Below are 144,179 nucleotides of genomic sequence, written 5' to 3'. Positions count from 1 at the left end.
GACATGTTCAGGATACCCATTGTCAAGAAGAATAGTCTTGATGGTCTCAATTTCAGCATGGAGTTTACCTGTGGAGCAGATCTTTCTTGCTCTATTGACCAAGATACCAATCAACCCAATCTTTCATCCGGAGGAACTGTAAGAATCACACCTAGTATACTGCCCGGTAAAAGTAGACTTATGGTAGAGAAGGTAGACTTAGTAAGCGTCGGTCGATTTCTCAACTAAGACGTCCAAGAAGGGAAGAATGCCGGAGCGTTCCATCTCTAAGGTGAACTCTTGGGATGGATGCAGAGGGTTCAGGTGTGCCAAGAAGACTTTACATGCTGAGGTTGACTCGAAGAGAGCAAAGATGTCGTACACCTACCGATAAGAGATGGAAGGGGGTTGAACTCCAGGATGTGGATCTACAAAGGCACGTTTTCACAGTCACCTTCAAAGATGTTTGCCAAGATTGGGCCTCGATGGGATCCCATCATTACTCCATCCATTTGAGTAAACATTGAATCATTGAAGTTGCATGCAGATTTCAATCACTTCTGTCAGTGGAACATTTGTGAATGGACTGGCTATATCATTTAAGCACATTGAGGACTTCTCATTTAGGTGTGTAATGGACCGCATCGGCGAAGGTGAAGGAATCCGCAATTACATGTTCTGAGACACTGCCCAATGCTGGCTGCGTTTGTTCACATAACCATCTGGCGAATTCATGCTGTGCAGAACCAGTCATTGAAAGGATCGGCTGTAGAGGAACAGTATCCTTATGAGTTTTTGGCACACCATACATCCTTTGCCATCTGACAGGTCTAATTGTGTTGTGAACCTCCTTAAGGCCCTGTCACACCTTGATTTAGCCAGCGTATGCCGACGTATGAAAAATTTGTCTAAAACGCTGGCACATGTCGAATACGTCATGGGTAAGTTTTGTATACGTTAAGAGCACGCTGATATACGTCGTAGTACGCAGGCATACGTCGTTGTATGCCGAGCTGTTAGACAAATTTTCCATGCTTTAAAAATTTCGACGTATGCCAGCGTATGACTCACACATTCCGCATAATGCTGGCCATAAGTTGTAGGCACGTTACGCGATCGTTGACTCACGTCGACACACGTTACTTGTAAGTTACTCATAAGTCGAAACACGTCCAGTTAATGTTTAGCCTACCCGAAACTTATTTCTAACCTATGAGTAACGTGTTGTAGGCACGTTACGCGATCATTGACACACGTCGACACACGTTACTTGTTAGGTACTCATAAGTTGAAACACGTCAAGATAATGGTTAGCGTCAGTGTTCCAGACTCCCTGGTTTTTATTATTATTATTTTTTTCTTCGGTATGACGGTGATGTTGACACTTCGATTTCTAGTGTGGTTATAATATAATATAATTAATAGGCTGCCACTCAACGATTTGAATCATAACCGCACGAGAAATTGAAGTGTCAACATCACCGTCATGCCGAAGATGAAGAAACCCCCCCCCCCCCAAAAAACTGGGAGTCTGGAACACTGACGCTAATCATTACCTCGACGTGTTTTGACTTATGAGTAACTTACAAGTAACGTGTGTCAACGATCGCGTAACGTGCCTACAACTTATGGCCAGCGTATGCGGAACGTGTGTCATACGCCAAGTACGTCAAGAAATTTTCAACATGCTGAAAATTTGTCGACATACTCGGCGTACAACGACATATGCCAGCGTACTACGACGTATGACAGCGTGCTCTTAACGTATACAAAACTTACCCATAACGTATTCGACGTGTGCCAGCTTGATTCGGCAAATTTTTCAAACATCGGCATACGCTGGCTAAAACGTCAAGGTGTGACAGCGGCTTCACACTTTGATGTCTAGTGCGGTTATGATTTGAATCGTCGAGCCGCAGCCTATGAATAGCTTACGCCACGTGATAGTCGGCGATACGCTGCCGTGCTATGCATAAGTTACACCATCGTTGGGCATAGGTTGTGAACGCCGACAACATGCTCAGCATTCGTTGATATAAGTTATCTATGTGTTCTCAAAACGTTCTGTGTACGTTACTAATACATTATGCATACGTCCAACTCGTTATGAATACGTCCAAAACTGGGAAAAAAAAACATCAATAGTTCAGCATACTCCAGCGTTTTGCATACATTTTGATACCTTGCCATACGCTGGCTAAAACGTCAAGGTGTGACAGTGCCTTTAGAGAGGTCTCCTCGTTTGCAGAGATGCAATAGTCTTTTGCCATTTGTTTCTCCAAACGAGATGTGTGTTCACGTTCAGTTGTAGTTCCCAGGTGTTGGAACTCAGACACGTCGCTCAAAATCACAGGCATTTTCTCACTGTAGTCACTCTTATTCAGAATAACCATGCTGGAGCCTTTATCTGGTCTGAAAATCTGGATTTCAGGATTGGATTTGAGGTCACGTATGGTGACCAGGCAATCACGCTGCATATGGAAATCAGACAAATTGTTTGGAATCCCACAGTAAGTGTGAGAGAGATTGGCTAGTCTGGCCTTAAGTGCTTCGTTTGCCTTGTTGGATACTGGTACGTGCTGGAACACCGGAGCGGTACAGAACCTCGAACTCCGCAAACACCCCCTCTCGCTTGATGTTATGATTCGATACACCAAATGTGAAACCATGAGCCAAGACAAATTCTTGGGTTGCAGATAGTTTATGATGTGACAAATTGAGCACATGCTTGGAGGGATTACTAATCAAGGAACCAAACCGTTTTTGTTTCAGATGCTCGATTCACGTGCGATCCTACAGCCTACTATATATATATATATATATATATATATATATATATATATATATATATATATATATATATATATATATATATATATACACACACATACATCAAAATCTGTATCCGTACATGTTTGAATGATCCATTTTTATATATAAAAGGCAAAGACAACCAACAAAAATTACTGAAATTACCAATTTTGAAACAAACAGGAAAGAGAAGAATCCCCCTCAGGGGAAGTTTGGCTTGCGATCCATAAGCTTATTCAAGCTTCAAAAGACCTATACTCAGCATGCTGCCATTTTTATAGCTGAATGGCCACGAGTTTCTGATTGCGTGCCAAAACATCGGAAACCCTTACATATTTCAATGTTAAAAAAAAAGCCACGTGGAGAAGGTGTTAACATTCTTGAAGATGAGATGATGGTGTCATGAAATGTGGTTTCACTCTTCACAAATGTACCATTTGATTTTGCCCAATCAAGCTTGAATGCTTAGAACAGTCTGATGATTGTAAAATGGCTTGCCATAATAGCTTGCTGACTCCCACTGACATCGCCTATCTGTTGCATATGTATCTGGGTGACGTGACATTTGTGTGCCATGCAGAACACTATAAACAGATGTTTGGAACAGTGATGGGTTCTGAGGTTGTACAACACGTTTGGAGGTAATAAAAAATGGCTTCCATAATATTAGAACAGAGATGTGGATGACACATTTGCCATTGCACATTGCAACAAAGTCCACCACCTTCTTGATCGATTATATCAGTTTTCCCCCAGCATTGCATGCTCAAAATAAAGGAGAAAGAACAAAGATCAGCCTTTCCAGATGTTGAGGTGCACCGGCAACTGGACTGTTTTTTGCAGACACCTGTGTGTAGAACACCAACCCATACCGATAAAGTGAACAAACTACTGTATTAGATTATATTTCATGCAATCATATTCACCATAAATGTGGTGTTTGTCATACACTAACATCTCCTACATGTATGATCTCCTCATTCAGGCAGGCTTTAACCAGAGATAAAACAAGTCAAGAGAATTGCTTGCTTACTTATGGTCCAATTATGTCACCTGGCATCTGGAACTTTTGATGAATTTTCGATACCTATGTTGGTCTTGAGGCCACATTCCAATTTTATTCCTGGTGACTTTCATTCCTTCAATTTACTTCTCAACGGCATTTCACCATGTCTGTCTTTTCTGTCCAACCCTTCCCTTCCCATCAGGTGCCTAGCATGTTGCTCCTTTCAGTGTATCTTAATTCTCGATGCATAACACGTGATCAATCCATCTCCACCTCATAATTTTGATCTTTACTGTGATGTTTTTCTTCCTTGTTAACCTTTCAACCGCTTTCTTACTTGCCATGTAAGGCCAGAGGATTCTCAAGATTTTCTTTTTGCTGCTCTCGATGAAAGACTCCAGTTTGCTTATTATTTGGTGATTTTTCCAAGATTTATATCCAAATCAGAGACACATTGCTCTCAAAGATCCTCAGCTTAGTCAAGTCAAGTATGGGAACATGTGCCGGAGCAGTGCGTTGGTGCATCCACTTTCCGCCGGTACTCCAGGGACTTCCGTCTGGCCATTCCCCAGGCAGATGCCAGGCCCATCCCCATCTCGTTGAGATTCTGATCAACCTGCTGCAACCACGAGGCACGTGGTCAGTCCATTGGCCTCCACCACTCACGAGTCTCCCTCACTGAGAGAATCTGGTGAGCAGAATCAGCGTCAGTAAAACGAGCCACATGTCCATACAGCCGCAGCCGAGGCTCATGGACTATGCAGGTAACAAATCTCATTTGAGTCTCTCTAAGCAACTGCTCGTTGGATACAAAGTCAGATCATCGAGAGCCAAGGATTCTCCAAAGAGACCTGGTACCAAAGAATTAAATCTCCATCTCAGATCCCTGGTCAGAGTCCAAGTCTCACATTTGTAGAGCAAGGCTGGAATCACCAAGGACCCGAAGACTCAGACTTTTGTCCTCCTGCACAGGTGCTGACAACACCACATCCTATGATCCAGTGAATCCTTCACTCCCCAGGCCTGACCAAGATGTCTATTGACCTCTGGCTTACAGCCAGCAGAGACATGAATATCATTGCCAAGATAAGTGAATCTCTCTGTGACCTCAACATCGTCACCACAAACAGTTACAGGCAAGATGGCAGCATCCAAGATATCATTGAAAGCCAGGATCTGAGATTTGACCCAGAAAACCCAGAATCACAGTGGCTCTGACTCCTAATTTAGCATCTCGAGGTCCCCCAAAAGGATATCCATTGTCTCCGCAAAGATGACGGCATCATCTGCGAAATCAAGGTCATATATCTTGACATTCCCAAATGATCCCATTCTCCCCAGAATCCAGTCCATACATCCGCTGAAAAGTGTTGGGGCCAGTACACACCGCTGATGAACTACAGTAACAACTGGAAATAAGTTGGAGATGATCTCACCACATCTCACAGCACTCGGTACCAGAGTGTATTTCAGACCTTCGATTGATCAGGTTGGTCGGACCCCACGGAGACCAATAATGCACTGACTCGAACGCTTTGCAGAGATCAACAAAGGCTACAAGCAGCCCCTGCCGAAACTCTCGTCTGCATTCAGTGAGGACCGGAAGAGCCACAATACGGTCAATCATTGACCTCTTTAGTGTAAACCCAGACTGCTGTGGGCACTGGTGCTCAAGCCGATGGTGGCAAATCTCATCGAGAATTATCCGAGGAAAGACCTTGCCCGGCACTGACAGCAGTGTCACCCCTCGGTAGTTGTTGCAGGACTTGTGATCACCCTTCTCTTGCCAGAGAGGGACAACAAGACCCCTTCTCCAGTCAGTTGGGATGATGCCTGTGTTCAAGGCAGAGCACAGAACTGCATGCAACGACATGAGTACAGCATTTCCACCTGCGTGGAGAAGTTCAGCGTGGGTGCCAAAGTTCCCAGGAGCTTTACCCCATTTCAACCAGTTCACCACAGCTTGTGTTTCCACAAATAAAGGTGGACCACAGTTGATTGGAGGGTCAGCAATAGGGATAGTATCGTAGTAACACCACTGACATCGAACTCGACAGCTGGTGCATCAGCCTGGTACAGCGGCTCAAAGTAACCGGCCCAGCGGGCCTTCACTACGGACACCTCTATCAAGAGCCCGCCACCCTGCACTCTCACTGCAGTATTCTGAGGGACAGACTTGGAGGAGCGCAATGGGCAAATTCCCCTGTCAGCCGGATGAGAATCTCTTGACAACAGATGATGCTCTACCCCTGCACATATTCCTCGCACATAGGCTTCCTTGGCCACCCACTCATGCTATAGGCCACCCTCAGTGCATGTACAGTTTAATGCCTCAACTCCCCGAACAGCTCAGCTCCGACATTAAGCCTGGCCCTGTGACTCTGGTCTATGGTATCCAGTGTCCCTTGAGAGACAAAATTCTTCTTCGCCCTACGGCGACAAAATTCTTTGAAGACATCGACCGGCAACATCAAGGATGGTGGTCATACTCCACAACTCTTCAGTATCCCCCAAAGCACCCAGCCCCGGCCCCAATTCTCTACTCAGCCTGTTTGCAAACTCCTCAGCTACCCCCTCATCCTTGAGCTTGCCAACATCCAGCCTAGGCTAGGATGGTACCATTCTCCTGGATTTAAGGTGCAGCTTTAGAGTTGCTACAACAAGCCTGTGGTCAGTATTGAGGAACTGAACACTCCGGTAAACTCTGCAGTTCTGGGTTATCCTCCAGTGACCACTAACGAGCACATGGTCAATCTCCTTTGCCACACCACCAGCGTTGGAATAGCAAGTCCAGCGATGAGCCTGTGGGTGCTGAAACCATGAACCAGCCACCCTAAGTCTATGACTTCTTGCAAAGTCAAGGAACTTAGTGATATTTTGGTTCACACTTCCAGTCCCATGGGGACCAACACATGTCTAATAACCATCCCCATCAGTTCCAATTGATGCAATGAAATCCCCCAAGACTCAAAGAGTATCTCGCCTGGGGCACTGATCAACCACAGACTCGGGCGTGGCATAAAATGCTTCCTTCATGGTGACATCTCTCGCCTCAGTCGGAGCATATGCAAACACCAGGGAAATGACATCCAAGGAGTGACAAATCCTTAGTCTCATAATATGCTCGTTAACCGGTGTTACTTCAATTAATTATCATTGTCGGCAGCTTATTGGACGCAGCTACAGCAACTCCTTGGGCATGGTAACCATCAGAGCGACTAGATCAATAGTAGGTGTAATCACCCACCATGACATCAATGCAAACCGGTCTCTGAACCTCAGAGAGTGCTGCAATACCAATCTTAAAACTCTTGAGCTCAGATGATAACAGAGACAGGTGATCATCCTCTCTTAGGGATAGGACATTCCAGGCACCCACCCAAAGGGACCACCTGGTTAACCCAGCACCACCCGACACGGATTACCGCAATCCAACCCGGGAAGTTTACCCCGTGTTTTTCCTCCTGTCATCAAATAGTGGAGGTCCCAAAGGCGTTGCCCCAATCCCGTCATCCGGTGATCTGCCCTGCGAAGGGCAGCTGCACAGGAGGTACTCCCACAGAGTGGGTTTTCAGTTTTCTTTGCATTTTTAGTGTGCTTTGCGGAGTGAACGGTTTTTTGGTGGCTGGAGTGCAAATTCTGCCACCAACCTCCTCAAGAAGAGTCATCCAACTGCTGGAGGACGTCCGCAGACACAGTTGGGCACTATAAATGGATGGCCATTGGCTCACAAGGAGCTCCTCTGCCCTTTGAAGGGTTTTGTTTTTAATCCTGCTCGGTGTCCATATGCATACACCCTCCGTACTCAGCTTAGTGTTGGTGTTATACTTCTTTGATTTCCATATTTCCTTGAGTCTCATGAATGCATCCCTTGCCTTTTGTGTCCATTGCAGTACATCTGCATCTTCCCCTTCTGTTATGGTATCCATGGACCTCAGATATATAAACTTGTGAACCTCTTTGACTGTTGAATTGTTGCACATTATTTTGTTAGTGTGTGTGTATCATGTACAGTATGTTCATGCTTTTTGTTTTCACTGTTACTAAATTTATGTTCAGAACACGCTAAATAATAATGGTTATGATACCAAATAAAACTTTTTCAACTTTTTTCCCCATTATCACTTATATCTATGTTTTAAATATATGGCTTTGTAGCTTTCTCTCACAGAACTTGGCGATAACAAAGGTTCCCCCCCCCCCATATATACATAATTAACATCCATAAAATGATGAAATTATTGACACCATCTCTCTGACTTCAATGTCTCACTCTCACACATGTTTTCCTTTTATCTTTTTTCTCTTCTCTTCCACCACAAGTCTCAATTTTCTACCTTAGCCCCCCCACTCCTTCCCTTCCTTCTCTCAATTTCCCTTTTTCCAAGTCAATGTCACCCTTCTTTGTATGGACATAATTTGACAAAGGCCCCTTAATGAGAAGAAAGTACAATAATAACTGGATATATGCAATCACACAGCAATTGCCAATTGTAAGCCTCCCTCAGGCTCTTTGGCGATCGCCATGAGCGACTTACCCTTGGCCCACGATCCAATGATGGCCATATATTTTTTGGACCACCATATGACCTTGACTTTCAACATTTAGGGATGAGGTGTACATTAAGAAAATTTGTCCACTTCTTCAATCTAACCATAAAACTCAACATGCAACTCGGAAGAAAATTATTCAAGTTATGATCAAAAAGTTATTTTTTTTTTTGTTAATTCGGTCAACAATCTAAAAAGGTTGGTCAAGGACACTCATAAAATATCAGGTGCAAAACTTCGGGTCCATTATTATGATGCACGAACATCTTGGAAGGCCAAGCAGTTTGTGAGATTCTGCTTTGCCAAAGTTGATAGATGACCAAAAAAAGGCCTTATTTTATTCATATAGCCATTTGACCTTGAGCTTTTATCCCAGAGGAGTATGATGTAAATTAAACATAAATGCACCTTGCTCTCAGCTATTTAGAGAGGGCAAGAGTGCAATTGTGTTCAGATCGGAAAACCTTCGTCGAGTTATGATGAAAAAATCTTAAATGTCTCTAATTAAATCATGCCTTTAAAAATTGTCATGATTTAAAAAAAAATGTCAACCATGCATACCTTCTATTCACATTATTGATGCGAAATTTAATTTCGAAAGTCCCAATCGGCTCCGGGATGCAGCTCAGAAATTGATACAGTTCGGAAATCGTGAGTGCAGGAAGAAAAAAAAAACTTAATACAGTACTGTAGTGGTTTAGTACTCTGAGAGGTCGAATAAACTCTGGGGTACTATTAAAAATTGGGGGTTTGAATTGTATAAACAAATCTGACAACAGCTATAAGTCTTCCCCTATCCTATATGGGGAGGCTGAATGATAAACAAAAATATACCATCAGAGATGGGGAATCCCCCACCATTGAATGAAAAAGGTCATACATATTCCAGATAATGAGGGAGGTGAATTGGAAACAAGACACCATTTGGTCATCATCTCGAAAAATTTCCCCAGGGTTGAGGAACGTAGTAACCAAAAATAATTGAAATCAGATAAGTGGTTTTCCATTTATTACAAAAAACATTTTTTCAAGATGGCCGCCACAGTCGGCCATCTTGGATCCGGCCACGCCCAAAATCAATGGGGTTCTTCCTTTTCAGGTGATACATGTGTGACCCAAATTTCAAATCGATATGGCGAAAAGTTTATGAGTTATCGCACTCACAGCTATAAATGTTGACGCCCGGACGGACGACCTGGATGACAATAATATCCCCCTTCCGTCACGCGGCGGGGGATAAAAAAAAAACCATAAACAACTACATAATGTTTTCTAACAAACATTTAAGGCTTTAAAAGTATTGCTGATTCCAATTGGAATCCTGAAAGATCTATTAACTTGCTTGACTTACTGATTAATCACTCATAGTGCAGCAGATTACTGAAATAATCTTTCACTTGGTGGTACAAGCACCAAATTTGGTACACATGTGCTCCAGGACCTATTCTCTCAGAAAAGTACATTACCCACGTTGAAAAACAAAATGGCCGCCATTTTTCAAGATGGCCGCTGTGGTGTAGCCTGCGGGCATGCAGGGCGGGGCATGATGATGGGAGGAGGGGTCGTCGTGGTCATCGGGTCTGCAAGGGATATAAGGTGTGCGCGCCGCCTGAGGCGTTGTAGTGATGCTGCAGTCGCCCGGCTTGTGCATGTGCTGAATACGTAATAAAGGGGAGCCGCGGGCAAAGTACGCCTGCGCTCGCGCTTGTGCAACACAGCCCGGCTCGACTGTTCCCCCGCTCGTGTCTGCCTGCTAAGCATCTTCTATCCAGTACACCACAGTTGGCTGACGAGGATCTTCGGATCGGCGTGTGCAGGGCGGCAAATAACCCGTGCGGTTCCAGGCTACGGAGCCAAGGGTCTCGCCAGCACGAGCATGGCAGAAGGTCGGGGCACGGCGCACGGGCACGTACCCGTTTTCGGGGGAGATGAATTCGAGTTGTTTTCTGAACAGTTGGGTTGCTACTTCCGCGCGAATGATGTAGATGATGAAGAGAAATGCAAGGCGATCTTGCTCGCCTCGCTATCAACGGAGCACTACCGGCTGCTGAGTGATTTGGTGGCTCCAAATAAGCCCAGTGATGACGGGCTATCGTTTCAGGACATCGTGGCGAAAATGAAGACCCACTTGGCGCCAGAGAAGTCGTTGCATCTCGCGTGGTTCCAGTTCGATCACCTCGCTAAGGGTGGCGAGGAGCGCGTTGCAGACTTCGTAGCACGGGTGAAGCATTCGGCTGTGCCTTGCAAGTTCACGACAGAGGAGCGTCCGGCATGGCTCAGAGATCGTTTTATTTCTGGTCTGCGAGACGCAAAGATGGTAGCAGCCATCCTGCGGTTGACCGACATCACATTCGACTCGGCGGTCGGGACTGCTTCGTCTGTCGAGCAGACACTCACGGATGTCTGCACCATCGCTGGCCAGGATGTAATGAGTAGCTCCAGCTGGGGCATGTCGGCTTATCCCGAGGTCCACGCGGTGACCGCGCAGGTGCCGCAGGTCGCGCAGCCCGGAGTCCGCGCGATGACTCAAGTGCCGCAGGTCGCACGCGCGTCTGGCGGTGCGGGACGAGGGCGCGCACCGCAGCACGGTCGCACCAGGAGCGAAGTGGATTTCCAGGGGTGCTGGGGGTGTGGGGGTCCGCACCTGCGACGAATGTGCCCGTATAAGAACACCGTGTGTTTGCATTGTCACAAGGTGGGACATTTGAAGCGTGTGTGTCGGATGGCGGGGGCCTCCGTTGGGGTCTTGGATGACGAGGTGCGGGAGGACCCCAGTGACCTGGAGATCGGCCTGCAGCCGGGGCATGGCGATGCCGGCGGGCCGGAGCAGGAGATGCAACCACGGTTGAGTCTGTTTTCCGTTGGTTCGGAGATGACGACGCCGTTCACGGTGGAGGTCGAAGTGAATGGCGAGCCGACCATGTTTTGTGTGGACACCGGGGCTGCGGTGTCGGTCATGGGTGAGCAGGCGGCTCGTGGTCTTCGCGGTGTTCGCCTGGTCAAGACGGCCTTGTCGCTGTACACGTACACCGGTGAAGCGATTGCACCGCTTGCGAGGGCCGACGTCTCAGTGCGCTACCGAGGTCGACGCGCCCGGCTCTCGGTGTTCGTGGTGCGAGGGGAGGGGCCCGCCCTTTTGGGTCAGGACTGGCTGGCACACCTCGGGCTGGATCTCCGTACCTCCAGGTGTGCCGGTGCTCTCTTCGGTGCCTTCGTCGAGTACCGAGGGCGAGGTTCTGGCGGCGGCAGCCGCGTCGATGCAACGGGAGCGGCCGTTCGTTGCTGCCTGCGGCGGTGATGTACGGTTCGGGAGCGGCGAGAGCCGTATCAGCTCTCGCGATGAGTTCCCGCGCTTCGGCAGCGTTCGTGAGGCAATGCGCGCCGGTGTTGTTCGGGCAGCTTCAACAGGTTGCAGTGAGCCCGTGGCGTTAAAGGAAGTCGCGAGTCACAACATCGAGTCGACAACCAAGAGACGGACTCGTGATGTGGGTTGTGGGTTGCTGTTCATTGCATATTTGTTTTTCCTTGCTCTAGTGATGCAGTTTAACGTTGTTGAAATAAATGCCAGCAGTTCCCGTGTGAGAGTGGGTTTGGTGGAGATCAATCGATGGGATTTGTATTATGATCAATGTGATGTGGTGGCTTTGGGAGCGGTGGTAGCGAATAAAAAGGTTGGGTTGGCCTTCCATTGCCCCGGGCCGCGGGTAGTTGCTTTGTCATGTGCGGGGATTTGGTCGAAAGAACGCGCTGTACGGAAAAATGAGTTTGCAATGGTTCAAATGATGTTCGTAGTGATTTATAACGAGCCTATGGTTGAAGTGTGGTTTAAATGGAATTGCTACCATCTAACTGCCGTGTGGGTCTCGGAGATCGACTCGGAGCAAGGACTGGTGCGCTGGTCGGCGTTACCCCCAACTCTGGTTGCGGGCGCAGCTCTCTGTGTTCGCTCAAGGCCGTTTAGACGGGCGTTGGCATCTCAACTGATTGTGGTGCGTGGGTTGTTATGGAGCATTGGGTGCGGCCAGCCAGCGGCGCTGTTCAGCGCCCCCATCCAAGGTCAATCGAGTCTGGCGCTGGCGCCACGGCTTCCAGACAGCGGGCTTCCGGCCTCGGAATGTTTATCTGCGTCAGGTCTGCCTGGGGGAAGTGGGCCGGAGGCATTTGATGGTGCCGGGGGAGGTTTGCTCGGGAGATCGCCGCGGCCTCGCCGAGGGCCATGTCAGCATGAGCCGCCTGGGGGCGTTTCCGCTGTGTAGGGCTGCTGTGCTTTTCGCCTTGCTGCTTCATATCGGTAACGCGGCCAGAGTTTGGGAGGTGCTGTGTGCACCTCCGTCTTCGGAACCTGGCCGTGGCAGCTCCATTAGCTCGCTTTCACGCATTATATGATGTGATGTGCTGTTATACTTCGCTGTTTTCATTTTTTGTGCCTTGTCTACTATTATACCATAGTCCTTCGTGCTGTTTATGCTTATTATGATGGTGATCATTTAATAATCATAGTTTTAGGAGGGAGGAGTGTGGTGTAGCCTGCGGGCATGCAGGGCGGGGCATGATGATGGGAGGAGGGGTCGTCGTGGTCATCGGGTCTGCAAGGAATATAAGGTGTGCACGCCGCCTGAGGTGTTGTAGTGATGCTGTAGTCGCCCGGCTTGTGCGTGTGCTGAATACGTAATAAAGGGGAGCCGCGGGCAAAGTACGCCCGCGCTCGCGCTTGTGCAACACAGCCCGGCTCGACTGTTCCCCCGCTCGTGTCTGCCTGCTAAGCATCTTCTATCCAGTACACCACAGCCGCCATTTGAAGTGGTTTGAATCTGTGTTTGAGCTAAATTTTGATGGAATAATGCTATTTTAACGCTCTATGCATCGAAATATATGTTTTTGAGTTAGAAAAATCCATTTCTGTACTTACAAAATCGTAATTATTGAAAACTAAGATGATATGGCCAGAATTAAATGACGACAGGCTCTTTTAGCGCAACATTTTTCAAAAAGAAAAAAATGAAGAATAATAAAGCATATACAGCAGGAAATTATTATCTTTTGATTCACGTGGTGGATTAGTCACTCATTTAGTCCTCACATTTGCATGCACACAACTGTGTACACTTGAGACTGAAGCGATAGCATTTACATCGCCCTCGGCATTCCGTCTTGCAGCCACATTTTGTTAACTGCTGACAACTCTGGGAAATGGGTGGAAGGGTCGTCCAAAAGACTTGCCAGACCTCACCATCTTTCTGCCACCCCCAGTTAGCAGGGCTTTCAGTTTGCATTTTGCACACTGTTGCCTGGCCCCATATGCAGCCTGCTTGGTAGGCAGACCATTTGACATGCTGTATGAGAGCTGCACTTGTCAGTGGAATGGCATCATAAGACCTTTGCTTCCGAGCGAACAAGTCCAGTCTTGTGTCATCAACTTTGTCCATAGTGCTGTTCTTGTCATACATGGTGATGACAAACTTCTCAAGGACGTTGTAGTCTGCATTTTCCATGACTGGTGGGTACTGACTTAACTTCTTGAAGACGAGAGTCACTTGAGGGTAAACCTCCCATTCCTGCCATGCAGTTTTTTTTGCCTTTTCCGCGAAAAGCTGACAGAATATCACAGCCAGTGAAGGCGTGAAAGAACAGCATGCCACTGGATTTGTCTGGGCCAAGATTCGCCACCATGTCATGAATTGGCAACCACTTAATGAACTGACCCTGGTCAAATTCAACCCACAGCATTTCCATGCCTGCGTCTTGGAGGGTAGCAAAAACACTGACTGCAACAACGAGAACATCTGTGTCACAAGCTTTAATCAACACAGACGTCATCTATTGCTTGGCTGCATGAAGAGCATGAGTGAAGATTCTGGAGTCGGCTTCCTCGTGGTTGCAAGGACTTAAGCCATCAAGACTGATGGATCTTTTGGAAAGAGCCTGATCTCCTTTGGTCACAACAACGACGTTGTCAAGACACATGGTCACTATCTTATCAGCAAGGAAACCAAAGAGCTATGTCTTGTTGTTGTTGTCTCTCAGGAAACTTTTCCAGTTAGGTGGCAGCTTGGTTTTCTCCATCACTCGGCGTCGATCCCCTTTGCCTCTCTTTGATCTTGTTTCAACCTTCAGTCTGGAAGTCCAATAAACATCAAAAACCATGTCTGTCCTCGCGAAATTCGATGAGTACATCTGAATCTTTGGAACCACATCTAGGATAGCATATTCCTCAAAGGTCTTTGATGTCTTTGGCGGCAATGAATACATAAGAGAGGACCCATCAATGATAACAGCATCACATCCTGGTCTAGTGTCGGGAGGAGTAACTGTAACTTCCAGAATTTTTGCAAGTTGCGACTTCTGACCAGTGTGGAGTTTCCCACTGGCACTCAGCGCCACAGGAAAAGACTGGTTTTCATGTTGGAAAAACTCAAGCAGGTCACACTCTCGTGCTTGGCAGGATATAAAGAGTTGCGAGAACAGATGGCAATCATCTTTGAGTACCTGCTGCTTCATGTCGCCAGAAGTTGAAGCTGCCTCTTGGCGAAAGAAGTCTGCTTTGTTCTTTTTGATGGGCTTATAGAAGGAAGCTCCATCACCCAGACCATTGAAAAATTCTCGGAGGCAACTTTACCTTTCTCAAGGTGAGTCCTTACAAGTTCAGCAGTACTGGGATGCACGATGGTTTTTTAGTCCAATGTGAGCAGGTCTTTTGATTCTTCCTGAAAAGGATTGCCCAGATCCTTCATTTCACCAAACAATTTCTAGACCATGTCAGAGAAGGATTTCTGAGATAGGCTGGTTTGCTCATGGTGTGTGATATCTTCATTTGCCACTTTGGCCAGTGACGCCAACTCATACTGTGATATTAGCACGCTAACTTCTGGTCCAGACACCATCCACCTACTCAGTGCAGCTGGATCCTCAGTAAGCCCAATGGCACCACCATCACCTTTCACTACTGCATTGGCCTGTTCATGTGCTTGGTCAATGGCCAAGCCAGAAAACTCCCTGATCGTCTTGTGTACCACAAAATTTCCCAGTTGAAATTCATTAAAGACCTCAGGGTGAGTGTGTTCCAAAGTGACCATGTCTCGAAGATGGATGGGAAGCCATCTGGCATAGTTCACATTGTTGTTTGCAAAGAACAAGGGAATTAGAGCAGCCAGTGCTTCGCAATACAAACCAAAGTTGGCCTCCCTGAAAGACCTGACCAACGAGAATGTCACCAATTCCATTGACAACACAAGGTCCCAGAATTGAAATTGAGGACTCTCTTTTCTGTGATTCTCACACCAGTCATCAAAATCCAGAGCTTCTTCAATCTCTTCTACACAATGATGCTCATATGCTTCCTTTTGGAGCATGGAGAGGAAACACGCTGTAACTTGGTGCATATGGCGTGTTCTTGTGACACTTGAGTCAGAAAGAAAGGACTCTGCCATTCCAGAAGAAGCCACCCCGACTTCACAAGACCACCTACCTGTCCACCCACTGCTTTGAAGTAGGGTTCCAAGAGACCTTAAAGCAACAATCTCTATGTGGAGGCCCCCAAACATGACAACAAATTTATCCTCACCATACAGGTCAGGCCAGTGCCACTGGACTTGTTTGATAAGTGCATAAATAGGCTGGTCTGGGGTTATCACAGGGACCTGTCCTGGGTTGAGGTGTGCAATAGTATCCCTGACTTTGTTCATGGAGTGCCTTACAGTGGCAACTGAGTGAGCTTCATCACGAAGGAGGGACAGAAGTGCTGTAATACTCACTTCAAATGCAAGACCTCTCTTTTTCTCTGCATGATGGGCTGACCAAGTGATGTTAACATTGTCATGTACTTCTTGTGTGAGGATAATCTTCTGCAACCACTCGTATTCATTGGTTAGGGGGAGACTTGGCAGAGATTCATATGTAACTTTGCCTTTGGGAGGAGAAGGGTTCTTTATTGTGAAGAACGCAGGATAGACATTTGTATATGAGTCGGGGATTTCTGGGACTTTCTTTACTTTGGCATTCTTAATTAGAATTGGTTCCCGTACTTCTCCTTGATTTCCTGATGTTGTATGTTGAAAGATGGATATGGTGGTTCCATGGAATGATGTGGTCGCCGTTGTGGAAGAGGGATTATGGTCGATGTTATCCATCGCAGATGTGCTGAAAAGACCTTTCCTCAGTTTGGGAGGACAAACCACACCTTCCTCTACATACCTGGCTACAGCTGCATCTCCCAGCTGAGCTGATATGTCGAGTCCTCGATCATTTGGAATACTGAGACCATGGTCATGGAGCATTTCTACTAGGTGTCTCTTTCTTGTCTTAGCATGAACAGACATCCCTATGTAGACCGGAAATGGGGTTTCTCTGTCTCTGGAATGCCTGTGTGTGGCAGCACCTTCTTTGCATTTGGCAAAGCAGTTGTATTGAAGGAGCTGAGCCATAGCCAGGTCAGTTGTAGTTGCTCCAAACCTCAGTTGAGACTTTATGTCTGCTCCATGCTCAATCATGCAGACAAATTGGAGCAAAGCTGGAGTTAATGAATCGTATACTCAAGTCTCATGAAGATTGTCCTCATATTTACATTTGTGATCAAGCATGTGCCTACGCAATATCTTGGCAGCTTTGATGAGAATGATGGCATCAGAGTAGGTTGATGCTTCTGACATGACAGGACCTACATCCTTCTTGAATGTCAGATAAACATCACATCCATCCTTGTAGGTTTCCAACGCAGGTATCTCTGTCAAAAGCTTTTCTTTCAGTCTGGTAGAGTTCACATCAGGTATATCTGTTCCAAATTGTTCAAGTCTTTCCTTGTAAAGACTCACCAAGTTAGCAAGTCAAAACGAAACAGGCTCATCACTGCTGCTTCTTGTCTCAATGACATAGGTAAGAAGTTCAGAGAACACCAAAGGGAAGACTTCCTTTTCTTGGGATGACTGGACTTTTTCTTTGTTCTTGGCTGCAATGTGTGCCCTCTCTCTATGATACAGAGCTGTTAAGCAAGAGTAGTGGTGTTTCAGTTCCAGGGCAACCACATCTCCACCGCTCAAGACAGCCAAAAGCTTGCCATCATTAAGATTGCGAGCACATTCATTAAGCCTCTCATTTAGCTGCATGGTCATGGCTTGTCGCAACTTTGACTTTGGTTGTATATTTTCACAAAGGAAACACCGTTGCACTTCCATGCTAGTTCTTTGCGTTTTTGAGTGCCCTTCTCCTGGATCATTTTGAATTTCAGCTGCTCTTTTAGTGGTACGCTCAAGTTTATAGCTGTCAAACATTTTGCGACAATTTTGGTGGTACTTGGCACTATTTCACCTCAGTGTATCCTCAATACCACCTCCTTCATCCAATCTGGATGGGTCTAACCTGATCAGTAACTGGTGGATTGCCTGAAATTGTGGTAGGTTTTTTTTTCTATCATGGAATAACCATCAGAACTACACTCATTACGGGTTGGGGGAGACTTCAACTCTTCTTTTGTATCAGTCTGACAGAGGCAACACTTCGTCCAGTCAGTTTTAGGAGTACAACTCAACGGATTATTAGTGGACATATTGAACAGGTTAAGGCCGAGGGTTTATCCTTTTACCACCTATCCGTACAAAATACATAAGCACATTGAAATATGGGATACAACTAGGTTCATACATACAAATGCCCTACACCTTGCCTGATCGTTCATCCAGTGCCATTTAAGTCCCGTGCGATCTGTACACCTTCCGGGTAACTGAAGCCCCGTTACCCTTGGCTCGGCTCTCCTGCACTGGCACATCCTGTCAATTCAGGCACAGCTATATAATAGTGTAATACTACAACTAGCTATACTTCTAGCTCAAATATATACAGGGGCTTATTAGATAGCATTTGGGACACTCAAGTATACTACAAACTACAGTTTAGGTTAGTAAACTCCAGCTACAAGTAGTACACTATAAGCTAACACTAAACCCCATGCTGAGTCTCACAGCAGTGATGTCACCAGTGTGCCCTGGTTGTGCTTTAACATCACTCTTATTCACATAATGTAATAGAGCTTGACCGCATCACCTCAATACGTGATCACAGATGTTGCCCAGCAATATCTGTGATAATTTTGTAAAACAGCTACAAAAGTACTGATTTTAAGTCATGCAATGGCCGCCATCTTGAAAACTGGTAACCATTTTTGAATATTAGTGCCAAAATATATTTCTCCAGTCAAAATACAATCTATTTAACATTTGGATCAATAGCATGTTCCTATTTATAGACGTTTAGCACTGAAAACCCTTTTTCCTATTTTATGAGACGGCCATCTTGAAAAATGGCGGCCATTTTGTTTTTCAACGTGGGTAATGTACTTTTCTGAGAGAATGGGTCCTGGAGCACATGTATACCAAATTTGGAGCTTGTACCATCAACTGAAAGATTCTTGTTGGATACTGACTTAATCTGCCCCACTACAAGGCATTAAGTCAGAGTCCTTACATCATGAATCCAAGTCTGAGTCAGAGACTGGGAAAGAGGAACTGTTCGGATAGTCCTATGTTTCTGCTGGAAAATCAAGGTTGCCAGTGAAGAAGAAACACCATTCTGTTTTATTTATTTTGTTCACCAGTTTGTGGGATGACGGGATATCTTCGGCCTTGTGTTATGCACACTTGCCTCTGAGCTGTCTTGCCTGGGTTTGAATATTAATGCAGCTTTAAACTGTCGTGCTTGTGTGTCGCATGCATGGCATGGCATCCATTTGTGCATCATCCTTCAGAAGGACGTTAAGCCGGAGGACCCATCTGCGTCTCAGAGCACTTTTTGTTGGTGGACCATGTTGTTTACCTCCATAAACTCAATTGTCCACTCGAGGAAAAGTGCAATCAAACAGAATTTTTATTACGTAATTACGGAACAAAGGACCATTGATATACTTGTCATACAAGGGAAGGTGGGGGAAGTTTATAGGGGGCCGAGGAGAGGAGCGGAAACGAGACCGGAGGGGAGTCGGGTCATCATGACCCACATCTGACCTTCTCTGGGCCAGTTTTTAGTAATATGGAGACCGGAGAGAAAACTCAGAGAGTTCTTATCACCTTGGTCAGAAACAACAAATGCACAGAAAGGCGAGCAAGGGTCGAACGGTGGTCCAACTGTGAACAAAGCAATTCTGCACAGATTATGTATCAGGCTGTCAGAATAACATAATTCCTTTACAAAGGCTTGTCAGTACAGATGGCAAGCACATCTATCTATAATTCCAGCAGTGTGTGTGTGTGTGTGTGTGTGTGTGTGTCTGTCTGCGACCGCAGTTTCTCGACAACCGCCAGTCCGATCTGATTGAAACTTGCCAGGAATATTAACGGCGACCCGCGGATGTGCCTTTTCAAGGTTTGATATTAATCGGACGAGCGGTTCCCAAGTTACGGCCATTTTATTGCTTTTTTCAGTGTTGGAAAGGTGTATATATCGCAGCTGAAGTGTCGTTCCACCTTATCATGCCATTTTTTCCCCAAAGATATCTCAGAATAATGATAACAGCATATTAATAATAATAATAATAATACCACAATAATTGGCAGTAATAAAAATAATAATGTGATACAATGACCAATGTCTGTCAACCAATAACAACCTACGCCAGTAGAGTACGTGGTTTAATCCGTCGTGCGTGCATAGTGCACGGGGTTACCGTGCAGGGGTGCGATATCGTGCTCGGTTTGGCCACGCCGGGCACGTTGTATCGTGTGTGTTATTAAAGTTGATTTCACCTCACCAAGACTGGTGTTTGGCCTCAGTGCTCCATTGGGGATTCCCTTTAACCTTTGTGGCGTGGTGGCAGCGTCAGGATACGATTCCACGCACTCTTCACCCCGGAGACAGCGATCGGCAGAACGTCACTATTACGAGAGCCATCTTCGAACCCCAATGGCACCTCACAAGAAGGTGAGCGGCCAACCCGCTCACTCTGTAAACTGTGTCATAAACATCGTCTGTACAACGTGCCCGTCGTCAAAATGGCCACCACACACCGTGCACTAAGCAGTGGTCACTTAGCAAGAGTGAAACGGTGAACTCGTTTGAAAATTGGACACAATTTTCTTTATATTTTATCACTCGATCCCAACTTTGCCCCTTCCTCACTGAGGGCGTCACCTGGGAGAAGAAGAGCAGAGCGTTCCCTCTTCGTGGACTTGTGGATGATGTTGAGGATGTCCCCATTGTGCAGCGTCACACTGCCCAACAGAAAGTCACCGTACTGGAACTTATGCTGGGTCAGATTGCAAACTACTGCCCTGTGATATCCCGCAACACCATAGTCCGAAACTCCACCTCTGTAGTCAACATATGGCAATCGATTCGACAACATTTTGGATTCCAATCGACGGGCGCACACTTCATTGACTTCGCAGCGATACGCCATAACCCCGAAGAGCGCCATGAAGACTGATACCAATGCCTGATGGCGTTTGTGGAGGATAACTTGCTTCGACAAGATGGCGGCATCTTCCACCATAACCAGGCGATCACAGAAGATGAGGAATTATCTCCCTCGTTGGAGAACTTTATTGTGCTCACATGGCTTCGCCTTGTCCACAGTGGACTCCCCGGACTCGTCAAACAACGCTATGGAACTGAACTCAGGTCCCGCACTTTAGCCTCCATCAAACCGGAGATATCCCAGGTGCTTGACTCACTATTAGATGAGCTCCATGCTGCTGAAGATACAACGTCCTTGCCCACTTCAACGTCTCGACCACAGGTCCCCCGCCCGGCATCGTTCCCATCATCATCAAAACCTCGTCAAGTCTTTTCGGGGACTCGTTCCAACAACCTCACGAAGTCCTGTCCCCTCTGCAAACAAGTACGCCGCACTGATTACAGTCATTTCCTCAGTGAGTGTCCTTTCCTCCCCGAACGAGATCGCCGGTACATCGCCAGAGCATGCCATGTGGCTGACATAACTGAAGAGTCAGACGACGAGTCTGGAGACATAACATATGCCCATATGGACAAGGTAGTTAATAACACAGACTATACAGAACCGTCCACTATCTCGTGTGTCCAGACTCGCCAGTCTCCATATCTAGACACCTTCCACGGCCACCACACAACCTGAGTTACCATCGACAGTGGGGCCACGGGTAACCTGATTTGTGAGACAACTGTAAGGAGGTTTGGAGCCAAGATTCAGAAGAGTGCACAGTTCGCTCGTCAGGCTGATGGGTCTTCCCCTCTTCAAGTGGTTGGTGAGACCAGACTGACACTGACTCGCGATGGAAGGGAATTTCAGTTTGAGGGCCTGGTTGTCGAAAATCTTGACGTAGAAGTACTAGCAGGAACACCTTTCATGGTGTCTAATGACATCTCAATCCGCCCTGCAAAGCATCAAGTTATCCTGGGTGACGGCACCACATACGTTTATGGTTCTCAGGAAGCCTTAATCGCCATGCAGTACGCCGAGCTCATGTCGTACGTGCCCCACCCCACACAACTACTCTGTGGCCCGGTGAGTTCATCGAAATGGTCCTTCCATGTGACATGTCGAGTATCGACTCAGCGTTCACACTCGAACCTCGCACGGATGCCCCCAGTGTGAGGTCGCTGCGACCCATTGAGTACTGGCCCCCACTGAGTGTCATCCGTAGCATCAGCGGGAAGGTTCGGATCCCCAATTTAACTAACGAACCACGAGTTCTCAAATGACATGAGCAATGTTGCCAAAGAACACCCAGATGACGAAACCGAGACCAGCCCCCCCCCCAAATTAAAACGCACACTCACTCACTCTCAGGACACTCTTCGACTGTCACCCTCGACCCTGACAACATGTTCGCTCCTGACACGCGATCAAAGTTTTGTGCCCTTCTTGAAGAGTATGATGAAGTGTTTGACCCAGTGTTCCAAGGCTCCAATGGTGCTGCAGGCCCTTTTGAGGCTGTTGTTAACATGGGCTCCGTTCAGCCTCCACAACGCAAAGGCCGTCTACCACAGTATGCGCAAGATAAACTGTGCGAACTACAACACAAATTTGATGAACTAGAAAAGCTTGGAGTCTTTGCTCGCCCTGAGGACAGGGGGATTACTGTAGAATACCTGAATCCTTCATTCTTGATCAAGAAGCCCAGTGGCGGGTTCCGCTTAGTCACAGCCTTTGCTGATGTGGGCCGATACAGCAAGCCCCAACCCTCTCTCATGCCAAACGTAGATTCCATCCTCCGCAAAATTGCTCAGTGGAAGTATCTAATTACTACCGACCTTACAAGTGCCTTCTACCAAATCCCATTATCTCGCCAGTCCATGAAGTACTGCGGTTTAGCCACACCCTTCCGGGGAATACGTGTGTATACCAGATCCGCTATGGGTATGCCTGGATCAGAGACGGCACTCAAATAACTCATGTGTCGCGTCCTTGGTGATCTCTTAGAGAAGGGGACCGTCGCAAAACTCGCTGACGACCTCTATTGCGGTGGTGACACATTGGACGAACTTCTCCAGAACTGGAGAATGGTGTTGCAGTCTCTGCGTAAATGTCGACTTTGCCTCTCTGCTACGAAGACAGTTGTATGTCCAAAGAGCACCACCATCTTAGGATGGATCTGGTCTAATGTTACTATCCAGGCCAGCCCACACCGTGTGGCTACACTCTACTTGTTCAGCTCCTGAGAAGGTCAGGGGAATGAGATCCTTTATTGGGGCATATAAGGTTCTCGCTCGTGTTATCCCCAACTTCTCCGCTCTCTTATCCCCCCTTGGATGATGTTGTGGCTGGATGCCAATCACTGGACAGAGTTGTGTGGACTGATGAGTTACATTCTGCCTTCCACAGAGCCCAAGCTGCTCTTTCGTCAGCTCGTACAATTACTCTTCCTCGTCCAAGTGATCAGCTATGGATCGTGACGGATGGTTCTGTCAAAAAACACAGCATTGGATCAACTCTGTACATCACGCGCAATGGAAGACCTCACCTTGCGGGTTTTTTTAGCGCAAAGTTACGCGGACGCCAACCTACCTGGTTGCCATCTGAAGTGGAGGCCCTTTCCATTGCTGTATCAGCAAAACACTTCAGTCCCTTCATTATCCTATCTAAACATCATGCATCCATCCTCACTGATAGCAAGCCGTGCGTACAAGCATATGAGAAGCTCTGTCGTGGCGAGTTTTCAGCGAGCCCTCGTCTATCCACATTCCTGTCCACCGTCAGCTGTTATCAAGCGACCGTACGACACCTCGCAGGATCCGCCAATGCCCCATCTGATTTTGCCAGCCGCAATGCACCAGACTGTACCGACACCTCCTGTCAAATTTGTGCATTCATAAGACGCGAGAAAGAGGCCGTAGTCCTGCAGGTGTCAGACCAAGACATTATTTCTGGCCGAACCAAACTGCCCTTCACCAACAGAACTGCCTGGATAGCAGTTCAGGCAGAGTGTGCAGACTTAAGGCGGACTCATGGCCACCTGATTCAGGGCACCCACCCATCGAAGAAAACAACCAACATCAAGGATGTCAAACGTTACCTCGAGGTTGCGTCACTTTCCAAAGATGGCCGAGTTGTAGTCCGTCGGGACAAGCCCTTGTCCTCGGCATGTGAGTGCATTATTGTCCCACGTCAGGTAGTCAATGGCTTACTAACAGCATTACACATTCAACTGGATCACCCGAGTCATCATCAACTCAGTTCTGTGATTCACCGCTATTTTTATGCTCTTGATTTGGACAGAGCAATCGATCAGGTAACCTCGAGGTGTCACCAGTGTGCTGCATTGCGCAACATTCCTCATACCATTACCAAGCAGTCCACTGGAGAACCCCCTGGTGCTGTTGGGGTATCCTTCGCAGCGGATATCATCAAACGCAATCACCAGCTAGTTCTTGTATTGCGAGAATGTTCCACTTCCTACACGACATCGTGCATTGTGGAGAATGAACAACACGTCACTCTCCGCGACAACTTGATCCGCTTATGCATAGAACTCCGGCCATTGGATGAACCACTTGCTGTCATCCGCACCGATCCGGCTCCCGACTTCACACGTCTGGTCCATGATGAGCTTCTTAAACATCACCGGATGTGCATCGAGATTGGTCGCATTAAAAATCCCAACAAGAATCCCATCGCCGAGAAGGCAGTTCGTGAATGTCAAGATGAACTTCTACGACAGGAGCCGATGGGAGGACCAGTAACTCCACTAACACTCGCACTGGCCACCGCCAGTATGAACTCACGAGTTCGTGCACGGGGACTCTCGGCCCAAGAGATATGGTGCCAGCGGATCAGTTCACCAATCAACAAATCCCTTTCTCGGACTTACAAATGATACAAGCCCAACACCATCTTCGTTCCATTAACCACCCCCATAGTGAGAAGTCGAAGGCACCCATGGGGTCCGTCAAGCCCAATGTGTCAGTGGAAGTCGGTGATTTAATCTATTTGTACTCTGATCGTAACAAGTCATGCCCAAGAAACCGCTACCTCGTCTCTGCCACCGATGGACCCTGGTGCAACATCCGTAAATTTGCGGGGTCCCAATTGAGGAGTGCAACTTATCGGGTGAAAAAGTCTGAATGCTACAAAGTCCCAGACTACTGGAAGGATATGCTCCCACTCCCTCGCAATCGGGGATATGGTGTTGCACAACAAACCGAGGACGTATGCCTCCAACCAGCAACAAAACCACCAGACCCCCCATTCATCCCCTATGAGCTGTCTTCACCTGCCGACAGTGTTGAATCCTTCACAATCCCTAGCAGCCACGTACCAGATCTCGGTTCTGATGCATCCCCAAGGCTTGACACCTGTAGACCTGGTTACTCCATAGCCATCGGCGACACCTGTGAGGAACATCCAACGGTGTCCGCAACCGTCTGGACACCAAGACGCTCCAACCGTGTACGTTACCAGCCCAAACACTTCAAGGGTTTTATTTTGGATGCTTTGTCATATTGTGGTCACAATGCTTGCAGAAACTGTCATGGGGCAGAATAATCCTTGAGACCGGAGGGCAGTCTACCCGGTGATGGTCTCAGTATATCTGACTGACTGGTACATGATTTATGTGACCTCCTCCAGGTTAAGTGACCATTTTCCTTGTTTAACTTTGTGTACTCTGCCTCAGTATTTGAAGCCATCTACTGTCACCTACTTTCTTCATTTATAACACCAAGCATGATAGTAGATAAATTACCTCGTAAAAAAAGTAGAAGAAAAAAAAAAGTGGTTGCGCCAGTAGAGTACGTGGTTTAATCCGTCGTGCGAGTGTGGTGCACGGGGTTACCGTGCAGGGGTGCTATATCGAGGAAGGTTTGGCCGAGCCGGGCACGTTGTATCGTGTGTGTTATTAAAGTTGATTTCAACCTCACCAAGACTGGTGTTTGGCCTCGGTGCTCCGTTGGGGATTCCCTTTAACCATTGTGGCGCTATATATTGTCTGTCAACCAATAATGATCAATAACGTATGTCAACCAATGATAGGACACGGTGCTATGACGTCACGAATGACATCACAATTAATATTAATTTTTTAACATTTTTTTTGCACGATTGACGTCAATTCTTCTTCTTCTTCGTTTGGTATGACGGCACAATCGATGCTGGGGACCTGAGTATGTGCCTTTTCAAGGTTTGATATCGTTCTTCATCCGTTTCAGCTGTTTCCCAAGTGTTTCCCAAGGTTTGAAAGCTGTTTTTTTCCCAAGGTTTGAAAGCTGTTTTTCCCCAAGGTTTGAAGTAATTGTTCAAATTATTAATTAATCCCAAGGTTTGAATTTTCCCAAGGGAAACAGCTGTTTCCCAAGGGTTTGAAAGCTGTTTTTCCCCCAAGGTTTGAATTGATTGTTGTGCTTGGTAGACATTTGTGAATACATTTACAGAGAGAGGGGCGAGAGAGGAGGAGGGAAAGGCGGGCGAGAGAGGGGGGAGAGGGCAGGGAGAGAGGGGGTGAGAGAGGGGAGGGAGAGAGGGTGGTGAGAGAGAGGGGGCGTCACAATTCAAGAGAGGGGGGAGACAGGAGGGTGCGAGAGAGTGGGGGGGGTGAGAGTAGGGGCGAGAGAGAGGGGCGAGAGAGGAGAACCGAGACTAGGGGGGAGAGAGGGGTGGGCGAGAGAGAGGGGCGTCACAATTCTTTGTTTGATATGACGTCACAATTGACGCTGGGGACCTGAGTATGTTTCCCAGGTGTTTCCCAAGTTATGGCCATTTATGATAAGGTTGGTCCGATCTAATTGAAAAAATGCCCCAATCCAGTTGTCGTTTACGAGAGCGAAGGAACGAAGCTGCACATACTGGCACGCACCTACGGACCCGCACCTACGGACCCGCACAAGTTAATTAGAAATCTAAGAACAGAGAGAGAAAGAGAGGAAAAGAAGGGAGATGGCATTGAGTACATCCAGGAAAGCAGTGAGAGAATACATCCAAGAAAGCTATGAAGCCAATTGGATTTTAGGCCTTTTGGCTCCAGTACAAAATAAGACCTTTAAGCAAGAGAGGATACATTTGATTATATGTTCCAATAAAATGAGTTACATCAAGATGAATCAATTAATATTTAGTAATTAGAAACAGGTGCAGTGATTAACTGCGACTACAATTCTTATTAATGGCCACATTCAAGCAGATTGGTTATAAAACTACTTCAAAAAGGAAGTCCACTTCTCCAACCACAAAGATCCAATGGTGTCTTTCGCAGAGAGCAGGAGAATTATCGCCGGCATCCTGAACACATCACAAATGCCTGTACCTTCAGTCAAGTAACCTGCATCTGAGTGACAACCTGTCAAAGATTGGTTCTATCCCAGATCTATTTATTGACTAGTGGTTTTGTACACCGAGAGGTACTAATATATTTCTTGTGATGTGACCCAGAGCTCTGTAAGGAGTATTGGCCTCACTTGTCCAGTTGTAAGCTATCACGGGTCAAAAAGTACAAGGTGCTGGTATTGGCCTCACTCGGCCAGTTGTAAACCGTTGTAAACTGGCTGAGTGAAGCCGATACCAGTGTCTTGTATCCATTGGCAAAAAATGCGACATGAATACAATCATTAAAGAGATCTTTTAATAGGTGTGTGTTTTGTCAATAATCATTAAGCAGAGACTGCCTTCAGATCGCATCATTATAAATTCATTTGTTTCTTGACCAGGTGTGATAACGTCAGATCTAGTTTTTAGAATTTTACTTTTGTTCCCCACCCCTTGACAAGGTCATAGATGGGTGACTTTAAAATGAGCTCCGTCCGTTCGACCAACCGACCGACCGATCATCTGTCCATGTACTTTTATGAACGCGATATTTCAAAAACCGTTGAACATTTAGTTTTCATATTGCAGATATCTAATCCTCATGACATTGTCTCCACCTGAAGAGATGATAACTGTAACTGTCTGAATTATGTTGCCATGGCAACCATCTCAGTAACGGCTTGTGTTCACAGTATTTCAAAAACCGTCCAAGATTTAGCTTTCATATTGCAGATATCTATTCCTCATACCACCCAAAAAGGGACCTAAAGGGGACGAGGGGACCTAAAGTATCAGCTCCTTGTGCATTTAATTTGAGTTTGGTTTTTCTTTAATGCTAAACATATCAGACTTCTCAATGACACAAAATGAGCAAATACATTGGTCAACCAAATACCACCCTCAATGAGTGCGAGCATATCCGTATCATTCATTAAAACTTTTGGGATAGTGCTGTCTCAGACTTGATGCTATTACTGAAGCTTTCATTTCCAGATGATCCTCATCCGACCAAGAGTTATCTTTGTAAGACTACATTTCATCTCCCATTTTAAAGACACATTTTTCCGTATTTGAAATTTTCTCTTCATCTCCATCGTCTCCAAAGCCTTTCTTTTTTTTTTTTTGGAACAAACTCACCTGTATCACCTGCAGTCATGATCTCTTCACTTGAGATTAGTGTCGACTTGGGATACATTTGCAAGTTCTCCAAGCGTACTTTTGCTTACCTTGGAGCATCCATGGAATAGCGACGCTGTGTTACAACCTCAGCATGCATTACTACCTCCTTTTGTCATACCCTAGCGAATCACTCAAAAAGTGCAATACAAAGGGAATTTGGACTATTTTAATTGTTTGGGCATGGGCCAAAGTGATGAGAAGCTCAGGTTGAATCTATATAAATTAGACAAGGAGAGGTTCAAGCAGTGGTTTCTGAAGCCTCTGGTGTGTTTCACCATGTGGCTGTTAGCATGGATAGGGACCGTGGGTCTGTGGTTTACAACAGGTGAGAGAAAGGGAGAAAGAGAGAGACAGACAGATAGATATGGAATATGATGAGGTTTCTTCAAAGGTCCTCATTTGATGTTAATCTTTCAACATGAAGCTTTGTGCCTAAAGTCCAAGAATAAGATTTTTTTTTTTTTAGTCCAGTGCTTGGTGTTTTCACCTTTGAAGAGTAGCTGAGAAATTTATTGCTGCAGCTGTGAACAAAGATTGTACAAGAATACAGTAAAACAAGAGTATAGTAAAAAATTGTTCAGCCTGTATTAAGCAAATAGATGTGTATTTAAAAAATCTAAAAATACTCAGGGATATAATCTTCAATTGTTTTCTTTCCCTGCAGTGTCAGCGCAAAGCAATTCCACGTTCCCACGTAAGTCAACTCTTCTCGATACTCTCACCTTTACATGAGTGGTTGTTTTTATCAGGACAAAATACCATTTTGTTTATTTGAAGGTTTGGCATTTTTATGACAAAAATGGAACAAGACATTTGCTTTTAATACAAAAAAAAAACCAGCAGTGTTTTCCAATCATGTACATTGTTATCACAGTTGTGCAACTCAACAATGAGCTTCCTTTTCCATTTGGAAAAGTTTCTGCAGTTGCGGTAGCATCTGCATGGTATGAGCTGGAAGGATTAATCTGCTCTTTTGCAGTTAGGTGCATCTGTGAGCAGGTACACGCTTAGCCAAGGCACTTCTGTCTAAATCAATGACTTTTACCTGTTTCAAGCTGAAGAACTTAGGAGGCCCAAATGGCAAGTCACTTGTTTCATCATTAATGTAGAGGTGTCCTATTGGTGGGTGGATCAAATATCAACCTCCAATTAGTATGTTGATAGAAGTACTTGGAATTATGGTTGCAATAGTGGTTGTGGAAACAATTATTTTGAGAAAAGTCAGCTTATTGAGATTAATTGTGCATGAAGATAAGTGTATGCATTATAAAAATTAAATTGTGGGTTTGGGATGGCAGGAAAACCTGGACCAAGAAATGATCTCATCTGAGAAATTGTGCAAATGATGACTCTCACCTCTGAGCTGTCTATCCTGGATTTGAATCCTGACCTGGCTATAAACTGCCATACTGGTATTTCACGTGCAGGGCGAGGCAGGCATGTGTGTGTTTGCTGTCACTCGGATTGACTTTAAACTAGGTGTCCTGGCTGCCAACATTAGTTGGTGGATTTTAAAGACCCCACAATGTCCTTTGTGAAGGGTCGAGTAGCTATCGTCGGCACGGCATCACCAGTCAAATTCCTGCTATAACCTCTCGGGGGCACTGCATCAGTGGCACAGCCGTGCCCCAGGTAAATGATGCGACCTGCAGCCATATGCTTCATCTATCTATAATTCCAGCAGTGTGTGTGTGTGTGTGTGTGTGTGTGTGTGTGTGTGTGTGTGTGTGTGTGTGTGTGTGTGTGTGTGTGTGTGTGTGTGTGTGTGTGTGTGTGTGTAACCGCTGTTTCTCGACAATCACTCGTCCGATCTAATTGAAACTTGCCAGCTATATCGCTGGGGACCTGAGGATGTGCCTTTTCAAGGTTTGATATTAATCGGACAAGTGCTTCCCAAGTTATGGCTATTTATTTACCAACCAATGACATGACACGTTGTTGCATGGGCGTGGCCGATTGGGAAGGGAAGCTCAGTCGCGTTCCCCATTACGGGTTACAACGTACGGGCTTCCAGATAGTGATGACTTCGTGTATTCTAATAATTTCTCGATTTCTTATGCGCATTTATAGATAAACACAATGCCCCAAGTTATGATCGTTTTCATATTATACGGTGCATAAATTTCGGTAACATCAGAGTGAGCTGGTATGCTCCGAACTAGGAAGTAAATTTTTTTCTCTCTCTTCTCTTCTCTTTTTGTTTTTCCTTGCCACGACATTGCGAAAAGGTAAAATACGTTGGCGCTAATTGAATAATTGCGAATATTATTAAATTAAAATTTAACTAAATTAAAAACTAAATTGCGAATAATCGTAACTGCGAATAATATGCGAACTTCCGGGCCACGCACGTACGGGCAGGCGAGAGCGAAGAAACGGCCTGTGTGGTTGTTGTTTGTTGCTCGTGGTTTGAATATTTATTTGTTTATTTTTTTTTTTTATGGGCACATACTAGTAATATAAAATACGAAGGTGTGCTTGATGGTGATGTTGTACGTTCCTGTGAAATGCTGGCATTTTTGTTGTTGTGGACCATACACTAAGGTGAACATTCTTATTTCAGCCATTGACAAGATGTGCACCTTGTGGAACAAAGGTCATGTGCGAACTTTTGATGATGAGATCTACAGTTTTATATCAGATTGCAATATCCCGGTCTCATCCAACTGTAAAAATGAATACACCGACTTTGATATTTCTGCCAAAAGAGATGAGAACGGTTTCATGAAATATATCAGGTTTCGGCTGGAAGCTTCACTCATCGTCATCGAAGGATCGCAAATTAAATTGGATGGAGATATGTGAGTGAAAAGTGCTGTTGGAAAATGTAACTCATAACCCTGTTAACAACCACACACTGCAATTACAATCCACAAGTAAAATTATTCTGTTCCTGCGTAAACATTTGTTAATTATAAAATGCATGTAAAAATGTTTTTGAGCGCTTTAAAAAAGGGCTTTGTTAGTTTGGCGACAGGCCTGCCCTTTGAATGATACTGAGAAGGAGAGTTCAAAAAGTTATACAAATGAGATACAACAGCCAAAGGCACATACAAAAAGTATAAGGGTGTGTGTGTGTGTGTGTGTGTGTGTGTGTGTGTGTGTGTGTGTGTGTGTGTGTGTGTGTGTGTGTGTGTGTGTGTATACACAGTGTCCCAAAAGTCACCGAGGGATTTAGAATTTAAATAACATTTCTGTTTTTAAATAATTTATGATTATTTTTATCCCAAAAGAAAATTTACAAAATGGAGATAAATTTGCTTTATTTATGAAAAATGATATAGCTTAGATGTCCTTCATTTTCGGCTTCACAGAGACGGGCTCTTTCGACAGCATTTTCCCGAACAGCGGACAATAACTCTGGCTGCAGCCCTCGAATTTCTGCACAGATGTTGTCATTCAGCTGCTGAATTGTATGGGGCTTATTGATGTATACACGCTCCTTTAGGTAACCCCAAATAAAATAATCGGGAGGCATCAAATCAGGTGAACGTGATGACCAAGAAATTTCTGAAATTCGCAAAATAATTCGGTGTCCATGCTCTTTAGGTGCGAATAATTGATCGATGAAATTTAATATAAAATTCCACGATTTTGTTTCTTTGTTCAGTTGTGAATTTTGCCATGGGTAATTTCTAAATGTTAATCTAAATTCTGAAAAGAAAAGAAAAGAAAATTATTAAAAAAAATTATATTATTATTATTTGGGTGACCTGTATGTATGTATGTATGTATGTATGTATGTATGTATATATATATATATATATATATATATATATATATATATATATATATATATATATATATACATGTATTATTATCATAAATTTGTAGATTTTTCTTGCAAACTATACATGCTTGTCTATTTAATAATAATAAAGTGGCTTTTCGGACACATATTGTGCTATCTCATTTGTAGAACCTTTTGAACACCTTCGTACATACCGATGTGGTTGATTTTAATTATGAATCGAACCGTCATCATCTGTTTACATTTTCACAGAATTATTCCTCCCTTCACCAACAAAGACATTTCTCTCAAGAAATATGGCTTCTACCAAAAAATCAAAGCCAGGTTGTTAGGTGTGAGCATTTTTTGGAATGAAGACTTTCTCAGTGTAAGTTTGCACCACATCGAAAGCCTTCAAGTTATTTTAATTTCCACCATTACCAGTTGCTAATGTTGATTTGGCTTCATGGAAAAAAATGTTTAAATTATTCAAACTGAGGTAACACAGACAGACATATTTGTACAAGTCTCCTTGAACCAGTATATAATATCATTCAGGAAACGCGACGTCACATTTTTCCGAATGCTTGCACACTACTCGATAGACATTGATGATGATGCCACTTGATTGATTGTGCAAATGATGACTCTGATGTAACGTACTCAGATGCCTGTGCTATATCCTGGTTATTGGTAGGTTATCCTGGAGCAGAGGTATGCTGGTACCACGTGTGGTGTCTGTGGAAACTTTGACGGAAATAAAGATCTGCCTCTCGGTGAGAAGCCCATCAGACTTTTCTGCCCATCTTCTGCTTACCTTGTGGCAAAAGTTCTAAGTCTCAAAGGAAAGTGAAGAAGAATTTGTTTGGGTTTATCAGTTCATTGTTTCTCTTTTGGGTTTTCTTTATTTCAGATAACAACATTCAGATGAAAATCAACCTCAGAGAAATGACTTCATTCCAGGACTGCTTTATCGAGTATGCATTGAAGCCTCCCTGTGCCAGCTTGCCTTTGTCAAAAGTGAGCATGTACACCTGTAATGTAGCAGAGTGCCCACCCACCTTTCTGCATGTCAATTAGAGGAAAAATGGTAACATGAAACGTGTGACGTAACCAATAACCATCTGTACTTCAATACTTCCGGATTCCCTTCTTCTCGTTCCTGTGAATTTTGCAGGAAAAAGAATGCACCGACATTTTCAACACTGCCCTCACCAACTGCCCTGGAGATCTTTTGGTTGAATTTAAGGAAAGATGTTTGTGGGACCACTGCACTTGTGAAGTACCAACTGGCTGTGTATGCATGACTGTCGGTGAATATTCATACCATTGCAGCAGGAAATATGAGAGCGCAATCAACTGGAGAACACCAGACTTTTGTGGTGAGTATTTGTGGGTTAGTGAAGCCTCTTTGTGTAGTAGTCTACTGTGGTCATCTTCGACTGGATGATTAGTTAAACATCATCTTGAACATCTTTGACATTTCATACTATTCAGCTCAATACCCTGAGGAAGAATCAAAATCGATGATTTTCGATTCCTGCTAAGATCAGGAGGAGAACCATATGTTTATGGACCCAAATGTGGTGGAATTCAGACCCGTCCCCTCCCTCAATCCCACCACAGTGCTCCAAACATGCCTCCTCCCTGCCGTCCATTTGCTCCTGTTCCCTCCCAAACTTCTTTCCTTTCCCTTCTCTTCCTACTCCTCCCACATTCCCCCATTCTCCTCATATTTTATTTTGTCAATTTCATCCTCCTCCCCCCCCCCACCCTTCCTGCAGTGTGTATTGATGTAATGATGCCTCCAAATTTTGAAATTGACATTTACACTTAATGTGTAAATAGGTCACAGGATGGTCCACATCATCAGTTCCAGATTGTTCTCTAAATCTGGTTTTGCCGCAGAAAGCTCAGTACCCCTATATCAGATCGTTCCATCGTGTTGTTCTCGTTGTATTGCCTTTGATGATTTTTTTTTCGTTACATCCCTTCATTGGTGTTAAAGAACAGAGATAAAAATCATTGTTAGATGTCAAAGTTACAACTATAAGGAGGTGTCCAACAATGCTTTGCTTTCACATTACAGGTGTCTCCTGCCCACCAACCACGGAGTATAGGGAATGTGGCAGCTCATGCATACAAACATGTGCCAATCCAGTTGGTGAGCTCGTATGTGAGGACGTCTGTGTCCCTGGATGTTTCTGCCCACAAGGTCAGTGGACTGCACAGCAACATTGTTGCACCACATTTGGTGAACAGCTTCACGAGTACAAAACTTTTTTGTTTGTTTATCCCACTCAATGTTTATCACATATCATTAGACATGCGATTTTCCAGATAATAACAAGCCTCAGGTGTGCAGTCTGGTAGGATGGTTTAGAAGTAGCGCACTCGCCTCTGAGCTGTGTCGTCTGGGTTTCATTCACGACCTGACTAAGAACTGTTGGACGCTTCCTATGCAGGCAGGATGTTGTATCAAAAAGTGTGCCTTCCTTCGGTTGGGACGTAAAGCTGGGTGTCCCATCTGCTAGCATTAGTTGTTCCATGGTGTCGTTCGCAAGATGTAGGATATTGTCACCGGCAGCATTTTGAAATTTCAAATTCTTCCCAGAAGTATCTGCAAAGTTCAACCCCCAATGTGGGGGTAGGCACCTCATCACCCACTATAGACCTACGGTCCAAAGCTGAGTCTGAAATATTCCTTATAAACTTTTTGTGATCAATATTATCAAGGCCAGAGTTGGCGTTGCAACACATCCCACATACCCTGCTGTCAGACTGGAACAATGTGTATGTTGATTGTTCTGCTGTTCCTCCATGGCATTTCGTGGATTGCATGACATCATGAACTGTACTGATGCTTGCCTGCATTTACATGACAAAACACTCAGTTGTTGGGTTCAGTTCTTGAAGTGATTGGTGTTGCCTATCGGCTGTATAGTCTTCTTCGTGATGACATTTCCCTTTGTTGATTTGGAGACAAATAAGTTGGTTCAAATCTTCCTAATAGAGTTGGCCAGTCTGAAAGCTGATTCTCCCTCCCCATTGAAAGCTCCTCTGTTTACAATAATCACGGTTATGAAAATCAGATGGACGTGTGGGTGATCCTTGCAATTGGGAAGCGGTGTCCCATCACTCCTGGGAGGTTAGTTTGTAAAAACTGCTGTTATGGTTCAAGAATAACAAGAGATGCTGCAATATTGAGCACTATTCCGTTCAAGTGGACCACAAGTACAAAGCAACCATATTAATGGAAAAGTATAAATGTTGTTTCATCTTGTTATATTCTTCTTTTCTCATCTGGAATTCTTTGTTGATGTTCACCATAATATTGTGACGTCCACGGGACTTGAACAGTCCCGCCAACGTAGAATGAGCCAAAACGATGGAGGCGGTTTATTTATTTATAACCCAAAGATGGCGGTTCTAATCGCTCTACCGCAAACGCGACGAGGAAGGTGGCACGAGTCGCTTTTCACTGAGTTGATAACGTTTATTCCTCTAACCAGAAATAACAAGACTCGGCAAGAAGAGGGATCCGGGGCGATTCGACGGGATGGTGTGGGATCGGTCGTGGGGAAAACACAGACAATTCCAATGAATATACAAATCTCAAACCCTCTAAGGCGCCAGGTACACACAAAAACACACACACACACACACACACACACACACACACACACACACACACACACACACACACACACACACACACACACACACACACACACACACACACACACACACACACACACACAAAAACGTAGCTATTCCTGGTGGTCAGGCTGGACCGTGGTGTGGACGCAACAGTCCCTGTGGTGGCGTCGGACGAGCTGGCCTTGCTCTCGTCAGGGGGGGCAGGAGAAACCGTGGTGCTGTCGACCTCCTGGTCTTGGCCCAAGTCCGCTCACAGCCGCCAGGGAACCAGTTCTGGCGCCAAATTGCGAGCAGGAGAGGGAGGCAGGTCCGCCCGCCGTTCGACCCCGTACTCCGAGCCAGCAGAACCCCAGAGCCAACCAAGGTGAGGCACGAGGCTCAGCAAGGCTACAAGACACGATGAAACCAGGGCCGAACCAGCGCAACAACAAGCACGCTCCTTGCACAACAACCTCCACCCCAAAAAACGGTCTTTTTGTCCCGATCTTCTTCCTCTTCCTTTTCGACCCCGAACGGAAACTTTTTATCCTCCCGTCCTCGTCACTTCCAATCGAGCCGTTTTATTGGCCCACCGCCGTCGCCTTCCACCAATCGTGATCAAGGGGCGGAGCCATCCGCAGCACTGTCCTGTGACGTCACGGCAAGCCTCCAGAGAATACTAAAAGGGGTTTACGCAGACACCCTTACCCTATCCCGTGTCCCTATCTAATTACGTGACAATTATCATTTCCCCCTTGAAGAAATGGACATTTACTAGACAACTTATCACCACTGAATTGCTACTTATTACATCGGGATCCTGGTACACTCAAACAGCATGGCATACCTAATTAAACATCCTAATTACCCTTTGAATGCATACCCCCCCCTCAAACGTAACAATATACTTCTTTTTTTGAGGGAGGTTTTTTCATACCATTTACAGATACCGTCTTTTCACCAACTGGAGAGTGTATACCGGTGTCCGCTTGCCCATGTGAGTTTGAGGGGATATTCTATGAGCCGACCAAGCACCGAATCGACAACGTCAGTGACTGGTAACTGCAAATATTCTTGCATCCCCTCAAGAAATATGGAACATGTGACCACAATCAGTGTGTGTGCGTGCATGCATGTGTGCATGCGTGCCTGCGTGCGCGCACGCATCATTGTTTGTTATCTCCATATGCACATTTCAGAATGTGGAACAGAGCCCTCCCACGTTTCAAATATCCACCTCCATGTGAGTGTGCAGTTATGTGTGTGTGTATGTCTGTGAAGGCCATAACTTTTTTTTAATCATTTAAGGTTTTGTCATCAGTTGTTCAACAAACCTTTATAATGAGAATATGGAGAAGCCAAATTAATAATTTGATCATAATGTCAAAAGTCATGCCTGGTGTTGGCTGAGCAGTTAGGGTGGCTGGCTTGGAGCCTTAAGGTCCTGAGTTAGAGCCCTGTCACCCGTTGAATGAACACTAGGTCAGGTTGTTTCAGCCCATCATCCTTCCAAGGTTGGCAAAATGAGTACCAGCTTACTGGGGTAATAACCATTTGGGGTAACTTGTGTCGGAGTGGCGGCCCATGGGTTGCCACTCCGACGCAGGAAAATGCCTTGGCAGCCCTATGTGCCTTATGGTGCAAATGGAATGGTGTATACATATATACATCGATGTGTGTGTGTGTGTGTGTGTGTGTGTGTGTGTGTGTGTGTGTGTGTGTGTGTGTGTGTGTGTGTGTGTGTGTGTGTGTGTGTGTGTTTCGTCAAAAGTCACTGAAAGTCCAACATCAACTCATCCTAGGAATTCTTTCAAAGAAACTTGCTCTCCCTCATGCACAGATTTATCCCCTCTCGTCTTCAGTTGTCCTCCCCTTCCTCCCGCCCTTGGTTCACTGAAGCTTGTGGTGAGGCAGTTGGCCTGAAACAACTTGCCTTTCCTTCATGGAAAGCAAGCCCAACTGAAGGTAATCTCAGTTCCTTCCATAAAGCTCGGAACAAGTGTGTATCTACCCTCAGGAGAGCCAGAAAACAACATCTTTCTAATCAGAAGTGTGAACTCTCAAACCTCTCTCCCTCCTCAAAATCCTGGTGGCGTCTAATCAAATCTTTTTCTGGTGTATGTTCCACTCCATCCCCTCCCTTACCTCGAATGGCCGCACTGCTGATACCGCATGTGAAAAGGCTGAATATCTAAACGCAGTGTTTGCATTGAAATCTTTTGTCCAAAAGCTATCGCTTTATGTACCCACCTTACCCAGTCACACCCAACTGTCCCTGGACTGTGTCCTTTTCTCCTGACAAGGTGGAGAGCTTTCTGTCAAACCTCGACTCAGATTCTGCAACCAGTCCAGGTGGCATCAGCCCACATGTCCTAAAAACCTGCTTTTCTGCTCTTGCTCACCCTTTCTCTTGTATTCACCCTCTCATTTGCTGAAGGTCATCTGCCATCTGCTTGAAAATCAGCAAACATTACTGCCCTACAAAAAAATGTGCAGAAACATATCCCTGCAACTTCAGATCAACCAGCCTTCTCCCAATCATCAACAATGTTATGGAATCCATCATCGCTTCAGACATTAAATCATTCCTCTTCTCCAATGGCCTGACTTCCGATCATCAATTTGGTTTTGGACCAGGTCATTCTTCCTTGGATATGCTGATTCTGCTCTCCAAACAATGCCGGATGGAGGTCCTCAATGCCGGACATGAAATCAGAGCCATATCTCTTGACATATCACGTGCTTTCGATGTGGTCTGGCACCCTGCCCTGCTCACCAAACTCTCTTCCTACGGTCTCCAAGGCCATCTCCACTCATGGCTTGTAGACTTCTTCTCCTGTCACAGTCACCGTGTGGCCCTAAATGGAGTTCTTTCATCCCCTCTTCCTGTCCAGGCTGGAGTTCCTCAAGGCAGCGTTCTGGGCCCTGTTCTTTTTCTGGTTTTCATCAATGATCTCTCCGACTCTCTGAAAAATCCTCTTTATCTCTTTGCTGATGATTCCACCCTCTGCCATACCATCTGTTCTGTCAGCCCTAACACCGGCATGCAGCAGCTTCTTCGCTCACTGCAGATCTGGGTAAAATCACAAACTGGTCCAACATGTGGAACATGTCTTTCAATCTGGACAAATCTCACACTCTCACTTTCTCTCTCCGAAAGGACCATTTGGAACCCCCCCCCCCCCACCCAATCTACTTTCTCAACAATCCTTTTGAAGAAGTCCTTTCTTTCAAGCTTTTGGGTCTCACTATCTGCCATGATCTTTCCTGGGAAAGCCACATTTCCAAACTGGCCTCCAAAGCTAGTCGCCGACTGGGAATCCTTCGTCGTGCAAAGTCCTTCCTCCGCCAACCTGAGCTCCTGACCACATACAAAGCTTTCGTCGGCAGCCTGAGGGAGTAATTCTCTCTCCTCTGGGCTGGTGCTCCTGCCTCTCACCTTTCTCGGCTTCATGCTGTTGAAACCAAGGCATTTCGGATCATCGGCATCTCCCACGATGAGGCTGAGTCTTTGGGCCTTTTACTCTCTCACCACAGGCAGGTCAGTGGTTTTTCTGTCTTCTACCTTCTCCTCTCCAGTCTTGCTCCCCCCCTTCCCCTTGCTCTGTCTGTGATTTGTCCTCACCATATTTCTGCAAGGTGCTCAAAGTCCGCCAACAACCCCCTTCTGGTGAAATACCAAAATCACGAATCACTGCTCAACTTCACTCTTTCATTCATCTTTTTCCCCACCTATGGAATAAACTCCCTCACTCTGTTCAATCCCATTCTTCCCTCCAGGCTTTCAAAACAGCCATTCACCACCACCTCTTATCATCCCCCATCCAAATCCTCGATCTTTTCTACCCTCGATAATTCACCCCAAACCCACCTCCTTCAAATTCCCTGCTTTCCTTCCTGAAAGTTCCTGTAATGTCCATCTTGTATTCCCCATGTTCCCCGCCTCATCCCTCTCCCTTCCACCGATCTCCTTATGTCTCTGTTCCCCACTGTTTTGTCCTTCCCACTCCCTCCCCTCTTGTCTCATGCCCCCCTTGCTGTGCATTGTGTGTTAGCTCTAATACGAGCCTCGACAAGGTATACAAAAAAAAATAGGCCTCAATAGCTGCCTATCTGTCGCATGTCAGTGTGAGATGGCTGGGTTTTTCTTTTTTAATAACTTCCATATTTATTTTTTCATTTACCATTTGAGCTTTTGTTATCAAATTTTCATAATGAAGTCTAAATAGGAAGATCTTGAAGTCCTGGTGTCAAGGTTAGAGAGATCAAGTTTTGGCTTGTAGAGTGGGGTTGAGCACAGTTTGTAGGGGTTGCTGATTTTCATCAAGTTTAGTTCAGTACAAAGCAGACACGACGTGCTTTACATTTTGAAATGCTTTCTTGCTCCCATTTTTACACCAATTAAAGGGAATAATAAACTATGGAGGATTCATGCCATCCAGACTCTTCATCTAAATTGTGGTGCTTAGGTACTTATGGATTAAGTGTTGCGATTGCAAAATCAGTGCTATGTATACCCACCATTTCGGAGTAAATGGCTCAAAACAGCGATGTCTTGCTTGCTTGATTGTGGCTTGGTTGAGGTACAAGCGTAACTAAAAAGTCCATGGTACTGTAGTGTTTGGCCAGATACCTCATGAGTAAATTTGACTGACTGTGGGTAACCTTCACGGTAAAATGGTCACAAACTTTTTCTCTCCTGGTGGTGACGAAACCATTTGCCTGAGTGGTCGAGATGTTTGGTGTACGTGGTACATGGATGGTATGCTGGCAGTCCTTACCCAATTCATTAATTATTTCTTGCAGCGAGTGTGCCAATGGTCAGTGGTCTTGCAAGACAATCAAGCAAATCTCTTTGTGCTCACTGGAAGGGAATGTCCATCTTACGACCTTTGATCACACAAGTTACAACGTTTTTGCCGAGTGCAAGTTTACCTTCGCTTCGGTAAGTTTTATGATAACAATAACATGAATAATATTATATTAACAATAATATTAACGGGAGCAATGATACAACATATTTGTGCTGTGTAATTCTAACAATAATAAGAATGCTGGTGGTTATAGTAGACGTAGCATCATTATAGTTGATGCAGACCCATAAAAACAGTCCTGCGGTGTTCTGAGCTTATAGTGGGTCAAAACCCTTGCTTATTTTTCACTTTCAGCTGAGGACCCCATCAGTGCTTGTGTAACAACATTTTCTTGCATACATTTTATTTGAGTACCTATCACAGTTATGGTATTGTATATGTATAATAGGCTAATGCTGTCTGTCTGTCTGTCTGTCCCACTCTGCAACACAGAAACGCTCCTTGGAGAAAAAAAAATATTCACCAAAAGTTGTTTCAAATTAATCCAAACGTTCAGGAAGCTTTAAAAGGGAAACATGTTCATGTAAAGTACAAATTACGATTAACTTGGTCCCTGTTTTTAACGATTATTAAAGACGTTTACAGAAATGGGGAATGGAGAGAGGGGGTATGAAATTTGCCAGAATTATAATATTTGCCAAACACAATAAAGTGTTTGAGACAATTTTGATAAAAGTAATGGCAAAAAAAATAAACTGTTTATTATTAAAGGTGGAAGGAGGTTATGTTTTCAGCCCTATTTGTTTGTCTATTTGTGTGTAGGATATCTCAAAAAGCTGTGCACAGATTTGGATGAAATTTGGTGGAGAGGTTGGGTGTGCGATAGCAATAACCTCATTAGATTTTGGTGAAGATCTGGCTGCGGATCTGGATACTAGAAGTGTTTGAGTGATTCTTCACCGTTGAGAGATACAGCCAAATATGATATGTAGCATGATATCTCAAAGAGTTGTGGAGGGATTTGGACAAAACTTGGTGGAGAGGTTGAGTCTTTGACAAGAACGAATTGATTCGATTTTGGTGAAGATTCAATTCCGGATCCGATATTTTTTAACGTGATTCTTCACCATTGAGATATCGGGCCAAAAACGATATATGGCATGATATTTCAAAAATTTATTGAGTCCGATATGTTCTACTCGATCAGACATTGAGAAGCAGAGGTATGTGCTCAACCGAGTGCCCTTCTTGTTGTTATAGTGTTTTCTGATAAATTATATGTGATTAATTAATTGGAATTATACAGAGTACCTGGCTTTCTTTTTCTCAACTCTAAATTCCTTCCACACAAGGTGCAGGTACCTCTGCTAGTGTTCTATAATATATTATCTGAAAATTGATGGATTTGGGATCACCTTTGAGATGTGTGAATGCTTTGGCAGGCAAGGAGCTGGGTGATAGAAATCTCAACCGTGTCATGTGGTCCAAGGAGCACACAGACATGTCTGTCGGGAGTCACCTTCTCCACTCTCACGGTAAGAAAATCTTCCTCCATTGGTCGGATTCCTGAACTATTACCAGTCACAATGTTTGTTTGCATTATTCGCCTTATAAATACCGAAGGGGTGTGTGTGTGTGTGTGTGTGTGTGTGTGTGTGTGTGTGTGTGTGTGTGTGTGTGTGTGTGTGTGTGCGCGCGCGCGCACGCGCCAAGAACTCTCGGCATATCATGGATTTTTTTGGCTTGCTTGTAAAGTAAAGTTACACTCAGTGGGGATTCCTGCCTATCAGGCTAACCCGAGCTCCTAAAGTAACTAAAAACGAGGTACACCTGTGTTTGTGCTGAAACGAGGCCATTTAAGAGATGTTGCAAGATGAACGTATTCCTCTGTTCTGCAGACCAATTTTGAGTTCCGTGATAAAGGTGTCTTCACTTTGGATCTCCAGGTACCTTTGCCTTACGAATCAGGTAAGAAGTTCAACCACTTACCGAAGAATATCTTTACCTCTTCAAAAAGCCAAATGCATTCTCATTTCCTCACCTTATTACCTCTGCCACCGAAGGTGAAGGAGGTTATGTTTTCACCCCTCTTTGTCTGTGTATTACTTGCAAAATGAAGATTTTTCAAGTCTATTGGTCAGTCGATTTTGTTCTGTCTGTCTGCCTGTTTGTCTGTCTGTCATCTACAGGTCACAATTCTAAACCGATCGTCATGAAACTTTACCAAGTAGTAGAGTTAGTCTCACCTGAGAAGCCTATTGATTTTGAGGTTGAAGGTCAAAGGTCATCTTGAGGTCAAATACGAGGTGTGTTCAAAAAGTATCCAACCTTAATTTTTCGTGCGTAAACAAATGAAGCTAGGGAGGCATAGTTTGGTGCACGTATATGGGCGATCCTAATCCGTATGCGTGAATATTTTCCCGCCTGCAGAAGCTGTCAGTCGCCGACAGACCGCCGATGAGTGAGGAAGTGTAAGTGAGTGCCGTCGGATTTTCGTTTTTGACAAAATGACGGATCACTGTGGTCTCATCGCCAGTGATCGCTGTGTTGAAGAAGTTGGGATCTCTCTTCACAGTCTCCAGCATGTCCTGTGCGATCTCTAAACGGAGTTGCTTCTGCTCGATCGTTAGCAGCTTTGGCACGAACTTCGCTGAGATTCTCCAAAAGCCCAAATCCTCAGTCACAATGGAATGAACGGATCCAATGCTGACGCCCGCCTCGTCTGCAAGTTCTCTGATCGTGATTCGACGATCCTGCATCAGCAGGGTCCTCACTTGGTCAATGACGATCTCATTTTGGGATGTTGAGGGCCTACCAGAACGTGCTTCACTTTCCACTGATGTGCGACCATCTTTGAAGCGGTTGTACCACTCTTTTTTCTGTGTGGTGCCCATTGCTTCGTTCCCGAAGGCCTCTTGAATCTTGCGGATCGTTTCCACTTGTGAATCGCCAAGCTTTACACAAAATTTGATGCAGTGGCGTTGTTCCAGTTTTTCCGTCATTTTGTCAAGAACGAAAATCCGACGGCGCTCACTTACATCCGGGCGGTGTTTGGCTCCGAACGTGTCCGGGCAGTATTTATGTCTGGATGAGAGTTTGTCTCTGGACATGTCCGGGCAGTGTTTGTCTTTGGACGTGTTGGGGTGGTGCTTGTCTTTGGATGTGTCCGGTTGGTGGTTGTCTCCAGACGCGTCTGGGTGGTGTTTGTCTCCGGATACCTTGGCTCCAGACTCGTCTGGGCGGTATTTATGTCAGGACGGGAGTTTGTCCCCGGAGGGGCGTTTGTCTTTGGATGTGCTCGAGAAGTGTTTGTGTCTGGATGGCCTGGCTCTGGATGCATCTGGCGGGTTTTGTCTTCAGACATGCCTGGGCGGTGTTTGTCTCCTGGCCTTGTTTATAGTATGACCGGTAGAAAATCTATTTCAGACATTATTTTGTTTCCATGTTCACCCTTATTCTATGCAGAATAATTTTGATGAGACAGTATGAATCGTAATTAACACTCCACCACACGTCTGCCTTCCCTTTCTCTCACCTCATACTGTCTTCCCTTCCCCCACACCTCCTCGCGCCCCCCACCTCCTCGCGCCCCCCACCTCTCCTTGCTCCCACACCCCTCATCGCTCCCCCTCCCTCCTCCTTTCCCCTCCACCGCTTCACTCTTCGCCCTCTCTCTTTCTCTTGCCTCATTCTTTCTCTCCCCCCCACCCCATTAGTATCCCCATCAGCGAAGCGATGGGTGGTATTTGCTGGTGTTCAATATATTGACCATCCGCACCAGAGAACTCTCTGGCTGACAGTATAGCAGGCAATTTTAAATGAAAAATGTTTGGCATACTGAATGAGAATACATAACCAAGGAGAATAGATAAATACACATCCAGGGCCTATTTCCCCCATCTTTGGAGAGTTACATCCTATACTTCCTGACGTCCCCATGTATACTTTGCAGGACTTTACAAGATGTGACTTTTCATGACTTCCTTTAAAGCTTTATTTAAACATGTCATGGCATGCCAATCCGCACTGATGATTATCGTTCTTTTAAACCACTTTTTAAACATGATGTTAACAAATAATTGTAATACATCTGGACAACTTCAGAGAACAAAGTCCATTTAAAATGTCTCAGTGACTCAGTATTATCATTGACATTAACTATTGATGTTAACGGGGAATAAAAGTCTGTTCATCTAATGTGCAGCTGTTCCCTTCCACTATATTGTAAGTCTGTGATTCTGTTGTTCCATAAGAGCTGGAAAGGCAAACTAAATTTTGAGCTTGTCCAATCATACTTGCTTGTGCTGCTATTTTCCAGAGACTGTATCCATCTACTACCAGTCCTCGATGGTGATTGAACTCCAGACATCATTTGGAATAGCTTTACAGGTGCATGTGGAACCCATCATGAAGGTGTATCTTCGCGTGCCTTTAAAGTTTCGCGGTGAAACCAAAGGTACGCATGACGATTGAAAACGGTTTTTCCTTTCTTTACGTGTGTTGTATTGATCACTATATTGCTGTGAAAGGAAACTCGTCTCAAAGATCCAGAACATTGAACGAAATGGTGGGATTTATTGCAATGAGCTCATGCAGCAACCCTAACAGCTCAATGCAAACTGCATGCACAAAGAGAGCACAGCTCAAAAAAGCGAGACTTGATGGCAAAATTGAGATCCAGCTCAGAGAGCATTTCACAGTGGGAGCCAGGCGAGCTCAATTGCTGCAGGATCTCGTGGTAGCTTCTCAAGAACCTTCCAGCTGTGTCTCCGTTTATCTGCAGCAGCTCTTTGTTTACGGGGGAGAAATATGTATATCAAATGAGCTTCCACAAGAAAACATCATGGAAAATGACAGAATACTACTCAAGAATCCCCAGTGTTAGGCCAGGGTCGGGATGTTGAATTGCCAAAGTCATGCTGATCACATGACCAGAAGTGTGTTAAAATGGCCGACTGAGTTAATTTTTGCACGTAAGTTCGTTTAAAAATCTCCTTCAGAACCACCAGTCAGAATGCTACCAAATTTGGTTTCCAACATTGGGACATGGTCCTGATGTTAAATTGCTTTGGCCATGCTGATCACGTGACTGGAAGTGTGTCAAAATGGCGGTCGCGCAAATTCCTTCCAAAATCTTTTTCTCGAAACCCACCAGTCAGAATGCTACCAAATTTGGATTGAACATGCCTGTTGTTGGCTTAATGGTTAGGTTGGTGGGTTTGGAATCCTCTGATCCTGAGTTCAAATCCTCCTTGGTGGTTGGTGAATTGATACCAGGTGGGATTGACTCTGTTATCCTTCCAAGGTCGGCAAAATGAGTGCCAGCTTGCTGGTATCCTGTGTCGGAGTGGCGACCCGTCCAGGATTGTACCCAGTAGCCGAGGAGACTGCTTAGGCAGCACCAACGTTCTGCACAGAGTGTGGTCCCGATGGATGGATGGATTAGGCCAAGGTAAGGGTCTCAATTAAACTGTGGAAGTCATGCCAATCACTTCACCGGAAGTGTGTCAAAATGGCTGACTTGGTCAACTTTTGGGAAAATCGCATTAATTCCTTGAAAAAATCTTCTTCTCCAGACATACGAGTTGGAAGGCTACCAAATTTGGGGTGCAACATTAGGACAGGGTTGTGATCTTAAATTGCAGAGGTTATCCCGATCACATGACTGGAAGTGTGTCAAAATGGTGGAATTTAGGAAAATTGCGTAAATTCCCTCAAAAATTTCCTCTCCAGACAAACCTGTCAGAATGCCACAAAATTTGTGTTACAACATTAGGCCAGGGCCCAGATAAGCTACAGGTCCAGTGGTCCTATTTTAGCTCATCTGGAACATAGTTCCGGGGAGCTTATGGGATGGCCTATCGTCCATCCGTCCGTCTGTAATTCCATCCACAAATACATGCAACTTCTTCTCTGAAACTACACATACGATTTTGAAGAAACTTTACAACAACGTTCATTAACGTGTATGTACCAAAGTTTGTTCACGGCATTGAAAAAATCAGGCCACAAGGGGGTCGATGGGGGCTGCCCCCCCTCTCCCCCCCAAAATAGGTATTTGCTTTCTTCTCAAAAACTACACATGCAATGAAATGTGGGCACAGCCTTCATCACCCTTGATGTATCAGAGATTGTTTGTTCAGGGCATTTAAAAAAGTCGGAGTCAAAGAGGATGTACGTGGTGTGTGTGTGTGTGGGGGGGGGGGAGGATGCCCCCCAAATATATATTGCTTTCTTCTTTGAAACTACACTCATATTTTTGATGAAACTCACCACAACCTTCATCGCCCATGATGTACCAAAGTTTATTCACGTTATTTTAAAAATCGGGGTCAAACGGATCGGGGTCACATGGGAGGTGGGGAGAGGAGGTGGGGGGGGGGGTGGGGGAGAGGAAGTGGTGTTACCCCCTAAATAGGTATTTACGATAACATTGGTACATTTTGCTGATTCAGTCCCACGTTGACTTCCTCCTCGGTATCATTATTCTACCAGGTGAACGCCCAGGGGTATTTCCACTATTTTTTTGATGTTGGTTCAGCCATAAGCTGCCATCCTCGTGTTTCATAGACCAGGTGATACATCAGTGTGTATGCCGTCCCTCAGATGGACGTTTATATTGGGCTTCCCATCTGCTGGCATTCGCTGTTGGATTTTGAAGATTCCATAGTTCTTCACAAAGAGTTGGCTCGTTATCATGGGCACCTTGGCCAAATTACAAATTCGTGTTTTGAATTCTTGCAAAGGAAAAGTGACCTGTCCAGGATTGCAACATATACATATATATGTGTATATATATATATATATATATATATATATATATATATATATATATATATATATATATATATATATATATATATATATATATATATATATATATATATATATATATATATATATATATATATATATATACATATATATGTGTATATATATATAATATACAAAAAAACATGACATAATAGTGACCGAAGCTTTTCGTGCTACACTTCTCAAGATGATACACACAAGGAAACCAGAAACAATGATCACATGTACTTTTATTGGCATGTCTAAGTGAAAGCGACACCGATTGGTTCTGCGGCCATGACATCAATCAGATTCCGAACGCCCTTTGATTGATTCCGTCACCGCTATCTTGACTCCAATTGGCTGGAGCAGAGTTTCCCGAGGTCACATACCATCCGTGTCATGGCTTGATATCTTTATATATCTATATACTGTATATATTTATATATATATATGTATATATATATATATATATGTATTTATATATATATATATATATGTATATATATATATATATGTATTTATATATATATATATATATATATATATATATATATATATATATATATATATATATATTGATCTGCATATATATATATATATATATATATATATATATATATATATATATATATATATATATATATATATATATATATATATATATATAAATATATATATTGATCTGTATATATATTGATCTGTATATATATTGATCTGTATATATATATTGATCTGTATATATATAAAAATATATATCCATGTACATAAACATCAGATGCACCTCCTGACTGTTATGATGTATAAACGACGAATGTGGTCATCATTGGTTAGATATTTATCGGTATGCCATCCTGATGAGGGCAAATATGCCCGAAGTCCAGATCAGTGGCTCCGTTTGATGTTTAACTGATGTTGGCCATATAATCTTTGTCTGTTTGACAGTCACCAGGTTGAGGCCTCTGTGTCGGAGGTGACGCTTTGGTGTGGGACTGCGTCAAAGGGGACTGTGAGGCCATGAGGCAAAAAGTTCTGTGGTCTCATGAAACCAAGATGGACCTTTTTGACCGAGATGCAAAACGTTACATTTTGTGCAAACTCAACACAGCACAACACCCAAAGAACACCATTCCTACTGTGAAGCATGGCGGTGGCAACACCATGTTATGGGGATGTTTCTCATCAGCAGGGACGAGGGCACTTGTTAAGATGATAGACAGGAGGATGGATGGAACAAAATACAGAAAAATCCTAGAGGAAAACTTGCTGCCCTCTGCAAGACGGCTGAATTTGGGATGGAAGTTCACCTTCAAGCATGACAATGACCCGACGCACCCAACCAAAGCTACACTGGAGTGGCTAAGGAACAACAAGACAAATGTCCTTGAGTGGCCCAGTCAGAGGTCTGACTTGAAAATTGCTGTCCATCAACGCTCCCCTTGCAACTTGACTGAGCTTGAACAATTTTGTACAGTAGAAATGCAAATATTGCCCAATCATGGTGTGCAAAGTTGGTAGAGACCTATCCCAACAGACTCACCGTTGTGGTCTGATGTCAAAGGTGCTTCCAAGTATTACCTCGGGAGGGGTGGCCACTTATCCAACCAAGATGCTCCAGTTTTGTATTTTAAAATAATTTTCTGCAATATGTAGAATTTGTTTTTCACTTCGAAGTTGTGGGTTACGCTTGAAAAATAAAGGTGGAAAAAGTCTGTTTTAATGCATTTTAATTCCAGGCGATAAGGTAGCAAAAGCTGAAAATTTTGAAAGGGGATCTTCAGACTTTCTATAGGCACTCTTGCAGTCTGTGGTTCTTTCTGTAAACGTTCACATACATTAAATTCCTTGTACCAATGCATGCACCTATAATGTGGAGAAAAGTCAGTGAAATCTGTGTTTTATTTTTACTTGCAAAATATTCTGATCCTTTTTCAAGAGAACGATCAACAAATGAGCTGCCACCTATAACAGTGTCATTGTGCACAAACTGCATTTTTGCATCACAACCAGTGTATTGATGTAGATAATAATGCCGTGCCTTTTGGTGATATTGTCTTTTTGTTTGCATTTAGGCCTGTGTGGGAATTTCAACGGGCAGGGCATAGATGACTTTTATTCATCACAAGGCATCTTGGAAAGCACACCGGCAGCTTTCCTGGCATCCTGGCAAGTGCTAGCAGATTGCCCGTCTATTGGAGTCATTGAAGAGAATCCCTGCACCTATAATCTGGAGAAAAGTCAGTGAAGTCCTTGTTTTATTGTCGTTATCTTAACATATATGTTTAACTGAATGCCTTTCTTTCTCCCTTACTGTGATCAAGTATGATGGTGATTCATATATGACCTGGACGTTTGTTTACAACTGTGATTAACTTGTTATGAGTGGTACACTCAACAATACCAGAACTAATGTCCACTTATGAACTGGTACTGGTAAGAGGAACTCCTTAGTAAGTCATATGAGATTCTCAACTCACCTGACCTTTGCATTGTTGATTGATGTAGCCCCCTTGCAGTCTGTAGTTCATTCTGTACACGTTCACTTACATTAAATTACTTGTACCAATCAAATACGGACGTCCTTCACAGACAATCTTCACCATACTGTCTGCATATTTCAACTGATTTAATCTTTTTGTTGGCCACAGATTTTATACCGTCTTTTCTTCCTCACTTGCCTTCTTTCTGGCTGCTCCACCATCTTTTCTTCTTCACTTGCCTTCTTTCTGGCTGCTCCACCGTCTTTTCTTCCTCACTTGCCACCATCTTCATTTTTCAGCACGTGCATTAAAGCGAGAAATGTGATTGTTGGTTTTGGTCACCAATTCTACAATGGCAGAGTTCTCTCAAAAATTGTAAAACTACCCTGTACATACATTATTACTCTGCCTTTTATAAATGAAAGCCTCGGTCAAATTTAAACTGCACTCATAATTATTAACAAAAGGAAGCAAACCGATGTATTGACAAAACTGTGAATAATATCAAAAAACAATGTAAAGAAAAGTTTGTGGTGCTGAAGAGCAGTGGATGTGATGTGATATCCTTTCATCAGAAACGTTTGCTGAGGGAAGCTGTTCATTATTGAAATTAAAAGCAGGGTCTTTCGCACCCTGCCACAACAGCGTGTCTCCGGATGACTACTACAAGGTAATATTGGCAGCAATCAACACCATTACTGCCACAAAATGCAAATATATCATACAATGTATGAGAACGAAACCAAACTAACAAGGCAAAGTGAACACTTCGGTGCCATCTTGTGATCTGAAAGGTAATCTAAGATTGTTGTGCTTTTGTTGTTGACAGAACTGTCTAATGGACGTCTGCAATGCGGAAAACATCATTCCAGCCATGTGTGCTGCATTATCATCCTACGCGCATGCCTGTGCCGTTCGTGGAACGGTAATCATCGGATGGAGACAAGGAGTATGTGGTGCGTCCATCCTTTACTGAACTCAAAGCACAGTTCATGTTTTATTGCTTTGATCTGACTGTGATGGATCAAGTTATGTTGAAAGCTTCATGTGAACAAATTAACCACTAGGCTAATCTGTAACTAATATCAAACATCAATGGAAGTTAATTGGAAGAGCGCTGTAATCTGGAAAAGTGGAACTACTCCATGATACCTTGAAGTATGAAGAATGCATCACCTTCAAACTCAAAAGTCTTTCTCACCCCCATCTCCCACTCCTCCACCACAGCTGAACCAAGTTGTCCAGGCAATCAGATTTTTTCATATACAGCACAACTGTGTTCGGAAACTTGTCGCTCCCTTGGTGACAAAAGACTTTGCTTGAACGTCGACATACCAGTAGAAGGCTGCACCTGCCCAGTTGGACTTTATCTGAACAGCGAAAATCAATGTGTGAAGGAATCTTCTTGCAACTGCTATCTGGGCAACCGCATCATAGCCTATGGTGCCAGCATATCTGTCTTAGGGAAGAAGTGGTAAGTGATGGAACATAATTCAAGTTTTTATGAATCGAAATTAATCAACTTATCCAAAGTGTGTTTTTATCATCGTCGCCTTCATCTTCATCTAATATAGGCTCGATGTGATTTCTTACTTCGGCCATTTCTCTATGCGAATCCCAATTAATTTTTGTGGGCGAATTGCATGTGATGTACACTTAAATTGAGTGAGTCACATGGGACACTCCAACGAGTGATCACCAGGGATACGCACGGAGAAATTGCCAAAGTTCATCGCAAATGGCTTGTGAGGCAAAACTGAGTGAAACTTTTGGGTGAAATCCAATTGACACTAAGGCCAATCGCTCATGATCTGTATGGAGAAATCTCCTCAATATATAATGGATGAAATCAACAGGATGTTGATTGAGGAATGCTAACTGCCGTGGGAAGCAATGAGAAGTGGACGTTTCGGTTGTTTCCCCTTAATCCGAGCAAAAGAGCAACGAAAAGTTAATGCCGGAAGCATCAGCTTCTTCTTGCTTCTCATGGTAGTTGGCATACCATGATCAACGTTCTGTCGATTTCATTCATTACTCTACCTCTCCGCCGACACAGATTGACACGAGACTCTTTCTTCATTCACCTGTACATATTGTCAGCTTATCACCTCCGATTTTAGAACTTCTCCATGTTTGTGACATCTTCGTATAATTTTCCATTGTGTGTGCAGACTTCTTCCTTTCTTACAGTATTTCCACTTTTTTGACCTTTTGTTCTTGCTGTCTTTTTTCCCATTGATCAATATATCATTGAAACTCATGTAAAAGTGCATTGATGTCTGCTAATAGCTTTGTCCTCCATGCCATTTATTCACAAGCTCCCAAGGATCGCTGCAGAAAAAAATAATCAAGCAGAAGGTGTCAATGTAGACAATAAAGATAAATTATTGTCGATCAACATAATGACATATAAGCCTGCTCAGTATGGCGAGTCGACCCAGTCAGCTCGTACACTATGAATAGACCACAGGCATAAAGGTATTGCAAGAAAAACTGCACAAAGTGGTGTATCACCAAATATCTAAACCCTGTTTCTGTCTTACAGCTTATGTGAAGCCGGCCAGTTGTACTGTGATGGTGAAACAGACTTTGTACCAGGACAAAAACGTAAGTATGAAATCTTCCTTATCATATGTTTTATATATCAAGACAACACACTTATTCTCAATAAATTCCATAGCTTTCAGTAGTTTATTGAGAATAAGTGTCCTCCTTCCCTGATTAAATCCTCTGATGGAATAAGTGTTCTCCCAGCATGCAAAATCCTCCTTCCCTGATTGTTTATCAATGAACTGACTTTTAGCTGGAAAAACAAGAGCTTGGGGGGTAATAAACAAGTGCCGTACAACACTTTTCTATCAGGAGGTCGGAAGCACCTAATTTATGTTGAAACAGGTCCTTTTACACATAAATTAAGTAACTTCTTACAGCTGAAAAGTAAGAATGAAACTTCAGTTGACAATGAAAGTATTTTTTCGACATGTTTCTTCACTATCGGCAGAGATTAATACTTCTATATTTCCGAGCAGCAAACTGCACAGCCCCCAAGGAATATGTCGACTGCATACAGCTCGGGGATCTGAGGAAGACTTGTGAGAGGACCTGTCGTACATACGGAGTTCCCTGTGTAAGCTTTGACTTTGCTTCAGATATTTGTGGAACAGAAATTTGTTCAACAAATAACGTGCATTGGAAATACGAACATGTTAATATAATTTGATTAATTGAGTAAGATCAATCAAATGAATGTGTCTGTGCATTGATTGCCTTCCCACAAAGGACCTTCACTCCCCACCCCTCTTGTCTGATGCTCCCCTTGCTCTGCGTTGTGTGCTCGCTCTTACACGAGCCTCACCAAGGTATACAAAAAAAAAAAAAAATAAGGGTATGCTCGCTTCTAAGGCCTATGTCAGAAATGGCTCTGAGGCCAATGCATATATATATATATATATATATATATATATATATATATATATATATATATATATATATATATATATATATCCATCCATACACATACATGCACATAGATAATTTGGCATCTTTTCTTAACTTTCACAATTTGGGTGTCTTACTGTTGATTTTCCAAAATGGTGTCAGTGCGAAACTTCTGGACTAAAATGCTGCTCTTGCACATCCTCTCTTTGCCCCTTTTACGCTATAATTTATCACAGGTAATCTTACATCTGCTTGGAAATCAGACAACATCACTGTATTACATATAAAGGTACAAAAACAAAAACTGATTCCATGAACTACAGACCTATCAGCTTATTTACAATCATCAGCAAGGCCATAGAATCCATCATCGCAGCTGATATGAAATCCTTCCATTTCTCCAACATTCTCATCTCAGATCAACAATTGGGTTTCAGATCAGGTTTGAGGAGGGATCGGGTTTCAGATCACTCCACCTTGGACATGCTGCTTCTACTAACCCAACACTGGATGAAGGTCCTCAACGTCATACATAAGATCAGGGCTGTTTTTCTGGACATATCTTGTGCTTTTCATACAGGCTAGCATCCTGCCTTTCTCTCCAAACTCTCTGCCTCGAGCATCCATGGCCAACTCTACACATGGCTTGTTAACTTCCTCTACTCTCGTACCAAACGTGTGACTCTCAACGGAATAATTTCATATTCTTTCCCTGTCAAGATTGCAGTGTCCCAAGGCAGTGTTCTGGGCCCAGTCCTTTTCCTGATCTTCATAAATTATCTCTCCAACTCTGGAAAATCCTCTTATCTATTTGCTGATGACTCCACCCTCTGTCCTGACATCACCCTCTGTCCTTCAAGACAGGAAGGCTGCAGTCTCTTCCCTCTCCTCAGACCTTGACAAAAGCAGAAGCAGATCAAACATTTGGAATATGTTTTTCAATCCAGACAAATCCCTCTCTCTCCCTCTCTCCCCCTCTCCCTCTCTCTCCCTCTCTCTCCCTCTCTCCCTCTCTCCCTCTCTCCCCCTCTCTCTCTCTCTCTCTCTCTCTCTCTCTCTCTCTCTCTCTCTCTCTCTCTCTCTCTCGGCAGACCCAACCCCTTATACTTTCTCAACAATCCTCTTGAGGAAGTTCAGTCATTCAAACTCCTGGGTCTCAATGTCAGCCATGATCTTTCTTGGACAAACCACCTTTAAAAGTTGGCATCCAAAGCATGCTGCCTGCTTGGTATCATCTGTCACACAAGGTCCTTCCCTGGCACACCTGAACTATTATCCACCTTCAAGGTCCGCATCTGCAGCTTGATCGAGTACAGCTCTCCCCTCTGGGCTGGCTCCCCTGCCTCACCTCTTGCTCAGCTTGATGACGTGGACACAAAGGTATTCAATATCATTAGAATCTCCCGCATTGAAGCCTAGTCTATGGGCCTATTACTTCGCCATCACAGAAAAGTCAGTGGTCTCTCTGTCTTTTACCACCTCCTATATAGTCTTGCATCCTCTGCTCTTTCCATGCTTTGTTCCTCCACCCCTCAGATTTCTGCAGGGCACACATGTTCCACCACCATCAACCCCCTTCATGTGAAACTACTTAAATCCATGATCACTGCTCACCTCCACTCATTTCTTTCTCTAATTTCCCACCTGTGGACCCAACTTTCACATTCTCTTCAATCTCATTCTTCCCTCCACATCTTCATGACAACTGCTCACCACCATCTCACATTGTCGCCAATCTAAAACTATGATATTTTCTAATCTCGTTAACCCCCCCTCCCCCCACACTCCAATCCCGAACCCTTCAAATTTCCAGTTTTCCCTCAGAGTTTCCTTCTATATCAATCTTTTCCACCCCATGCTTCCTCTCCTGCCCCCCCCCATTCCTCCCCACACCCTTTATTTGTCCAACTCTCCCTCTATATTGGCCTTCTACTCTGCTGTTGGTGTTTCCCCCCTCTCTCTACTGTTCTTTTTGCATCCTGTTTTGTGGAAGAGCGAGTTCAGTGTACTCACTCTTCCACAAGTCTCGAGTATGTGTACATTTTTTTTTAATGGCAATGTCTGACCTATTTATAGCTGGCACCATGCAAAACCCATCCATCCTTTCTCCCAACCCGTTTTCATTGTGTCCGACAGGCTGCTAGCGAATGTGTCGTGGGCTGTGTTTGCCCATCGGGAATGATTCTTGATGACTTGGGAAACTGCGTTTTTGTCAAGGACTGCTCCTGTGAACGTAATGGCATATTATATGCTGGTGGAGATACGATCAAGGTAGACTGCAACCAGTGGTACGTGTCTACAGTCCTTCTTTCACAACCTGATAAAAGCACCGTTAAATAATACAGTTCAATAAAAATTGATATAACTGCTAGAGCATTATAGGTTAAGCTTTTTTCTCTCTTCTTAATTTCAATAGACATTATAAGCATCTTCAGTATTCTGGTATATTGCAGAAAACAAATGCTGATAGCTCATTACATTGAGAAAGTTCCCACTTTCCGTGTTTCCTTTTAGTGGGGCAACTTAGCTAAATATAGCATAACAATTGTGCATTTTGTGAGGAAAGCACCAAATTTGGCACACTAGTAGCCTATCATATTATGAACAGATTTGGATATTGGGCCATCTCAAAATTTTGATGGCAGTGGAAAATGGCTGCCACAGCCATCAGCCGCCGAATTTGAGATGGCCCAATATCCAAATCTGTTCATAATATGATAGGCTACTAGTGTGCCAAATTTGATGCTTTCCTCAAAAAATGCACAATTCTTATGCTAAGTTGCCCCACTTTTTGTCCAATTTTGCTCATTGGGTCATTGCATGAGATGAAGGCTGATCCTGATTTTTAACCTCATGTGCAGTGTGTGCAATGAGGGAAAATGGATCTGTACGACTGAAAAATGCCCAGCTGTCTGCAAGATGTATGGTGATGGACACTACGTGACATTTGATGGGCATCGTTACCTGTTTGATGGGAAGTGCGCCTATACAGTTGCTCAGGTGTGTTTCTAAATGCATTACCTGATCCCTGATGTTTCTAAATGCAGTACCTTGAAAGATCCATCCAATGTTAACCTTGTATAAAGAACATCATTTTCGGCTTCATCTCAAGTTGGTTTCATTCGTGCCTTTGGAATGAACATATACAGTACATTGAAAAACTAACAATTTGAGGTTATTATTATGCAAACCCAAATATGAAATCCAGAAAATCAACAAGATGTCATGTCAAAGAGAATGCCTGGCGATTTGTGGACAAGTAATTAGTGTTTTTTTTTTTTGTTGGCAAGTAAGAAGAGTCTGGGAATGTTTTTTTTTTTGAGAAAACACTTGCACAAATGTCCCCCAAAAGTCCCATGGTGTGTTCATGGTCATTCCATGGGACTAATGCTCTCGCACAGGGAAAATCCGTCTGATAATGCGCTTCCTCAAATTAAATTTGTTCAATATTTCAATGGATTTCTCCGTGGAGAAGATTTTCCATTGTGCCAAAACCCCACAAAAATCCCATTAAATTTAATGTGATATTCGTGTGAGGGAAGGCAGTCCATATTACATAAGATAACAAAAAAGAGCAATCAGAAATTGCAGACCCTTGCCAGGACTTGTTTGATGTGGTGTTTGTGTAGTTTTGTGTGTTGTATTTTGTGTGGCATTTGTGCACTGGTGTTACGTAATTAGCAAACAAAAAGCAAAGATGAGGTCATCAGGAGGAACCTGGATTTGATGTGGGCTTCAGCTGCTCCTCCTCCACCTTCAAACCCATCTAGGTGCTGCCAAGTGAACCTTCTTCAAAAATAAATAAATAAAAAACAACCCAGATTCAAAAATATAGAACCACTGGACCTCTTGCTTATCTGGGCCATCACCTAATGTTGTAACAAAAATTTAATAGCATTCTGACTGGTGGGTCTGGAGAAGATGATTTTTCAAGAAATTAATGTGATTTTCACAAAAGTTGACGAAGTCGATCATGCCTCTACAATTTATCATCGGGACCCTGTCATAATGTTGTTAACCAAATTTGGTAGCATTCTAACTGGTGGGTCTGGAGAATATTTTTGAAGAAATTCACTGTTGGCTATTTTGACCTACTTAAAGTCACTTGACTGGAATGAGCTATGCAATACCCATTTCCAGTCAGGATTGGAATGTTGCTGCCAAGTTTCAGTCGGATCGGCCCCGCAGTTTGACTGGAGAAATCGAAATAGGAGACAGACAGATGGACGGACGGATGGAAAGACAGATGGCCGGACGGAAGGTGCATGATGACAACACCTTATCTGGAATTCCAATTCCAGAACAGCTAAAAATTTAATAATTCTGGCTGCCACACCATTTGTCTGATCAGGTTGAAATTTAAAACATATATATATATATATATATATATATATATGTATATATATATATATATATATATATATATATATATATATATATATTCCCTCATCACTACTAGATCATACTTGTGAAGTTTCACCTTGATTGATGAAGTGGTTCAAGATAAATGATTTTTAAAAGATTTCAGTTCGATCCAATATGACTGCCAGGCCATGTGACATGAATTATAATTCATGGACACTGGTATCTCCAAGGCTTGTGGAACAAATGGGTGAAATTTCCCCTTGATCTGTCAAGCCGTTATGAAGAAGATGATTTTAAAAGGTTTATTCTTCATAAAATAATCGCTGCCAAAACATGTGACCGATAACTGCATAGGTAGGGAAATTTTTGTTTCTCATGGATATACAGTCAGGTCAGGTCAGGTATGGGAGCATGCACCAGAGCAGCGCGTCGCTGCATCCACTTTCCGCCGGTACTCCAGGGGCCTCCGTCTGGCCATCCCCCAGGCAGATGCCTGGCCCATCCCCCTCTCCTTGAGATGCCGATCAACCTACTGCAACCACAAAGCACGTGGTCGGCCCATTGGCCTCCTCCACTCACGAGGCTCCCTCACTGAGAGAATCTGGTGAGCAGGATCAGTGTTAGGAAAACGAGCCACATGTCCATACAGCCGCAGCTGATGCTCACGCACTATGCAGGTAACAAATCTCATTTGAGTCTCTCTCAGCAACCGCTCGTTGGACACAAAGTCCGACCAGCGATAGCCAAGGATTCTCCGAAGAGACCTGGTACCAAAGGAATTAAGTCTCCATCTCAGATCCTTGGTCAGAGTCCAAGTCTCGCATCCATAGAGCAAGACTGGAAGCACCAAGGACCTGAAGGCTCGGACTTTCGTCCTCCCGCACAGGTACCGGCAGCGCCACACCACATTATCCATTGAATCCATGACTTCCCAGGCCCAACCCAGACTTCTATTGACCTCTGACTCACAGCCGGCAGAGATATGAATATCACTGCCAAGGTAAGTGAATCTCTCCACGACCCCAAGATCCTCACCACAAACAGGCACAGACAGGACAGCGGCATCCAAGATCTCATTGAAAGCCTGGATCTTAGTTTTGACCCAGGAAACCCATAATGCCAGTGGCTCCGACTCCTCATTCAGCACCCTGAGGGCCCCCAAAAGGATATCGAAAGTCTCTGCAAAGATGACTGCATCATCTTCAAAATCAAGGTCAGAGATCTTGACATTCCCAAACGATGCACCGCAGTTGATCTCTCTGATATCCTCTCCAGAATCCAGTCCATACAAGTGCTGAAAATTGTGGGGGCCAGTACACACTCCTGACGAACTCCAGTAACAACTGGAAATAAGTTGGAGATGGTACCACCACATCTCACAACACTCTCAGCACCAGAATAGAGTTCAGACATCAGATCGATCCGTTTTGGTGGCATCCCGATTCACTGAATTGAACGCTTTACAGAGACCAACATAGGCTGCCAGCAGCCCCTGCCAAAACTCTCGTCTGCATTTGATGAGGACCTGAAAAGCAAGGTTATGGTCAATCGTTGACCTCTTTGGTGTAAAGCCTGACTGCTCTGGACACTGGTGCTCAAGCAGATGGTGGCGAACCTAACAAGAATTATCTGAGCAAAGACCTTGCCCGGCACTGGGAGCAGCGTCACCCCTCGGTAGTTCTTGCAGTCTTGGCGATCACCCTTCCCTTTCCAGAGAGGCACAACAAGGCCCCTCTTCCAATCAGTTGGGATGATGCTTGTGTTCCAGGCAGAGCACAGAACTGCATGCAAGGACACGAGTGCAGCATTTCCACCAGCCTTGAGAAGTTCAGCATGGATGCCACAGATCCCAGGAGCTTTACCCGATTTCAACCAGTTCAACGCAGCCTGTTTTTCCACAAGTGAAGGTGGGCCACAGTTGATTGGAGGGTCAGCAACAGGGATTGTAACATCCCTGACGTCCAACTCGACAGCTGGTGGATCAGCCTGGTACAACCGCTCAAAGTAACCCGCTGAGCGCGCCTTCACTTCGGACTCCTCTGTCAAGAGCCCACCACCCTCTGCTCTAACTGCAGTACACCGAGGGATGGGCTTGGTTAAATGCAATGTGCGAATTCCCCTGTAAGCAGGATGAGAATCCCTTGACCACAGGTGATGTCCTACCCAGTCACAGATTCCTCGCACATAGGCCTCCTTGTTCACCCTTAGTGCACGTACAGTTTTACGCCTCAGCTCCCCTGAACTGCTCAGCTCTGCCATTCAGCCTGGCCCTGCCACTCTGGTCATTGGTATCCAGTGTCCCTTGAGAGACAAAATTCTTCTTTGCCCTTCGGTGAGTTCCAAGACATCCACCGGCAACATCAAGGACGGTGTTGTTGAAGGCACTCCACAACTCTTCAGGACCTCCCAAAGCACCTAGACTCCTCAAATCTCCACTCAGCTTGTTCGCATACTCCTCAGCTACCCTCTAATCCCTGAGCTTGTCAACATCTAGCCAAGACTGGGATGGTACCATTCTCCTGGATTTAAGGTGCAACTTCAGAGTTGCTCCAACAAGCCGATGGTCAGTATTGAAAAACTGAGCACTCCGGTAGACCCTGCAGTTCTTGATCATCCTCCAGTGACCATCCACAAGGACATGGTCAATATCCTTTGCCACACCACGAGCGTTGGAATACCAAGTCCAGCGATGAGCTTGTGGGCGCTGAAACCATGAACCAGCCACCCGAAGTCCATGACTTCTTGCAAAGTCAAGGAACTTCGTGCTATTCTGGTACATAGTTCCTGACCCATGGGGACCAACACACACCTCATAACCATCCCTATCAGATCCAGTCAATGCAATGGAATCCCCCAAGATGAGAAGTGTATCTTGTCTGGGGCACTGATCAACCACAGACTCGAGCGTGGCAGAGAATGCATCCTTCACAGTGAGATCACTCGCCTCAGTCGGAGCAGCGACCAGAGAAATGACACGTGAGGAGTGACGAATCCTTAGTCTCATAATACACTCGTTGACCGGTGTTACCTCAATTATCATTGTAGTCAGCTTATTGCACACAGCTACAGCAACTCCTTGGGAATGGGAACCGTCAGAGCGACCAGACCAATCGTAGGTGTAACCACCCACCATGATCTCACCGCAATCCGGTCTCCGAACCTCAGAGAGAGCTGCAATACCGATGTCCAAACGCTTGAGCTCAGATGATAACAGAGACAGGTGATCATCCTCTCTTTGGGGTAGGACATTCCAGGCACCCACCCGAAGGGACCGCCTCAGGTTAACCCAAGGAGACCGCCGTCTGGTGAACGACACCTCAGCACCACTCCGACACACTCTCCCGCAATCTGACCCAGGGATGTTACCCCGTGGTTTCCCTCCTATCATCAAAGATCAGGGGTCCCGAAGGCTTTGCCCCAATCCCGTCATCCGGTGAGCTTCCCTGCGAAGGGAAGCTGCACAGGAGGTACTTCCATGGAGTGGGTTTTCAGATTTCTTTGCGTTTTTGTGTTTTGCGGAATGAAGAGTTTTACGGTGGCCGGAGTGCAAATCCTGCCACCAAGCTGTTTGTGGGTGAACAGCTTGTGGAACTAGTGGGTGAAATTTCCTCTTGATCTGTCGAGCCATAATAAAGAAGTTGATTTTTTAAAGGTTTTTTTTTCTTCAAAAAATCATCGCTGCCAAACCATGTGACCTATGACTGCATAGGTAGGGGAATTTTTGTTTCTCGTGGATATACAGTCATACCTTTAAAGTTTCGCCTCAATCTGTTCAGTTCTTTCAGAGAAGAGGATTTATGAATGTTATTTTTTTTTTCAAAAACAATATGGCTGTCGAATCGTGTGACCAATGATATCACTTTTTTTCTGATTTTCTGATTGGATGCGGCATTGGATTTTTTTTTTAGATTTGCAGCAAATTTTTATACTGATTGGATGCAGCATTCTACGGATGCAATTGACGTCATTACAAAATCACCTATGACATCATTTTAAAAATTCACACTTATTCTCCATGCGGAGTTCTTGCCATGTGCCAAGTTTCAATTTTTTCATGGTTTCCACATGTTGTTTCATTCCACATGAAACCACATGTTGTGGTTTCAGAGATGCAGACTGCAGAGGTCCAAGGTTTTTGTTTTTTTCCAACGTGGTTGCCACATCACATGACCTATGATGTCATAATTATCATTACAACATTCTTGATGAGCATTCACTCCTTTGGTGAAAAATTTGTGTCAATGTGACAAGTGGTTGCAGAGAAAAACATACTCACATTCTGTGTGGACAAACAGACAAACAGACAAGCAAACAGACCCAAATGCATTACCCTCTCCTCCAGCAAGGGTAATTATCTTCACAAATTATCCTGGAGAAATTGATCAATCATACAGGTGACTAAGTTTATGCGACCAAAGTAGATCATTGCTGACCTTCACCGTCACCTGTTGTTCTGAGGTTTTAACAATTTACAGATCTTAATGAAATCTCTGACAATTGTGGGTGTCAACCATATATATTCAACAGGACTACTGTGGCGAGAGCCGTACAAACGGGACCTTCCAGATCATCACAGAAAACGAGGAGTGCGGAACTACAGGCACAACCTGCTCAAGATCTGTTAAGATCTTTCTGAAGGTACATGGAAAACAAGATTATAATCGCTTTGAAATACGCAAAAGGAGAAACACGAGAGGCTAAACAGTTAAGTTTCAGAAATTCATTTTTACACATTTGTTATTGTTTTTGTCATTCCTACAGAAATACAATATTGAAGTTCAGCTCAAAGACGGGAACTACAAGATTATACCACTTGAAGGAAAAACCCCGACGCTCAATAATCTGGCTGTTGAGTCGGTTGGTTTGTATCGAGTTTTTGAGATGGCTGAGGGCATCACGGTTATTTGGGATGGACGCACAAGCATCTTTATCAAGCTCAGAAGAGAATGGTCGGTAAGAAACAAAATGTTGCACTTCAATAAGGATTAATTGAGCTTGAATTTGGATTTCCTGAAAACTTTACTTGCACCGATCTATTTTTACATCTTCGACAAACAATTGATATAAACTTATTTAGCCAATTGATCTGTATCCAGTGTCTTCATTCAACTTTGACAAAATATTCATTGCAATTTGGCATGTATCCACACTAATTCTTTATTATATCCTCATGAAATTTTTCATATGTCCTCATGAACTTTTGTCAATGTCGTCATTACATTTTTAACTGTATTTGGCCATTGCATTCAATTCATTTTTTACTCCCTATCATAATCCATTGCAAAATTACTGAAGAAGAACATTATTCCACGCTCATGATAGCCTGGGATCCAGAAAAGCTCTGTGGATTGATTCCTTTCTCCAAGGGATGGGCTAACGATCCTGCCAAAAAAGGCTTCGAAAGCCATGAAGGCTAACTGATATTGTGGTTTGCATTATAGCAGCTGACAGTGCATTAGGTGGGTAGTTCTGGTTAATAGACATCATCTTGGCTGGAACCTAAAGTTATTGTTGACTGCTAATGGGTACACAGGGTGGATGTGTGGCAAGCACCCCCTTTTGGTCAGAATTCCTGTAGCAAGTGCTGGCATGGCATGGGTTCATGGTCACCATTTAAGTTAAGTGGTGTTTGAGGTGTGTATATATATACAGTGCATGAATATACTGCCATGGCCCTGGCGGTTGGGTTAATTCCTCCGACCCAATTGTCATGGACGGGCGGTTTACACCAACCAGACTGAATCGCCGAGTGGCTTTCCTTGGAGGCAAACACGTGATCCTCGAAGATTATTGCGCGCAGGACGGTTAACAGTTTGGACGTACAAGAGGCATTCACCAGGATGGTAGCACAAGGGTTTCATACTCGAACCCACAACAGATACAAGCAACTTAAATAAATATGGGTTTTAATGAAAATCAAATATTTACAATGGTAACAATTCAAGGTGTAATAACAAAAATGGAATGTGAGGTAAACTTAATCTAATTTCCTATTTGAGGCGCCTCTGCACTCAGACACAAAAACGGACAAGGGGAAAAGAATAAATAAAAGGAAAATCCTGCCTTCCTCCCGGCACTTAGCTTTGGGTCCAGAAGTGAGTTTCGGTATCTTGAAAGTCACCAAACAGCTTCGTCATTGTGTGCGAAAATGTGCCCAAAATGGCACGGAGACGCTCTCTTGGCGGGCAAACTTATGTGAAGTAATTAAGATGGCGATATTCAATGCCAAGGCTCAGAAACCACCATGCAGCTACTTTTCACAAGCGAATATGCTTACTGTTCCTCTCTTGCACTCCATCTGTTCACAACGATGGCCCAAATGATGAGACGATTTCTGAGGCCCCTTGATCAGGCCATGAGACACGCTCTCCTTCCCTCCTCAGAAACATACTCACTTCACAGCTCAGCCGACCAGTCAATGGTTAGTATCTTGCTCCAGTTGCTCCAGCACACGGGCAAATTCACACAGCATGAACATGAGAATCAGGCAGCCTTCTTCATCCTGTCAAGGAGAAGCAACCGTGACGCCCTTCTCTTCCAACCATCTCCTCACTCACGTCACACTCTTGACCGCATCCCTCACACCCAAAACTCAACCCAACAGAATCATCTCCTCTTCCTCCTCGCTTCTGATGTCACGACCATCAATCATTCACCTCCAGGCATGGCTTGTTGGCATGAAACTGGGAAGGCAGGGCTTCTCGTCTGCTTGGACATGCGGAATGCTATTATGGTTGTTGTTATTAAAACGTAATTCTTGTTATTGCTGGCTTGTAAATGAAAAAATGTAGGAAAAGATCACAGGGGGTAATGACATATTGGGGGAAATTGGCCTTAATCCCAAACTAATTAACACAGTATCACCCCACATGTGGTGACAAGTAACACTTAAGCTCACAGTCTCCCTACTTTGTTTACATCGAGCTGTCTCCTACACGTCCACGGACCAAGCAACTCTACACAATGCTAACTTTGCTATGAAATTCCTCCATCTACCCCCACAACCTTAACAATACTTTAGAACCCCATTATTCATGGGGGATATGTTACTGAAAAATGTCGCGAAAGTCGAGGTCTGCGAATGTCTGGGCATTGTTTAAATATAGAATATATAACATAAGAAAGGGGAAAATACCAACAGCAAGGTGGATGGAGAAAGTAGACTGATACAGACAAAGAAGGGATGCAGGCAACCATGAGGGGTAATGGAGAATGCAAAAGGTGGATAATATGGATTAATGAGCAAAATTATGCTTGACCAGTTTGTGATTTTGTCAAGGTCTGACGAGAGGGAAGAGGCTGCTGCCTGCATGTCAGAAGGATGAGAGATGTCACGGCAGAGAGTGGTGTCATCAGCAAAGAGGATTCTCCAGAGAGTCAGTGAGATCATTGATGAAGATTAGGAATATGGGGCCGACAACACTGCCTTGGGGTACTTCAGCCTTGACAGGGAGAGGAGATGAAAGGGTTCCGTTAAGTGCTACACATTGACTGCAAGAGGGGGAAGAAGTCAGGAATCCAAAGGTGGAGTTGGCCTTGGATTCCATAGGCAGACAATTTGGAGAGCAAGGCAGGATGTCAGACTGTATTAAAAGTTTGAGATATGTCTGGAGAGATGGCTCTGATCTCCTATCTGATATTGAGGGCCTCCACTGTTGCTGGGAGAGTAGAAGCAGCATGTCCAAGGTGGAGTGACCAGATCTGAATGCAAATTGATGATCTGAGACGAGGCTGTTGGAGAAGAAGAATGATTTTATGTCAACTTTGATGATGGACTCCATGACCTTGATGATTGGAAGTGCAGTAAGCTAATTGGGCTGTAGTTAAGGGGATTAGTTGTTGCACCTTTTTTATGTAATGCTGTGATGTTGCCTGATTTCTAATTCCCTACGGGGATATGAGAGACCAGTTTTGAAGGGTAAAACAACAACAAACAAACAAAACAAACGGTTGCAGAGAAAAATGTACTCAAGTTCTGTGTAGACAAACAAACAAATAAGAAAAAGACATTGTGCAGAGCACGACACTTGCAAAATCCACCCCCTCCCTCTCCAAAGGTTGCTATGGACACATCAAATTCTCCATTTCATTAAGATTAAAATTGACAATCTTAATCAAAGTTCAGGTCAATCAGATGAAAATTGATTATTTTTCAAATTGAAATTGATGATCTTAGAAGTTTGACCTTCAGTTGACCTTTGACCTTTTGTCCTCAAAAATAGTTTCACTTTTGGATATCAGTTTCGATTCATCATTGCAATTTGTGATGCGACGCAAATGGTGCAGGGAAAAAAGTCATCAAAAGCTATTGTCGGGGGAATTTTTTTTAATCTTCTTAGGGATGTTGAGGGGTCTAGAGTGGCTTAAGGGTCTTCAAAGGGTCAAAAAGGGGTCGAAAGTGTTCAAATGGTCTGAAATTCTCCAAAGGGTCTGAAGGTGTTGAAAGGGTCAAAGAAGGTCTGTACATTTCGAAAGGGTCTAAATGAGTGTTTAAGGCCTAAAAGGTCTTATTTTAGGGTCTAAATTGGTATTAAAGGGTTTAAGAGGTATAAACGGTCTAATGGGGTCTGCAGGCCATACAGGATGTACAGGAGGGAAGCTGTAGTAAAGAAATTGCCTCATGTTTATAAATAAATTAACTCTGGAGTGCAACATGGCAATAATGGGCCAAATGATGTCCTCATGACTGTTTCAAACGCCTATTTCAGTGCAACGTGGTTAAAAATCTGATCGTAGAAAGTTTCGTGGTGAATTAACTTTGGGAGCTCAAAGTAGTGAGATCACAACCAAAATAACATTTCGCTTTTATATATAGAAATGGACAACCTATTTTCCTGCTGCAGCCTCTTCTTTCTCTTCTCAGTGAGGTGGTGTAACTTTTTTGTTCCATACAGCAACTTAGAGTGAGATCTCTCAGCAAAGCCATGGCTAATAGAGAAAAACTCTATCAGAACATCATTCAAGGTTATGGGAAAGCTCACCCAGAAACATAGCCTGGTGTTGGCTTAGTGGTTCGGTGTAGTGGTTAGGGTGTCTGTCTTGGGATCTTTGGGTCCTGAGTTTGAGCCCTGTTAATAGCTGAATTAACACCAGGTGGGGTTGACTCAGATGTCATCCCTCTGAGGTTGGTGAAATGAGCACCAGTGCACTGGTAAAGGGGCATAGCATCAGTGGCACAGCTGTGTTTCCAAGAAAGGATGGCTACCTGGCTACCAAGCTGCCATATGCAAGAACAGAACCCAGGAACATTTAAAAAGTCCTTTAATAATTCATTTTAATACATAACGAAAAAGGTCATTATGCAATGGCTCTGGAAACACCCCCCCAACCACCTGAAAGTGTAAAATTCAATAAAGCTTGGATGTACCCCCACCCCCATCCCACTGCAAACCTCAGATCCCTGTAAAACTCAATAGTGTTTTGACATATATCCACCCCCAACCCCACTCCAAAGCTCAACCCCCACACGCTCACTACATACTTTTTGAATGGCCCCTGAGATAAGGCAGAGTTAAGAGGTCGGAGATATCGATAATATTGTAAGAAATGAAATATCTCTCACCTGTGATCGAATATTTCTGTGATAGTGACCAGAAACCATTTGAAAATCGAAAAAAATTATGGTTGTCAAGGTTACCCCATTATACAACGATTTGGATAATGGGGTGAAGAGTGAGCTTTCCAAATTTGTAGATGATACAAAGCTTGGAGGTGAGGTGGATAGCAGAGGGGGTGGTGAACAGAATCAGGAAAGTATTGATACTTGTATAGATTGGGCAAAAGATTGGCAGATGCAATTTAACCTGAGCAAGTGTAAGGTGTTGGGGATGGGAAAGAACAATGAAAATAGAAATTACGTGATGCAAGAGGTAATTTTGGAGCGTGTCACACAGGAGAAGGATCTCGGGGTGGTAATAGATATAGGAGGTAAGCAGGCAGCACAGTGCCACGCAGTTATAGGTAAAGCAAATTGGGTTTTAGGTTGTATTCGCAGGGGGGTTATTAAAAATCAAAAGAGATGGTGTAAACATTGCACAATAATTTAGGGAGGGCCACATCAAGAATATTGTGTGCAGTTTTGGTCACCACAACTCAGGAAAGACATACTAGATGCCATAGATAGGGTTTTAGTGCAGGGCTACAAGATTGATTCAGGGCCTAGCTAGATTCAGTTAGGAGGAGCGGCTAAAGGAGACAGGGCTTTATGCACTATGAAGGAGGTGGTTACGAGGAGATATGATAGAGATGTTTAAGATAATGAAAAGTAAAGATAAAATAAGTACAGATTAATTAATAAACAGAGTAGACAGTGATAGGACCAGGGACCATAACCTGAGAGTAAAGAAGAGGAGAGTCAAGATGGTAGCAAGGCAGGGGACTTTCACTCAGAGTAGTTCATGCATTGAATGGTCTCCCTGGAAAGGCAGTGGCAGCAGCAAAAGTAGATAAGTTTAAATTAGAATTAGATAGGTACCTGGAAGTTTTGGAGATAGAGGGGTATGGGGATGTTGCAGGACCTTTAGGTGGTTTGAGTATTGATGGGTGGTTGTGTGCATGTGTACGGACGGAGTGCTGTTGGTGGGGGTTTTGTCGGGGGGTGTTGTGTGGTTGATGTTGCATGTTTTTATCCAAGCCCATGCCTCCTCCCCTGAGGGGAAGGGAAATGAAAAAAATATTTATTTATTTATTTATTTAACAACCTTTTTTGCATTTTATTCTTTAGGTCTTGTGTCGATAAATTGGTGTGGTGTTCGCGCTGGTATGATGGGCTGAATGCCTCCACCTGTGTTAGATTTCCTTGTATTATCAGCTCCACCCAGGACGATATCTCGTCACTAAATTTTTACACTAAATTCCTATTTCTACCAATTGTACACATTTAGAAGAATTTATCATTTGAGGTGAGACATCGATGACTAACTTAATCAAACATCTACGATCGAAACAAATCACAATGTTAACTTGGTTCTTTTCAATATTTGAGGTATTTATATTTGAGGTGTATATTTGGTGAAGTAAGCTAAGATGATTTTTTTCGACAAATTCTACTTTCACCCCTGAGGGTTAAGTCGTTATTATATATACACACACACATATCAATATATATATATATATATATATATATATATCAATATATATATATATCAATATATATATATATCAATATATATATATATATATATATATATATATATATATATATATATATATATATATCTCTATTATAATACCAAGCTTGCACACGAAAAACTCATCTCGCCGTCACATGATCCCTATGAAATTGCTGTGGCACTTTGCGGACATGCCGACAATGTTTGGGAAGTCTTGGTGTTCCATAGTACCACTTGCATTTTGCACAATGTGTATTTTTGTCATTGCCCATGTACGGTCTGTCATCTGCTACCAGCTATGTTGTACTGCTATCCCATGCATGTGCACGGGTATCGCCAGTGTGTATATATATATATATATATATATATATATATATATATATATATATATATATATATATATATATATATATATATATATATATATATATATATATATATATATATATATATATATATATATATATATATATTATGGGATAGTAGCCTGGTGTTGGCACAGTGGTTAGAGCAGTGGCTTGGGACCCAAAAGGTCCTGAGTTCAAGCCCCATTGGGACACTGAATTAATCTATATATATATATATATATATATATATATATATATATATATATATATATATATATATATATATATATATATATATATGTATATATGTAGATATAAACCAAGTCGAAAACACCAGGGGGTTGACTCAGTCTGCCATCCTTCCGACGTCGGCGAAATGAGTACCAGTTGTACTGGGCCGGTGTATGCCCCGGTTAGAATAGGTGTACCAAATCCCTGTGTGTCGTAAGAGGCGACCAGGGTTGGATCAGGAAGGGCATCCGGCGTAAAAACCTATGCCAAATCATTATGCGGACAACAAAACGAATTAGACGGTTGATCCGCTGTGGCGACCCCTAACGGGAGCGAACCTAAAGAAGAAGAAGAAGATACATATATAAAATTTTCATATATATATATCTATACAAACATATACATATATACATATATCTATATACATACATAGACATATATACATGTATCTCTATACATATACATTTATATATGTTTATATATATATATATATATATATATATATATATATATATATATATATATATATATATATATATATATATATATCTACACATATGTATACACACATATGTATACATATATATATATATATATATATGTATATATATATATATATGTATATATATATATATATGTATATATATATATATATATATATATATATATATATATATATATATATATATATATATATATATATATATATATATATATATATATATATATATATATATATATATGTATCTTCTTCTTTCAGCTGCTCCCGTTAGGGGTCGCCACAGCGGATCAACCGTCTCCATTTCGCTCTATCCTCCACATCTTCCATTGTCACTCCAACTGCCCGCATGTCCGCCCTCACCGCATCCATGAACCTCTTCTTTGGCCTTCCTCTTCTCCTCCTGCTTAGCGGCTCCATCCTCAGCATCCTTCTCCCGATATACTCCGCTTCCCTCCTGTGCACATGTCCAAACCATCTCAATCTCGCCTCTCTCACTTTGTCTCCAAACCGTCCTACCTGCGCTGTCCCTCTAATATACTCATTCCTTATCCTGTCCATCCTCGTCACTCCCAACGAGAATCGCAGCATCTTTAACTCTGCCACCTCCAGCTCCGCTTCCTGTCTTTTTGTCAGCGCCACCGCCTCCAAACCATACAACATAGCTGGTCTCACTACCGTCTTATATACTTTCCTCTTCACTCTTGCAGCTACCCTTCTGTCACAAATCACTCCTGCAACTCTTCTCCACCCACTCCATCCTGCCTGCATTCTCTTTTTCACTTCTCTCCCACACTCTCCGTTACTTTGGACAGTTGATCCCAAGTATTTAAACCCATCCACCTTCCCCACCTCAACTCCTTGCAACCACACCATACCACCACCCTCCCTCTCATTTACGCACATGTACTCCGTCTTACTCCTACTGACTATCATTCCCCTTTTCTCCAGTGCGTAGATCCACCTCTCGAGGCTCGCCTCAGCCTGCTCCCTACTCTCTCCACAGATCATGATGTCATCCGCGAACATCATAGTCCATGGAGACTCCAGTCTGATCTCGTCTGTCAACCTGTCCATCACCATTGCAAACAGGAAAGGTCTCAGAGTTGATCCTTGGTGCAATCCCACTTTAACCTTAAACCAGTCTGTTATTCCAACCGCACACCTCACCGCTGTCACACTGTCCTCATACATCCTGCATGATCCTCACATACTTCTCCACCACTCCCGACTTCTTCATACAATGCCACAACTCCTCTCTTGGCACCCTATCATAAGCTTTCTCTAAATCCACAAACACACAATGTAACTCCTTCTGGCCTTCCTTATACTTCTCCATCAACATTCTCAAAGCAAACATCGCATCAGTGGTGCTCTTTCCTGGCATAAACCCATATTGCTGCTCACAAATCATCACCTCTCTTCTCAACCTAGCTTCCACTACTCTTTCCCACAACTTCATGGTGTGGCTTAACAACTTTATCCCTCTGTAATTTCCACAGCTCTGCACATCACCCTTGTTCTTGAAAGTCGGAACCAGTACACTTGATCTCCACTCCTTTTTCTCATTTTCCAAGATTTTATTAAACAATCTGGTTAACAACCCCACTGCCATCTCTCCAAAGCACTTCCATGCCTCCACTGGTATACCATCTGGGCCAACCGCCTTTCCACTTTTCATCCTCTTCATAGCAGTCCTCACTTCATCCTTACTGATCCACCCCACTTCCTGATTCACTATCTCCACCTCTTCCAACCTTCTCTCTCTCTCTCTCTCTCTCTCTCTCTCTCTCTCTCTCTCTCTCTCTCTCTCTCTCTCTCTCTCTCTCTCTCTCTCTCTCTCTCTCTCTCTCTCTCTCTCTCTCTCTCTCTCTCTCTCTCTTTCTCATTTTCTTCATTCATCAGCTCCTCAAAGTACTCCATCCACCTTCTCAACACACTCTCCTCGCTCGTCAGCACATTCCCATTTGCGTCCTTTATCACCCTAACCTGCAGCACATCCTTCCCAGCTCGGTCCCTCTGTCTTGCCAATCGGTATAAATCCTTTTCCCCTTCCTTTGTATCCAACTTCTCATACAACTCGTCATATGCCTTTTTCTTAGCCTTTGCCACCTCTCTCTTTGCCTTTCGCCGCCACTCCTTGTACTCCTGCCTACTTTCTTCATCTCTCTGACTATCCCACTTCTTTTTCGCCAACCCCTTCTTCCTTATACTTTCCTGTACTTCCTCGTTCCACCACCAAGTCTCCTTATCTTCCTTCCTCTGTCCAGATGTCACACCAAGCACCTTCCTAGCTATCTCCCTCACCACTTCTGCTGTAGTTGCCCAATCATCCCACCCATCTTTACCACCATCCAACACCTGTCTCGCCGCCTTCCTAAATTCCACGCAACAGTCTTCCTCCTTCAGCTTCCACCATCTGGTCCTTGGTTCAGCCCTCACTCTCTTCCTCAACCTCACCTCCAAAATCATCCTACAGACCACCAATCGATGCTGTCGAGCTACACTCTCCCCTGCCACCACCTTACAGTCTCTAATCTCTTTCAGGTTGCATCTCCTGCTTAAGATGTAATCCACCTGTGTGCACTTTCCTCCACTCTTGTACGTCACCCTGTGTTCCTCCTTCTTCTTGAAATACGTATTTACCACTGCCATTTCCATTCTTTTTGCAAACTCTACCACCATTTGCCCTTCCACATTCCTCTTGTTGAGACCGTACCTACCCATCACCTCCTCATGTTCTTTATTCCCTTCCTCAACATGTCCATTGAAATCTGCTCCAATCACCACTCTTTCATCCTTGGATACACTCTCCACCACTTCATCTTACTCACTCCAGAAATCTTCTTTATACTCCATCTCACACCCCATATGCGGTGCATTGCACTGATGACATTCATCATCACCCCTTCAATTTCCAACTTCACACTCATCACTCGGTCAGACAAGCTCCTCACCTCCAATACCCTCTTGACATAATCTTCCTTCAGGATTACCCCGACACCATTTCTCCTCCCATCCACACCATGGTAGAACAGTTTGAAACCACCTCCAATGCTCCGAGCCTTACTCCCCATCCACTTGGTCTCTTGTACACACAGTATGTCCACCTTTCTTCTCTCCATCATAATCAGCCAACTCTCGCCCTTTGCCAGTCATAGTCCCAACATTCGGAATTCCAACTCTCACCTCCACACTTCTACTCTTCCCCCTCTTCCACTGCCTCTGGACTCGCCTTCCCCGTCTCCTTCTCCTCCTTCGCCCAGCAGTAGCACAATTTCCACCGGTACCCTGCTGACCACCGGTACCGGTGGCGGTCGTTGGTAACCCGGGCCTCGACCGATCCGCTATGGAAATTCGTTTTGTTGTCCGCATAATGATTTGGCATAGGTTTTTACGCCGGATGCCCTTCCTGACGCAACCTTGGTCGCCTCTTACGAAACACAGGTATATGGTACACCTATTCTAATAGGGGCATACACCCAGCCCAGTACACCGGTACTCATTTCGCCGACCTCAGAAGGATGACAGGCTGAGTCAACCCCCTGGTGTTATACGACTTGGTATATGTGTATATATATATATATATATATATATATATATATATATATATATATATATATATATATATATATATATATATACATATACATATATATATATATGTATGTATGTATATGTCTATATATATATATATATATATATATATATATATATATATATATATATATATGTATATATATATATATATATATATATATATATATATATATATATATATATATATATATATATATATATATATATATATATATATATATATATATATATACATATATATATATATATATATATGTATATATATATATATATATATATATATATATATATATATATATATATGTGTATATATATACATATACATATACATATATATATATATATATATACATATACATACATATATATATATATATATATATATATATATATATATATATATATATATATATATATATATATATATATATATATATATGAGCCTGGTGTTGGCGAAGTGGTTCGGGCAGCAGCTTGGGATCCAAAAGGTCCTGAGTTCAAGCCCCGTTGGGCCACTGAATTAATGCACCAGGGGGTTGACTCAGCCTGTCATCCTTCCGAGGTTGGCGAAATGAGTGCCAGTGCACTGGGCCGGTGTATACCCCGGTTAAGAAATAGGTGTACCATATCCCTGTGTCGTAAGAGGCGACCAGGGTTGCGTCAGGAAGGGCATCCGGCGTAAAACATGTGCCAAATCACTATGCGGATCATACGGATGATCCGCTGTGGCGACCCCGAACGGGAGCAGCCGAAAGAAGAAGAAGATATATATATATATATATATATATATATATATATATATATATATATATATATATATATATATATTTCTATTCAGTGGCCCAACGGGGCTTTAACTCAGGACCTTTTGGGTCCCAAGCCGCTGCCCTCACCACTGCGCCAACACCAGGCATATATATACATTTTATATCTGTCTATTTTATATATATATATATATATATATATATTGTATATATTATATATATATATATATATATTTCTAATATTATTCAGAAGTGTATGGATTCGCATCTCACCATACCCTAATTTAATATAATAATAACTAAATAAATAACTAACATATTTTTCGTGAATCATTGAATCTAAAACACTGGATGTTGGGCCGGCTAGAAATATGTTCAGGCGGGAGTGGAGACAGCAATAGAGGTGGAGATGATAGTGGTATTTGGTAAATGAGACGAAATATTCTAATCGTTTGTAATTCCATTGATTGAAAAATTTGGGTATGGTCAGATACGATTACGTGTACTTCTGTACTTTCTAGGTGAAAAAGGACTGCATTTTCGAACTCAGTGGGGTCGATTTACTCTTAGAAACGTTTAGACGGACGACTAATTAATTATAGATTAGAAAATATCGAAATGAGTAGGATTAGTTACTCAACTCCAGTCATGATAAATCTTGTTTTAGGTCATATTTTCGAAATGGTTGTGAATTCAATGTCGGTGCAGTCATTTCTTCGAGTAAATCGACCCCATAGAGTTCGAAAATGCACTCCATTTCCACCTCGGACATCCAGAAGTACCCGTAATCGTACCTGACCATACCCTAATTTAACCAACTCATGAAACTAAAAGTCGTCATATGGAGCGACCTCTAAATCACCTCCGATCAACTTAATTTTTTTATGCGCGTTATTGAATCATAGTGAAATAATTTAAGGCATGTGGAGACATCTGTATTTTTATATTTTTAACCTCCGCCATCGAAGATGGATGGAGGTTACTGTTTTCACCCCTGTCTGTTTGTTTGTTTGTTTGTTTGTTTGTGAACAGTATTACGGAAAAACTCCTGGACGGATTTCGACGAAACTTGGTGGGGGAATTAGGTATGGTCCAAGGATCATGCCATTAGATTTTGGACTTGGTCCAAAGTATGGCGGCCATTTTGAAAAAATATTGGAATTTTTGTTTTTGCATTTCTACATGTTTTAAGCGATTTCCAACCAAAAATAAATAAATTTGTTGGAGAAAAAAAAAACAATTTTGCAACTTTTTTTTCAAAAAAATTTCGATTTTATTTGAAAAAAATTGGAATTTTTTGTTTTGCATTTCTACATGTTTTAAGTGATTTCCACCCCCCCCCCCCCAAAAAAAAAAAATTGTTAGAGAAAAAAAAATTTGTTAGAGAAAAAAAAAATTTTGCACCTTTTTTTTTCAAAAAAATTTCGATTTTTTTTTGTTGACATTTCTTCATGTGCGTCAATCTAGTTTAGTTTATTCAATCGTGGTTCAGTAGAGTCTGATCTGTTTTGACCTACAATGAATAGGATATCAGGTTCACTTAAGTGACCCAGCAGTATTGGCGGCGGAGGTTTTGAACTCTACCGAGTGCTCCCCCTCTAGTTTTTGCTGTTTTTGGACCACCCTAATTTAATATAATATATATATATATATATATATATATATATATATATATATATATATATATATATATATATATATATATATATACATACATACACACACACATATCACAACATTGTTGAGAGGGTGGCCTGTAGGTACGCACACTAACATCCAAACTGTCTGCATTGGATTTGAATCCCAACCCAGCTTTAAACTGTCATCCCAGTCTTTCACAGGCAGGGTGATTCATCAACGTGTGTGCTCTCCCTTGGATGGATATTAAACTGGTGTCCCATTTTGTAATACTATTTGATGGATGTTAAAGATCCCATGGTGTCCTTCATGAAGACAAGCCACTGCTGGCACCGTTTCCAAATTCCTACCCCCACTTCTGCTAGGAGAGGGATGGCAAACAACTCAGCATGACCACAGTCCCTCAAATTGCTTCAGCAGAAACAATGCTCTGTTTCACAGAGGATGGTACATTGGATTGGATATTACAATTGTGTTCCTTTTTTCACAAAATCTATGTGTTTTTTTTATTTTTTTTAAATCGCAATTTCTTTTGTGGTTGACAGGGCAAAGTTTGTGGCCTGTGTGCAAACTTCAACGGGGATGTGTTGGATGACATGAGTACACGTGCTGGGATGCCGGTTACCAGTGCCCTGGACTTTGGAAACAGTTGGAAAATGTTTGACGATTGTGCAGATATCACAGATGAAAGAGACCCGTGCACAAAAAACGTCTACCGGCAGGTCTGGGCCGAGAAGAAGTGTAGCATGATCCAGAGCGACATCTTCAAAGATTGTCATCAGGAGGTACAGCTGGCTTCCCCATCGATGGGAGATACAACGTTGTATTGAATGAGAATGATGGATATAAATTATTGCAGGATTGATAATAGAGTTTCAGAATTGTATGCAAATTGCACAGATGAAAATTTTCCAGTTTGATTAAATCATGTTTCATCCTCCAATATAATTGCTCTCTTGCATCTCCTGACACCCTGATCCAACAACTAGGTATACCACATACCTTACTATGAAGCCTGTGTGCGCGACTCATGTGCCTGTGACTCAGGCGGTGACTGTGAATGTCTCTGTACGGCCATTGCTGCGTACGCCGCTGCTTGCAATGAAGCTGGCGTCTGCATACGCTGGAGGACACCTGAGCTGTGCCGTAAGATTGAACTTTCTGCACCTCAAATGTATTTATCTGAGAAAGCTAATATGAAGTGCTTCATATTATCTATACAAATAAAAGGGTGTGTGTGTGTGTGTGTGTGTGTGTGTGTGTGTGTGTGTGTGTGTGTGTGTGTGTGTGTGTGTGTGTGTGTGTGTGTGTGTGTGTGTGTGTGTGTGGTCTCCTCAATAACTCCAAAACCATAAAACCTTGCAGCCTGAAACTTTGAATGGATACTAAGAAAACTCCAAGGAATGGCAACAGGCGATCCTCGGCCACCTTGCTGTTTGGGATGTTCAGGTGTTTCCTGTGTAACCATGCTGGGGTCCGAAGCCGCCTTTTTTTTTTGGCCTGCTCAACCATACCTTGACTTGGAACACGCTGCAATGATTTCTTAACGAGAAAGTTTTTTGTTTTTTTACTTTCCTCACTCATTATCGAATGCCTGTTCATCTTAGCTATAAATCGCTGGGTATATTGCAGTGCTTAGAAACGCTTGGAGACGCCAGCATTCATGGCTTTATTTAATTTGCATTTTTGAATAACCGAGTCTCCAAAACTAACCATTATTTTCAAAATGTAAGCTCCAAATTTGAAAGTATAAGCAGTTCCAACGCCAAAAAAGTGTTGATTTGTCCAATTCGGACATTGCATGGCTGGGCAGGTTACTTTGAGTGTCTGTACCAGGATGATTCACCAGCTGTCGAGTTCGATGTCAGGGGTGTTACTATCCCAATTGCTGACCCTCCAATCAACTGTGGTCCACCTTCATTTGTGCAAACACAGAATGCAGTGAACCGGTTGAAATGGGGTAAAGCTCCGAGGATCTGTGGCATCCATGCTGAACTTCTCAAGGCTGATGGAAATGCTGAACTCATGTCATTGCATGCAGTTCTGTGCTCTGTCTGGAACACAGGCGTCATCCCAACTGAACGAAAGAGGGGCCTTGTTGTCCCTCTCTGGAAAGGGAAGGGTGATCACCAAGACTGCAACAACCACCGGGGGGGTGGGGGGGTTACGCTGCTCTCAGTGACTGGCAAGGTCTTTGCTCGGATAATTATCGATAGGATTCGCCACCATCTGCTTGAGTTCCAGTGTCCAGTCAGACTTTATACCAAAAAGGTGAACAATTGACTGTATCCTTGCTCTTCGTGTCGTTACCGAATGCAGACGGGAGTTTCGGCAGGGGCTGCTTGCAGCCTTTGTTGTTCTCTGTGAAGCATTTGATTCAGTTAATCGGGATGCACTCTGGAGGATTTTTGGTCTCTGTGGTCAGGTCAGGCATGGGAGCGTGCGCCACAGCAACACGTCGCTGCATCCACTTTCCGCTGGTATGCCAGGGGCCTCCATCTGGCCACCCCCCAGGCAGATGCCTGGCCATCCCCATTTTCTTGAGATGCCGATCAACCTGCTGCAATCACGAGACATGTGGTCGGAACATTCGCCTCCTCCACTCACGAGGCTCCCTGGCTGAGAGGATCTGGTGAGCAGCATCAGCATCAGGTAAACGAGCCACATGTCCATACAGCCGCACCTGACGCTCAAGGACTATGCAGGTACCAAATCTCATTTGAGTCTCTCTCATCAACCGCTCGGTGGACACAAAGTCCGACCAGCGATAGACAAGGATTCTCAGAAGAAACCTGGTACCAAAGGAATTAAGTCTCCATATCAGACCCCTGGTCAGAGTGCAAGTCTCACATCCATAGAGCGAGACTGGAAGCACCAAGTACCTGAAAACTCGGATTTTCGTCCTCCCACACAAGTACCGGCAGCACCACACCCCATGATCCAGTGAATCCATGACTCCCCAGGCCCGACCCAGACGTCTGTTGACCTCTGACTCACAGCCAGCAGAGACATGAATATCACTGCCAAGGTAAGTGAATCTCTCCATGACCTCAACATTCTCACCACAAACAGGCACAGACAGGACAGTAGCATCCCAGATGTCATTGAAAGCCTGGATCTTAGTTTTGACCCAGGAAACCGGTAATCCCAGTGGCTCCGACTTCTCATTCAGCACCTCGAGGGCCCCCGAAAGGATATCGAAAGTCTCCGCAAAGATGACTGTATCATCTGCAAAATCAAGGTGACAGATCTTGATGTTCCCAAATGATGCACCACAGCTTGATCTTTCCGACATCCTCCCCAGAATCCAGTCAATACAACGGCTGAAAAGTGTGGGGGCCCATACACATCCCTGAGGAACTCCAGTAACAACTGTAAATAAGTCAGAGATGGTACCACCACACTTCACAGCACTCTCAGTACCAGAGTAGAGTTCAGACATCAGATCGATCAGTTTTGGTGGCACCCCACGAAGACCAAGAATCCTTCAGAGGGCATCCCGATTCACCGAATCAAGCACTTTACAGAGATCAACATAGGCTGCAAGCAGCCCCTGCCGAAACTCTCATCTGTGTTCGGTGAGGACCGGAAGAGGAAGGATATGGTCAATCGTTGACCTCTTTGGTGTAAAGCCTGACTGCTCTGGATGCTGGTGCTCAAGCAGATGGTAGCAAACCCCATCAAGAATCATCCAAGCAAAGACCTTGACCGGCACTGAGAGCAGCGTCACCCCTCAGTAGTTGTTGCAGTCTTGGCGATCACCCTTACCTTTCCAGAGAGGGACAACAAGGCCCCTCTTCCAGTCAGTTGGGATGATGCCTGTGTTCCAGGCAAAGCACAGAACTGCATGCAACGACACGAGTGCAGCATTTCCACCAGCCTTGCAGTTCAGCATGGATGCCACAGATCCCTGGAGCTTTACCCCATTTCAACCTGTTCACCGCAGCCCGTGTTTCCACAAGCGAAGGTGGACCACAGTTGATTGGAGGGTCAGCAACAGGGATGGTAACACCCCTGATGTCCAACTTGACAGCTGGTGGATCAGCCTGCTACAACCGCTCAAATTAACCCGCCCAGCGGGCCTTCACTTCAGACTCCTCTGTCAAGAGCCCACCACCCTCTGCTCCAACGGCAGTACACCGAGTGATGGGCTTGGATGAACACAATGCACTAATTCCCATGAAAGGAGGACGAGAATCACTTTTCCACAGGTGATGCTCTACCCCCCTCAAAGATTCCTCGCACATAAGCTTCCTTGTCCACCCTTCGTGCACGTACAGTTTTACGTCTCAGCTCCCTGAACAGCTCAGCTCTGCCATTTAGCCTGGCCCTGTGACTGGTCAATGGTATCCAGTGTCCCTAGGGAGACAAAAATTTTCTTCGCCCGATGGTGAGTTCCAAGACACCGGCAACATCAAGGATGATGGTCTTGAAGGCACTCCACAACTCTTCAGGATTCCCCAAAGCACTCAGACCCCCCAAATCTCCACTCACCTTGTCCGCAAACAGCACTTGTGTGGACTGGATTCTGCGGAGGATGTCGGTGAGATGTAGTTGCGGTGCATCATTTGGGAATGTCAAGATCTCTGACCTTTATTTCGCAGATGATGCAGTCATCCTTGCGGAGACTCGAGATATCCTTTTGAGGGCCCTCGAGGTGCTGAATGACGAGTCGGAGCGACTGGGATTATGGCTTTCAATGACATCTTGGATGCTGCGATCCTGTCTGTACCTGTTTGTGGCGAGGACGTTGAGGTCACAGAGAGATTCACTTACCTTGGCAATGATATTCATGTCTCTGCTGGCTGTAAGCCAGAGGTCAATATACATCTGGGTCAGGCCTGGGGAGTGAAGGATTCACTGGATCATAGGATGTGGTGCTGTCAGTACCTGTGCAGGAGGACGAAAGTCTGAGTCTTCATTTCCTTGGTACTTCCAGTCTTGCTCGATGGATGCGAGACTTGGACTCTGACCAAGGATCTGAGACGGAGACTTAATTCCTTTGGTACCAGGTCTCTTCGGAGAATCCTTGGCTATCGCTGGTCGGATTTTGTATCCAATGAGCGGTTGCTGAGAGAGACTCAAATGAGATTTGTTACCTGCATCGTCCGTGAGCATCAGCTGCGGCTGTCTGGACATGTGGCTCGTTTTTCTGACACTGATCCTGCTCACCAGATTCTCTCAACGAGGGAGCCTCGTGAGTGGAGGAGGCCAAGGCTCCGACCACATGCCTCATGGTTGCAGCAGGTTGATCAGCATCTCAAGATGGGGATGGGCCAGGCATCTGCCTGGAGGATGGCCAGACCGAGGCCTGTGGAGTACCGCCGGAAAGTGGACGCAGCGACTCGCTGCTCCGGCGCATGCTCCCATACCTAACTTGACCTGACCTGACCTCTTTCCTTTTCCCCTCCCTCCCTCTTTTACCCTCTATCTCCTCACTTTCTCTCCACCCCCCCACCCCCTCCCCACGGTTTCATTGTTCCCAGTAGCGAAGCGAGGAGTGGTATTTGCTTGTCTTAAATTAATCAATGAGATAGTATCATCATTTCAGAGATAGCAGATCAGACATCAGCATTGTCAAGCACTGCACTAATGTACTCAGGTAATGCTTAGGATTTCCTCTGTCCCATTGATAAATGATAAACTTTAAATTCCTTGATGAAAGTCTTGTTGTTTGGTCTTATTGAACGTCCTTTGTGATTCTGTACTAAACATTATTATTTGGTGTTCATCGTTTTACTCTTCTTTTTTATCTTCCAACCACAGCTGTTTTTTGTGATTATTACAACAAACCAGGCCAATGTGTCTGGCACTACAATCCATGTGGAACGATGCCTTTAACCTGCCATAACCTTTACAAATCAAAGTTTGAGCAGCCACCACTTCTTGAAGGTAAATACCTGGGCATTCAGATTTCTCATTGTTTAAATGATTTCTTTTAAACCAATTGCAAAAATAATCCCACTGTATTTTACAGGTTGCTACCCCACCTGTCCGGATTCTGCCCCATACCTGGATGAAAACTCCATGACCTGTGTACCTTTGTCCAGCTGCAGCTGCTACATTGGAGACCAAGTGATCCTTGCAGGGACTCTTGTTCCTTTCCCACAAACTTGTAATGAATGGTAACGCTCTTGACCTTTATTTGGGGTTATTTTAATCAGCTCTTTCTATAGTGACATGACATAAAAGTAGTACTGTTACATTTTAGGAACTTACGAGCTCATTCGTTCATAAAACAAGTGCTTGTAAGTTGAGGAGTCACAAATATTTGTCGAAGATTTAAATAAGAAATTAAATTGTTTGGATTGCATTTGTGGATCAGAAAGTGAGTCATTGAGGCTTTTGTTTGAATAAGAGTATAAAGGGGAGGGAGGTAATCTTCTTTAGATCAATATTTCGAACTTCATATTTGGGGTTGGTGGTGAATGAAAGCTTCGGCTTCTCTTTGGAATTATTTTTAAGTTGCAAAAGTTTATGTTACATGAGATGATCGAAGTGCAATACAATTTCCAGGTCAATATATCTTTTTAAAGGATTATTCGAATATCTTCACAGTTAAAGGGGCTGTCACACCTTGACGTTTTAGCCAGCATATGGCAAGGTATCAAAATGTATGTAAAATGATGGCATACGCTGAACTATTGATTTGTTTTAAGTTTTGGGTGTATAATAACGTGTTGGACATATGCATAACGTATTAGTAATGTACACAGAACGTTTAATCACATACCGATAACTTAGACCAACGAATGCTGAGTGTGTTGTCGGCGTTCACAACCTATGCCCAACGATAGTCTAACTTATGCATAGCACGCGGCAGCGTATCACCGACGATCACGTGGCATAGGCTATTCATAGGCTGTGGCTCGACGATTCAAATCATAACCGCACTAGACATCGAAGTGTGAAGTTGCTGTCACACCTTGACGTTTTAGCCAGCGTATGTCCACGTTTGAAAAATTTGCCGAACCAAGCTGGCACACGTCGAATACGTTATGGGTAAGTTTTGTATACGTTAAGAGCACGCTGGCATACGTCGTAGTACGCTGGCATATGTTGTAGTACGCTGGCATACGTCGTCATACGTCGAGAAATTTTCAGCATGTTGAAAATTTCTCGACGTACTCGGTGTATGACACACGTTCCGCTTACGCTGGCCATAAGTTGTAGGCACGTTACGTGATCGTTGACACACGTTACTTGTATGTTACTCATAAGTCGAAACACGTCGAGGTAATGGTTAGCGTCAGTGTTCCAGACTCCCTTGTTTGTTTTTTTATTTATTTTATTTTATTTTTCTTCGGTATGACGGTGATGTTGACACTTCGATTTCTTGTGCGGTTATGATTTATATCGTTGAGCGGCAGCCTGTTAATTATATTATAATATAACCGCACAAGAAATCGAAGTGTTAACATCACCGTCATACCGAAGAAAAAAAAAACAAACAAACAATCCAGGGAGTCTGGAACACTGACGCTAACCATTACCTTGACGTGTTTCGACTTGTGAGTAATGTACAAGTAACGTGTGTGGATGTGTATCAACGATCGCGTAACTGCCTCCAATACGTTACTCATAGGTTAGAAATAAGTTTCGGGTACGCTAAACATTACCTCGACGTGTTTCGACGTGTGTCAACGATCGCGTAACGTGCCTTCAACTTATGACCAGCATTATGCGGAACGTGTGAGTCATACGCTGGCAGATGTTGAAAAATTTCAAGCATGGAAAATTTGTCTAACAGCTCGGCGTACTACGACGTATGCCAGCATAATACGACGTATGCCAGCGTACTCTTAACGTATACAAACTTACCCATAACGTATTTGACGTGTGACAGCGTTTTAGCCAATTTTTTCATACGTCGGGCATACGCTGGCTAAATCGTCAAGGTGTGACAGGGCCTTAGGGGCGCAGCCTCAAGGAGAAAACAAAAAGAAGTTGCTTCCCAGATAAAAAGTTGGTTTCGCAAGGTGTTATTTGAAAACGAGGTAGTTGCATCCATTTCACATAAAATGTTTTGATGAGAGCTGTAGGGTATTGCTTTGGTCTGTTTGGCACTCCATTCTGAGCACACAACTCATGATGCTGGCTTGAATCTCTTCTAGTACATGACTATACAGTACCGATGTCGATTTTTCTGTGATCCTCCTGAAGTCCTTGTAATTTATGCAAAAGTACATTGATTTATCCTCACGTATTCGGCAGCTCTGTATGAAATAGCAATTTATAAATAGGCGACAATGACCAAAAACATTTGACATTGTGATCATCTTCAACTTGCCTGTTTCTTCTATTTGCATGTTTGTTTCTCTCACATATGGTTCTCTGGACCACAGTAATTACAATCAAATTCCTGGTAAATCTACATCTACCAAACATGCTGTTGTCAATGCTGTCATCAATTTCCATTTCCATCTTCTGTTTTTACTCTCTTTTCCTGTTTCATCTTTATAATATCCTATTTTTTTTTAACCTTCCTTAACTTTCATATTTTTGAAAAGTGCTTTGGGGTTTTTGAGTTTGAAATAGATTCTTTACAATATGTTTTTAGTTTGCTTTCTATTTTTTTTCACCTTTCATAACCTTCCTTTTTTGTAAGAGTGCTTTGGGGTTTTAGAGTTTGAAATTGATTGATTAACATGACATTTTGTTCTTGTGTTACAGCACTTGCACAAAGGGTATCCTGACATGCTCCAAAGCAGGTGATGAGATTTGAAATGTAATAATAATGTATCAACAAATTTGAAGATTTGTCATGATTTTGCAGGAAAATTTGTGGTTTCCATGATATAAACAGTTCCTTAGAGAAAATCCCAGTTTTCCAAGAAGAAATTTATAAGCGGGAAAAATAACTGACCATGAATGTGAGAGGGACCAGATGACTTTTAAAAAAAAATAAACTCCTTAAATGATGACATCACTCTGAAAGTTCTGATGAAAAAACAACAATGCAAATGCTGTGGCGTAAACACAGCATCTTCCAAGAAAATGTTGCTTTGTGAACATCTATTCATTGATATAAAGAAAGTGTGATTGGCACAGCAGTCTATAAAAAAAATACACGAGCAACACAGGTTTAATACCCAGAATGACAAAAATGTTTCGATTGTATTCTGACATTGTTCCACATGTATGTTATGAACATACCATCAACTTCTAAAACCTTGTTGTGAAATCATTGTTGCATGATTGGTGCTTTCTTTCACAGATGGATGTTGCTATGGTGGGGAAATTTACAGTCCAGGAACAGAAATTTCTGTCGAAGTTGATGAAATGGATCTGTGCACTTACAACACAACATGTAGCTTTGATGAAAATGTTGAAACGAAGGTCAATTGCATCACCACAACTGCTGTACCAGCAACAACTGTTATCCCTCCTGGACTGACCACAAGAGTTCCAACCCCTCCCTCAGTAATAACGTTTACTCCAAGAACAACAAAGGCCCCAACCACGACTCTGCCAGAAACGACACGCACAGTCATGACAAGCATAGAAGAACCAATAGTTACAGAAACCTATATGACTGTAGAAAGGCCACCAATAACTAAGACAACAGTCCGTGTTCCAACAACGGCAGTCCCAACAGTCGCTCCACCAACGACTGGAGTGCCTCCAACTTTACCACCTGTTCCACCAACTATGGTTCCATCTCCACCGCCACCAACGACAGCAATGCCTGTTCCATCCGTTCCTGTGCCGACAACCTTAATTCCTGTTCCAACAACAGCAGTCCCAACAGTAGCTCCACCAACGACTGGAGTGCCTCCAACTTTACCACCTGTTCCACCAACTATGGTTCCTTCTCCACCGCCACCAACGACAGCAATGCCTGTTCCATCCGTTCCTGTGCCGACAACCGTACTTCCTGTTCCAACAACAGCAGTCCCAACAGTAGCTCCACCAACGACTGGAATGCCTCCAACTTTACCACCTGTTCCATCAACTATGGTTCCATCTCCACCGCCAGCAACGACAGCAATGCCTGTTCCATCCGTTCCTGTGCCAACAACCGTACTTACTGTTCCAACAACGGCAGTCCAAACAGTAGCTCCACCAATGACTGGAGTGCCTCCAACTTTACCACCTGTTCCACCAACTATGGTTCCATCTCCACCGCCACCAACGACAGCAATGCCTGTTCCATCCGTTCCTGTGCCAACAACCTTACTTCCTGTTCCAACAACGGCAGTCCAAACAGTCGCTCCACCAACGACTGGAGTGCCTCCCACCTTACCACCTGTTCCACCAACTATGGTTCCATCTCCACCGCCACCAATGACAGCAATGCCTGTTCCATCCGTTCCTGTGCCAACAACCTTACTTCCTGTTCCAACAACGGCAGTCCAAACAGGAGCTCCACCAACGACTGGAATGCCTCCAACTTTACCACCTGTTCCACCAACTATGGTTCCATCTCCACCGCCAGCAACGACAGCAATGCCTGTTCCATCTGTTCCTGTGCCGACAACCTTACTTCCTGTTCCAACAACGGCAGTCCAAACAGTAGCTCCACCAACGACTGGAATGCCTCCAACTTTACCACCTGTTCCACCAACTATGGTTACATCTCCACCGCCACCAACAACAGCAATGCCTGTTCCATCCGTTCCTATGCCGACAACCTTAATTCCTGTTCCAACAACGGCAGTCCAAACAGGAGCTCCACCAACGACTGGAGTGCCTCCAACTTTACCACCTGTTCCACCAACTATGGTTCCATCTCCACCGCCACCAACGACAGCAATGCCTGTTCCATCCGTTCCTGTGCCGACAACCTTACTTCCTGTTCCAACAACAGCAGTCCCAACAGTAGCTCCACCAACGACTGGAATGCCTCCAACTTTACCACCTGTTCCACCAACTATGGTTCCTTCTCCACCGCCAGCAACGACAGCAATGCCTGTTCCATCCCTTCCTGTGCCAACAACCGTACTTCCTGTTCCAACAACGGCAGTCCAAACAGTCGCTCCACCAACGACTGGAGTGCCTCCAACTTTACCACCTGTTCCACAAACTATGGTTCCATCTCCACCGCCACCAACGACAGCAATGACTGTTCCATCCGTTCCTGTGCCGACAACCTTAATTCCTGTTCCAACAACAGCAGTACCAACAGTAGCTCCACCAACGACTGGAGTGGCTCCAACTTTACCACCTGTTCCACCAACTATGGTTCCATCTCCACCGCCAGCAACGACAGCAATGCCTGTTCCATCCGTTCCTGTGCCAACAACCGTACTTCCTGTTCCAACAACGGCAGTCCAAACAGTCGCTCCACCAACGACTGGAGTGCCTCCAACTTTACCACCTGTTCCACCAACTATGGTTCCATCTCCACCGCCACCAACGACAGCAATGCCTGTTCCATCCGTTCCTGTGCCGACAACCTTAATTCCTGTTCCAACAACAGCAGTCCCAACAGTAGCTCCACCAACGACTGGAGTGCCTCCAACTTTACCACCTGTTCCACCAACTATGGTTCCTTCTCCACCGCCACCAACGACAGCAATGCCTGTTCCATCCGTTCCTGTGCCGACAACCGTACTTCCTGTTCCAACAACAGCAGTCCCAACAGTAGCTCCACCAACGACTGGAATGCCTCCAACTTTACCACCTGTTCCATCAACTATGGTTCCATCTCCACCGCCAGCAACGACAGCAATGCCTGTTCCATCCGTTCCTGTGCCAACAACCGTACTTACTGTTCCAACAACGGCAGTCCAAACAGTAGCTCCACCAATGACTGGAGTGCCTCCAACTTTACCACCTGTTCCACCAACTATGGTTCCATCTCCACCGCCACCAACGACAGCAATGCCTGTTCCATCCGTTCCTGTGCCAACAACCTTACTTCCTGTTCCAACAACGGCAGTCCAAACAGTCGCTCCACCAACGACTGGAGTGCCTCCCACCTTACCACCTGTTCCACCAACTATGGTTCCATCTCCACCGCCACCAATGACAGCAATGCCTGTTCCATCCGTTCCTGTGCCAACAACCTTACTTCCTGTTCCAACAACGGCAGTCCAAACAGGAGCTCCACCAACGACTGGAATGCCTCCAACTTTACCACCTGTTCCACCAACTATGGTTCCATCTCCACCGCCAGCAACGACAGCAATGCCTGTTCCATCTGTTCCTGTGCCGACAACCTTACTTCCTGTTCCAACAACGGCAGTCCAAACAGTAGCTCCACCAACGACTGGAATGCCTCCAACTTTACCACCTGTTCCACCAACTATGGTTACATCTCCACCGCCACCAACAACAGCAATGCCTGTTCCATCCGTTCCTATGCCGACAACCTTAATTCCTGTTCCAACAACGGCAGTCCAAACAGGAGCTCCACCAACGACTGGAGTGCCTCCAACTTTACCACCTGTTCCACCAACTATGGTTCCATCTCCACCGCCACCAACGACAGCAATGCCTGTTCCATCCGTTCCTGTGCCGACAACCTTACTTCCTGTTCCAACAACAGCAGTCCCAACAGTAGCTCCACCAACGACTGGAATGCCTCCAACTTTACCACCTGTTCCACCAACTATGGTTCCTTCTCCACCGCCAGCAACGACAGCAATGCCTGTTCCATCCCTTCCTGTGCCAACAACCGTACTTCCTGTTCCAACAACGGCAGTCCAAACAGTCGCTCCACCAACGACTGGAGTGCCTCCAACTTTACCACCTGTTCCACCAACTATGGTTCCTTCTCCACCGCCACCAACGACAGCAATGCCTGTTCCATCCATTCCTGTGCCGACAACCATAATTCCTGTTCCAACAACGGCAGTCCCAACAGGAGCTCCACCAACGACTGGAGTGCCTCCAACTTTACCACCTGTTCCACCAACTATGGTTCCATCTCCACCGCCACCAACGACAGCAACGCCTGTTCCATCCGTTCCTGTGCCGACAACCTTAATTCCTGTTCCAACAACAGCAGTAACAACAGTCGCTCCACCAACGACTGGAGTGCCTCCAACTTTACCACCTGTTCCACCAACTATGGTTCCATCTCCACCGCCACCAACGACAGCAATGCCTGCTCCATCCGTTCCTGTGCCAACAACCTTACTCCCTGTTCCAACAACGGCAGTCCAAACAGGAGCTCCACCAACGACTGGAGTGCCTCCAACTTTACCACCTGTTCCACCAACTATGGTTCCATCTCCACCGCCACCAACGACAGCAATGCCTGTTCCATCCGTTCCTGTGCCGACAACCTTAATTCCTGTTCCAACAACAGCAGTCCCAACAGTAGCGCCACCAACGACTGGAGTGCCTCCAACTTTACCACCTGTTCCACCAACTATGGTTCCATCTCCACCGCCACCAACGACAGCAATGCCTGTTCCATCCGTTCCTGTCTCAACAACCTTACTTCCTGTTCCAACAACGGCAGTCCAAACAGTCGCTCCACCAACGACTGGAGTGCCTCCCACCTTACCACCTGTTCCACCAACTATGGTTCCATCTCCACCGCCACCAACGACAGCAATGCCTGTTCCATCCGTTCCTGTGCCGACAACCTTAATTCCTGTTCCAACAACAGCAGTAACAACAGTCGCTCCACCAACGACTGGAGTGCCTCCAACTTTACCACCTGTTCCACCAACTATGGTTCCATCTCCACCGCCACCAACGACAGCAATGCCTGCTCCATCCGTTCCTGTGCCAACAACCTTACTCCCTGTTCCAACAACGGCAGTCCAAACAGGAGCTCCACCAACGACTGGAGTGCCTCCAACTTTACCACCTGTTCCACCAACTATGGTTCCATCTCCACCGCCACCAACGACAGCAATGCCTGTTCCATCCGTTCCTGTGCCGACAACCTTAATTCCTGTTCCAACAACAGCAGTAACAACAGTCGCTCCACCAACGACTGGAGTGCCTCCAACTTTACCACCTGTTCCACCAACTATGGTTCCATCTCCACCGCCACCAACGACAGCAATGCCTGCTCCATCCGTTCCTGTGCCAACAACCTTACTCCCTGTTCCAACAACGGCAGTCCAAACAGGAGCTCCACCAACGACTGGAGTGCCTCCAACTTTACCACCTGTTCCACCAACTATGGTTCCATCTCCACCGCCACCAACGACAGCAATGCCTGTTCCATCCGTTCCTGTGCCGACAACCTTAATTCCTGTTCCAACAACGGCAGTCCCAACAGTAGCGCCACCAACGACTGGAGTGCCTCCAACTTTACCACCTGTTCCACCAACTATGGTTCCATCTCCACCGCCACCAACGACAGCAACACCTGTTCCATCCGTTCCTGTGCCGACAACCTTATTTCCTGTTCCAACAACAGCAGTCCCAACAGTAGCTCCAGCAACGACTGGAATGCCTCCAACTTTACCACCTGTTCCACCAACTATGGTTCCATCTCCACCGCCAGCAACGACAGCAATGCCTGTTCCATCCGTTCCTGTGCCAACAACCGTACTTCCTGTTCCAACAACGGCAGTCCAAACAGTAGCTCCACCAACGACTGGAGTGCCTCCAACTTTACCACCTGTTCCACCAACTATGGTTCCATCTCCACCGCCACCAACGACAGCAATGCCTGTTCCATCCGTTCCTGTGCCGATAACCTTAATTCCTGTTCCAACAACAGCAGTACCAACAGTAGCTCCACCAACGACTGGAGTGCCTCCAACTTTACCACCTGTTCTACCAACTCTGGTTCCATCTCCACCGCCACCAACGACAGCAATGCCTGTTCCATCCGTTCCTGTGCCGACAACCGTACTTCCTGTTCCAACAACGGCAGTCCAAACAGTAGCTCCACCAACGACTGGAGTGCCTCCAACTTTACCACCTGTTCCACAAACTATGGTTCCATCTCCACCGCCACCAACGACAGCAATGACTGTTCCATCCGTTCCTGTGCCGACAACCTTAATTCCTGTTCCAACAACAGCAGTACCAACAGTAGCTCCACCAACGACTGGAGTGGCTCCAACTTTACCACCTGTTCCACCAACTATGGTTCCATCTCCACCGCCAGCAACGACAGCAATGCCTGTTCCATCCGTTCCTGTGCCAACAACCGTACTTCCTGTTCCAACAACGGCAGTCCAAACAGTAGCTCCACCAATGACTGGAGTGCCTCCAACTTTACCACCTGTTCCACCAACTATGGTTCCATCTCCACAGCCACCAACGACAGCAATGCCTGTTCCATCCGTTCCTATGCCGACAACCTTACTTCCTGTTCCAACAACAGCAGTCCAAACAGTAGCTCCACCAACTCTGGTTCCATCTCCACCGCCACCAACGACAGCAATGCCTGTTCCATCCGTTCCTGTGCCAACAAACTTACTTCCTGTTCCAACAACGGCAGTCCAAACAGGAGCTCCACCAACGACTGGAGTGCCTCCAACTTTGCCACCTGTTCCACCAACTATGGTTCCATCTCCACCGCCAGCAACGACAGCAATGCCTGTTCCATCCGTTCCTGTGCCAACAACCTTACTTCCTGTTCCAACAACGGCAGTCCAAACAGGAGCTCCACCAACGACTGGAGTGCCTCCAACTTTACCACCTGTTCCACCAACTATGGTTCCATCTCCACCGCCACCAACGACAGCAATGCCTGTTCCATCCGTTCCTGTGCCGACAACCTTAATTCCTGTTCCAACAACAGCAGTCCCAACAGTCGCGCCACCAACGACTGGAGTGCCTCCAACTTTACCACCTGTTCCACCAACTATGGTTCCATCTCCACCACCACCAACGACAGCAATGCCTGTTCCATCCGTTCCTGTGCCAACAACCTTACTTCCTGTTCCAACAACGCCAGTCCAAACAGGAGCTCCACCAACGACTGGAGTGCCTCCAACTTTACCACCTGTTCCACCAACTCTGGTTCCATCTCCACCGCCACCAACGACAGCAATGCCTGTTCCATCCGTTCCTGTGCCGACAACCTTGCTTCCTGTTCCAACAACAGCAGTCCCAACAGTAGCGCCACCAACGACTGGAGTGCCTCCAACTTTACCACCTGTTCCACCAACTATGGTTCCATCTCCACCGCCACCAACGACAGCAATGCCTGTTCCATCCGTTCCTGTGCCGACAACCTTAAATCCTGTTCCAACAACGCCAGTCCAAACAGGAGCTCCACCAACGACTGGAGTGCCTCCCACCTTACCACCCGTTCCACCAACTATAGTTCCATCTCCACCGCCACCAACGACAGCAATGCCTGTTCCATCCGTTCCTGTGCCAACAACCTTACTTCCTGTTCCAACAACGCCAGTCCAAACAGGAGCTCCACCAATGACTGGAGTGCCTCCAACTTTACCACCTGTTCCACCAACTATGGTTCCATCTCCACCGCCACCAACGACAGCAATGCCTGTTCCATCCGTTCCTGTGCCGACAACCTTAAATCCTGTTCCAACAACGCCAGTCCAAACAGTAGCTCCACCAACGACTGGAGTGCCTCCAACTTTACCACCTGTTCCACCAACTATGGTTCCATCTCCACCGCCACCAACGACAGCAATGCCTGTTCCATCCGTTCCTGTGCCGACAACCTTAATTCCTGTTCCAACAACAGCAGTCCCAACAGTAGCGCCACCAACGACTGGAGTGCCTCCAACTTTACCACCTGTTCCACCAACTATGGTTCCATCTCCACCGCCACCAACGACATCAATGCCTGTTCCATCCGTTCCTGTGCCAACAACCTTACTTCCTGTTCCAACAACGGCAGTCCAAACAGTCGCTCCACCAACGACTGGAGTGCCTCCCACCTTACCACCCGTTCCACCAACTATGGTTCCATCTCCACCGCCACCAACGACAGCAATGCCTGTTCCATCCGTTCCTGTGCCAACAACCTTACTTCCTGTTCCAACAACGCCAGTCCAAACAGGAGCTCCACCAACGACTGGAGTGCCTCCAACTTTACCACCTGTTCCACCAACTATGGTTCCATCTCCACCGCCACCAACGACAGCAATGCCTGTTCCATCCGTTCCTGTGCCAACAACCTTACTTCCTGTTCCAACAACGGCAGTCCAAACAGGAGCTCCACCAACGACTGGAATGCCTCCAACTTTACCACCTGTTCCACCAACTATGGTTCCATCTCCACCGCCAGCAACGACAGCAATGCCTGTTCCATCCGTTCCTGTGCCGACAACCGTACTTCCTGTTCCAACAACAGCAGTCCCAACAGTAGCGCCACCAACGACTGGAGTGCCTCCAACTTTACCACCTGTTCCACCAACTATGGTTCCATCTCCACCGCCACCAACGACAGCAATGCCTGTTCCATCCGTTCCTGTGCCGACAACCTCACTTCCTGTTCCAACAACAGCAGTCCCAACAGTAGCTCCACCAACGACTGGAATGCCTCCAACTTTACCACCTGTTCCACCAACTATGGTTCCATCTCCACCGCCAGCAACGACAGCAATGCCTGTTCCATCCGTTCCTGTGCCGACAACCGTACTTCCTGTTCCAACAACGGCAGTCCAAACAGTAGCTCCACCAACGACTGGAGTGCCTGCAACTTTACCACCTGTTCCACCAACTATGGTTCCATCTCCACCGCCACCAACGACAGCAATGCCTGTTCCATCCGTTCCTGTGCCGACAACCTTAATTCCTGTTCCAACAACAGCAGTCCCAACAGTAGCGCCACCAACGACTGGAGTGCCTCCAACTTTACCACCTGTTCCACCAACTATGGTTCCATCTCCACCGCCACCAACGACAGCAATGCCTGTTCCATCCGTTCCTGTGCCGACAACCTTAAATCCTGTTCCAACAACGCCAGTCCCAACAGTAGCTCCACCAACGACTGGAGTGCCTCCAACTTTACCACCTGTTCCACCAACTATGGTTCCATCTCCACCGCCACCAACGACATCAATGCCTGTTCCATCCGTTCCTGTGCCAACAACCTTACTTCCTGTTCCAACAACGGCAGTCCAAACAGTCGCTCCACCAACGACTGGAGTGCCTCCCACCTTACCACCCGTTCCACCAACTATGGTTCCATCTCCACCGCCACCAACGACAGCAATGCCTGTTCCATCCGTTCCTGTGCCAACAACCTTACTTCCTGTTCCAACAACGCCAGTCCAAACAGGAGCTCCACCAACGACTGGAGTGCCTCCAACTTTACCACCTGTTCCACCAACTATGATTCCATCTCCACCGCCACCAACGACAGCAATGCCTGTTCCATCCGTTCCTGTGCCGACAACCTCACTTCCTGTTCCAACAACAGCAGTCCCAACAGTAGCTCCACCAACGACTGGAATGCCTCCAACTTTACCACCTGTTCCACCAACTATGGTTCCATCTCCACCGCCAGCAACGACAGCAATGCCTGTTCCATCCGTTCCTGTGCCGACAACCGTACTTCCTGTTCCAACAACGGCAGTCCAAACAGTAGCTCCACCAACGACTGGAGTGCCTCCAACTTTACCACCTGTTCCACCAACTATGGTTCCATCTCCACCGCCACCAACGACAGCAATGCCTGTTCCATCCGTTCCTGTGCCGACAACCTTAATTCCTGTTCCAACAACAGCAGTCCCAACAGTAGCGCCACCAACGACTGGAGTGCCTCCAACTTTACCACCTGTTCCACCAACTATGGTTCCATCTCCACCGCCACCAACGACAGCAATGCCTGTTCCATCCGTTCCTGTGCCGACAACCTTAAATCCTGTTCCAACAACGCCAGTCCAAACAGGAGCTCCACCAACGACTGGAGTGCCTCCAACTTTACCACCTGTTCCACCAACTATGGTTCCATCTCCACCGCCACCAACGACATCAATGCCTGTTCCATCCGTTCCTGTGCCAACAACCTTACTTCCTGTTCCAACAACGGCAGTCCAAACAGTCGCTCCACCAACGACTGGAGTGCCTCCCACCTTACCACCCGTTCCACCAACTATGGTTCCATCTCCACCGCCACCAACGACAGCAATGCCTGTTCCATCCGTTCCTGTGCCAACAACCTTACTTCCTGTTCCAACAACGCCAGTCCAAACAGGAGCTCCACCAACGACTGGAGTGCCTCCAACTTTACCACCTGTTCCACCAACTATGGTTCCATCTCCACCGCCACCAACGACAGCAATGCCTGTTCCATCCGTTCCTGTGCCAACAACCTTACTTCCTGTTCCAACAACGGCAGTCCAAACAGGAGCTCCACCAACGACTGGAATGCCTCCAACTTTACCACCTGTTCCACCAACTATGGTTCCATCTCCACCGCCAGCAACGACAGCAATGCCTGTTCCATCCGTTCCTGTGCCGACAACCGTACTTCCTGTTCCAACAACGGCAGTCCAAACAGTCGCTCCACCAACGACTGGAGTGCCTCCAACTTTACCACCTGTTCCACCAACTATGGTTCCATCTCCACCGCCACCAACGACAGCAATGCCTGTTCCATCCGTTCCTGTGCCGACAACCTTAATTCCTGTTCCAACAACAGCAGTACCAACAGTAGCTCCACCAACGACTGGAGTGCCTCCAACTTTACCACCTGTTCCACCAACTATGGTTCCATCTCCACCGCCACCAACGACAGCAATGCCTGTACCATCCGTTCCTGTGCCAACAACCTTACTTCCTGTTCCAACAACGGCAGTCCAAACAGGAGCTCCACCAACGACTGGAGTGCCTCCAACTTTACCACCTGTTCCACCAACTATGGTTCCATCTCCACCGCCACCAACGACAGCAATGCCTGTTCCATCCATTCCTGTGCCAACAACCTTACTTCCTGTTCCAACAACGCCAGTCCAAACAGGAGCTCCACCAACGACTGGAGTGCCTCCAACTTTACCACCTGTTCCTCCAACTATGGTTCCATCTCCACCGCCACCAACGACAGCAATGCCTGTTCCATCCGTTCCTGTGCCGACAACCTTAATTCCTGTTCCAACAACGGCAGTCCAAACAGGAGCTCCACCAACGACTGGAGTGCCTCCAACTTTACCACCTGTTCCTCCAACTATGGTTCCATCTCCACCGCCACCAACGACAGCAATGCCTGTTCCATCCGTTCCTGTGCCGACAACCTTAATTCCTGTTCCAACAACGGCAGTCCAAACAGGAGCTCCACCAACGACTGGAGTGCCTCCAACTTTACCACCTGTTCCACCAACTATGGTTCCATCTCCACCGCCACCAACGACATCAATGCCTGTTCCATCCGTTCCTGTGCCAACAACCTTACTTCCTGTTCCAACAACGGCAGTCCAAACAGTCGCTCCACCAACGACTGGAGTGCCTCCCACCTTACCACCCGTTCCACCAACTATGGTTCCATCTCCACCGCCACCAACGACAGCAATGCCTGTTCCATCCGTTCCTGTGCCAACAACCTTACTTCCTGTTCCAACAACGCCAGTCCAAACAGGAGCTCCACCAACGACTGGAGTGCCTCCAACTTTACCACCTGTTCCACCAACTATGGTTCCATCTCCACCGCCACCAACGACAGCAATGCCTGTTCCATCCGTTCCTGTGCCAACAACCTTACTTCCTGTTCCAACAACGGCAGTCCAAACAGGAGCTCCACCAACGACTGGAATGCCTCCAACTTTACCACCTGTTCCACCAACTATGGTTCCATCTCCACCGCCAGCAACGACAGCAATGCCTGTTCCATCCGTTCCTGTGCCGACAACCGTACTTCCTGTTCCAACAACGGCAGTCCAAACAGTCGCTCCACCAACGACTGGAGTGCCTCCAACTTTACCACCTGTTCCACCAACTATGGTTCCATCTCCACCGCCACCAACGACAGCAATGCCTGTTCCATCCGTTCCTGTGCCGACAACCTTAATTCCTGTTCCAACAACAGCAGTACCAACAGTAGCTCCACCAACGACTGGAGTGCCTCCAACTTTACCACCTGTTCCACCAACTATGGTTCCATCTCCACCGCCACCAACGACAGCAATGCCTGTACCATCCGTTCCTGTGCCAACAACCTTACTTCCTGTTCCAACAACGGCAGTCCAAACAGGAGCTCCACCAACGACTGGAGTGCCTCCAACTTTACCACCTGTTCCACCAACTATGGTTCCATCTCCACCGCCACCAACGACAGCAATGCCTGTTCCATCCATTCCTGTGCCAACAACCTTACTTCCTGTTCCAACAACGCCAGTCCAAACAGGAGCTCCACCAACGACTGGAGTGCCTCCAACTTTACCACCTGTTCCTCCAACTATGGTTCCATCTCCACCGCCACCAACGACAGCAATGCCTGTTCCATCCGTTCCTGTGCCGACAACCTTAATTCCTGTTCCAACAACGGCAGTCCAAACAGGAGCTCCACCAACGACTGGAGTGCCTCCAACTTTACCACCTGTTCCTCCAACTATGGTTCCATCTCCACCGCCACCAACGACAGCAATGCCTGTTCCATCCGTTCCTGTGCCGACAACCTTAATTCCTGTTCCAACAACGGCAGTCCAAACAGGAGCTCCACCAACGACTGGAGTGCCTCCAACTTTACCACCTGTTCCACCAACTGTGGTTCCATCTCCACCGCCACCAACGACAGCAATGCCTGTTCCATCTGTTCCTGTGCCAACAACCTTACTTCCTGTTCCAACAACGGCAGTCCAAACAGTCGCTCCACCAACGACTGGAGTGCCTCCCACCTTACCACCTGTTCCACCAACCATGGTTCCATCTCCACCGCCACCAACGACAGCAATGCCTGTTCCATCCGTTCCTGTGCCGACAACCATAATTCCTGTTCCAACAACAGCAGTCCCAACAGGAGCTCCACCAACGACTGGAGTGCCTCCAACTTTACCACCTGTTCCACCAACTATGGTTCCATCTCCACCACCAGCAACGACAGCAATGCCTGTTCCATCCGTTCCAGTGCCAACAACCGTACTTCCTGTTCCAACAACGGCAGTCCAAACAGGAGCTCCACCAACGACTGGAGTGCCTCCAACTTTACCACCTGTTCCACCAACTATGGTTCCATCTCCACCACCAGCAACGACAGCAATGCCTGTTCCATCCGTTCCTGTGCCAACAACCGTACTTCCTGTTCCAACAACGGCAGTCCAAACAGTCGCTCCACCAACGACTGGAGTGCCTCCAACTTTACCACCTGTTCCACCAACTATGGTTCCATCTCCACCGCCAGCAACGACAGCAATGCCTGTTCCATCCGTTCCTGTGCCGACAACCGTACTTCCTGTTCCAACAACGGCAGTCCAAACAGTAGCTCCACCAACGACTGGAGTACCTCCAACTTTACCACCTGTTCCACCAACTATGGTTCCATCTCCACCGCCACCAACGACAGCAATGCCTGTTCCATCCGTTCCTGTGCCGACAACCTTAATTCCTGTTCCAACAACAGCAGTCCCAACAGTAGCGCCACCAACGACTGGAGTGCCTCCAACTTTACCACCTGTTCCACCAACTATGGTTCCATCTCCACCGCCACCAACGACAGCAATGCCTGTTCCATCCGTTCCTGTGCCAACAACCTTACTTCCTGTTCCAACAACGGCAGTCCAAACAGTCGCTCCACCAACGACTGGAGTGCCTCCAACTTTACCACCTGTTCCACCAACTATGGTTCCATCTCCACCGCCAGCAACGACAGCAATGCCTGTTCCATCCGTTCCTGTGCCAACAACCTTACTTCCTGTTCCAACAACGGCAGTCCAAACAGTCGCTCCACCAACGACTGGAATGCCTCCCACCTTACCACCTGCTCCACCAACTATAGTTCCATCTCCACCGCCACCAACGACAGCAATGCCTGTTCCATCCGTTCCTGTGCCAACAACCTTACTTCCTGTTCCAACAACGCCAGTCCAAACAGGAGCTCCACCAACGACTGGAGTGCCTCCAACTTTACCACCTGTTCCACCAACTATGGTTCCATCTCCACCGCCACCAACGACAGCAATGCCTGTTCCATCCGTTCCTGTGCCAACAACCTTACTTCCTGTTCCAACAACGGCAGTCCAAACAGGAGCTCCACCAACGACTGGAGTGCCTCCACCTTTACCACCTGTTCCACCAACTATGGTTCCATCTCCACCGCCACCAACGACAGCAATGCCTGTTCCATCCGTTCCTGTGCCGACAACCATAATTCCTGTTCCAACAACAGCAGTCCCAACAGGAGCTCCACCAACGACTGGAGTGCCTCCAACTTTACCACCTGTTCCACCAACTATAGTTCCATCTCCACCGCCACCAACGACAGCAATGCCTGTTCCATCCGTTCCTGTGCCGCCAACCTCACTTCCTGTTCCAACAACAGCAGTCCCAACAGTAGCTCCACCAACGACTGGAATGCCTCCAACTTTACCACCTGTTCCACCAACTATGGTTCCATCTCCACCACCAGCAACAACAGCAATGCCTGGTCCATCCGTTCCTGTGCCAACAACCGTACTTCCTGTTCCAACAATGGCAGTCCAAACAGTAGCTCCACCAACGACTGGAGTGCCTCCAACTTTACCACCTGTTCCACCAACTATGGTGCCATCTCCACCGCCACCAACGACAGCAATGCCTGTTCCATCCGTTCCTGTGCCGCCAACCTTAATTCCTGTTCCAACAACAGCAGTACCAACAGTAGCTCCACCAACGACTGGAGTGCCTCCAACTTTACCACCTGTTCCACCAACTATGGTTCCATCTCCACCGCCAGCAACGACAGCAATGCCTGTTCCATCCGTTCCTGTGCCGACAACCGTACTTCCTGTTCCAACAACGGCAGTCCAAACAGTAGCTCCACCAACGACTGGAGTACCTCCAACTTTACCACCTGTTCCACCAACTATGGTTCCATCTCCACCGCCACCAACGACAGCAATGCCTGTTCCATCTGTTCCTGTGCCGACAACCTTACTTCCTGTTCCAACAACGGCAGTCCCAACAGTAGCTCCACCAACGACTGGAATGCCTCCAACTTTACCACCCGTTCCACCAACTATGGTTCCATCTCCACCGCCACCAACGACAGCAATGCCTGTTCCATCCGTTCCTGTGCCGACAACCTTAATTCCTGTTCCAACAACAGCAGTCCCAACAGTAGCTCCACCAACGACTGGAGTGCCTCCAACTTTACCACCTGTTCCACCAACTATGGTTCCATCTCCACCGCCACCAACGACAGCAATGCCAGTTCCATCCGTTCCTGTGCCAACAACCTTACTTCCTGTTCCGACAACGGCAGTCCAAACAGTCGCTCTACCAACGACTGGAGTGCCTCCCACCTTACCACCTGTTCCACCAACTATGGTTCCATCTCCACCGCCACCAACGACTGCAATGCCTGTTCCATCCGTTCCTGTGCCAACAACCTTACTTCCTGTTCCAACAACGGCAGTCCAAACAGGAGCTCCACCAACGACTGGAGTGCCTCCCACCTTACCACCTGTTCCACCAACTATGGTTCCATCTCCACCACCACCAACGACAGCAATGCCTGTTCCATCCGTTCCTGTGCCAACAACCTTACTTCCTGTTCCAACAACGGCAGTCCAAACAGGAGCTCCACCAATGACTGGAGTGCCTCCAACTTTACCACCTGTTCCACCAACTACAGTTCCATCTGCAACTACGCAAGGTGAGTGTTCACACATGTTGATTTCATGATAATTTCACTCTCTTGTTGCTTTTCCTGTTTTCACTATTGATGTCCTTTGACAACTATTTTAAGGAAGAAATTGGCTTTTGTGTTTTCTGCCAACACTGTTCGCAGTTTGAGTTGAATGTGTTGTCTGTCTTTTCCTTTGACATATCTCTTTTTGTTATCTTTGATCGTTTTTTTTTCTTGTGTTTTTTTGCTGCCTCATAAAATTTGATTGGTAAAAAAGCTTCTATTTGCGATCAAAATATCTTTTCTCTCAAATACTAATTTTCTTTTGAATTGCTCCCTTCTATTGTCCCATTCTAGCTGTTTGCTATTGCCAACTCCCGGGTGGAGAGATTTTGCGATCAGGTGAGAAAGATTTTTATTTTTCTATCTAATTTTGCAAGCTGTCCTGTGCATTTTATTAAAATGATGAAAAAGGAACAATGATGATATTGTCGATCTAAAATACGATGATGCTTTGATCTTAACTGTTTGTCATTACAACGTGAAAAAATTGAGGATGTTCTGAACTGCAAATTGTTTCCCTTCTTCAAAAGTCAGAAGTCAATTGCGCTTCTGTCCTGTACATCTACTTGTATGAAACACATTGTGTTTTTCTGTATTTGTCTGTGCCCCTTTATAAGGATGATTGTGGTGGCGTTTTAAAGGCCATTCTTTTCGCATGACTGTGTCTTCATTACGGTGTATGTTTCAGGATTGAAAAAACTGAAAAGCTTTTTTCTTAAAAGAGTCATGATATCTCTTCTGTTGGAATTGTAGATGGTGGCTTGCAAACCGAGCCTCAAGGGCAGTGAAAAAAAAAAAACCTTTAAAAAACATAACATGAAATACTAGGCATAGGAAGGTGACATTCACTGCACACGTGTAACGCGTGCAGAGTAAAACTTGTATTCATTTATGTCAGTAGGTTGTCGAATAAATAAAGAAAATAGAAGCACACCTGATGCTCGGACAAGGCTTTAGACGTTAGCATGCTCACCAGGCTGTGCTGTCGAAATGAAATGCCCCAGAAGATAAAGAAAATAGTTAAAATAGTCACATTTGTACATGTGCTTTAAAATAATGCTTTTTCTTGCTATGAAACATCATATCTTCTCGTCTGCTTGAATATTTCAAATAAAATAATTCCAATCCGTCATTTTTGACATGCTTCTGTTCGAGCAGGAAATATAAACAATAGCAGTGCTATCAGCCTTTGGTTCGAAAAAGACCAAATGTGGTAGCAAATGGTCTGAGAATAATTAAACCCACACACCCATACTTAATTTGCACAACTTTATTCTTACATTATATATTCCACACTCATCTACTTGCACTACAGGTTTTACTGATTGGTCCCAATATGTGGTTTTATAACCATTTCTTTCTTACAGGTAGGTTGTGCAAATTCCGACATGAAGCTGTCGAGTCTGTTGTGCAAGAAGGCGTTGCACCACAGGGTGTGCTTTCCATCAGATGGATATTAAGCCAGGTATCCCATCTGCCGGTATTAGTTGATGGACATTAAATATCCCACTGTGTCGTTCACGATGTGTGGGCTAGTTATTGCCAGCACTTTGAACAAATTCGCCTCCGAATCCCAGCCAAAAATTCCCTCGGCCAACCCCGCAAGGTGGGAATAATTGGTGTCTTGGCTGGATTGGGATTCTATTCCAAGTTAGTGAGCAGGCTTCTAAGGTATCCTGCGATCCCACACTTGACACCCTTGAAATTCCGAGAATTGACTTTTCTTTTCTATTTTGTTTCAAAGACATAGTTTTTTTTCGTTCAAAAATAAATAAATATATCTATAAAACGAACGCACATTCAAAGAAATTAATTACATTTAAATTAACTCGAAAATCTAGAGTCTGAAACAGGTTTAAGTCTGTCGAAAGGTCAATAACATGATGTCTATTTTCCAGTTTAACAATTGAGATTGCAAAAGGGGAATTCTCCTGCAGGTCCAACAATTCATTTTGTGATTGACGAGTTTTTTCATTGATAGCAGTAGACTTGACATTTGATATTGAATCTTGTGTAAAAGTTTTCCTAAAAAGAAATTATTTCACTGTTTTGGTGGAATGTTGTCTTTTATTACCTCCACCACCGAAGGTGAAGGATGTTATGCTTTCACACTTTTCTGTCTGTCTGTCTGTTTGTGTACAGGATATCTCAAAAAAATTGTGGACAGATCCAGATGAAATTTTGAAATCTGACTTCTGTAATTTTTTTAGTGATTCTTCACCATTGAAAGATTGGGCTAAAAATGATATATAACATGATATGTCAAAAAGTTGTGGACGAATTCGGACGAAACTTGGTGGACAGGTTGGTTGTGTGACAAGGAAGAATTGATTCGAATTTCGTGAAGATCCAGATCCGACTACTCGACTTTTTAAGGTGATTCTTCAACATTGAGAGATTGGGCCAAAAACGATATAGTACTGTCTGTGTAGCATGATATTTCAAAAATGTATTGGGCCCGATATGTTCTTGTGGATCAGGCATTACGTGGCATAGGTATGCGCCCCACCGAGTGCCCTTCTTGTTTCACTCTAAAGTTGTATATGAGTGACATTGAAAATGTTCTCGGAAGGAGATACTCACAAGTACAGGAACACCAAGGTTTTTCTTATTTCTCAATTTGTAAGTACGTATGGTTAGTCAGAAAATACGTTTTCATACTAATTATATATACTTGTATTTTAAAATATTAAACGTTCTCATTCCTTGGACGATTATGTCTCATTCAAATCACATTTGGAATGCCTTGAGGAAAACAAAAAGTTCATGTATTTGTGTCCATGATGTAAGAAAAGAAAATAAGTTGAAAACTTTGTTCATTGGATAACCATGGCAACATTGCTCTTTATTATCTTTAATCCAAAGGCAACAACCTCAATGCCAGTATTAATCTTCCTTTTAGGAGATATCATCTACAACAGCACCATTGTCAATGGCCTGTGTCGAATCGCCGAATGCAATGAAAATTGCCAGGTTACAGCCAGTCAAGTGCCTTGCATGACTACAGCCAAGCCAGCTGTGAGCACTGCACCATCACCAGCACCACCGACTACTGGAAAACCACCAATTGACTGTACGGAACTGGTTCCAACACGAGTGGTGAGTCCCAGAACTAAATATATAAATATGAGGGGAGTTCAAAACGTTCTCGGTACAAGATACTAACAGTACTCATAGAAACGGCACCGTTATATATATCTTTCATTTTAACGGTACAGGTAATGAATAAAGAAATGTTTTCTCACGAGTCATACATACACTTATATTTTGAACAATTCCATAACCTATTGTGGGTATCTCAATCTGATTGTTCGTATCTCATTCCAAGAACTTATGGGAATGCCCCTCGTCTGGCACTGCTGTGGCCTAAATGGGATAATTAAAGTGAGAATTATGGCCGAAAATTGTTTTATCACTCATTTATTTTGAAATGATTAATAATTTAATCATTAATATTATGTATATTCAAGCTCCACTATTAGCCAGAGATCACGACAACCAAAAAAAGAAGTAAAAACAAAAATTACTCCACGGAGTCACCCTGCAGTTTAGTGTTTCATTTGCGTGCCAGCAGGGGGTTCTCTGTCACAGGGTTGTGTCTTCTGCACATGTCGATATCTACCTGCTGGGATACTCTTGTTGAAAGTACACAATATAACATCAGTTAATAAGCAAGTACTTAATGGGCAGCTGCTCTGCTCAGTAGTTTAGCAAGAATGACCACACTGTGGTATTGACCACAACTGATATATTTTGTAGACTAGAAACAAATAAAGACAACAAGGATAACAAACCGGAGATAAAAATTACTTTGCTTTAATGCACGCACGAGCCAACACCGGAACCAAAATGAACAAAAAACCCTTCTGACCTACCATGTTTCATACATTTCTAGGCTTTGAATATTTCATATTTAAAATAATACATCAAGCAAAAACATGCGTACAGCTTATTTGCATGTATTATACATCGTGGTTATGTACCTGGTGTCATTCCAATTGCACTGGGCCATGGACTAATACCCAGGCCTAAGGTCTGAGGCCTGCCGATTTTATGCTGCTTCATGCAATGGCAGCGCATGATTTTATTGGGGTGGAGTCAGGCCAGCTGTCCAGCCAATGGTTGTAAAGTAGTGGGTTAGAGTCAGGGCTGCTGAACATTGACACTTGTATAATGTTTGATATGTGATATTTTCTAAGTTTAAAAAGGGCATAAATCTGTGAAAAATTGATAAAACACCCTGAAACACGAACTTGTTATGTAACCTATCATAATAAAGCCGTGTACCAAATTTCAGTTGAATATGTTAAAGGGTATGGGGAAAATGGTGGAAAAAAGGTTCCACTACAAGTGGAACCGACGGACAGACAGACAGAGAGCAAACCTATTGTCCCCTCTGGTGAAACCGGTAGGGGACTAAAAACACACAAGTAAGGGCTTTCAAGTTTAAAGTTAACTGTTGGTTTTGGTGTTTTTCTTTTATGCTTGCAGAAAGGTTCTGAACAACCTTCATAAATTTATCGAATTAGATTGATTTCTCAGAATGGATTATACCATGAAAGATGCAAACTTGATCATTTGATGTGACACGACGATATGTGATTATGTGAGAAAGCCATGAGAGTTCATAACAGCTGCAAAATTCCGGAAAGAAATGCGAATAACCCAGAGGGGCAGTTTGTGCATGTATGTTCGCCAAGTGCATAAGGAGTAAAAAAAGGTCACGTCAAGTCATGAAATGGTAATCAAGGTCATACAGCAACGGAAGAGTGCACTTTTTATTGTGATTTGCCTCCCATTATTTTTTTTGTTTCTCACAACATTATTAGCTCACCTGGACTTTAGTCTGGTAAGCTTATGCGATCGAGCAGTGTCCTTAGGTAAGTCAGTCAGTCAGTGAATCTGTAAACACTTCAGCCGTTATTACTTGAATCAAATGCACAATTTTGATGAAACTTGGCCACAAGCTTCATATCTGATACCTAACGAAGGTATATTGATAGCATCAAAACCTGCGCTCATTAACAGTTTGAAATCAGGCCTAAAATGCTATTAAGAAAATTCCTACACTAATCTGCAGGGGCATTGCATCAGCAGCACAGCCATGCCCTCACAAAAACATGACCTGTAACCTGTAAAAATGTGTCGCTGTAATCAGCATCGAGAGGGCTTCCATTTTACCAATCACGTGACCAGATTCTCCACGTGAACAAAATTTCGATATTTTCTAACGTCATTGACTTGCTCCTGATCAAGGTGAGCTTCATGACCTGTGGTCCTATTTTTTATTGTTGAATTAATGGATTAAGGGTAACATAAAACTAAAAGTTGTTTTCATCAGTTTATTTAGCTGGAATTTGGGTTGGAGGAGGGAGGGGGGAGGGTGTCTTTTATACTTCATTCTTATCCTTTTTTCAATATTCTAAGAGATACTTTGCAAGACCACAATTTCACTTAACATATTCCGATGTTCAATAACGATCAACAAATGAAGAGATACCACGTCGAGTTATTAAACACTTTAATATGTTGTTGACGTTACCACTTCTTTCCACTTCCTTTGACGCTGCACAGAGGAAGTAGAAATTAGATCAGCTCAAAAAGGAGTAAGACAAGGTGAAACGATCTCACCTAAATTACTCAATACCTGTCTGGAGTATATATTTCAATCACTTCAGTGGGAAGATGATGGTGTCAACATTAATGGAGGAAAGTTCATCCATCTAAGATTTGCAGATGACATTGTTGTCGTTAAAGAAAGCTAAGAGAAAATTGAAACCAGAAGAAGAATAGAAAAGAGAAAAAGATGAAAAGAAAGAAGTAAAGGAATACACCTCGGGCAAAGCTTTAGCCTCAAGGGGGAAAAAATGAATATCAAGCAGGAAAGAGAAGAATCAAACATGGATGGAGACAACATGGAAACTCAGTAACATCATGAGAGGTATGTCTGACCAATATGTCTGAAAAGGAAAGGAAAGGTTTCAATCAGTGTATTACTCCAACTATCATCCATGGGATAAAGCAGAAAAAGAGAAGAGGGTGCAGCAACAGAAAGGAAGCAGTGGAAGAGAGAGAGACACACAGAGACAGAGAGAGAGAGAGAGGGAGGGAGGGAGAGAGAGAGAGAGAGAAAGAGAGAGAAAGAAAGAGAGAGAGAGAGAGAGAGAGAGAGAGAGAGAGAGAGAGAGAGAGAGAGAGAGAGAGAGAGAGAGAGAGAGAGACACAGACACGGACACGGACACAGACAGAGACACCGACCTGTCTGTGTTAGGAAAGTGATAGGCCCATGAACTCGGCCTCATCACAAGAGATTCCAATGATCTTGAAAAAATATTCCAAGTGTTTGACCAACTTGTGCTTTTTGTCAAAGTCTGAAGAGAGGGAAGAGGCTGCTGCATACCTTTCTGAAGAATGAGACATGTCACGCCAGAGGATGGAGTCATCAGAGAATAGATAAAGGGGATTTTCCAGAGATTCAGAGAGATCATTAATGAAGATTAGGAATGGGACTGGGCCCAGAACACTGCCTAAGGGCACTCCAGTTCTAGGCATTTGCCCAACCGACTTAACATGAAAAGGAGAGCCACACATTGACTATGACAGTAGAGGAAGTCATGTATGGAGTTGGCCTTGGATGCCATAAGCAGCAAGTTTTGAGAGCAATGCGGAGTGCCAGACAGTATTGAAAGGTCGAGATATGTCCAGAGAGACGGTCCTGATTTTATGTCTGATATTGAGGGCCTCCATCCATTGTTGGGAGAGTAGAAGCAGCATGTCCCAGGTGGAGTGATGTAGTCTGATCTGAATTGGTGATCTGAGATGAGGTCATTGGAGAAAAGGAAGGATTTCATATCAACTGCAATGATGGATTCCACGATATTGCTGATGATTGGAAGTAAGCTAATGGATCTGTAGTTAAGGGGATCGGGTTTTGCCCATTTTCATGTAATGTGGTGATTTTGGCTGATCTTCAAGTAAATGGAAGATGACCTAGGGCAAATGATATGCTGAAAAGAGCAGAGAGAGGACGTGCAAGAGCAATAAAGCAGGTTTTTTAGGACGCGTGAGCGATGCTGTCTGGTGCAGTTACTGAATCAGAGTCTAGGCTTGCCAGAAACCTATCCACCTTCTCAAGTACAAAAGACACGTGATGCATGAGCCATTGGGTATGACTGGGTAGGCTGGATACGGAGAGCGAGGGGTTGGGGATACAATATTTGGAAGCAAGCACAGAATTGAGGCATTCTGCCTTCTCATGAGCAGAGTTTGTGGTACCATTTGAAGTGACGGAGGGGATGGAGGGGGAGCATGCACCAGAGACAGACTTAACCAGGTCGCACCAAGTCTTAGAAGAGGGAGACAAGTTTGAAAGTTCAATATTGGGCAGGTTGGACAGATATTGTTTTCTGGCTCTCCTGAAAGTAGAACACACTTGTTGTGGGCCTTGTGGAATTATCTGAAATTACCTTCGGTTGGGTTTGCTTTCCAGGAAGAGAAGGTAGGTTGCTTCAGAGCAACTGCATCACCACAGCACTCAGTCTTCCATTGGGGGGGGGGGGGAATAAGGGTGGGATAATTGAAGATAAGATGGGATGAATCCGTACATAAGAAAGAGCAGGTTTCTATGGAAGAATTCCTAGGATTACTTAATATCAGTGGCAGTAGATATCCGAGACCAGTACTGAATTGAGATGGCTGCTTGCAATTTTTGCCAATCTGCCTGAGTGAACTGCCAGACTCACTTGTGCTGAGGCAGCTCTCTGAGAATAGCCAGAGAGATTTTGATTTTTTTAGAAGCATATGAGCAGATGAACCAATTGGAGCATAGGAAGAGGAGGATACATTTGCGTGGAAGTTTGTCATCATCAAGTCAAGAAAGGAAAATTTGCCATTGGAAGAAATCTGGGTTTGAAAGTTCACAGATTGAGTCAGTTCCTTGGAGTCACAGAAGTCATTTGCTGAAGTGCCTTGGTGAGAGAGTGACGAATATCCAGCTAATTTGTATTGTCACAATTGAAATTGCCACATATGAGGAAGAGAGTTGGGATGAGTGGATAAAAGTTTGTCCATGTTGTCTGAGAGAGATATTGATGGTGTCTTCACTGTTTGGAGGAAGGTGCAACACACAAAGAGGTGTGAGCGGAGGGCAAGTCACAGCCAATGGTACTCGAGTTGGGAGGTGTAAGATCAGTGCATGGACAGTGCGAAATGTATTTATTGATGTAAGTGCAACTCCACTGCCAGGGTGGGTTTCAGGCTTTTCAAATCAGAAGAGAATTGCCAGGGAGAGATACTGAGGAGTCAGGGATATCCTGTTTGAGGAAAGATTCTGTTGAACAAATAACCTCCAGTTTATGAGAAGAGCCCTGGATTAAGAGATCTGTCATGTTGGAGTGGAGTCATCGGATGTTTGAAGTCCACACAGTGTGGGACAGCACAGGAGATGGTGCATGATGGGGGAGGCTGGGAGGATGAGGGACTGGGGGTAGGATGCGGGATGCATGGATGAGATGGGAGGGTGCCAAATGAGTGGGCAGCTGAGATGGGGTGGGACGAGGAGAGTGCTGAGATGAAAAGGGACAAGAGGAAGGCTGGGTGGCAGGTAGGAAAAGGGGGGGGAGGGAGGTTTTAAGCAGCAAGTTGAGGGGGAAGTTTTGAGCGGTAGGGTGAGGGGGTGGGGTGAGGTATGATGCAGAAATAGGGGACATTAAGTGGAGGGATGCTGAAGAGGTGTACACATAGAAGAGCTGGGTTCGGAAGGACGCATGCTTGTCGGAGATGTGGGGAAGGTGATGAACATGGATGTGTTTGACACAGTAAAAGAACGTGTGGGGGATTTGATTGTCATGAACAGACAACCTCTGCAAACGGCCCATCTCAAGATTCCCAAATTTGACATTCGGAGATAAAGATCATGGGATGGGTGGAAGGAATTTATGTTGAAGACATGGAAAATGGTCATGCTGTAAGAATGGGAGGAGGGTTGATGGACCGAGTACTTAGGTGAGAGACAGGTTTGTAAAATATGCCAAACGAAGAGGAAGAGGGATAGATAATGATAAAGAAGAAGAACACGTGGCATATTCATGACAGATAAATAAGTAAGTGAAACATTTTAAAATGCTTTCAAAGTATTTTCAAGGAAGAAAAAAGCATTTCCTTCAATGAAGATTCAGTTTGGAGATATTGAGGAAAAGGAGCAATAAAGAATGAGGTACAAGAAGTACAAGTCGAAGGCAGAATGAGATAGTGTTTTGGAATTTAAAACATTTTTTTGTTTGAAGTGAGGAGGGGGAACAGGATAATGTTGAAGGAGCATAAAGGACAAAAAAAATTGGAAACAAAAGAAGTAGAAAGATAAAACAGCTGCAAACCAAGACAATTTTGCTCCCAGTTATCCGAGGAGTAGACCTGGGCTGCAGAAAAAAACAAATTTGACATTATAGCACAAGGTACGATTTAACTTGGAAAATTGGAGGAAAACACAAACAGCAGCACAGTGACAAACACATAACAGAAGAACACGATGGATCAGGTTTGGAAAACTTAGCTCTTATTGAGGAGGGGGGAGCAGCTGCAGATTTGACAAACATGTGGAGCAATGCGAAAATGGAAGTCAAGAAGTATTTAACCATACACTACTGCTAAACATCCTGTCTAACAGGTGGGAATGTTTGGTTGAGATGCTGTATTCATGTGCAGCATCTCGACCAACTTTGGGACTCATTTAAAGTCAAAGCACAGAAACCCGGCAATGGTGTACTCAAATACCCCATTACTTATATTTGCGATTAAAAGAACAACATGTTTGCACTGACTTTGGTTCTTCTTCACCCTGCAGGCTGGAGAAACATGGACTGAGAACTGTAATACCTACACTTGCATTGGCAACGGCAAGGAAGTTTCAGTGATACCAAAGTCCTGTGCCGACGTGGTGGAGACTCCATGTGCCTCTGGAAAGAAAGCCACAAAGGTGTTGGATGCTGATGGCTGCTGCTTCCAGTGGCAATGCGGATGTAAGTGTGTTTTTCAATGATTGAGTGTCCCACATCATGACTGCACAATGAGTGTCTACTTTTGTAAAGTTTGGTATGCCGATTAAATGTAAGAGCACAGGTTCAAAAGAGACTACAACAAAATTCGGAAATTTTATCCAATGGTGGGCACATAGTGGATCACTTGTTGCATACAGCCTGTCTCTTGTGGTTTTACGTAACTTTTGTTTCATACACGATGGCCTGCACACTTTGAGAGACTTTGCAAAGAGATATCCCACCCTGAATGCTTATATGCAGCTGAGCTCCACTCCCTGTACATTTACCCATTCGCCAAAGGTACTCCCAATCTTTCCCAAAGGTACTCCCAAGAAGGTACTCTTCTTAACCCAACCTCTTATTTGTAGTTTACTGTTTCCTTCCTTCCTTCATCTCTCCCTCTGTCTCTTTCTCTCTTTCTCTCTTCTCTCTTTCTCTCTTTCTCTCTTCTCTCTCTTCTCTCCTGCTTGTTCATTCTCCTGGTTATTGTGTTGAATAGTTGCCCCACCACCATATTGTCAGTTCATAGTCTTTCACCTTCCTTTTCAATCAGCCTAGATCTCGTGAATAAGTAAAAAAAAAAATCTATTCACCAAAGGCACTGTTTGTATATTGTTGATGATTCTCGCCCGTTTGGAGTGCGCACGACCTTTTTAACCCAATCCAGGCCGCGCGTCCACCGAACGCGCAATCCAGTCATAGCTTCCGGATCAACGCCGAAACCCAGTTACGGGTGTTGTTAACCGCACCATAAATCAGCCAACTCTTCTGTCCACGCGCTACAGGGTCAATCGCCGAATTGTCGATATACCTAACTATTCGCACAGACAGAAATGACGGGGATCTACACCTCAACAGAGCCTGCACAAAAACGAGCCGCTTAAGCAGCTTGTTCCGTTTGCAATTGCCGAGCGGTTATATATCGCCAAGCCCCATCGGACCCGATTATGTTATCGGTGTTAAAAAACAGCTAACATTCCGAACACTCCATTGCAGTCAATGTGAGGATGGGACGCAACGAGCAGGTGACATTTAACAATGGGGAACATTTATTTCCATACACAGGCATGCAGTGAATGGGGGGATGGGGAAAAAGACACGAGCAAAAACCTACAGCCGAGTTCTATTATTAAATGTAAAGCAAATACAACACAGGCACTTAACAGTGTCCTACTTATTAGACAGGCCCACAAACAGTCGTACGCACACACACACCCAAGAAGTATTTCACCATACACTACTGCTACTTGAACTTGAACACCCAAGAAATGGTGGCTGATGCCTTTAATAAGGACTTTAACTCGGAGGACAGATGAGCTGAAACCCAGAACCTATCTCGAACCTCTCTACCTCATGTGGTCTTCAAGCTGCTCGGACCTGGGCTCCAGCGAGAGCGAGCTGAATCCAATCGCCGTGAGCCGCGATCCTTCCTGAGCTCCAGCGAATCCTCTCGCACTTCCCAACACGTGCTGGTGAGACGAGGCACCGATCCTTCCCATCAAAGCGTCGCTTCCTCCAATAACCACCTCCAAGATGAGGCCAAGGAGTCGCACCAAGCCGGGAGCCAAGCGGACAACAAAGAGCTCCAAGCCGAGCAACCAGCTCAACTCTCTTCTGATGAACAAAGCCTCTCACAACACGAACCAAGAACAAGAAGCAACCATCAGCAGCTTGAGCCCAGCAACCAGCTCAACTCTCTCCCGATGAACAAAGCAGCCGACTCTCTTCAACGAACCAAGCCAGAGCCCAAAAAGCGAACAAAGCCAAGCAGAACCCAAAGGCCTGCTGAAAAGCCAAGCCGAAGCAAAAAGCCTTCAAAAAGCCTCAACCCTCGCCAAGCAGAAGCCGAAGCTTACTGAACCAGCCAAGCCAAGCAGAACCCGAAGGCCTGCTGAAAAGCCTTCAAAAAGCCTCGACCCTAACCCGAGCCAAGCCGAAGCAAAAGCTTACTGCCCGCCCGAACAAAGCAGAGGGTCTCTTTTTTTATTCTTATCGGCCCCCTCCCCCACTCCCGGCATGACTCGTCCTCGTGCTCCATCCCCCGCCCAACCGCGGGTGGGAGGGAGTTGCTTACGTCATGAATCACGGGATGGGAGGGCTTTTCTTCCTCTTCCCAGAAGAGGGGGAGGGGCGTCTTCCTTTGTGTTGTGATCGCTCCCTAACTATTAAATTGAATCGCAGCACACTTAATCGATTTCTGCCCATTAAACAATGGAAGGTAAGCTATCTATAGAACATGCACTTATCGACATATCTGAGCTAAAAGAACCTGTATATTGAGTGCGATCGAATTCCAAATTCGTAACAATATTATAGTGCAGTGTGGACTGCATCCTTCTCCCTGTTACTTGAACTTAAACAAGTCGTCCCTTCCTCCACCAGGTTCCTGCATCAGTACCGAGAACTCACAAATGAAAACCTTTGATGGTGTTATCTTCGATTATCCTGGTAACCCCTGCTCATACATATTGGTGCAGGAGATTGATAGCGTGTATGACTTTTCCGTGGAAATGAATAATTATTACTGCGACGCACGAACCACTGTCTGCTCCGGAGGCCTTACGGTCAACTTCGGGGGAAATTCGATGAAAGCTATGATTCTATCATCTGGAGAGACGCGGGTGAGTTGGAAGTTTGTTCTGCACATTATATTCTTGCCGATACGTTATTGTAGACCATATCTTTTATGATGTACTTTACTAAACCGACTTCTCCTCCCCGCAGTTCCAAAAAAACCAAGAGGAGATTCTGAAGATGCCTTTTAATGAGGACGGCTTTGTGGGTTTCACGAAGAATAATGCCCATTATATCAACATCCCTGAGATTAAGGCTTCCATCATGCTTATGGGCAAAAGTTTCAGCATTGATTTGCCGTATACTGTGTTTAATGGAAACACTGAAGGGCTGTGTGGTACGTAAAATTACTTATTTTACACAACATTTCATCTTGTAGATTTCCTGTATAATCTCGGCCAGCCGCAGGTAAATGTTCTCTCATTTCGAGACACGATCGTGTGTGTGTGTGTGTGTGTGTGTGTGTGTGTGTGTGTGTGTGTGTGTGTGTGTGTGTGTGTGTGTGTGTGTGTGTGTGTGTGTGTGTGTACTTAGAAAAGGAGAGCCAGTTACTAAGTATAATTCCAATTAATTCATCACATATAATTTAGCAGGCAATAGTAAAATGATCATCTTATTATGAATACAACATTTCCAATTTTGAATATAAAATAACAGCATGCGCAGGATGGGCACCCTGTAGGTTCAAAAATATTTTCTTGCATCTCCATTTGCCAAGAGAATTCCAACGGAATGCAATATGATGGGGTAACTACCATTGGACAGACATACAGATTTAAAATGCCAATATATAAAAATGTATATGTGTATGTGTGTGTGTGTGTGTGCAGATTTATATCTATGTATGTATATATTGTTGTGGGCCGGGGGTCGGGTGAGAAGACCACCGGGGGGGGGGTGGGGGGAAGCTATCTCGGCTTCCCACCAGACTCCCCGGAATTGCAGGCGTCGCACACGGATAATTCCATGACGCGGCGGGTAGTTAACTGACCGTGAACGCCAATAACTCAACCGCGTGACCTTGGGTCCTCCCATCTATGGGTTATCCGGGTTACCTCATTAATCATGTGATTTATTTTCCAGGGAACACGCCCTCGGTACCCTTGTCCGAACCTGATCACTTTACCAGACTGGATCACTTTACCGGATCGGATGCAGCCGAGCGACACTGGCAAGGACGTAACGGCTAAAAGGAACGGATCGTTGGGAATAAAGTCCTGGCTAAGTTAGGATTCGGACTATGCTGGATCAATGAAAGAAAAGACGAAAACGAGCTGGGAACATTTCTAATAATAATTTATTTACAAGCAGGTGAGGAAAGATATGTGGCACAGTGAATGGTTTTATTGTTGTGTGTAATGCAGGAATAGAAAGAAGCGTGAGGTGTGACAGTATACAAGCAACTTACAAAAGCAGACACAGAGCAGAGTTATCCCAATATAATTATTGTACAATGTTAACTTAAACGAGGACAGGCATCAAGACAAACGCACACACACACACAAAACCCGATGAAGAGGAGTTCATGAAGAGAAGGAGGAGGAGAGGTGATGAGGCTTACGGTCTCTCAAGACCTTGCATGATTGCCCGATTGCGCCACCAATATGTTTTGCGGGGATGCTCCCTGGGGCGATGCCTCCCTGACAGCTGGCACGCCGTCTCTTGCTTCGTGACACTTCGTGCAGCTAGCGTCGGTCCCGAGAATGAGACGCGACCGTCGAGCGTGAAGGGAGGGACTTGGGTGAAGAAGGCAGAGTCGGGAGCCGAATGGGTGGAAAAAGCGGAGTCGAGAGCGAGTGCGCGGAGTGGTAGACAGGACCAGGCAAGTGGGTGGAGTCAGTGACGTGTGGGCGAAGAAGTGGAGGCGGAGTCGCAGGCGATTATGATAGAATGACGGGAGTAGAAGGCGCAGTCAAGAGCGAGTGGGCGAATACGGGCAGGTGAAGAAGGTAGAGTTAGCAGATGGGCAGAGAGATCGATCCCAGGCTGAGCAGAAAACAGGACGAGCCAACAGCAGCGATGGGCAAGACACCAATACCGGAACTACGGACGACCTCGCCACCCGTCCTTTATAAACCCTGGGGTGCAGGGTGGGGGCATTACCCCGAAGCAATGTGTCGTCACCCGTATCGGCCGCTCTTATTGGGCCCGGACAACTGTGTGGCCCAGCCGTGATGGCCGGAAGCGGCCCCACTCCACTTCCAGCAAGATAACTCCAAGCTGCGAAATAGTCTCGCTCCGAGCCCCATGATATGAATCGCCCCGCACCGAACTCCATGACATGAATTGCCTTGCACCGATCTCCAGGACCGTGCCCCGACGACCGGCCGAGGGTCGTGTCAGCCCCGCATGCCCGCATGGGCACCCCTGATTAGCGCTGATCAATGCCTGCTCCGTGATGTGCCATGCGGCCCGAGCAATCTAAACTGCACAGCATGCCTCTGCCTCATCGCGACTTCTCCGGGCGGAGAGGCGAGGAGACGTCCGCCGTCCATGGGGAACACCAGCGGCCACCAGCGAGGACTGACGGTAAGGTGTGAGGGTAAACCCATGCACAGACCAGAACAAGATGTGTGCCATCCGTGCCCTGCTCATTACGACAATAAGGTTTCATGAGCTAAGCACAGGTCCGCCTGCCATCGAGCATGTTTCGTACAGTATGCATGGATCCGCCATGGCCCACGTCATCAGCGCTCACGTTCGCCCCATTCTGCTATTGTGTGCGCAGGGCCAACCCTGATTTTAGTTAGTAATTGAGGGGAACAATCAGATATAAACATTAAATGGAGGTTTGGAATGAAAAATAATATAGGTATAAGTATCAGATGGAGAAATGGAGGGAAAAGAGGATGCCGATATGATTAAATCCAGAAATGGGTTGCAATGAACGTGCCGCCAGTACCTTGCACACTTGTGTCCTGTACAACGTGGCATGGTTGTTGTTTTTCTTTTATCGGCCTCTGATGATGCAGTTATTGGCACCAAGCTGCCAGCCACGCTCTCGCCGATATTGGGTCATTTGCTTCGGTGTTGTGAAAAACAACATCCGTGCAGCCTCTTTCATTCGTATGCCTTTTCAATGCAACCAGCAATCTCATCCCCAGATCATTGGAAACGTCAGACGATCATCTCGAGCTTTCGGCAGAGGTTCCTTCGAGAGTATCACTGTATCTGCGCAGCTGCACTGTCGATGCTCGTGTGGTGTTATCGCAGCTTCCCTATTCCCCTCCCCTGGCCGCGGCACGTGTCGGTCTTCGCGAGGACCCAAATTCGGATTTACCTCAGGAATAAGCAGAAAAGAAGAGTAGAAATGAAGTTAGAGTGGTGCAAACAGACCTAGCTATGAGATCCATACAACGCACTGTCCAGTTGTCCCGCTAGAGTGGCTAGACAAAAGGGAAGGGAATATCTGAACGTATATTCATGGAATAACTGTCTGGGGACCGCTATATGATGGTTGCTATTGCTTTGGAGGCATGCGGTTCCGAGAACCGCAAATATATATATATATATATATATATATATATATATATATATATATATATATATATATATATATATATATATGTATATTGTTACGGCCATGGGTACCGAGTGTATTATGAGGGGGTTAATCCTCATTTGTCCTCGGAAGAGTCGGACCTGGGGCCACCGCTCACAATTAACTTCGTGATATGGTGGATTGACTTAGAACCAAGAACGCCAATCAGTTAACCATGAGTTCCAGTGTCCACCGTCTAATTTTGCTGTTTAACTTGAGGTCACGTGGCTTCATGAACAGGGAGCGTGCCCTCGGCAAAGCACCAATCTTATCTTGATTAGATCTTAATTAGGGCGGCCGAGCGTTTAACCGCTGGTGCGTGCCGACTATTTCAGGTCAACTTGTTTGGTAATTACCTCCCGGTCTATCGAGGTTCGGACAATGCTGGATCAATGGAAGGAAAGGACAAGCACGGACAGGTTGGAATGTCAACAAATAATTTATTGATAAGGAAAAAATAAATAAAAATAACTTTTTATTTCCTTATGGTAAAAATAAGTTCATTCAAATCAATCAAAATAATCACAGGCAAATAAAGAATTAATCAGGCACTGATAGAAAAAGAGACAAACAGCAGATGCTCATCACTATTCCTTACTTAACAATTAAACACAAGACAACGGTACCCAGCAGATCATTTCGGGGGGGGGGAGAGAAATCCATTCTCGCTCACAAATATAAGTCGTCGTACATCAAATAAAACGTCCTGGGATGTGTGAGCATGCCTTGTCCATTGCCAGTGCCCAGCCTTGCTGTGCACGCACTCACAAACAGGCTTGAATGCCAATCGACGTCACATCATCACCTCCAACAATCAAGTATGCCAAGAGCAGGTCTCGAGCAGAACCGCCATTAAAGGTCCAGCGTCACCCACCATCAGAAGCCACCAGAAGCCACAACCGATGGACAGCTGTTAGGAGCTATGAGAAACTGTAAGGCTGCAAGGCCGTCACCAACTGTCACCAGCTCACTAACCGTCTGACTGGAAATGGCGAAGCAACCGTCTGACTGGAAACGGAGAAGCAACTGTCTGACTGGAAACGGAGAAGCAACTGTCTGACTGGAAACGGAGAAGCAACCGTCTGACTGGAAACGGACAAGCAACTGTCTGACTGGAAACGGACAAGCAACCGTCTGACTGGAAACGGAGAAGCAACCGTCTGACTGGAAACGGACAAGCAACCGTCTGACTTGAAACGGACAAGCAACCGTCTGACTTGAAACGGCGAAGCAACCGTCTGACTGGAAACGGCGAAGCATCCGTCTGACTGGAAACGGAGAAGCAACCGTCTGACTGGAAACGGAGAAGCAACCGTCTGACTGGAAACGGACAAGCAACCGTCTGACTGGAAACGGAGAAGCAACCGTCTGACTGGAAACGGACAAGCAACCGTCTGACTTGAAACGGACAAGCAACCGTCTGACTGGAAACGGAGAAGCAACCGTCTGACTTGAAACGGCGAAGCAACCGTCTGACTGGAAACGGCGAAGCAACCGTCTGACTGGAAACGGCGAAGCAACCGTCTGACTGGAAACGGCGAAGCAACCGTCTGACTGGAAACGGCGAAGCAACCATCTAACTGGAACAGACGATAGCCGTTGCCCAGCTGTCGCCAACTGACTGGGAAAAAAATGGTCCTCTCATCCTCTTTATAGGCGGCCCGTCTGGGCGGAGCCTCAAGCAGACTCCAGCCAAATCCACCCCGCCCATTCGTTGCACGTGATAACCTGTCCGTCCCACAATCATTCCTGACCTACGATGCCATGTTTGTAGTGCTGGACTAATGGCAGAAAGCAGCCATTTGACAGAATTACCGAGCGAAAACGTGAAGCGCTCATAAGACGTCAACAGCTATCACCTCAATGTTCAGTCCGATACGAAAAAGAGCCAGTTAGCATCCATGGAGCTACTGACCAGAGTGTCAAACATCGATGGAAAGAGGAGGGCGTCGAGCCTCCGTTGGGCTAACGGCTATCTCACGTGCATGAATGTGTCTGCCGTAAAGAGAAAAAGGAGCTTTTCATAAGAGAGGGAATCTATTCTTTGCCCTTCTCAATGCATCACAGTTAGAATCCCACCAGACATGAGGATAGGTCTATCCTGGACATGCAATTAGGGAAATAACTGTCTGAGGACCTAGATGTTTGAATGCATTCGTCGAATCGGATTCTAAAATCCGTAACAAAATATATACATATACACACACATATAGTGATGAGGGATGAAACGGGGGAAAATTTTCCTCCCATTCAAATGTGCACACATGCTCATAAGCTACTACAGAGTGAAGGCATAAGCATTTCAAAGCCATACCGTTTATTCTCGAGCGTTTTCTGAACTACCAGGATTTAAAAAGATGCCAAAATACATTGCTAAAGTACTACATCGTGAGGTCGCTAAAAAGCCAATTTGTATTTCTTCAACTCTAAGAACAATGCAAAACTGTAGCCCAACTTACCTCAGTAACTGCTGAAGCCAAGTATTAAAACAATTTAATAACAAAGATGGATTTAATCCACTCCAAAACAACAAAATATATGAAACACAAAGCATTGTATGATTTTTTTTGAAACGATAGGTGGCAAGTGGCACCAACGACCTGCCATCTTGGAAAAACTCAGGAAGGCTGGTGTCAGCTGCACTGGTTTCAGTGATACAGGTGGTGTTCTGTTGTGCTTTCGGCTACAATCAGGCATTCTGGCCAGTTAAAAGTGGTCAAAATAATCACTTGTCACAAATAAGGGAACTTTATGTTTAATACTGCTGCCTTCAGTTAGATACCCACTCTCATTTATGGATATGCTAGTTGGAAATCCTGATCACTCAGACTATTGTGAGTGTCTTGGACTACCACTGTACCCATTCACGCACAGCACATTTTCCAATTAATTCGCAATCTGTGAAGCTAATCGCACAGTGATGGAAATCTTCTCTTGGCAATAATATTTTGACCAAGAAATCCATAACATATTTTTGGGTGTATCACACGGTCACTTCTAATGTTACATTGCCATAGATACACCATCAAATATATCCTTTTCACAGTGAAGCATCATGATCACCTCGTGACGTCCTTGCTTCTCCAATCCCACAGGAACCTGTACCAATTCCACTACAGAAGACTGTATCTGGCGTGATGGCTCTGTGGAGAATGACGATTGCTGTGCTAATACAGCAATGGATTGGCTGATCCCAGATGCCACCAAAGCTGGATGCTTGCTGGCACTCCCTGAGGAGTCTCATTTCTGTGTGCCTCCTCCCACACCACCTCCATTGTGCACCCACCCAGAAGGACAATATTGCAAATTGATCAGGAATGAGTAAGTCCCTCCAATTTTAATCCCTTCAATACTTTACATTTGGCCAGATTAATTTCATGAAACGATTGGATCTTGTCTTCACTTGTCATTTTCCAACAGTTACAGTTTATTTATTATTCGGTCAGCTTGCTGACCTAATATAACCGTTCGATGTCCTCAGATCCGTCCGTCCATCAACAATTTTTCTATCTCTTCCTAGACGTCTCGGCCGATTGAGTTCTAACTTGACACGATGATAATATTAGTTGCTCTCTATAGATCGTCTGAGCCCTTTTTCACATTTTCACCTCGGGGTCAAGGTTACAGGGTCATCAAGTGCAAAATGAATGTTTGGTCATTGGCCTAAAAGGAAGCATCTGACGGCTATAATGCGTAATGGGTTTCATAGGGATTATTAAGAAGATTTAATTTGACCAACTAGTTTCTCGTTACCTCTGTCGTCTGGCCCTGTATATTGGGCAACCCGAGGTCCGCTGACTTAAACACGGCTTCGTGTGGTTATTTTAAGTTCAATTTAAATTCTGTTTTCACTTTTCGTAGTCGCTAAGGTTGATTAACACTCGGTTGCATCAAGTTTTGTGAAAATTGAATGTTTATATCCTCAGTCTGTGTGGAATACATTGCAGCGAGGGGTAGCTTCCATGGGCTTCCATCCGTTTCCATGCCAAAAACGAGGCTGTCTTAAGTTCTAGTTGATTTCTGTTTTCACTTTTGGGACCTTCTGGTGTAGCTACACGTCTAATGAAGATAATTTTCGTGCAAATCCGCTCAGAAACACACTTTTCATGAGGAAATTATATTCAATTCACATAACTGTGAGATTCTGGAAAGGACACCACATGCTTTCCGTTCACTGCTTATTCGTCGCGTCTGTGAGATTAATGTTTAAATTTTAGATGGTTTGGGAATGTGCTCTTCAAGTATCTGAAAGAATTCCGGTGAAAAACGGACATTTTAAGATTTTGTTAGGGCATTTCATTCGAAGACGAGCTACCTGGTCATGTGATGCCGTGCAGACGTGCACTTTCCGTAGTCGCTAAGGTTGATTAACACTCGGTTGCATCAAGTTTTGTATCCGAGCTGACCATCAAACCTGCTCGGGTGTATTATTGGTTTTATTCTCATCCTTGGTTTGGGTATCAGCTTGGTTTGGCCAAGCGGTTAGGGTGGCTGGCTTGGGATGTTAGGGTCCTGAGTTTGAGCCCCTTTTGGCCGTTAAATTAACACCAGGTTAGTTGACTCATCGAAGCCTGGTGTTGGCTTAGTGGTTAGGGTGGCGGCTTGGGATCCCAGGATCCTGAGTTCAAGTCCCGTTGGCTGCTGAATTAACACCAGGGGGTTGACTCAGCCTGTCATCCTTCCGAGGTCGACGAAATGAGTACCAGTGTACTGGTCCCGGTGTATGCCCTGGTTAGAATAGGTGTACCATATCCCTGTGTGTCGTAAGAGGCGACCAGGGTTGGCGTCAGGAAGGGCATCCGGCCATAAAACATTGCCTCAAGAAAAAGCCACACCCCTGCACAGCAGGGAAAAATGGCTGTAAAAACGGTCATTTTTTATTTATTATTTTGGTTGACTCATCCTGTCATCCTTCTGAGGTTTGCGAAATGCGTACACATACTGGTAATAGGGGCATTGCATCAGCGGCACAGCCTTGCCCTCAGCCAATGATGTGACATGAAGGAGGAGGAGGCTTGGATATTTGTCAGTTATTCTCAAACTCCTTCTGAAATACTCAAAAAGTATTATAGAACCTTCATGTTCTTCTAGACTTAACATGCACAACCAATTTACCATGTATGTTTATGATTCATTGAGGCCCTGTGCTCATTTTAGTTGATAATCAAATGATGGAATGTAATTAATTACCAATTTAATTTTTGAAATTACCTGACATGCTGCTGAGTACCATGGGTCTTTGGTGGTAGCCTCCCTTGCCCCTCACCCTTTGTTACTACATAGGTCCACATAGGTCATAGGTCTTCACAGACGGACTGACCATGCTTTTTGGTTTTATATCCAGTAAACCCTCCAACATCGTGGAGGTTAAGTTCCTGGAAAATTCCATGATAGTTAAAACCACGATGGTGGAAACCAAGGACCAATGGGAAAAGGGGGGTTCAGTACCTGGACTTTGAGAAAATATTGAGGAAGATCTATGGCAGCCAGAAATAAGCACATTACGATTGAAATAAACACACGAATATATATATATATATATATATATATATATGCATCATGTTAATATTGAAATAAACTAGAAATGTATTTACATATATCATGTAAATACAACACTTTTACCTTTTTAATTTATTCCAAAACAGCCTGGTGGGTGAGCGTAAACATATTACATACTCGTTCATACTGTACTTTGCCGAAAATATCAAACACAAAACTTAGCTTGGAAATGATGATGATGATGCTGCTATAGGGGGGAGGGTGGAGGCTAGAAAGATGTGGATGTAGAACTTGCGATGGTTATTGGATCATCGGGAGCACAGCAAAGGCGCTTGTTGCATTGCCGCATTGAAGAAGGGCAAGACGATGTTTCGCCATCTTGACCCAGAGCAGATCTTCCCTGCTTGGACAGATAGGTTAGAGAAGGCATCCTCTTCAAAAAGAATCCTGTCTCTTCGGCGTTAAAAACCTGCTCTGACATAAATCCCTTCACCTCGATTAGTTCCATGAGCCATGGTTGAACTGGAGCCTTTGGTCTCAGGTGCCTCGTGAAAACGTTTGTAAATCAACAATGGTTTCTCTCGTACACTGGTCCACCCAAAGTCTGAGGAAATCCACAATGTTTTCTCCTGTACACCGGTCCACTCAAAGGTATTTTTTGTTTGGTTCTCGATCCAAACATCAAGCGCTTTTTCCATCCTTTCAATATGAGGCTCATGGGATTGGAATGAGCCTTTTGCACTTTGCTGGCAGGAACCTTTGCATGGATATTTTTGACTCACATTTGCACACAGTTGATTTATTTATCCCATAATGGTGGCCCACAGATGCCGCACTTTTACTTATTGCCGACGTATCTAACAAGTCGATTTTTTTTCGCACAATGTCAAAACTTTTCTCTGCCTTTTGGCACGATTAATTTTATTCATTGTTTTTATACTTGGGCACCATTATTAACTGTTGTGTCTCCACTAGATCTTGCAGATCTATTATTCCAGGATCTTCGCATATCATTTCCTGTTCAATGATGATTCATTATTAAATTTAGCTTCATTCCGTATGCTGGTCTGATTACTACAATTAACGGCTCATGAGAAACAAGAAAAGGCTTGTAATGGGAGATAGTCATACACGTGGACGCAAACAATGACTCATTTAATACGAGCAAATACCACCAGTCGCTTCGCTGACAGTAATATGAAAGGAGGGAGAAAAAGAGGGAAGAAGAGGGGGAGACAGGTGGGGGAGAGTGAAGAGGTGGAGGGGAAAGGAGGGAGGAGGAAGGGGAAAGGGAAGACAGTGTGAGGTGAGAGGAAGGGAAGGCAGTCATGCGGTGGAGAGTTAATTATGATTCAAACCATCTTATCAAAATGATTCTGCAAAGAATAACAGTGAAGATGGAAACAAAATAATGTCTGAAATCCATTTTCTACCGGTCATACTATAAACACGGCCCGGAGACAAACTCCTGTCCAGACATAAACACCACCAGGACATGTCCGGAGATCAGTGATGGACTGCAATCTTCAAGTCTTCAACGCTGATCGGTGCTCGTCACACTCCACATGTTTTGATTGACCCACCGATCACATCACGTGCCTTCTGGTTGAATGGCTTGCATTAACAGGAACAACCTTCTGGGTGGCAGATGGATGGTTGTTCTGTGCGGATTATGCGGTTTTACCGTGTGAGACATAATCTGTAGCGATGCTCACCATAACAGTCAGGAGGTGCATCTGATGTATAAACGATGAATGTGGTCATCATTGGTTAGATATTTATCGGTATGTCTTCCCGATGAAGGCAAATAAGCCCGAAATCCGGATCAGTGGCTCCGTTTGATGTCCAACTGATGTTGATCATATAATCATTGTCTGTTTGACGGTCACCGGGCTGAGGCTTCTGTGTTGGAGGCAATGCTTTGGTGTAGGATTGTGTCCAATGGGGATCAGCGGAGTGCTCATCACACTCATATTTCAATATATATGTAATATATCTGTACAAATAAAAGGGTGTGTGTGTGTGTGTGTGTGTGTGTGTGTGTGTGTGTGTGTGTGTGTGTGTGTGTGTGTGTGTGTGTGTGTGTGTGTGTGTGTGTGTGTGTATATATGTGTATATATATATATATATATATATATATATATATATATATATATATATATATATATATATATATATACATGTGCTGCATAATTCCAAAACCATAAAACCTTGAATCCTGAAGCTTTGCATGCATACCAAGAAAACTCCAAGGAAGTGCAAGTGTGAAAATTGGGTGCTTGGATTGATTAAAACACCCCTTTTGAAGATAATTAACGGCTTTATTTAAATACATCCTTCATCAGGCAGTCCTCAGCCACCTCACTTTCTGGGGTCTTTAGGTGTTTCCTGGGTAACCTCGCTGGGGTCTAAAGCCGCCATGTTTTTTGGCCTGCTCAACCATGCCTTGACTTATAACAGGCCGCAGCGATTTCTCAACCATAAAGTTTTGTTTTTTCCCACTTTATTCACTCGTATTATGGAATGCCTGTTCATCATAGCTACGAATCACTGGGTACATTGCAATGCTTATAAACGCCTGGAAACATCAACGTCCGTTGCTTTATTTCATTTCCGCACATTCGATCACCATGAGTATCTCTTAAACTAAGGAGAATTATAAAATTTAAGCTCCAGAATCGAACTTACAAGCAGTTCCTGCTCCTAGGAAAGTGTTCATTTGTCCAATTTAGACATATTTGACATTTTGGGTGTCTCCGGGAGGTATATGTTGAATATGACGGTGCGGTGATTACCAATTGCGTGCCAAGGGATCCGTTTCTTGTCAGCCGTTTCATTACATTGCTTCCTTGACTGCTTAAGCCACTTGGCAAGCGCTCTCCAAGCTGCTTGGTTGTTTTGGGAAAAAGTACACCTGCTTTCAATCTTGCATCAATTAGACGTACGTTTCCACCTTTGGGTCCCGCGGTGCTGTGTGGTTGGTTCCTCGGTAGGTGTCTCATACACTGAAAATGTGTAATTTTATTTTTACAGGACATCGATTTGTTTAATCTTTTTGTGCGATCTCCTTTTGTAACCCACCTCTCACTTCGACATCAATACTTTTTTTTATTTTTTTTTATTTTTTTAATAAGGTCCATCCAACCAGGTGTTCGCCATGTTTGTTCTTGCTCTGAAGACATAGAGTATAGGTGACATTTTGTGTTCTGTGCCTTGATACATTTTTGAATTGAATTTTGCTAATTTACCACTTTAAATCGAATTGTCTTTAAAAGAATGCTGTTTCAAGGTAAATATGTGTTTGTCGTATTTATTTTCTTTATGCGTGTCCATTTGCACGTGTGGATGAATATAAACTGTATTATCACAATGATACTTGGCACCGGTATGTGTGTGTTATTGGTTATTGGTCGTTGGTTGTTCTCTTCATATGTGGGTTCCAGAAAGTGGAATGGAGCCATCGCAGGTCTCAAAGTATTCACCTCTGTATGAGTGTGTTTGTTAGTGTGTGCACGTGGCAGTTGCTGTTGTCTGCTTGCTCCACATGTGGGTGGGTTTCAGGAGGTGAAAAAGCATCTTCGTGATACTGCAGGCATGTGTAGAGATGTTTTTTGGTCAGCTGAGACAATATTGAACTTTTTGGTCGAAATTCAAAGCGTTCCATCTGGCACAAGCCTAACACTGCACATCACCCAGTCAACACCATCCCCGCTGTCAATCATGTTGGTGGTAGCATGATGTTATGGGGTTGCTTTTCATCAGCAGGGACTGGCAAGCTTGTCAGGATAGAAGGGACAATGGATGGTGCAAAATACAGGAGAATCCTTTATGAAAACCTGCTTGAGTCGGCCATGAATCAGAAACTGGGTAGGAGATTCACATTTCAGCAGGACAATTCTCCGAAGGACAAAGGTAAATCCCACGAGAGTAGCTAAATAAGAAGAAAATTATTGTTCTTGAGTGGCCCAGTCAAATTCCTGACTTGCACCCAATGAAACATTTATGACGAGACTTGAAGATTGCATTCCTTCAACGATCCACATCAAACATGGCAGAACAGAGCAATTTTTAAGTGAAGAATAGGCAACGATTTCACTATCTCACTGTGCAGAGATGGTAAAGACCTACCCAAAACGACTCGTAGCAGTCATTGCTGCAAAAGGTGCTTCCACCAAGTACTGACCGAAGGGGCTGAATATGTTTATAACCAGTGAATTTTGATTTGCACATGTTTTTTGCAGGTATGAGACAGGTCACCTCCTTCAACTATAACAGTGTTTAATTTGATCTCTTCAGTTATGGATATAAAAGATAATTTGGAAAAATTGTTTCTGCATAATTCATAATTCATCTAAGTGTAGCATTATTGATAGGGGTGAATACTTCTGCAGGCCACTGTCTATATATACAGGATAATTTTTGAAAAGATACTCCATTGCCCAAAGTGTTTGACTTGCACAAATATTTCACTTTACTGCTGCATGATTTAAAAGTAAATTATTGCCATAATTTTTATTTAAAATATGAAACTCATTTGCCTTCTTTTTTTCTTCCTTGACCCGACCTAATATCACAGAGTTTTCAGTGAATGCATGGGGAAGATCAATGTCGACTTCTACCTTCAAGGGTGCCTGATGAACCCTTGTGTGGATGAAACTGAGCGGCTGTGTGATCTACTCAAGACTGCTGCCTTTGCCTGCGGTGCAGAGGGCATCTGTGTGGACTGGCTTTCCCTGGCAGACTTCTGTGGTATACACCCATAAAATCTCCTCTACTTATGTCCTAAAGAATGTGCCATCCCAGCTCTTTATTGTGTTGATTCTTCTCGACACATGGAATTAACTACTTGCTCTGAATTGTGTGACTGCTATACATCACTTTCAATACCCTTGTAGACTGAACACCCATCAAGATCCTATTTGCGATTTATGGCTTGTATAGATTGTGTCTATGTGGCATGTCTTCACAGCGTACGAGTGTCCGCCCGATATGGTACACCATCCATGTCGCACCATGCCTGTGAACATCTGCGGTACTTCGACGTAAGTTTTACTTCTCAAGAGCAAGTGCATAGACAAACTGAGTGCGATGGTGGTAATATCAATAACAACATAAGAATAATAATAATAATCATAATTATAATCAAAATAGTAGTAATAATAATAATTGTGAGAGGTTGATTCTGTTTTTTTTTGTGAAAATATCAATTATTGAAGACTTTCTGCACATTTGCATCTGAATTTGGTTCTTTATTTTACATTTCTGCAGGGTACCCACAAATGAAGTTGTCCCAGAAGGTTGCTTCTGCGCTGGGGACAAGAAGCAGTTAAATACCACCTCTGATATCTGTGTTGATGAATGTCCTGGTAAGACCCAATTAAAGAGGCAAAACCCCCTCTCACTCAACCCTCTTACTTGTAGGTTGCTGTGCTTCCTGCCCTCTTCTTTTCCTGTTCATCCATTCCCTTGCTTTGTCCATTTAATTGTTTCCCCACTGCATCACTGTCAGCTCATTGCCTTTTTCCCCTTACTCACACTGCTCATCTTACAGAACAAACAAAAAGAAGTGCAATCATAGATTGCAGACCCTTGCCAGGACTTGTTTTGTGGTGTTTGTGTCCTGATGTGTCACGTAATTAATAATAGACATAAATGGAACTGCCACTTTATAACTGCTGGCAGTGATGACCGGGTACCAAGACGTCTCGCTTTGATGCAACCCCGCTTTGAATGGACACTTGACCCTAACCATGACATTTATTATTATTCAATTCAACTCGGAATGGGATTAAAATAAAGTCATTTCAAAACAAATGGAAGACCAAATACTGTAGTTACAGTACTGGAATGGAATAATCAGAAGGAACCTGAACATGGAAAAACCAAATATGAAGTCATCAGGACGAACCTGGATGGGATTTGGATTTCAGCTGCTCCTCCTCTACCCTCAAACCCATCCACCTACAGCTAAGTGAGTCTTATTCAAAAATTTTTTTTTTTCAAAAATAACCCTAGATTCGAACAATTAAACAATTCTGTCTGCCAGACCATGCATCCAATCAAATAGGTTGAAATTTAAATTTCCCCATCACTACTCAATCATAATGGTGAAGTTTCACCTTGATTGATGAAGCGGTTCAAGAGAAATGATTTTTTTAATGATTTTCATTCAATCTAATATGTCTGCCAGACCATATAACCTATCAATTATACATGAACACCCTAATATCCCCAAGCCTTGGGGAACATTTTTGTGAAATTTCCCCTCGATCTATCCAACCGTTCTGGAGAAGATGATTTTTAAAGGTTTTAGGGTTAATTCAATGTGGCTGCCTAACCATGTGACCTGTGACATCATAGGTGAGAACGTTTTGTTCCTCATGGATAGGTGGTCATAGCTGTAAAGTTTTGCCTTGATCTGTTCAGCCGTTTCAGAGAAGATTTTGAAGATTTAAAAAAAAATCTTAAACATGGCTGCTGAACCACGTGACCGATGAGATCATCAATTTTTTTTCTGTCCACCAATTTACCCCAAGATGACCCTCAAAAATTTGCATGCTCATCACATGTAGCGTTCTATGTATGCAATTATGACATCATACAAAATCATACTTATTCCCCATGAGGAGTACTTGCCTTGTGCCAAGTTTCAATTTTTTCCATGGTGTGATTTCAGAGATGCAGACGCTCAAAGTTTTTCCTTTTTTCCAACATGGCTGCCACACCGTGTAATGCCAATAATCATCATTAAAACATTCTACACGAGTCGTTGTTCCGATGGTGAAAATTTCATGTCAATCCGACAGGTGGTTGCAGAGAAAAACCATACTCAACTTCTTTGCTGACAAACAAACAAACAAACAAACAAGAAAGATATCATGCATAGCATGACATTTGTGAAATCCATAAAACAAATTTGACCTTAAAAATTAAATGACTAAATATGCAAATTTTCCTCTTCCAAATGACTAAATATGCATATTCAAAAAAAAATTCCTCTTCAAATTTCAAATCAATTGGATGATAATTGACAATTTTTGGCCTCTGTTGACTTGAAATTTGAAGAGGAATTTTTTTTTTTGAATTTGCATATTTTGGCTTATGTTGACCTCAAAGATAATTGGTGGTTGAATTCAGTGACCTTAAATGCAAATCCTGTTCAAATTTCTACTCAATTGAATGAGAATTGAAGATTTTAGAAATTTGAAGAAGTTGTTGACCTTTGGCCGATGTTGAACTTTTGACCTCAAAAACAATAGGCTTCTTGCTTATGATGAACTCTACCATGTGGTGAAGTTTTGTGAAGATCAGTTTAAAATTGTGACCTGCAGGCAATTGGCAAGCAGACAGACAGAATGAAAAATCACTCATAGAATGACACTTGGCGAAACGGAGCGGCACTCGGTCGAGCGCATACATACGCCAAAGGTCAATAGACTGAACAGTTTACATTTTGTATCCCACTGAAAGGTCAGATCTGAATGAGGACCTTAACCAATCAAATGGGCTTGTTCTTGTCACCTAACCAACTCATTCACCTTGTTTTGTCATAACTCGTCCACAACTTTTTAAGAAATGTCAACATAGTTTTTGGCCTCATCTCTCAATGGTGAAGAATCTCTTGGAAAATTCTCATATCTGAATCTGGATCCAGATTCGAATCTTCACCAAAATTGAATCAATTTGTTTTTGTCACACACCCAACCTGTCCACAAAGTTTCTGTGGAATCCATATATAACCTTTTGAGATATTGTGCTATATATCGTTTCTGGCCCAATCTCTCAATGGTGAAGAATCACTTAAAGAATTCTCAGATCCAGATCCGGATTCGGATCTTCACCAAAATTAATCGATGCTGTCCTTGGTCGGTCCCTGATATACACAAAATATTTCAAAACGATTGCTTGAAAACTGTGGCCAAAAACCATGTGACAGACAAACGCGACAGACCAACATACTTGTTGAAAAAAATTTTCGCCAAGTAATAACACACAAATCCACCAATATACTTGAAAAATCTTCGATTTTCACAAGTAACAAACAGACAAATGGGCCCAAATGCAATGCCGTCTCCTCTGGCAAGGGTGAAAATGAAAATGGTATTTATATTTTAATAAAATAGGCAATTTGGTGTCTGTCTGCCTGTCTGTCTGTGTCCGTCTTTTTTGACCGTAATATGTTCGGTCATTATTTATCCGATCTCAACCAAAAGGTCACAATATAGACTAAGGGTCACACCATGGAGTCGGTAGCGACTTCATTTCCATCTTCCCCATGGGGATTTTCCACCTTGGTCGAATTCCTTGTTACGGTGGATATCTGTGTTAAGAAAGCTAATCATGGTATTTATCCAAGGCCACCAATTCCAACAAAAGTAATAACACCACCAATGACAATAGCATCATATTAATGTGATTATGAAGCAATATTAATACTTATAATATCCTCTCTTCCAATGGGGTTTTCTCTCCTCGGACAAACGCTGTATTAACATGTATAAATAGCTTATTGTGGCGTTTTGTGGGGCACCCCACCAGAAGTAAAAAAAGATTATAAACTACAAACACATATACTGTAATTACATTTTTAAACAGTGGCTACTGATATTTAGCACTAAACTGATAGGGAGGAAACCTGACGTTTTAGAGGCATTACCTGCGTATCGCGTACCCCACAGTCTAATGGACCCGAGCCTAGATCTACTGCTCTCTATATACCCCAGAGAGGATAATAATCTGAGGGAGTGGGTGTACTCGTGCAATAAAAGAGATGAACGGTTCAAGTGAGGACTCTGACTGGGCCACTCAAGAGCATATATGTTCTTATTATTCAGCCACTCCAGTGTGGCTTCAGCTCTGTGCTTCGGATCGTTGTCTTGCTGAAATGTGAATCTCCGACCCAGTTTCAGATTCATGGCTGACTCAAGCAGGTTTTCATCAAGGATTCTCTTGTACTTTACACCATCCATTGTTCCTTCTCTCCTGAGAAGTTTGCCAGTCCCTGCTGATGGAAAGCAGCCCCATAACTTGATGATGACCCCACCATGCTTGACAGTTCGGGATGGTGTTGACTGCGTGAAGTATATAATATATAGTTGCGGAACCGGGGTTCACCAAGAGATGGACTTCTCGGATTCTTTCCAGACCTCCGGCCCTGTAGGCCGTCATACCGCAGATAAGTCTGCGGCCCATCAGTTTGTCAACGAACAACAGATGCTGATTGATACCGCCAAACCCTGCTCTAAAACGCACTACCTCTTCCGGTGGTTTAGAAATGTCAATTGGGGTACATACCCTCAGTGCGCACCTGCCTATTTATTTTGTACGGCAGAGCGGAATCGTGAGTACATACTGGCTAATTACAGAGCCAATAAATTTTGCCAGAGCTTCCCCCTTCCATCTAGTGTTACATGTTAAATTGAGCCAATAAAGAGAATGAGACAAAACAGGCGGGATGGAAACAAACCGTTTACCTGAACAAGCAAATACGTATTTACAAGCACAATAATCAGTCACAAAAGGCACATATTCACAGGCATAGCAAACAATCACGAAAATGCACAAAAGAACAGATTCTAACCCGGAGCACTTATTTCACTTTTACAATCTCACCTCAATCAGAAACACGTAGGATATGGTGCCAGCAGAATCATACCGAAGAAATGCAGATTGGAAGAAAAGAAGATAGAGGTAGAGCAAGGTATTAAGCCTGGTGTTAGCTTAACAGTTAAGGTGGCTGGCTTAAGATCTTAGGGTCTTGAGTTTGAGCCTCCAAATTTCCGTTGAATTAACACCAGGTGGGTTTGAATCAGTCTGTCATCCTTCTGAGGTCGGTGAAGTGAGTACCAGTGAACTGGTAATCGAGAGCACAGCCACACCCCCAGTACATGATGCAATCAGCAGCCACAGGCTTCACACAATGGCTAGCAAGATGTTGGTTCGGCCTTTGACTCACCACAGCATATGCCGACGAACATGTGCCTATCATGAAATGGGAAACAAAGTAGGAGTAAGGAAAGCAGGTGGGTGTAGATGCAAGTGAGACAATGTGGGCGATGTCTTCTTTTGAGGAAAATTTGAGGTGTGTATGTAAAGCTTTGCCCAGTAGGGTTAAAGAGGCAAGTCACCAACAGCACTGTATAATTGTGATGTTCTTTGTGATTCTAGCTCGATGAATAAGCATTTATTACAGGGATAACAAGTAAATGAAGTGTATGTCAGTATGGAGTTATCTGCCTGCACTAGGGACCTCCCAGCTCGTTCGCTCTCGCGTCTCTGCCTCGTGCTCAATCAGCCATTGCACAGCTCGTTCTGGCTTCAGCGCAGACTCCAATGGTGGCCTCTCCTTCCTCAGCACGAACAAGCAGGCAGGTTGTCTCAGGATCCCCAACGAGTTTCCCTCTTGCATTCCGCCTTTTAAGCAGCTTGAACGGTGTGTAGAGTTGGGGGATCAGTTCATGCGAGGTGGCTGGCGTTCCTGGGAGCAGTGGTCGTGGCTTGCTCTTTGACATGCAACAGTGCATCCCCATTGGTATGCTCACCAGCCAATGCCTCCTTTTACTGTCTGTCATCCCCAAGTTGGAGTCCTCCCCCGACTTGAGTCTGCTTATTTCCCACCCAGCAGTCTTTCCCGCCCAGCATGTTTGATAAGGTGGGGACGTTGTTTTCTCCTTCATCTACTGAATTGTGTTTGTCTGTGGTGCTGTGTTTCAGAATGTGGTTGTGTGATGCTGTACAAGAGGGTTAATAAAAGACAGAAAGGGTATTTACGAATAGTGGGTTGTACCCAATAATATACTACTTGAAGAATGTTAAATGGTATTTTTTGGGAAAGAGAGAGAACTTAATTGTACTGTGTGGTACATGAAAAATGGCAACCACTGTATATGAGCCATGAGTAAAAGAGGGTTTAAAGGAGGAATGAAGGAAGAACAGGAATGGTATATAGCAGGAGGAAGAAGACCAACTATAGCCCACACAACACATATACCCCGTTTCCCTCTAGAGTCTAGAGGTCTAAACAGTCTTGAGGTGGAGGCCTGTCTGGGCACACATCTCAACAACATAACTGACTTGGGAACTCTCCGTTTCATGGATGTTTGTTTACCTGGGGGACGATTTCACAAGTCTATATATATATGAAAAACAAAGACCAACTCACATCTCTCACCTGTGAATGGAGGGAATAACCAATTAGCTCTCACCTAATCAATGAAACCCAGATGGTGTCAATTTATTTATATAGCATCCACACATTCCACTTCAAGTAAAGTAGGATTTTTGAGTTATTTAACGATGTAGGGTCCTTGTGGTTGATGTTTTTGAGGTGAAAGATCAACTCTTGCTAAAAGACACAAACATAACACTCATCTACGATCATGGCATTTATTTATTGCAGCTTATGGAGGACATATGTGAAGTTCATGGAGCGAGATATGATGGTCGAAGACATGCCTACATTTTAAAATTTGATGTTATTGTGTTTCTCAGCTTCAAGTGCGCTTCAGCATCTGTCCGTCAAACTGTCTATGCCCGGAAATTCTGTATCTAATGGGTTTTAAAATTGAGAATTTGCTCTTTTGATTGTTTACTTTTGAATTATTTTGCTTTGAGAATTTACTTTTGAATTTGCTCCATTGTTTGTTGAGATTTGACATTGATTACACAGATTTCCACTGAATCCCGCATCAGTACTTTGCTTGCCTACATATTTACAAAGCATATAGAGTCTGATATTCATGCAAAAATCAATGAAAAAAACGCTCTCTGTGACAGTTGAGGTCCACTAATGCTTGTTTTATGATGTGTTTCTCAGAGTGTTACAGCAGTGATGGAACACCGAAAGTGGTACGTTTAATGTGTAACCTTCACTTTCTGTAAATTCAATCGAAGACGCTATTCCTTGTCTTGGACTCTAACCCCTGACCAAACGATGTATATTGATCAGGATTTTAAAAACTATCTAAATATCTTGACTTCCCGACATGCTCTATACCTCCTGACACATACGATCTGCATTGGCTTACACGCTTTACCTCCGGACATATGCTCTACCTCCTTACATGGATTCTGTGTCGTGACAGTCTTTAACGCCTGACCCACACTTTAACTCTGTAATGCTTGATTTACTTTTTGAAATATGATTCTGTTCTTGTCTTTTTGAAGTTTGACCTAACGTAACTCTACATATTGATGATTCCTTATGTTTTCAGGCTGATGAAATATGGACAGAGGATTGTTCCATCTGCACCTGTAACCCTGGGCAGAAGACGACATGTGAAATAGCACCATGCCCTATCCCATCGTTGACGTGTCCTTTCGACCTACCACCTGTGGTCACTCCACCACAGCAAGGAGAATGCTGTCCGGACTACAAATGTCGTATGTTTTGCCGAGCTCAACCACACTCGGTGCACTGTAAAATACTCCCACAATATGAGTTTAAGTACATTTTGTGAAATGCAGGATCTTGGACAATGATTATCAAGCTGCTGTACCAAAATGGATCTCCCTGGTAAAGAAGGCAAAGATTTAATAAGCCTCTATAAGACCTGTTAAAATGATTCCCCCCTCCCAAGTACCACATAGTCACGAACAAGGCTTAAATTACCGAAGAATATTCACTTGTTCTAACATATCCAAGTTGACAGAATTAGGGCCAGAAAACAAAGTTTGGCTTTTTGAAAGACACCACTTCCCCAAATGGGGCTGGCATGATTCCTCAAATGTAGCGAACTCACATTTGAGTCCTTTTTTTGTATTCAAAGTCGAGTCAAGGCTTGTGGAAGAGCGATAACACAGAATGGATCAGGACACAACACCACAAAAGGAACAACAGAAAAAGAGAGGGGAAGCACTAACAGTCAGGCTGAGAGACAAAATAGATGGAGACATACAAACAATGGATGCAAGTAAGAATTATGGGTAGGGGAGGAGACACATGGTGGAGAAGATGGATACCCTCCTGAACCCCACCCAAATCCCTCCTCCTTCCAATTTTCCAGTTTTCCCTCCTTGGAGTTTCCTTCTCTATCGATCTGTATCCATCCATCGATCTTCTTCTGTATCCATCTTGTCCACTCTATGCATGCATGCTTTATGTCCTGTTTTTGTCTGTTACATCCTGATCCGTTTAGTGTACGGTACCTCGACTATGTGCACAAAAAAATAAAAACAGAAAGGAAGGAAACTTTCAGGAAGGAAGCATGGAAAGGACAATGGGTGCAAAACTAGAAAGGAGGTGGTAGAAGACAGAGAGACTGCCAAAATGTTTGCAATGGCAAAGTGATAAGCCCATAGACTCAGCTTCATCACAGAAGAGTCAAATGATCTTGAAGACCTTGGTTTCCACAGCATCAAGCTGAGCACAGTGTAGTGTGGGGCAGTGGCACTAGCCCAGAGGGGAGAGCAGTGCTCCTTCAAACTGTATGAAGACATTTTAGGTGGATAGGTGTTCAGGTGTGCCAAAGTAACAATTTGCATGATGGAGGACGCCCAGTCGGCGAATGGCTTTGGGGGCCGACTTTGAAACGTGGTTTGCCCAAGAAATATCGAGATTGAGCCCAAGAAATGTGGTTTGCTCAAGAAATATACCTTTTAATCATCTCGTCTGAGATCAATTCCTGAATCCATTTATAAGCCGTTACTCTGGTGCTTCACAGACAGCGAGTTGTATCATTGAGTTGGCCATCCTTCAGATGGAATGATTAAGTCAGGTTTTCACAGATACTAAGCATTCATTTATACTAAGCAGTCACATTGAGCAAAATGCCTTATTCCTGCCATAAAACCAACAGCACCCTGTGACAGAGTGGTCACCTGTCTGGATGGTTTTTCGGCCAGAATGTTTGTAACTCTTGAGCATCCGAGCGCTCTGTGAAGAGTATGGGCAGACTTTGAACATGACCTTAATTTCTTTCAGTCAATGGTGAATCAAATGCCCCCCGCCCCCTCTTTTTCCTCCAAGCGATGCACATGGGTATAGATCCACATACTTGACAGCTGTCAAATCTAGCATTAGCACTCTTAACTCTGTGTGTATGTCAGATACCCGATGGCTACGACAGATAAGAAAAAACTCCAGACAAAATCAATCACAGTAATCTTATTTTCAATCGACCTTCCCCTCTGATGTTTGCAGCTACGTGCACTCACGAAGGAGTAACATACCAGGTATGTACAACCCACAAATATTCTGCTTGCACAACCACTTGTAATATAAAAATTATCACACGTTAGTAATGTGCTTCAACTTCTTCTGCTTGCACTTAATAAGAGGTCGAACACCTTTTGCTTGGTCCAAACACCTAATTAAGACCAAGTTCCAAGAAACCTGAAGGTTGACAACACGTGGCAAACAATCGACATGTATAAAAACGAAAAGCACAGTCCATGAGGCAGTCGTTGAAGCTGTGAGTGGCCATCCGTAAGCTGTCCAGGAAGTTATGAAGACTATGTGCCTTTTCATCACATCCTGTTTGAACGTTAGTTGCAGACTCCACTAACGTCTATAAACTACGTACTATTATAATGTTCCTTTCACAGTGAAGTCGTGTGGCTATATGTCTAATAAATATGTACTGTTTGAACGTCAGTTGCACCCTGACTTCATTCACATACGTCTATTAATTACGTACCATTGGAATATACATTTTGACGCTTTAGACTGCCGAGACCCCTTTGACCGTTGAAGACCTTTAAAGACCCAAAATACCCCTAGGCCCCAAAAGACCCTGATGACCAGAAAGTCAATGAGGATCAAAAATACCCCAAGGACCCAAAAGGCCTCTAAGACCCTTTAGACCCCTTACACCCTTCAGATAGATGACAGCTTAGACCCTTGATCATTTAGACCACTTGGACCTTTTTATGTTAGAAATAAAATTTCAAATAAATATAATATCATCAATATTACAAATAATCTTGTACAAAATAAATGTTTGTATCGTGATTGGTGTAAATCATGACGACAGACCAAATCTGGAACGTCAAACTCTGCAACGCTGTGCGGAGAGGTGAGCGTAGCGAGTCGATCCACGCTAGTATGTTATACAGTCCAGAAGCACCTGACATTATCTCGGGCCTGGCAAATTGTCTTCAGGTTTTGTTGGGATAAGTAATTTTCTTTTTTTCTTGAATCCTCATGAAGGAAGGAAGGAATTTCTTGAATCCTCTGAGATGGTCAAAATTCATTTGAATTGTTTTTGGAGTTGATGAAATGCATAAATCAGATTGATACTGCACCAAAGTAATTTATGTTTGCTTAATTTGAACTGAACTGTTTCCTTGTGTGTCAGCCTGGAGACAGATGGACAGACCCATCTTCAAATTGCACACACTACTATTGTAACCCCTTTAGTACGGTGGTTAGCATCTCGGAATCCTCAACAGTTTGTGGCCCTGTGGATACATCGAACTGTACAGTACGTATACCAACATCTTCTCATTGAATGAACAATGCCTGCACTGCAATTTACAGAAATAAAATCTGCAATGTTGAATGACCCAAAATTAATGAGATTCTATCCATTGTTCCAGGGCCCGATTATGTACGATTCAAGCGGTTGCTGTCCCATCTCATGTGAGTACCTTACCAAACATTTTACACGGTTATTCCCAAAGGCTCAGGATTGAAATCTGCAATTTCCCAAGCCGGCCATCTGCATCACAGAAAAGCCAGCTACTGATACAATCCAATGCAGTTCATAATGTGGTGACGATTTACATATTACATCTGTTAAGTGCCAAAACATTTGACCCCTCCCTTCCCTGAAGAAAAGAAACTTTTGATGCATCGTCAAGTATGGAATATGTTGGTTACCCTTATGGTCAAGATATGAGGAAGTCTATAAAGCAATGGTGATTTCAGTAAATGTTTTTGGTTACATTTATTGAGCACCCCCCAAAAAGACAATTAATTGTGGTGGTGATAATAACCAGCTCATATCCCAAACAGGCCTGTCAATCTCTGAGAAGTGCCAACCGATGCAGATACAGAAAGTGTTGCAAGATGGCCTGTGCAAGAGCTTTCCAGTTACACTGCAAGAGTGCAATGGATTCTGTAGCTCCACCTCCAGGTTTGTACATCTGTATTACTATTTTATTCCTCCTTTTCATTATCACGATTATCTTCGCCATCAGCATCAACCTTACGATATAATTGAGGCCATCAACAGCATCTGACACTTGTTCTTTAGCTGTCCTGTCTGGATTCAATTCTCGACCAGACTACAAACTGTGACCCTGGAGTTGTGCAAACAGGTGTTGTACCCATGAGTGAATCAACTCATGTTAAGCTGGAGAACCAGTCGGTTAGCATTACTTGGTGTACGTTTAAAATCCCATGGTGTCTTTTGTAAAGAGTCGGCGAGTTATCGCCGGCACCCGAAACAAGTTCCAAATATCCACCATAATGTGCATGGGCATTCTATCATGGGCACAATCATGGCCTCGTATGGTGCAACCATCCACCAAACCAAATTTGTAATTGAATCCCAGTCAAAATATGCATTCACTCAATCCATGGCGACGGATGAATGGTTGATCCACACTTTTATTTTGTCCTAAACCTCAATGTAAAATTTAAAAGCCATAATATTCAGTAACCATTGTATTCTTGCCTCTTTGTATGTAGCTTTGACGTAACCATTGGGAGCATATCACACAAGTGTCACTGCTGCAAGGAAAGTGACTTCGAAGAGCGTTCGGCCAAGCTGGCATGCCCTGATGGCACAGCGATGACCCAGTCTTACATCTACATCAAATCTTGTGCTTGTAGTCCGTGTTGAGCCCCTCTTGACAAGCATTCTGGCATAAACCCCTGGGTGTCAGATCCTGGCTACTGGTGCTGACAAGGCATGTAATAAAACTTCCCTTCCCTTAAAACTTTCATTGAAGCTTTGCCATGTTGTCAGTTATTTTTCAAAGTAATGATGATATTCATTTTTCATTATTTTGCCGACGAATTCCTCGTTTTTCTTGAATTTCTTGTTTTTCGTTTTCTCCCTTCTTCGACATAGTTTTCTGTCATCCACGAGCTATATTGGAAATGCTTTTTTTTGAACTCCTCGTGTGAAGCTTTCAATAAAGAATGAGTGAAAACCCCACCTCTTGCTCGTTTTATTTTCACCTTTTCAGGTTACGATCTGAAAAGTTCTGCAATCAACTCCCAATCGTCCATAACTGAGACATGCACAAAAAGCTGATACACACTCACAAAAAAGTATATTGAGACGTATATGTAAATAATAAACTGACAATTGACGTCACAGACGAGATTGATTCAAGCATAAATCTTCCGTCCCATCAACATTTTGCCAAAAGCAAAGCAGATGAGGGAAGCAAAGATCTTCCTGGACAGGGTGGTGTGATAAACCGTGAGGCTGTGAAGCCCATGTGAGGAGGTTAAATAGCTCATGCTATCTTCTACTTTTGCTCAACCACAATGACATTTAACATAATCCAGGGTCTGACGATTGATGAATGTAGCCGAACATCAAAGGTTGAAAGACTTCAAGGTAAGACTGTAAGCTATATTATACCATCATTAGCCAAGCAACTCCTGCTTTGAAATGGCATTTCAGACATCTTTATTGATGTTAATTTGGAAACAATTTAATTTGAAATGTGACACATGAATCACAACAGGACAACCAAGAACAACAAGCTGGATATTAAAATACCATAGGTATGTTCAAAGTTCTTCCCAACAGCCACCCATGCCTTGCGGAGTTCAAACAAACCTGACTGCATTTTATGCCCGGTGGGTGATTCCAATTGTCACAACAAAGGTGTAAATTTGTTTGTTGCTGTTTTTGAAATCAGATTTGATAGACAGATAGAGTGTGGTGACAAAAACTAATGTGAACTAGTGAACTAAATTGTTTCCAAATTCCTGTCTTGACTTAATGTGTCGGAGTGGCGACCCGTCCAGCATTGTAACACAAGCCAAGAAAGTGCATCAGTAGAACCAACACTCTCTATAGAGAATGATACATGAAAAAAAAAATACCCATTGTGCAACAAACTGGATAAAGCAGACCGAGTCTCAAGAGATTTTCATACAACATGGACAGGATTCCTGAGGACGAAGGCCTGATGAAGTCCATTGGTCTCTTTAAACAGATATTGGTGTTTATATCAATAAATGCATTTTAGAATTACATCGTTTAATATTATTCACACATCAAGGTCAATAAAAAGTTTTCATGATTCACAGACTTACAAAATGTTGAACTTTTCAAACGAAGTGCCTCAGGCTCAGAGCTTCATCAGAATGTCGGAACGCCTTTATTTCACAGTCACCCATGCTAAGCATATTTGTACAACCTTGTGTCTATTTTGCTGAGCTAAGTTTCTTTCATATCGTATCCTGTTTGCCAATGTGACTATCACTATTTCATGACAAGTTTGAGCTTTTGAAGGGATTTCAGTGAGCTGATCAACCTTATTAACGATTCTCAATCCTTTCTGTGAAGAAATGTTTGGAACATCAGTAGCATTTTCTAATTGTTTGGTCCATAAGCCGCTTAAGACGATGCTGTACACACCAAAGACTTGAGAAGCAAACGTTTCATTTTGGGCATAGTTTGTGTAGCTATCGTAATTCTCCATCATAAACAACAGCTATTGTTCATATTCTGAGTATCCTGGTTGAATTGGCATTCTGTTCGACAGGGAGTGCTTTGACTCAAACCGAATGTGATCTGATATGTGTGAAGCATCTTTAACAAGAATCACAGCGTGATAGGTGAAGGAGCGCCCCAGGTACCTGAAATGATGAGTACCTAAGGTCTCACCCATCGCTCATAAAGAAGACAAGTTAGCAGACAGCAGAAAACACTCTGAAAATAAACAAAATATTGTGCAGTGTAATACTGTCCAAGGAAACACGGATGCAGGGGAGGCACATCTGCCTATGTCAGCAATTGTCTTAACATTGAACTTCTCGGACCCCCGGCATTGAAGCTTAAAAAATAAACAAATAACCTAGAGATGACAGAGTTACAGCCAGGGGCATGTATCAGAATTCTCCAACAATATCGGTGGGGATTTTTGGGGAGGGTTTTATATTTTTATTTGATGTGTTGATGAGACAAAGGTCAAATTCAAACTGCTTCACACCTTGCTCAGCTTCACAGCGTGCAAATCAAGACCTTCAAAATCATTGTAATATCCTGCGATGAAGACGAGTCTATGGGCCGATCAATTTGCCATCGCAGGCCGGTCGGTGGTCTTTTTGTCTTCTTCCACCTCCTTTTCGGTTGCAACCTGAAATGTCAAATTATGCCCAGAAAATGGATTTCGCTCCCATCTCTCAATTATACGATTCTATCCGGTTTTGGATATCTGACAACATGCCTGACGTCATGTAAAAAGTTTAACTCTGAAATGCTGCCGGCTACTGTATTTCATACGGAGAGGTCAAAGTAGGTGATGTGCAAAAAAGAGCCATTTTGAGCCCCGATGGCAACTTCTTGGTGCAGTATTTTCCCCATGAAATGTAGTTGGAGCTCAGTATTCTGGACAGTCGTGGACCTTCTTGGGTACCACTACCAAACCAATTTTGAAGGCTTTGAGTGGTTCATACTTGATTCAGTAAAATTGTGAAATTGACACTTTTGTCAAAAAATAATGTAATGCATTGTAGTTGTCGAAAACTGAGCTTAAATATTTCCAACATGATTTGAGATAACCCTTCTAAAATCGGTGATCCGTTGGTGTGCAGACATCATCAGTTGAGAAAAAAAAGTTTGAGGACCGCAATCGCAGAGGCACCAATAAAAAGGGTTCTGGAGCTTATTGGGGCCAGGTTGTTTACCATGCAGAGAAAGGTGGCATCTTTGGTCTGTGTCATGTGTTCTGATGAAATATACCCACATAACAAGACTTTATCTGCTGTTAGGCACTGAACCAGTATTAACAAGGCATCTCAGAATCATATTTTATTGGCAAACGAATTCCATTTTCCATCGCACTCATCACACTTTACGATGCCTAACGGAACCGATCATTTCATATGCAGTAACACTGGGACACAAATTAATTACTATGTATTTTATAATTATAGAAATTTGTAGGACTTATTATGCAGTTACACAAATTGATGCAACAAAATACTTCATTTCAGATTAATCATCTTCATAATCAGCCTCATCATCATCAACATCGACACCCCCACCAACCCACAGGCCCTGTTCTTGGTCAGTGGTGGTATAATTTTTACAATTTTTACACCCACAAAAATCGGTGCAAGGCAAACCCGTCATAGGACGATGAGCACAGCCCTCCTTCACAATTAACATTCTCTTTGAGCACACACTCTGAGGCTGCGTCCATTGTCTTTGTATTGTCAGACCCCACTAAACCCTAGTCGCGGACCCCGCATATTCGTGGTTTATAAAAATGTGACCTGCTTCGACATTCATGGCCCTGTGCTTTGTACGAAAACATGCAATTTGGTGTCTGTCTTTGGTGTGACTGATACATTGGGTCGTTACTTATCCAATCGCAACCAAACTTGTCAGGGGCACTAAGGGTCACACGAGTTAACTCGCCCTCCTCCCCTTGAACGAACTTCATGTCGAGGTGTATTTTATGGGGCACACCTTCTAGACATAAAAAAGTTAGTATAACCACAAACGATTCAGTGAATTCTGTCTAACGTACAGTTACAATTTTTGAACAGTCACTTTTAAACTGGAAGAAGTTTGGAGGAAACTCGACATGCTTAAGGCATTCTATACTTGAGGCATCTCCCTCAGACCAATGGATCAGTCTCTCCACTTGCTCGGTCTCCAGGTAAACAGCAATGATCTTCAGCTCACAAAGCTGCTCGCAAGAGTCTTTCGCGAGAGTTTATTACATATACATGATGAATCCCATTGCCTGTCCAATCTTTCTCGCCATTTTTTTTTCTTGTATACCTTGTCGAGGCTCGTCTGAGAGCTAAAAGCCATCACGTTATATGTGAACTGTATATGGATTGTTTATATTGTTGCGGCTCTGCAAAACCGGCACTCCTTTGAGGCAATGATAACCAACATATAGCGATCATAAGACAGTTATCTCATTAGTATTAGTTTAGTTTGCCCTTTCCACATGTTTATTGGGTACGACGGACCAAATAGGTTGCGTATGGCATATAGTTAGGTCTTCAATCCTTTATTCTTTCATTTCTTTCACTGATTTTACATCCCTTATTTCATACACGAGCCCCACCATGCATTCTAGCACACCACGGGCCGGACAGCAGCGCCATTCAAACCGCACGCCATTTCCTGTTCTAATTGCGTGCCATAAACCAACTGATTCCTCATCTCAGACCCTCACCACACTCACCACGATGCTACAATGCTCAGCATGATCACTACAAACGCCTTCTAAAATTCCCAACAACCTACACCCAACCTCTTCACCACACGCGCAACAACCGCGACCAACCATTTCAGTCTCCTCGCTACAATCGCCTCGACCACTCCCAACATTTCAACGCCTTCAGCACAAATTCCACAGTGCTTCCTCTACCTCAAAACAACCACTACAAACCACCCCAACTACAGTTAGCTCCCTGGACGCTCACCATGGTCTCTGAGGATGTCAGGGGAACAGGGGACATTAAGAGCCAGGGTGTTTTGGCGTGCACCTCAAAACGCAAACATAAGCTCGGGTTCATTCAACGACGTCTGGGTAGCTTCAGCATTCCGCATAATAACAGCGCTCGAATGGAGTCCACCTCATGTTCAGGGTTGGAAAACGCTCACAAAAACCCTTGGCCAATGTTAATTGCGGGGCTGTGTTGCATAGCCAGGCTCGGAAGCAATTGAGGCCATTTTTGGCTCGGGAGCCAGGTAGGGCATGGCTATGGTGCAGGGTGATGGCTATGCGCTTATGGGGAAACTCGGAAACACCTACAGGCTCTTTTGATCTACCTTTTGGCAACTCCTTCACTCCAGTCTCTATAAAAGAGAGCAAATCAGGATCTCTCTCTCTCTCTCTCTCTCTCTCTCTCTCTCTCTCTCTCTCTCTCTCTCTCTCTCTCTCTCTCTCTCTCTCTCTCTCTCTCTCTCTCTCTCTCTCTCTCTCTCTCTCTCTCTCTCTCTCTCTCTCTCTCTCTCTCTCTCTCTCTCATTGGTCCGCAGCCGATGGGGGCAGGTCCACGACCTTGCTTGTGGAGAATTACCTTGACTTGGAAC

General features: G+C 44.3%; 1 protein-coding gene and 1 long non-coding RNA gene across 2 annotated transcripts; both read left to right on the top strand.

Annotated features, from left to right (window-relative positions):
- The first annotated feature begins 24,686 nt into the window (after positions 1 to 24,686).
- On the top strand, positions 24,687 to 139,091 carry LOC147009641 (mucin-5B-like). The gene is made up of 42 exons (XM_085861199.1): positions 24,687 to 25,140; positions 28,888 to 28,917; positions 30,787 to 31,024; positions 32,227 to 32,341; positions 32,651 to 32,729; positions 32,867 to 32,973; positions 33,131 to 33,335; positions 34,043 to 34,168; positions 36,539 to 36,650; positions 40,399 to 40,537; positions 42,305 to 42,374; positions 44,725 to 44,862; positions 49,271 to 49,435; positions 50,254 to 50,348; positions 50,508 to 50,634; positions 50,906 to 51,152; positions 52,224 to 52,285; positions 52,708 to 52,805; positions 55,253 to 55,404; positions 55,978 to 56,116; positions 62,009 to 62,119; positions 62,243 to 62,434; positions 76,217 to 76,456; positions 76,661 to 76,817; positions 81,438 to 81,563; positions 98,644 to 100,302; positions 100,633 to 100,677; positions 103,241 to 103,437; positions 110,180 to 110,354; positions 112,755 to 112,993; positions 113,097 to 113,283; positions 119,583 to 119,808; positions 126,563 to 126,735; positions 126,956 to 127,028; positions 127,255 to 127,352; positions 133,802 to 133,833; positions 134,199 to 134,367; positions 136,127 to 136,158; positions 137,283 to 137,408; positions 137,524 to 137,566; positions 137,942 to 138,062; positions 138,620 to 139,091. The coding sequence occupies exons 1-42, from the start codon at positions 24,687 to 24,689 to the stop codon at positions 138,771 to 138,773; spliced, it is 7,473 nt and encodes a 2,490-aa protein (XP_085717325.1). The 3' UTR covers positions 138,774 to 139,091.
- LOC147009642 (uncharacterized) lies at positions 81,655 to 85,294 on the top strand. The gene is made up of 3 exons (XR_015053065.1): positions 81,655 to 81,796; positions 84,345 to 84,382; positions 84,889 to 85,294. It is a non-coding gene; the product is annotated as an uncharacterized LOC147009642 (long non-coding RNA).
- Positions 139,092 to 144,179: the final 5,088 nt, after the last annotated feature.

This window comes from Eptatretus burgeri, chromosome 17 (genome assembly GCF_056783735.1).
Source record: "Eptatretus burgeri isolate ZD-2024b chromosome 17, Ebu_testis_v1, whole genome shotgun sequence".
NCBI classification, from domain to species: domain Eukaryota; kingdom Metazoa; phylum Chordata; class Myxini; order Myxiniformes; family Myxinidae; genus Eptatretus; species Eptatretus burgeri.
Note: the sequence above shows the minus strand (reverse complement) of the source record. Positions and strands in the feature narration are given on the sequence as shown.

Coding starts and splice junctions, on each gene's coding strand:
- LOC147009641 (XM_085861199.1), top strand. CDS start 24,687: ATGGGGTCCGTCAAGCCCAATGTGTCAGTGGAAGTCGGTGATTTAATC. Junction 40,538..42,304: donor GCAAGTTTACCTTCGCTTCG/GTAAGTTTTATG, acceptor TCTGTTCTGCAG/ACCAATTTTGAGTTCCGTGA. Junction 113,284..119,582: donor AAACACTGAAGGGCTGTGTG/GTACGTAAAATT, acceptor CCAATCCCACAG/GAACCTGTACCAATTCCACT.